This window comes from Pseudophryne corroboree, chromosome 3, assembly GCF_028390025.1.
Source record: "Pseudophryne corroboree isolate aPseCor3 chromosome 3, aPseCor3.hap2, whole genome shotgun sequence".
Lineage (NCBI taxonomy): Eukaryota > Metazoa > Chordata > Amphibia > Anura > Myobatrachidae > Pseudophryne > Pseudophryne corroboree.
The window spans coordinates 686,850,969-686,995,147 of NC_086446.1; the positions used below are offsets into that span (position 1 = coordinate 686,850,969).

Genomic DNA, 144,179 nt, shown 5'->3' on the forward strand with positions numbered 1-144,179 from the left:
TAGCTTAGTCACACAGCGACCTTAGTGCGCCTCTTTTTTTCTTTGCATCTTGTGCTGTTTGGGGACTATTTTTTTGAAGTGCCATCCTGCCTGACACTGCAGTGCCACTCCTAGATGGGCCAGGTGTTTGTGTCGGCCACTTGTGTCGCTTAGCTTAGCCATCCAGCGACCTTGGTGCGCCTCTTTTTTTCTTTACATCATGTGCTGTTTGGGGACAATTTTTTTGAAGTGCCATCCTGCCTGACACTGCAGTGCCACTCCTAGATGGGCCAGGTGTTTGTGTCGGCCACTTGTGTCGCTTAGCTTAGTCACACAGCGACCTTGGTGCGCCTCTTTTTTTCTTTGCATCATGTGCTGTTTGGGGACTATTTTTTTGAAGTGCCATCCTGCCTGACACTGCAGTTCCACTCCTAGATGGGCCAGGTGTTTGTGTCGGCCACTTGTGTCGCTTAGCTTAGCCATCCAGCGACCTCGGTGCAAATTGTAGGACTAAAAATAATATTGTGAGGTGTGAGGTGTTCAGAATAGACTGGAAATGAGTGGAAATTATGGTAATTGAGGTTAATAATACTATGGGATCAACATGACCCCCCAATTCTATGATTTAAGCTGTTTTTAGGGTTTTTTGAAAAAAAACACCCGAATCCAAAACACACCCGAATCCGACAAAAAAATTTCGGTGAGGTTTTGCCAAAACGCGTCCGAATCCAAAAAACGGTCGCGGAACCGAACCCAAAACCAAAACACAAAACCCGAAAAATGTCCGGTGCACATTACAAATAAATTATTTTATCCGATATCAATTTCTGAGCGATATTTATAAAACATATACTGTTGATGTAGATCAGAATAAATACAGGTAAAATGTATTGTGTATAATTTGCTCTACTGATGCACCCTTCATGATGGAACCCATATGTATACCATAAGATTTCAGGAAGACAAACAGTGGCAGTTTGGCTTTTGACAAAGCTCTTCTGAAAAGAGAGTATCCAGGCCTGTCACCAGACCCCGCTCCTCAACAGACTCCACCCCCATTAGGGCTGCTTCCATACATTTCCCGGGCTGTTTTTCAATCCAAATCCGCCCCTGTGTGTATGTGTAATGTACAGTATGTGTGATTGTGTATGTGTGTTATGTATGTATGTATGTATGTATGTAAGTGGTGTGTGTATCTGTGTGTGTGTATGTGTGACTGTGCGGCATAATGTGTGTAAGCGTCAGTGCTACATGGGGGTTACATGTGTAAGCGTCACTGGTACAGGGGGCGTTGCATGTGTAAGCGTCACTGGTATAGGGGTGTTACATGTATAAGCATCACTGATACAGGGGACGTTACGTGCGTAATCATGCGTCACTGCTACAGGGGGCACTTTTCAACTTGATGTAATTTTCAATATAAATTTTTGCTACAAGTGGTGAGTGCCGCCTCATCTTTCAATAGGTTCAGGAAAATTGTGCGCATGTGTGTGTGTGTGTGTCTGTGTGTGTGTGTGTGTGTGTGTGTGTGTGTGTGTGTGTTTGTATGTATGTATGTATGTATATATGTGTGTGTATATATGTGTGTGTATATATATATATATATATATATATATATATATATTAGTGATGTGCACCGGACATTTTTCGGGTATTGTGTTTTGGTTTTCGATTCGGTTCCGCGGCCGTGTTTTGGATTCGGACGCGTTTTGGCAAAACCTCACCGAAATTTTTTTGTCGGATTCGGGTGTGTTTTGGATTCGGGTTTTTTTTTCAAAAAGCCCTAAAAAACAGCTTAAATCATAGAATTTGGGGGTCATTTTGATCCCATAGTATTATTAACCTCAATAACCATAATTTCCACTCATTTCCAGTCTATTCTGAACACCTCACACCTCACAATATTATTTTTAGTCCTAAAATTTGCACAGAGGTCGCTGGATGGCTAAGCAAAGCGACACAAGTGGCCGACACAAACACCTGGCCCATCTAGGAGTGGCACTGCAGTGTCAGACAGGATGGCACTTCAAAAAAATTGTCCCCAAACAGCACATGATGCAAAGAAAAAAAGAGGCGCACCAAGGTCGCTGTGTGACTAAGCTAAGCGACACAAGTGGCCGACACAAACACCTGGCCCATCTAGGAGTGGCACTGCAGTGTCAGACAGGATGGCACTTCAAAAAAATTGTCCCCAAACAGCACATGATGCAAAGAAAAAAAGAGGCGCACCAAGGTCGCTGTGTGACTAAGCTAAGCGACACAAGTGGCCGACACAAACACCTGGCCCATCTAGGAGTGGCACTGCAGTGTCAGACAGGATGGCACTTCAAAAAAATTGTCCCCAAACAGCACATGATGCACAGAAAAATGAAAGAAAAAAGAGTTGCAAGATGGAATTGTCCTTGGGCCCTCCCACCCACCCTTATGTTGTATAAACAGGACATGCACACTTTAACGAACCTAGCATTTCAGCGACAGGGTCTGCCACACGACTGTGACTGAAATGATTGGTTGGTTTGGGCCCCCACAAAAAAGAAGCAATCAATCTCTCCTTGCACAAACTGGCTCTACAGAGGCAAGATGTCCTCCTCCTCATCATCCTCCAATTCCTCACCCCTTTCACTGTGTACATCCCCCTCCTCACAGATTATTAATTCGTCCTCACTGGAATCCACCATCTCAGATCCCTGTGTACTTTCTGGAGGCAATTGCTGGTGAATGTCTCCACGGAGGAATTGATTATAATTCATTTTGATGAACATCATCTTCTCCACATTTTCTGGAAGTAACCTCGTACGCCGATTGCTGACAAGGTGAGCGGCTGCACTAAACACTCTTTCGGAGTACACACTGGAGGGAGGGCAACTTAGGTAGAATAAAGCCAGTTTGTGCAAGGGCTTCCAAATTGCCTCTTTCTCCTTCATCCACTAGGGGCCACTGGAGTACAGTTACAATGGGGAAATAGTAGGCAGTAATTGGGAGCTGGCACTTTAAAAATTCTAACACTGTGGCTAGCTCCTCCCCTACTATGTCCCCTCCAAGCCAGTCTTTAATTTGTGCCCAAGGGAGCTGGTTCACTTGGGTTTAGCTGAAAGAATTTTTATTTTTTCTTTATTATTTTTCTTTTTCTTTCTCACACTCACAGACTGGCAGCTCTGCCACTGCCAGTCTGCACCGCGGGAGCTGCCGGCGGGGTCCCATCGCAGCTGCGTGCGGTTCGGGATGGGCCCCGGCTGAGGGAGACACTGAGCTCTCCTGAGATGGCCGGACACCGCTGCGTGCGGCGCGTGTCGGGGCCACTCCATCCAGCAGAAGATTTCCGGCAGCACGGCAGCGGTGAGTATCAGCGGCCGGACACCGCTGCGTGCGGCGTGTGTCGGGGCCAGCCTCCACCACTGAAAGGTGAGTGTGTACCTCTTCCCCCCAGGATGGTGACCAGGGGGGGGTTGAATGGGATTGTAAGGGGGTGACTGACACAGCGCACCCCCACCTCTCACAATCGGATTTTTATTATTAATTTTATTATTATTTATTTAAAAAACAAAAAAACCCGCTGCCCGTCCGCCCGCCGCCCCCCCCTCCTCCCTCCCTGCTCGGATCCCCGCCAGCACGGCTCACAGCCGCTACGGGGATCCGGCAAAGCGGCGCACAGCATGTTTGAACTTGGCGCCTTTGAGCAGGGGGGCGGGGCTTAGTCCCGCTCTGCGCGCCCGGATGTAGCGCGCGCTCCGGAGCATTTCCTGTATCAACAGCGCGGGACGGACGGAGGCCACGGACACAGTGAGCTGTTACAGTGGTGAAGGGGGGCACTCGGGGGCACTGCAGGCACTAGTATAACTTACAGTTAGCCTGTCACTGCACAGAGTATAGTGCAGGACAGATTGGGCTGCTGTGGCTGCGTTTTTTCCCGGCTTCCCCCCCCTCCCACCCATTCTACTATTGCTGTTTCCCTGTGGGGGAAGGGTCTCAAGGGTAGGTGCTGCCATGGCCAATAAAGGCTCCAAGGCAACACAAAAGCAAATTCTGGTTTTAGGTGAGGAGTCATCGGTTCAGCCCTCCTCAGAACCCCAAAGCGTCCCAACATGGATGACACAACTAACAGAGGTGATGTCCCTGCTGACTGGGGAACTTAAAGCCTCTCGGGAAGACAGGGAGGCGGCCCGGTTCCGACAGCTTGTCCAGGTACCGGAGCCAGAACCTGCATGGGCTGTCTCATTAGCAAAGTCCGTAGAAGGGCTTTCTAGGGCTGTGATCCCTTCCCAAGCCCCGTCCTTTAGCCCCCCTCAACAGGCTTCTAAAAAGAGATTGCTAGCCTCTGTGTTACAGGACTTTGACGATGATATGCCTCAATTAGATGAGGCGGGGTTAGATGTACAGGATATACAGGATGCTGATATACAGTATACTGATGAGGATCAGGTGTACGGAGACTCTGAACCAGTAGCTCAGGGTATAGAGGCTCTTATTACTGCTATTCGCTCAGTATTACAGGTGAAGGAGACGGAGCAAGACACCTTACGCCCTTCAAGGTTTGGCACCAACCAAGGCCTGCCGGTGACCTTTCCAGTTTCGGAGGAGCTGGATGCGCTCATAACGGCTGCCTGGAAACATCCAGACGCAAAATTTCAGGTATCAAGAAAGCTGTTGTCTTCCTACCCTTTTCCCACAGGTAGCAGGACACGTTATGAGACCTCTCCGATTGTGGATCCTTCGGTGTCTCATCTGTCCAAAAAGACGGTCCTACCGGTTCCGGGGGCAACTTCGCTTAAGGAGGCGTCAGATAGGAAGTTGGAATCTACCTTAAAGAATATTTACTCTGCGGCAGGGGTATTACATCGCCCGGCGCAGGTAGGTTGTTGGGTCAACAAGGCGATCGAAGCTTGGGCGGAGCATTTGTCCTCTGGAATTCGTGACGAGTTACCAGCGGATCAATTGATATAGTTGGCGGAACACATCCGCGAATCAGCCCTTTACCTTTGCGAGGCGTCCAAGGACATAGGTATTCTAGGAGCTAGAATTTCCGCTTCAGCAATTGCGGCCCGCAGAGCTCTCTGGCTCCGGCAGTGGCAAGCAGATACGGAATACAAAAGGGCGGCAGAAGCGTTGCCCTTTGCGGGTGAGTTTCTGTTTGGTAAGGATCTGGATGCCTGGATCTCTCAGGCCACCGGAGGTGAGTCAACTTATCTTCCTTCTGCTGCTCCAACTACTCGTAGGCCATATAGGGGTCCCTCTTTTCGATCCTTTCGTGCCCCTTCCAGGTTTCGAGGCCAGGCCAGGGGTGGAGCTTCTGCCTTCCGTGGCCATAGAGGTAGAGGCGACGGCAGGGGTAGAGGCTCCGCAACCTCAGCCCAGTCAGAGGTTAAGTCCTCTGCCACTACCACCACATGACGGGCTTCCCTCCCACCTGGGAGATCACAGGGTGGGAGCTCGTCTGTGGGATTTCAAAGAGGTCTGGATACAGTCCTGCCCAGACGCTTGGGTCCGGGATCTAATCTCTTGCGGTTACAAGCTCGTGTTTCAGGAACAACCGCCCCAGCGTTTTTTTACCACGGGTTTGCCAGTTTCCGACAACCGAGGAGTTGCCTTACAGGCAGCGGTCCAGAAGCTTCTATCCGCAAGGGTGGTGATCCCTGTTCCCTCTCATCTTCAGAAGCAGGGCTATTACTCAAGCCTGTTTCTTGCACCGAAGCCGGACGGCTCAGTCAGGCCAATCCTGAACTTGAAGGATCTCAATCCGTATTTGAGGGTATTCAAGTTCAAGATGGAGTCCCTTCAGTCTGTTATTGCGGGGTTGGAAAGAAACGAGTTTCTGGCATCCCTAGACATCAAGGATGCATACTTACATGTTCCCATTTGGCCTCCTCATCAGGCGTTTCGCCGGTTCGCAATACGGGACGCTCATTTCCAGTTCCAGGCCCTTCCTTTCGGTCTCTCTTCTGCTCCCAGAGTGTTCACAAAGGTCATGGCGGTCATGATGGCCCTACTTCGGAAGCAGGGTGTGACGATTGTTCCCTATCTGGACGATCTACTGATAAAAGCGAGCTCGGCAGAACTATTGCTTCAGAATATCCGGATGACACAGGACCTTCTGATTCGTCACGGGTGGATCCTGAATTTCCCAAAGTCTCACTTATACCCCTCACAACGGCTTTTGTTTCTGTTGATGATTCTCGACACGGTCCTTCAGAAGGTTTTCCTGCCACAGGACAAGATCCTGTCTCTGCAGACTCTGGTAAGGTCGGTTCTTCGACACCGTCGGGTGTCAGTGTATCTGTGCATTCGCCTTCTGGGAAAAATGGTAGCAGCATTCGAAGCTCTCCCATACGGTCGCTTCCATTCTCGACCGTTTCAGCTGTGTCTTCTACATCAGTGGTCAGGATCTCATCTGTTTCTTCATCAAAGGGTGACACTATCACCAAAGGCCCGGTCGTCGCTTCTCTGGTGGCTCCAGTCGACGCATCTGTTGGAAGGAAGGCGGTTCGGGGTATGGGATTGGACTCTCCTCACCACGGACGCCAGTCTGAGAGGCTGGGGGGCAGTGACCCTGGAACATCAGTTTCAGGGGCGCTGGTCAATAGACGAATCCGCTCTCCCCATAAACATTCTCGAACTAAGGGCGGTGTACAATGCTCTGCTTCAGGCACATCACCTACTCCGCGGTCGAGCGGTCAGAGTTCAGTCCGACAACGCCACGACGGTGGCGTACATCAACCGTCAGGGCGGCACTCGCAGCCGCGCAGCAATGAGGGAGGTCACCAACATCCTCCTCTGGGCAGAGAGATATGCTCTGTCCTTCTCGGCAATATTCATTCCGGGAGTGGACAATTGGGAAGCCGACTATCTAAGCCGGCAGGACATGCACCCGGGAGAATGGTCACTACATCCCCAGGTGTTTTGGCAACTGGTCCGCCGGTGGGGAAAACCACAGATCGACCTCATGGCGTCCCGCCTGAACCATCAGTTGCCTCTTTACTACTCTCGGACGAGGGACCCGGCGGCGGCGGGCATGGATGCTCTCACGGCTCCTTGGAATTTCCAGTTCGTTTACCTCTTTCCTCCGTTCCCACTGTTACCGCGGGTTCTGCAGCGCATCAAGAGAGAAGATGCTCTGGTCCTCCTGGTGGCTCCGGATTGGCCACGCAGGGTTTGGTACTCCACCCTACACCTGTTGTCGGTAGCCGAGCCTTGGCCCCTGCCACTACGAGACGATCTTCTACAGCAGGGTCCTTTTCTTTATCCAGACTTACGCAGGCTATGTTTGACGGCGTGGCTGTTGAGAAAGCCATCTTGAAAAGGAAGGGGATTCCTCGTACGGTTATACCTACTATGCTTCAGGCTAGAAAGTCATACCGCTTTCACATCGCTAATGCCGGATCCCACCCGGTAAAAGAAACGTGTCCTTACCGGGTGGGATCCGGCATTTGCTCCCGTCTGCAGGCTTTCCGACCCAGCAATATACCGGGTCGGTTGCCATAGCAGCGGGAGGGCGCAGCAGCAGCAGGGGCGGGGGTGGAGGCGGCGCTGGGAGATGAGCTCATCTCCTGCGCCGCCTCTCCCTATGCTGTGAATGGGAACCGTGTCGCATCGACACGGCTCCCATTCACACCGCACCTGACCCGGTAATCAACCCGGGTATAATCCTTCTTTTATACCGGGTTGAATTACCGGGTCAGGCGACCCGCTAATTCACAGAAAGTGCTTTCACATCGCACACTGACCCGTGTCGACACGGCAATTTGCCGTGTCGATACCGGGTTATTTGTGCGATGTGAAAGGGGTATCAGTCACATCTTCGCACTACTACCGAATTTGGAAGGCTTATGTAGCCTGGTGTGAACATCGAGAATGTTCTCCTTCTGTATTTTGCTTAGCCCGCCTTCTCCGGTTTTTGCAGGCGGGTTTTTCAGCAGGCTTACGATTGGGTTCACTAAAGGTGCAGGTCTCTGCTCTTTCGGTTTTCTTTCAGAAAAAGTTAGCCCTGCTGCCGGAAGTTCAGACTTTCTTTCAGGGGGTGCTTCGAATACAGCCTCCTTTCCGCCCTCCGACAGCACCATGGGACCTCACTCTGGTCCTCTCCTTTCTGCAGTCCTCTTTGTTTGAGCCCCTGGAATCAGTGGAGATCAAATATCTCACTTGGAAGGTGGTTCTTCTCCTGGCGCTGGCTTCAGCTAGACGTGTGTCGGAACTCAGGGCTCTCTCTTGTAGGTCGCCTTACCTGGTGTTTCATACGGATAGGGCCGAGCTTCGTACTCGTATGTCTTTTCTACCTAAGGTGGTGTCTGATTTTCACATCAATCAGCCTATTGTGGTTCCAGCACTCTCGGGGGACTCTCCGGATTCGAGATCATTGGACGTTGTCAGGGCGCTCAAGATCTATGTGGATAGGACTTCAGCTATTCGGAAGTCAGATTCCTTATTTGTTCTCTACGATGCTGCTCGCCGGGGTTGGCCGGCTTCTAAACAGACTTTGTCTCGATGGATTCGACTAACCATCAGACAAGCTTATTTGGCGGCTTCTCGGGAACCTCCATCTTCAATTTCGGCGCACTCTACGCGCTCGGTGGGACCTTCGTGGGCGGCTGCCCGTGGGGTCTCCATCACTACTTTATGTCGGGCGGCTACTTGGTCGGGCCGACATACCTTTGTCAAATTCTACAAGTTTGACACGTTTGCGGCCTCTGCATCGCAGTTTGGCCGAGCGGTCTTACAGGACTCTCAGCGCTCTCCCGCCCGTTCTGGGAGCTCTGGGACGTCCCCATTGTAACTGTACTCCAGTGGACCCTAGTGGATGAAGGAGAAATCAGGATTTTGGTACTTACCGATAAATCCCTTTCTCCGATTCCACAGGGGCCACTGGACGCCCACCCAGCGCTGTTCCTCCTTTCTGGTTTAACGGTTTGCAGATCACTATGTGACTGTTTGTTTGGTACAGTTTAACCTTTTTTTGTTAGGTTAAGTTCCAGAGTTGTTTTTTTGTGTTATCCTGGTTTACATGGCGGCGTTAACCTCCTCTACATTCAAGTTTGTTTGTTACAGCTCTCCTCGGGCACAGTTTTACGTAGACTGGCTTGGAGGGGACATAGTAGGGGAGGAGCTAGCCACAGTGCTAGAATTTTTAAAGTGCCAGCTCCCAATTACTGCCTACTATTTCCCCATTGTAACTGTACTCCAGTGGCCCCTGTGGAATCGGAGAAAGGGATTTATCGGTAAGTACCAAAATCCTGATTTTTTTCTGCCAGTATACGTACGGACTGTCTGACGTGCCTACTTGGATGCGGTCACTCATATAATCCTCCACCATTCTTTTAATGGTGAGAGAATCATATGCAGTGACAGTAGACGACATGTCAGTAATCGTTGGCAGGTCCTTCAGTCCGGACCAGATGTCAGCACTCGCTCCAGACTGCCCTGCATCACCGCCAGCGGGTGGGCTCGGAATTCTTAGCCTTTTCCTCGCACCCCCAGTTGCGGGAGAATGTGAAGGAGGAGCTGTTGACGGGTCACGTTCCGCTTAACTTGACAATTTTCTCACCAGCAGGTCTTTAAACCTCTGCAGACTTGTGTCTGCCGGAAAGAGAGATACAACGTAGGTTTTAAATCTAGGATCGAGCACGGTGGCCAAAATTTAGTGCTCTGATTTCAACAGATTGACCACCCGTGAATCCTGGTTAAGCGAATTAAGGGCTCCATCCACAAGTCCCACATGCCTAGCGGAATCGCTCTGTTTTAGCTCCTCCTTCAATGTCTCCAGCTTCTTCTGCAAAAGCCTGATGAGGGGAATGACCTGACTCAGGCTGGCAGTGTCTGAACTGACTTCACGTGTGGCAAGTTCAAAGGGTTGCAGAACCTTGCACAACGTTGAAATCATTCTCCACTGGGCTTGAGTCAGGTGCATTCCCCCTCCTTTGCCTATATCGTGGGCAGATGTATAGGCTTGAATGGCCTTTCGCTGCTCCTCTATCCTCTGAAGCATATAGAGGGTTGAATTCCACCTCGTTACCACCTCTTGCTTCAGATGATGGCAGGGCAGGTTCAGGATTGTTTGGTGGTGCTCCAGTCTTCTGTACGCGGTGGCTGAATGCCGAAAGTGGCCCGCAATTCTTCGGGCCACCGACAGCATCTCTTGCACGCCCCTGTCGTTTTTTAAATAATTCTGCACCACCAAATTCAATGTATGTGCAAAACATGGGACGTGCTGGAATTTACCCAGATGTAATGCACGCACAATATTGCTGGCATTGTCCGATGTCACAAATCTCCAGGAGAGTCCAATTGGGGTAAGCCATTCTGCGATGATGTTCCTCAGTTTTCGTAAGAGGTTGTCAGCTGTGTGCCTTTTATGGAAAGCGGTGATACAAAGCGTAGCCTGCCTAGGAACGAGTTGGCGTTTACGAGATGCTGCTACTGGTGCCGCCGCTGCTGTTCTTGCTGCGGGAGGCAATACATCTACCCAGTGGGCTGTCACAGTCATATAGTCCTGAGTCTGCCCTGCTCTACTTGTCCACATGTCCGTGGTTAAGTGGACATTGGGTACAACTGCATTTTTTAGGACACTGGTGACTCTTTTTCTGCGGTCTGTGTACATTTTCGGTATCGCCTGCCTAGAGAAATGGAACCTAGATGGTATTTGGTACCGGGGACACAGTACCTCAATCAAGCCTCTAGTTGCCTCTGAATTAACGGTGGATACCGGAACCACGTTTCTCACCGCCCAGGCTGCCAAGGCCTGAGTTATCTGCTTTGCAGCAGGATGACTGCTGTGATATTTCATCTTCCTTGCAAAGGACTGTTGGACAGTCAATTGCTAACTGGAAGTAGTACAAGTGGTCTTCCGACTTCCCCTCTGGGATGACGATCGACTCCAGCAGCAACAACAGCAGCGCCAGCAGCAGTAGGTGTTACACTCAAGGATGCATCGGAGGAATCCCAGGCAGGAGAGGACTCGTCAGACTTGACAGTGACATGGCCTGCAGGACTATTGGCTTTCCTGGGTAAGGAGGAAATTGACACTGAGGGAGTTGGTGGTGTGGTTTGCAGGAGCTTGGTTACAACAAGAGGAAGGGATTTAGTGGTCAGTGGACTGCTTCCGCTGTCATCCAAAGTTTTTGAACTTGTCACTGACTTATGATGAATGCGCTGCAGGTGACGTATAAGGGAGGATGTTCCGAGGTGGTTAACGTCCTTACCCCTACTTATTACAGCTTGACAAAGGCAACACACGGCTTGACACCTGTTGTCCGCATTTGTGTTGAAATAATTCCACACCGAAGAGCTGATTTTTTTTGTATTTTGACCAGGCATGTCAATGGCCATATTCGTCCCACGGACAACAGGTGTCTCCCCGGGTGCCTGACTTAAACAAACCACCTCACCATCAGAATCCTCCTTGTCAATTTCCTCCCCAGCGCCAGCAACACCCATATCCTCATCCTGGTGTACTTCAACAGTGACATCTTCAATTTGACTATCAGGAACTGGACTGCGGGTGCTCCTTCCAGCACTTGCAGGGGGCGTGCAAATGGTGGAAGGCGCAAGCTCTTCCCGTCCAGTGTTGGGAAGGCCAGGCATCGCAACCGACACAATTGGACTCTCCTTGGGGATTTGTGATTTAGAAGAACGCACAGTTCTTTGCTGTGCTTATGCCAGCTTAAGTCTTTTCATTTTTCTAGCGCGAGGATGAGTGCTTCCATCCTCATGTGAATCTGAACCACTAGCCATGAACATAGGTCAGGGCCTCAGCCGTTCCTTGCCACTCCGTGTCGTAAATGGCATATTGGCAAGTTTACGCTTCTCATCAGCCGCTTTCAATTTTGATTTTTGGGTCATTTTACTGAACTTTTGTTTTTTGGATTTTACATGCTCTCTACTATGACATTGGGCATCGGCCTTGGCAGACGAAGTTGATGGCATTTCATCGTCTCGGCCATGACTAGTGGCAGCAGCTTCAGCACGAGGTGGAAGTGGATCTTGATCTTTCCCTATTTTAACCTCCACATTTTTGTTCTCCATTTTTTAATGTGTGGAATTATATGCCAGTATCAATAGCAATGGCCTACTACTATATATACTGCGCACAACTAAAATGCACCACAGGTATAGAATGTAGATGGATAGTATACTTAATGATGACACAGAGGTAGGTACAGCAGTGGCCTTCCGTACCGTACTGCTATATATAGTATACTGGTGGTCACTGTGTCAGCAAACTGCAAAACTAAAATGCACCACAGGTATAGAATGTAGATGGATAGTATACTTAATGACGACACAGAGGTAGGTACAGCAGTGGCCTTCCGTACCGTACTGCTATATATACTGGTGGTCACTGTGTCAGCAAACTGCAAAACTAAAATGCACCACAGGTATAGAATGTAGATGGATAGTATACTTAATGACGACACAGAGGTAGGTACAGCAGTGGCCTTCCGTACCGTACTGCTATATATACTGGTGGTCACTGTGTCAGCAAACTGCAAAGCTAAAATGCACCACAGGTATAGAATGTAGATGGATAGTATACTTAATGACGACACAGAGGTAGGTACAGCAGTGGCCTTCCGTACTGCTATATATACTGGTGGTCACTGTGTCAGCAAACTGCACAACTGAAATGCACCACAGGTATAGAATCTAGATGGATAGTATACTTAATGACACAGAGGTAGGTACAGCAGTGGCCTACTGTACTGTAATGCTATATATTATATACTGGTGGTCACTGGTCAGCAAAACTCTGCACTGTACTCCTCCTATATAATATTATACTGGTGGTCCCCAGTCCCCACAATAAAGCAGCACACTGAGCACAGATATGGAGTGTTTTTCAGGCAGACAACGTATACTGGTGGTCACTGTCAGCAAAACTCTGCACTGTACTCCTGCTATATAATACAGCTGCTCCCCAGTCCCCACAATTAAGCAGTGTGAGCACAGATATATGCAGCACACTGAGCACAGATAAGGAGCGTTTTTTTCAGGCAGAGAAAGGATAAAACTGGTGGTCACTGATTAGCAAAACTCTGCACTGTACTCCTCCTATATAATACAGCTGCTCCCCAGTCCTCCCCACAATTAAGCAATAAAGCACAATCAAGTTCACCAATAACGGAGAGGACGCCAGCCACGTCCTCTCCCTAACATTTCCAATGCACGAGTGAAAATGGCGGCGACGCACGGCTGCTTATATAGAATCCGAATCTCGCGAGAATCCGACAGCGGGATGATGACGTTCGGGGCGCGCTCGGGTTAACCGAGCCATACGGGAGAATCCGAGTATGGCTCGGACCCGTGTAAAATGGGTGAAGTTCAGGGGGGTTTGGTTTCCGAGAAACCGATCCCGCTCATCACTAATAAATATATATATATATATATATATATATATATATAAAATGTGTGGGGGGGTGTTTTAGCATCTATGATAAGTCAGGCATTCCCAACCATGGTTCTCAAGGCACAATAACAGTGCAGTTTTTAGGTATAGCCAGGCTTCAGCACAGATGGCTAAATCTGAATAACTGTGGTACAGTACTACTGCAGTCACCTGTTCTCAAGCATGGATGTCACCAAAACCTGCAATGTCAGTGTGCCTTGAGGTCTGAGGTTGGGACTGCCTGAACTAACTCCTCAAAGATATGTGTTATTTTCACATATTATCATTGTTAATAAGCATTCACATATTTTGATCATATTTGATCAATGATAATCTGTTGTGTCATATTCTGCTATACTTGTCTTTACATTCACTTCATTATCGTATTTCATAAGAGGGTCTGTAGTTCTTTATCATGGATTGCACTACGCAGAATATTACATTATTCACAGTAAAGGAGGGGAATGAATAAGGGGCGGGAGAGAAGACAGGGGAGGGAAGTGGGATGGAGCAGGACAGTGTATGCAGCAGCAGTAGTCTGTGACTCTCAACCTACTAGCACAGCACACGGAAGGACAGAGCTTAGGTTTGTTAGCTTTTCATGTTAACTTTGTTAAACATATAATTTTATGCATATACTACAGTGTTGTAAGAAGGAAAAGGGAGATTCACATGGAAATTTCAGACTTTGAAAAGGAAAAAAACAGGTTGAGACCAGGAAATCTGAAAATGAAAAGTGTAAACACTGGTTACAAAGCACGCAGCCTCTGTTCTTGTTTATTAGATGGGGTATAATAACATGTCGGAGCACTGCTGTGTATTAGTAACATGTCCATTATTAATCTCTATGCTTCTACTGCAGGATCCTTAGCTGTCTGCAGTGAAAGTCTCCAGAAATGTCCAGATCACAGAGGAGTTTGAAGAAGGGTAAGTGCGTGTTATATGGGTGTAGTGCTGAGCTTGTGTGTATGTGGACATTGCCTTCATATAACAATCATTTGGGACAGGGAGAAGAGATAATCCAGGATTTTTGTCAGGAGATTCAGTATGATGTATAGAGTCACCAACCTTATGTACAGGTCTTTCTGGGGGCATGCATACTGTAACGGTTATATGGGTCATATATATGACTGTAACTATTTGACAGCAGGCCATCACTTGGCAGTATGCTTACTGTAATGACAGGTCTGGAACAATTTATGCAGCTAGACAGATACCCGAGCATGCAGAGCTGTATTTATTATCTGACAGTCTACAGCCTTCTATTCATTTCTGTTTTGCAGTAATGCAAGTTTAGATATTTAAGCAAATATATTATCTAAACTGTAGTGTATATTTGTATTTGATTATCTGTTTACTACATTTTATTTTCTATTTGTGTATGGATTTTGGTTTCTACAAAAGGATTGCCTCTATGAAATACACAGTCCCTGATTCTAATTTGGAAGAAAAAATAGGATTTTGGTTAAATCCTTTTCTCTGAGTCCATAGGGGATACTGGAGCTGCTGTTTACAGTGGGGAATAGATAGGGTCCGAGAGGCGGTGCACTTTAAAATTTAGTGTGTGTGTGTTGGCTCCTCTCCTCTATGCCCCTCCCATCAGACCCAGTTTCAGAAACACTGTGCCCGAAGAGAACGGACTAGACTGGAGAGGAGGAGAATTTAAGGAGAACAGACAGAACAGGAACATATATACAAGAAGGGGCAAAAGAAACTCTCTTTTTCTGGGGGCACTCTTATAGTTATAAAATGTAACTTTTATTACTGTACTTTAAAAACAATACGTATTGTAATCACATACAGATAGACAAACATCACATATAACATATAGTTGTAGATAATAGCAGAGATGATTATCTTGCTGCAATATATGCTTCAAATAGACAATGTGTAGTTCACTGATAATTCAGAAAGCTTGAGCTGAATAATTATTTTTCTTTTTCAAAACTGGTGCCATATTTTCAAGGTCTCAGATAATTCCTATTGATACTGTAGGTAACACAGTTCACAGTGCAGATACTGTATACAGCTGGTAAGGAATAATAATGACTCCAAATAACAATCACCAATGAGTCCACACCCCAGAATATCTCACAAAATTGCCAAATAGTTGATGATATCAGTCCTTAATGTCAATATTGCTGATTAATAATATGCAATGTGAGGGTACAGGCAACCTTGTATTTTGACACTAATTGGTGCAGCTGCTGCTCTCTGTGTGCAGGGGCATTTATAGTGAGTGAGCGCGTCCCACAGTGTCACAGGGTTTGGAATGAGTATAATTTGGTGCTTCTGCTGTTGTAGTGTAACAACCTGAGTGCCCTGTTGTATTCAGCGCAGGGGCCTCAGTAGATCATTTCCCACAATGAGAGAGCGCCGACGTTGAAGATGATAGTGTCAGAAAAGATATAGAATAAAGACACACGGGCTGCCCTCAGAGTATGCTGCTTCCCTGCATATGCCACTGGTATTGGTGCAGGGTGAGCAATACTCTGACCTATTGTGATGTGTATGGAAAACAGAAAGGTCAGCGGTAGTTTTCTGTGCTCCAATGGCTGGCCGGTCCCTGGTGCCTAATGGTATTGCAGGGTCTCTAATCATGTCCTGCAGCACTTCTCACAGCGTCCTGAAAGCAAGGAGGTACCTGTTCAGAGTATGAGTATCGCAGCGGTGAATTTGCTGTTCAGTCCGGCTGTGTGATTCACACCCTAATTGATACACCTGTGCTCAGGTCTCCCCCCTCCCCTTTTCCCTTCAAATATCAGAACAGGAACATAATAAGAGAATTGAACAGCTGATACAATCAAGCAAACACACAATCAACAGGTCTGCAGGAGGAAGACTGCACTGGGTGGGCGTCCAGTATCCTCTAAAGATGCAGACAAAAGGATTTAACGGTGAGTACCAAAATCCCATTTTCTCAGTCATCCATAGGGGCTGCTGGAGCTGCTGTTTACAGTGGGTACGTCCCAGAGCTCCCATCCGGGTGGGAGTGTGCTGTGAACCCTGCAAGAAAGAGCGCCCAAACTGAGAGTCAGGCGTTGCCAAGGTATCAAACCTATAAATCTTTACAAAAGTGTTGCTTCCCGACCAGGTAGCAGCACGGCATAAATGAATCGCGGAAACTCTCCAGGCAGCCACTCAGGAAGAACCCACCGAACGGGTAAAATGAGCCGTAACGGAGGACAGCAGAGGCTTAGACACCCAAGAATAAGCCTGTTGAATAGTACATTTGATCCAACGGGCTATGGGCTGTTTCGAGGCAGTCCAGCCCATCTTATTGGTGTCATTGAGGATAAACAGGGAGTCTGTTTTCCATATGGCGGTAGACTTCTGCACATAGATACGTAGGGCCTGTACCACGTCCAGAGCCTGCCTAGTGCGTAATTAAGCCCTGTCGGCATGGAAGATGAGGCAAGGAGGTTTGCAGGACAGGGCCCCCAGCTCAGACACCCTCCGAGCCAAGGACAAGACAAGGAGAGTAGCTGTTTTCCACGTGAGATATTTGAAGTCTGTTGTCTCCAACGGTTCAAACAACGAACACTGGAGGAAATCCAGGACAAGTCCCTAGGAGAAGTTGGCGCAGTAAACGTGGGTTGGATACATAACACCCCCTGCAAAAACGTTTGTATGTCCAGCAGAAAGCCCAACCGTTGTTGGAAGAAGATCGACAGGGCTGAAATCTGAACTTTTAGAGACCCCAGTCGTAATCCAGGTTCCAAACCCGCCTGAAGGAACCTTAAGACATGACCCAACCAGAAAACCGTGGATGGATAACCTTTCCGTTCACACCAGGGAACATGAGCCTTCCAAATGCGGTGGTAATGCTTGGAAGTAACCTCCTTTCTGGCGCGAAGCATGGTAGGAATCACCGACTGCAGTATGCCTTTCCACGCTAGTAATGCATTTTCAATAGCCACCCCATGAAACGTAGCTGCCTTAAGTGTGGATATAAGAAAGGACCTTGCTGAAGAAGATCGTCCTGAAGGGGCAGGGGCCATGGGTCATCGACAAGAAGATCGTACAGGTTGGCATACCACACCCTGCGAGGCCAATCCGGAGCGATGAGAATCGTCAATACACCCTCTCGTTTTGCAAAGTTCCAAAAATGGAGACATTAAATTTCCACCACCTCTGGAGAGTAACCCGCACCAAGATAAAAGATGGCGCTATTACGACCAAAAAGTTGGGGTAGACCCTTGGTCCTTCCTGCTAGGCCTCCCCATTGCTAACGCACCTCCAAACTCCGGTAAACTACTGACACAGATTCTAAACGCGGCTAGGTGTTCAATTGCCCTCCAATGGAAACAGAGGGAGCCCCCCCCTATTAAACAGGTCATCAACAAAGTATGGTACCTCGCAAGCATGGAAAAAAAATCACTGCATACCTTCATAATAGATCTTTCCAGTTTCTCCTGAGTTGGGAACTATGGTTCGACTCTCAGGCTCCCGCAGGTGGAATACGATCCCCCGGAGGCTCGATGGCTCTCCTACTATGATCTCTGTAACCTCCTTACCTGACAAATAGATATAGGCTTACCCTTAAATTGACCTCTTCGTGTTCCTCAAGTAGCACTTTCCCGTTTTGTACTAGCGCCCTGTACGAGGTCAGCGGACTGCGGGGGCGCGCCGGCGGTGCCTCCAACCCTGTCTCTCCCCCCCCCCCTATTCTATTCCCCCCCCCGTCTTTTCCCGTCTTCCCTTCTCTCTCTTCATGCTCTCTCTCTCTTTTGTCTTTTTCATTATATTGCTATAGTTACGAGTCTAATCTCCGGTTTCCAAACGACTGAATAGCCTCTGTTCACCACGTAGCATAATTCATTGCTGTTTCTCGTTCTAACAAATGTATGGTTAATGGCTCTTATTCTATTTTTTTTTTTCTCCTCTTTTCGCATGTTGGGAACCGCATGTTCTTTGTATTACGGTTATATCTCTGCTTCTGGTAGTATATTGTTACACGAAGCAGCTCACCCCACGTGTGGTGGGGAGCTGTTGTGATATTTATAACCTGAAAATTAAAATAAACAATTAAAAAAAAAAAAAAGTTGGGGTACCTTCCTAACTATTTTTTAATATACAGCTGTGTGTGAGTATCAGGTTCTCCACATTGGTATGTGATTAAGGTTCATATGGTGCTACCAACTGGTTTAGATAGGGATATATTATCAGATCCCCACAGTAAGGGGACAAGAGAGAGAAACCAGTTATAAATGGGGTGCACACAACCCAACTAATAACAAAAATGATGCTTTATTAAGAATTAATTGAAGCTCCCCTGTATTGATATTATCCAATGGAGGCTTAAATGCCCACATACACCTAGCAATATAATTTTAAAAAATATTCTTTGTCATATAGGGACTTAACCGTCCTATATTGTTTGACGAGCAAAGTATTAAAATCAGACAAATGTGAGAGAGAATGAAAAAACTCACATTAATTAATCCAGAGCGTATTCATTTCTATATTTCCTTGCTGATATGCAATCCACTATTAAAATTATAAATATACATGTGCACTGTCTGATCTCAATGTGCAGCTGCACCGTTATTGGAATTATACCATCTCCACTGTTGTAAATACCTGCCTTTGTCTGCCTTGCAGTGGTAGTAAAATCAATGTAATTTTATATATATATATATATATATATATATATATACAGGTTGAGTATCCCATATCCAAATATTCCGAAATACGGAATATTCCGAAATACGGACTTTTTTGCGTGAGAGTGAGATAGTGAAACCTTTGTTTTTTGATGGCTCAATCTACACAAACTTTGTTTAATACACAAAGTTATTAAAAATATTGTATTAAATGTTCTTCAGGCTGTGTGTATAAGGTGTATATGAAACATAAATGAATTGTGTGAATGTAGACACACTTTGTTTAATGCACAAAGTTATAAAAAATATTGGCTAAAATTACCTTCAGGCAGGCCCGGCGCTACCCGCTCAGCGAAGGGATGCAGTGCAGGGAGGCGCTGGGACGGATAGGCGCTTCCCCTGCTCTGCATCCCTTCCCTGCTGCGCCGTCCTGTCCCCCCTCCTGCTGCTGCTGCTGCCAGTGCTGTGTCTGTCACTGTATGACAGGCACTGGCAGCGGGCACCTGCAGCATGAAAGGCCTCCTCCCTCCCCCGGGCCCTCACCTGGGCCCTCACCTGTGCTGTGTGACAGCGCCGCCGCCGAGTACGGGACAGAAGGGGGCGGAGCTACACGGGCCAGAAAGGGGCGTGGCTAAACGGTCCAGAAGGGGGCGGAGCTACACGGACCAGGCTGCTGTACAGAGGGAGACTGGCTTAGGTAAGTGGAGGGTGAGAGAGAAGTGTGTGTGTATATGGTGGGTGTGTATCATACTTGCCTACCTGACCCTCTCGATGAGGGAGAAAAAGCTCTGTTCCTGGACTTTCCTGGTAATGTATGATTGCCATCACCTGTGGTGAAACACCTTTCTTATCAATTAACTAGCTCACCACAGATGATGGCAATCATACATTACCAGGAAAGTCCAGGAACAGAGCATTTTCTCCCTCATGGAGAGGGTCAGGTAGGCAAGTATGGTGTGTATGTGTGTGTATATATGTGTGAATTGTGTGTTTGTGTGTGTGTGGTATGTCTGTGCGCGCGCTTTATGGACGCTACTACTGGGGGGGCATTACGTATAACGACGCTACTACTGGGGTGGGCATTACATGTAAGAACGCTGCTACTACTGGGGGGGGGGCATTACGTATAAGGACGCTACTACTACTGGGGGGGCATTACGTATAAGGACGCTATTACTACAGGGGTGCACTACGTATAAGGACGCTACTACTACTGGGGGGGGGGCATTACGTATAAGGACGATACTACTACTGGGGTGCACTACGTATAAGGACGCTACTACTACTGGGCGGGGGCATTACGTATAAGGACGATACTACTACTTGGGGGCATTATGTATAAGGACGCTACCATTACTGGGAGGGCATTACGTATAACAATGCTACTACTGGGGGGAGGGCATTACGTATAAGGATGCTACTACTGCGCGGAGCATTATGTATAAGGACGGTACTACTTCTGGGGGCGCATTACGTATAAGAACGCTACTACTACTGGGAGGGCATTACGTATAAGGACGCTACTACTACTGGGGGGACATTACGTATAAGGACACTACTACTACTGGGGGGGCATTACGTATAAGGACGCTACTACTTCTAGGGGGGAATTACGTATAAGGACGCTTCTACTACTGGGGGTGCACTACGTATAAGGACGCTACTACTACTACTGGGGGGTATTACGTATAAGGACGCGTCTACTACTGGGGGTGCACTACGTATAAGGACGCTACTACTACTGGGGGGCATTATGTATAAGGATGCTACTACTACTGGGGGGCATTATGTATAAGGACACTACTACTACGGGAGGGGGCATTATGTATAAGGATGCTACTACTACTGGGGGGGATTATGTGTAAGGATGCTACTACTACTGGGGGGGCATTATGTATAAGGACACTACTACTACTGGGGGGGATTATGTATAAGGATGCTACTACTACTGGGGGAGCATTATGTATAAGGACACTACTACTACTGGGGGGCATTATGTATAAGGACGCTACTACTACTGGGGGGGCATTATGTATAAGGACACTACTACTACGGGAGGGGGCATTATGTATAAGGATGCTACTATTACTGGGGTGCATTACACATAAGGACGCTACTACTACGGGTGGGGCATTACGTATAAGATTAATAAGATTGTGCTAGATTGTGGCGTAATTTTAAATGGGGGTACTATTGTGTGGCCATGCCCCTTACTTGTGAGACCACACCCCTTTTCCCGGCGCGCGCCAAAGGAATATGGGAGGGCGCAAATTTATAGTTTGCAGGGGGGCGCCGAACACCCTAGCACCGGCCCTGCCTTCAGGCTGTGTGTATAAGTTGTATATGTAACATAAATGCATTCTGTGCTTAGATTTAGGTCCCATCACCATGATATCTCATTATGGTATGCAATTATTCCAAAATACGGAAAAATCCCATATCCAAAATACCTCTGGTCCCAAGCATTTTGGATAAGGGAGCCTCAACCTGTATATATATATATATATATATATATATATATATATATATATATATATATAAAAGCACCATTTAGATTCAACTTGTATGTATCCATTCTTAGTTGCCAAATAGTGGCAGTGTATCTATATTGTAGCATTTCAATATAGAAGGACAAACTGTCAGTGGCACTGTATTAACATTGCAACATTTAGATACATGTGTTACTAATACTGTGTATCATCACCTTAAATAGTGGATTGCAGCATCCTCTTAGGGCTGTTTCACATGCAGCGTTTTTGCCCGGATGGCAAAAAGCCGGACTAACTTTGTCCGGTTTTTGTCATTCAGCAGAGTCATTCACACACAACGGCTTTGAGCCATGTGTAATGCTGTTGCGCATGTGCAGCAGCAGACACAGCTTGAAAAAAAACGTTGTGTGTGAAAGCTCCCATTCACACACACACGGTTCACTGCCTACAAGGACGGCACGGCCCCGGCACGGCAGCCGGACTTTTCAGTGGATATTTCTGGCTGCAACCAGTGGATATTTCCGGACGTGTGAAAGCACCCTAACCTTTACAATATGAATTACAATACCGGCACGGGAAAAAGCCATCCGGCTTTTTCCCGGCTCGCAAAAGCCGCCGCGTGTGTAATACCCCTAACTGTGAGAAATTAGCTCTATCATTTCACAAATTATCTGATTAATGGGGCAATTACAAATTAGATCTACTGAGTTAGTGCTGGCACAGCACTTCATCCAGCCTCAATTTTGGGGTTCATGAATGTATGGATAAGAAAGCACATATAATAATCAAAGGAATGGACACGTCTGCTAATTGTTTTTAATCTTTATTCACTATATTTGTTTTTTCAATCTTTCTCACATTTTTCTGATTTTAATACTTCACTCGTCAAACAATAAAGGACGGTTAAGTACCTATATGACAAAGAATATTTTTTTTACATTTTATTTCTAGGTGTATGTGGGCATTTAAGCCTCCAATGGATAATATCAATACAGGGGAGCTTCAATAAATTCTTAATAAAGCATCATTTTTGTTATTAGTTGGGTTGTGTGCACCCCAGTTATAACTGGTTTCTCTCTCTTGTCCCCTTACTGTGGGGATCTGATAATACACCCTCTAGTTTTTTTCGCTTCAGTACTCGAGGAAGCAGAGGAAAGGGAGGAAAAAGGTAGATCTTCCGGAAACACCAAAGAGTTGTTAGGGCGTCCACTGCCACTGCACCCGGATCCTGTATATGTGAACAATATCGGTTGAGTCAGTTGTTGTTGTGAGATGCTATCAAATCGATCTCTGGTGTCTACCACCGAGCGATGATCTGTTGGAACACCTGAGGGTGTACGCCCCATTCTCCAGGGTCTAGATCCTGTCTGCTCAAATAATCTGCCTCCCAATTGTCGACTCCGGGAATAAAAATTGCAGAGATTGTGGAGGCGTACTTCTCTGCCCATTGCAGGATCCTGGTTACTTCCCTCATAGCTGCCCTGCTTTTCGTACCGCCCTGGCGGTTGATGTATGCCACAGCCGTGGTGTTATCTGATTGTACTTGAACAGCGTGGCCCTGTAGTGGAGCTAAGGCCTGACGAAGGGCATTGAAGATTGCCATCAACTCCAGAATATTTATCGGGAGAGCAGCTTCCGTGCTGGACCAATGACCCTGAAAGTGAGAGCCTTAAGTCACCACCCCCCACCCTCTGATGCTGGTATCTGTGGTTAGGAGGATCCTGTTTCTTGTGGTGAAGGGTCGACCCGCCAGCAAGTGCGTGCTCTATAACTACCACAGTATAGACAGACAAGAGTGAGATGAAAGGCAGATTATCTGATGCATATGTAGATGCGAACCCATCTATTTGGAGAGTAGATCCAATTGAAATGGGCGGGAGTAAAACCATCCGTACTGAATAGCTTCAAAGGAAGCTACCATCTTGCCCAAAAGACGGATGCAGAGATGTATGGAAACTTGATGAGGTTATAGGACCAACCATACCATAGACTGAATGGCCTGGGCCTTGTCCAGAGGCTAGAAAACCCATTGCGACACAGCGTCTAGGATCATCCCCAGGAACTGCAGTCTTAGAGTGGGTTCCAGTTGAGACTTTTGAAAGCTGAGAATCCACCCGTGGTGGATGAGCAGATTCTGAGTGAGTGAAATGCTTTGGAGTAGCCATTCCCTGGAGGGAGACCAGATGGGGATGTGGAGGTAGGCATCCTTGATATCCAAAGAGACCAAAACTCCTGTTCCTCCAAACCTGCAATTACTGCCCGCATTGATTCCACCTTGAATCTGAAAACCCAAAATACGAATTCAGGGATTTCAGATTCAAGATAGGGGCACCACAAACAAATTTGAATATAATCCTTTGTTGCAGTGGTAAGGTGGCACAGGAACCACTACTGCCTGATCCAGGAGACTGTGAATGGCTTGCTGCAGAATTACCTGTTTTTCTTTTAAAACTGGCATACCTGAAGTGAAGAATCTATTCGGAGGAACAGTTTCGAAGTCAATTTTGTAACCTTGCTGAATGAGTTCCTTGACCCAGGCGTCTTGGCAGGTGCCCTCCCAGACATGACTGAAGTCCCTGAGATTAGCTCCCACCTTGGAATCTTCCCAGTGGGAGGGAAGACCATCATGCGGTGGACTTCTGTTCTGATGGAGCAGCAACAGTTGCTTGGCGTCCTCTACCTGTGGTACCACAAGAGGCGTGAGAGCCACCTCTGGCTGTGCCACGAAACCACGAGGGTCGAAAAGACCGGAAGGAGGGTCCCAAATAAGTACAGCGAGGAGGCGGGGCTGTAGAGGGAAGATAAGTGGATTTTCCTCCTGTAGCTTTAGATATCCACTTATCCAATTTGGCTCCAAATAGAGCATCGCCCGCGTAGGGGAGACTTTCAACCCCTCTTTTCGATTCTGCAACCGCAGACCACTGTTGGAGCCACAGCGCTCGGCGTGCGACACCTCCATAGCCGATATCCTGGAAGTGAGCAGTCCGATCTCTCTGAAGGCCTCACATAGATACACTGCAGATTCCTGGATGTGCTGTGACAAGGTGATTAACTCATCTTGGGACATATCACCCTGAATGCCAGAAGCAAGCTTCTGTGCCCATGCCTCTATGACCCTATTAACCCAGCAGCCAACTATCGCAGGGCGTAGTGAAACCCCCACTGCTGTGTACATATATTTAAGGGTGTTTTTCAACTTACTGTCAGACAAATCCTTTAGTGAATTAGCCCCTGGTACCGGAAGTATAATTTTCTTTGACAATCTAGATATTGTCGTATCCACTGGAGGAGGATTTTCCCAACGCTTTCTATTATCTGGAGGGAAAGGAAAAAAAGTAAGAATACGTTTAGGTATCTGGAATTTCTTGTCACGGTGTACCCAGGCCTCTTGAAATTGGCTATCCAATTCCTCTGATACATGAAAGGTTGCCAGTGATTTTTGCTTTTACCAAAAAAGGAAGGCTGAGCAGGTTCTGCCTCTTTATCTGGGAGGTTTAAGACATCCCTAACCATCTGTATAAAAGCAACCACCCTCTGAGAGGAAGTATTAAAATCTTCAATGTTTCCTCAAACTCACCCTCCTCTAGGGCCGGCATGTTGTCATCAACTGATGCATCAGATTGCAAGACCACTTTTTTGTCACAGGTTGAGCCAGGTGAGGCGAGCTGTGTTGTGAACCCATAGTGGTGACTAAAGTATCTACAGACTTGTTAAGTGCCAGGTCCCATCCGGACTCCGAGGCATGTGTGGGCTTCGCCTGAAGTTCCTGTCTGTCACGTTTGGCCGCAGCTAATTCAAATCAATGCCTGTAAGTGCCGACAGCCAGGCCGGAGAAGGGTCCTGAACCCCACTGTCTGTCTGAGAATCTGATTCTTCAGCACACTTTTCACAGAAAATTTAACTGAACACCCCTTACAAATTAACACTTTTCGTGATCCTTTTGTAGTATTCTTCCCTGCCATTCTCACAGTAACTGGCACACAATAAGCAAGAAGATATCAGACACAGTAATACCCCTTTCACACCGCACAAATAACCCGGTATCGACCCGGCATATTGCCGGGTCGACACGGGTCGGCCGTGCGGTGTAAAAGGGGCATAGCCGAAATCATTGGTCGCCTGACCCGGCAAATCATCCCGGGAATAAAGCAGTGTTATACCTGGGTTGAATACCGGGTCAGTGGCTGCGTAAACGGGCTCCCGGATCGATGCGTCCCGGGACACGTTTACTACAGCAGGGAGAGGCGGCGCGGAGATGATCTCATCTCCCAGCGCCGCCTCCACCTCCGCCCCCGGCTCTACCCCCCGCTGCTATGGCAACCCGCCCGGCATATTGCCAGGTCAGGGAAGCCTGCAGCAGCTGCCAATGCCGGATCCCACCTGGGAAGGACCCGTTTCCAATTACCGGGTGGGATCCGGCATTGGCAGTGTGAAAGGGGTATCAGTGAAGCAGCGGTTGATAGGAGAGAGCACCTGAGGGAAGGAGCCACCACCAGCCTGTATGCTTATACTAAGTAAAAGCACAGTCAGATATCAATAAATCACTCCAGATGGATCGCCTGTGAAAAAAAAAACCTTCTCCCGAAAACACACAGGTTCAGTGAAACCTGTGTATTTTCGTGTGAAACAGCCCCATTTTCGGACAATAATCGTAGACCACCTGTACATATATATTGTAGCAGAAATAGTTAAGAAATTAAAACTGTGGTGACATTTAATCTTCTGCACACTCACTAAATACATTTTAAAACAATTATAGCTACTTCATGCTATACTCTATTACAGTGGTTCTCAAGCTTGGTCCTCAGGACCCCAAACAGCTCACATTATCCAGGTCACCCGGCATGTGCACAGGTGTATTCATTACTCACTAACACATTTCAAAACCTAATTACCATAGAAATCTAGTACAAACCAAATGCGCTCGTATATGTAAACAGCCCGCACCCAGTAAACAAGGTATCACCTTTTACCTCAAACCAAATTTTTTTTTTTTACACACAACAAATCACTGTGTATTCAGGTGCTATATACTTATTTATTTTTGGTCACTGCTTGCGTCCTCTATGTATACCAAAAAAACTATATTAAAGATATAAGTGCAGAAAAAACATAGTGTAGATGTACGTCTTTCTCTTATAATGAAAAAGTTCCTTCTTGGACTCTTACCAATGTTAGTGGTTTACAATAATCGTAGACAACCTGTACATATATAAGGAGTGGACACTGCCGATTTCGGTATCCTCAAAGGAATAATTCTCAGATGTAAAGTGGAATGGAACATATGAAGAAAGAAAAAACTCCAATAGCGTAATACTGAATATTTACATTCAATCTCCTTAGAATCTAAATTCATAAACTCTTACCAGAGCATTTAGTCTACAAGAACTGTAGACATATGGACAAACATATGAGCGGACAATGCCAGTCACGATATCCTTTCATGCCACGCCAAACATCATAATCCGGTAAGACATGCAGAAAAAGAAATTGCTCCCAATAGTGTACTACAAAAATTTAATAAAAACAATTAAAAACAATACATCCCAATTAAGACAGTGGGTAAAGATGGCCTCTCACCAGATCATTTTGCCTACTAACAAGCAGACAAAAAGGTGTGTGTACAGTCTTGCAGGCACCCCTGGATGGAAGGTAAGTACCACAGAGAGAGTCCAACAAGTCCCCACTTCTCCTCACCAATGCGTTTTGAAACCAGGAAGGTTTCTTTTTCAAGGTATAGCTTGGCTGTAACATAACAAAATGTGGAAAAAGTGAAACGCTGTGAATACTTTTCAGATGCACTGTACAGTTTCTCTGTCCAAGTATGGTCTCCTGTGTGAGTTGTCGAGTGTCTATGTACACACCACTTTCAGTTGTCACACATGTGACACTAACATAACATGACAATAAGTGGGACCATCTCTGTGTGTGTGCTAAGACACCTCTTAGTCACCGCCCAGGAACACACACTACATTTTCAATACACTTGTCCCTGCATGAACTTGAAATTACAACAGCAACTCTGCACAGACACAATCGGGACAAATGCGCAGTGTGAATTAGACGCATTTGTAGAAGCCCTAATACATTTGTTATCGGCAGTGCATACACCTCTGGACCAGGTCAGTTCTGGTAATTCCATTACCATACAGGAACATGGCTAATTATCAAGATATTATATTGTGCCTCAGCAACAGCTGTCATTCTTGGAGTACTGTTAGATATTTCATAAGACAGAGGGTCTTTAGCTGAGGTAAGTCTTGCCAACAATCAGTATGCGACACACCATCTTCAGTCGCATCAGGTATCTTTAATATGCTCATGACTCTCTCTCCTAGGCATGCGCCCACAGAGGGCCAGATTAAGATCCCATTGGTCTGGATTGAGCCCCCTTCCGATCTTTGTTTATTAGAATAACTAGATAAATGCCTATTAGCATACTCTGGGTCCTTCAGTGCCCATTGGTCCACAGGCAGGAGGCTAGGCTGCATAATTGATAATCAGGTTGCGCATCCATGAGCAAGGTGGCCTATGTGGCTCTATCTGGATCTAGTCACTTAGGGGAATTGTAGTTTGTCTCCACTTGATTGTGTGACCATGGAGTCTTTGGGAGAATCCATGGTTGAAAGACCACTGCTTGTCTCTTTCGGAACCAGAATGGATAGTCCTCACAGAAGATTCCATCTTCATTGGTTGGTGCTCTATTCTTCCTGAAGACACTTGACTCCAGAATAAAATGGTCAGTTGTTCTGGAACTGAATGCAGTATAGAGTGCACAACACCTTAAGCACTTTTTTTATTTTTTTATTACAACAAACAACTCGTGATCATTTCTGAAATCTGAACTGTATGGTTTTCATAAAACACCAAATGCTCAAATGATGTTGACTTATTCTTGATCCAGCCCTGTTGCATATGCCTCTTCATAATACACAATTTGTCTAGGCTGCCATGAAATTTACTAAGCAACGGATGGAATTTTATTTACTTTTACTATCAATTCCTTAAAATACTCCATGGCAGTGCAATATCCCTTTCTGTGGTGTCTGTTTATGCTTGTCAGGGAAAGCCTGGGAAGTTTCTCAAGGACGGTAGGGGGAGGAGCCACAATAAATACTGTTGGGGAGGGAGTTATCATACTCATCATAAGATGATAAAGGGAAAAGTCCATTCATGTAGTCTGCCATAAAGTATTTCAAGGGAATTAAATGAATGGTAAATTTAATTATCTCTTTGCTTAATAGTGATTACAATTTTAGGATTACATAGAGTATACTAGAAGGTTTTAAACTGCTATAGTGTACCTAAGCTATTTATTACAGGCAGTGATGCCCCGGGGCCAGTACCAGAAGGAGTCGTTCGGCTTTACAGCATGAGATTCTGCCCCTTTGCACAGAGAGCCAGGCTAGTCCTCCTTGTCAAGGCAATAAGGTAAGCCATAAAATTCATTTCATTTTTTGACTATTCTCATTCATTGGTCTTCACATGTTTTCAGTTTCCCTATTTCTATAAAGCAACTACATTTTTAAGGGTAAATGTATTTGGGTGGGGTATATTTTGTCGACATTTACAATGACAGCATTCATAAGATCAAAATGGTTGTTACGTCGACCTGTGGCATGATGAAATTTACCATGTCGACATTCATCATCAACTCTTCCTCTAGTGCCTAATCTTGCCCAGGGCCGTCTTTTCGTATGGACTCAATGGGCAGTTGCCCAAGGGCCCCAGGAGTATAAGGTCCTAGGCTGATAGCTGAGGGTGCCCTTTTTCCAGGGGTACCAGATTTTTGAAAATCGTCCCTGGGGAACTGGTAATATCCGACTTCTAATCAGTGGTCCCCATCCGAGCCTGTTAATTGCTCTTCCCAGCCAGATATATCAGGTTCTGTCTGACTTAGAGTTTTTCTGAGTTCTGAGTGTATTCTACAAAAGCTGGGACTCTCCTCTTTTGGTGGACACTGGCAGCTTGTCTCTATTATGCCCAGAACAAGAGATATCAGCCTTCCAGCAGCTGGTCCCTGCTCCAGCTTCACATGCCTGGTATGCAGTTTTATATTTTCGTCTGTGGATTGCTCTGGCTCCTGAACTCTGATCCGCAAGTCCCCAGTCCCTCCTGAAAGGTGGGACTCTCTAGTTTATTATCCCATTGAAAGCCAAAAAAATCTATTTCCAGGAATTGTATATACAGTATCTGCAATCAAGCAAGCTGCCCTTCCAATGGAAAATGATGCCCACTCCATTATCCACCCCTTCTCTTCGTATTAAACCCAGACTGTGTGTCTCAAAATCTATGCATTCCAATGTGCGCGTGCTGGCACAGTAAAAGCGGCTATCAACCGCACTGTGTGACCTCACTCTCCGTGGGTCATCGTTACCTACTGCACACAGCGGGGTTGATAGCCACTTTTACTGTGCCAGCACCTGCACATGGGAATGCATGGATTTTGAGACACACAGTCTGGGACCAATTGTCGCTACATACACCTGAGTCCATGTCCAACCGCAGCGCTGATCCCGGGACACGGAGGAACGGAACCAGACACCATTCCTCCCATCTATTAGAGTCAGTGGTATCATCTATATCCTAGCTTTTGTGTTCTTCATACATACAACAGCGACGGTAAACTGCTTCCATCTAAGTGCCCTTGCTGTTGTATTACACTGGGGTTCACTGTTTGAACCAATATCAACTTTAATTATTGGCCAACGCATATTTCAAATTCACTCTGTGGTCATTTCATTATCCAAATCAACTAGAACAATTGGATATTTCATCTGGATAATTTACTTTTATGTAATTGTGTTTTTATATGATAAATTATTTCATGTACAAATTATATTTTTTTTATATAATAGTTTTTATTGAATTTTCCAGAAACATAAACAGAAAATCAAGAGTAATAGTACACATTACATGAAATGTCAATAAACGTTGGCGGAAATGAGCAAACAACAGAAGTTTGCACAATACATTAACCTTAAGGTAAAGTGCTCAATTCACCAAACGTGCACTACTAACCCTGGTAACAAACAAAGAAAATACACAACAGAAACGGAACAAGAAGAACAACAAATAATGCAGGTAGGAAGGTGAGAGAAGGAGAGAGACAAGACAGTGACACACAAGGGGACAGAAAGACAAAGGTAGAGCTCTACTATAATTGAGTTCCCAGAAACGGCATAATCAAGTAGTGGAACAAAGAAGTAAGTGTGAAGCGTCAGTTATGACAGGTAGTATCAGAATGAGGGGAGTATAATTGCGACAAATCTGTGGGATCATTGGCAACCAAGGGAAGACCCCGCCGCTCCCGAAATTCCTTCCATTTCAGCCATTTTCTTTGAACTGAGGTAGGCAATATAGAGTACACACCTCCTGCCGTCTCAAATAAGAAATGCTTGTGGGTATTATTAACAATTGTGTGAATAGTGGGTATTGACCGTGATTTCCACATCTGTCCGATTGCCGCCTTAGTGGATATAAGGACATGGCCAGCAATATATCTGTCAGATTGCAGTAGATCATATGAGGAATAATGAAACAAAGCAAACATGGGACTCACAGGCACCCCCACACCCAGCACCTCTCGTATGAGAGAGAACACTTCGGTCCACAGCGGCCCTAAGATCGGGCACTCCCAGAAGATATGTAAAATATTGCCTACACAACCACAATTTCTCCAGCATAGCTGGGAAACCGAGGGCCAAATGCTATGAAGCCGCTGCGGAGTAAAGTACGCCCTGTGGCATAATTTATAAAACATTTCGGAATGTTGGAGGCATCTAGAAACCCTGAAACACATCGAGGAAATGGTGTCCCACTCCTCTTCTCTAAGAACAATAGAAAGATCTCTTTCCCATTTCAACCACTTTTAGTCAGAAGGACAATGTACTGATACCATTTAGAAACCCACCTCTATGTGCAGGGGAGGACAGTCTAGGGCAGAGGTTCTCAAACTCGGTCCTCGGGGGCCCACACAGTGCATGTTTTGCAGGTAACCCAGCAGGTGCACAGGTGTATTAATTACTCACTGACACATTTTAAAAGGTCCACAGGTGGAGCTAATTATTTCATTTGCGATTCTGTGAGGAGACCTGCAAAACATGCACTGTGTGGGCCCCCGAGGACCGAGTTTGAGAACCTCTGGTCTAGAGTATATGGGAGCAGGTAGGGGAACGGGACCTCTCGTCCCTCCAGCGCATGAATAAAGCCAGTGGCGTATATTTGTAAGTATTTAAAGAAGTCACGTTTTGGTATATTTGAGTTGGTTTGTAAGCTAGAGAAGGTAACTAAGCCTCCTTCCGAGCAGAGGTCCTTCAAATGCACAATCCCAGCATCTACCCAATCGTCCAGCGCAAGATTAGGTATAATACAAGCAATAGTTCCTTCTGGTAAGTCAGCCGACGGCAGCGAAATAACCGGATCAGAAGCAACCACCGAATGCCAAAGCTTCAAGGTACTTCTAATCGCTTCCTCCGGGCCCTGCCATTTTGGGACGCTATGGATGGGCAGCAACAAGAGATCCCGTATATCAAGCAACCCCAAAAAAAGACCGTTTAATAAGAACCCATGGTTTGGTATTGTGCATAGTGAACCAGTCTCAGGCTTGACTGAGAAGACAGGCGGAGTGGTACGCCTCCAGATTAGGGTAAGCTATACCTCTGACATTCTTGGGCAAAATCAAAACCTGCCTAGCAATGCGGGGTCTAGACCCCTTCCAAATAAACTGAGAGATAAGTTTGTTGGCCCTTACATTAAGAGTTTTGGGAAAGTTGCGAGGGATAGCCCGAAACAGGTATAAGAGTTTAGGGAGCAAGATCATTTTAGTTGCAGAAATACGCCCTAGCCAGGAAATTTCGTGAAGGGACCATTCTTTAATTACATTTTCAAATGCGCTTAATAAGGGTATATAATTACAGTCATATAAGTCCCTATCAAGAGAGAGATGAATACCCAGATACTTGATGGATCTCCCTTGCCAAGCATATCTATGTCTGTCCTTAAGCGAAGCAATAGTGCATGGTGAAATGTGGAGCGGTAAAGCTTCCGTCTTGGAAGTGTTTAATTTATAGTAAGAAATTCTGGAATATCAATTTAGGATAAGATGAAGGGCAGGGAGGGAGGTGTCAGGGTGGGTCAAACAGAGCAGAATGTCATCAGCAAATAAGCTGATCTTGTGAGTCAGACCCTCTATCTCAGGACCTGTAACTGCCTCCTCAGCCCTAATGGTCTCGGCTAAAGGTTCGATAGCTAGGGCAAATATGAGGGGCGACAAGGGGCAGCCTTGTCTAGTGCCATTCAATATATCAAATCTCCCCAACAGATATCCATTAACAAACACCCTTGCAGAGGGAGTGGAATACAAAGCAAATATAGAATCCAAAAACCTCCCAAGAAATCCAAACTTACATAGAACAGCCCTCAGATATCCCCAATGGAGTCTGTCGAACGCCTTCTCGGCGTCCAATGAAAGAATTAAAAATAAGAATTTACTCACCGGTAATTCTATTTCTCGTAGTCCGTAGTGGATGCTGGGAACTCCGTAAGGACCATGGGGAATAGACGGGCTCCGCAGGAGACTGGGCACTCTAAAAAAAGATTAGGTACTATCTGGTGTGCACTGGCTCCTCCCTCTATGCCCCTCCTCTAGACCTCAGTTAGGGAAACTGTGCCCGGAAGAGCTGACATTACAAGGAAAGGAAATTTTGAATCCAGGGTAAGACTCATACCAGCCACACCAATCACACCGTACAACTTGTGATAACCTAACCCAGTTAACAGTATGAACAACAACTGAGCCTCACTAAACTGATGGCTCATAGCAATAACCCTTAGTTAAGCAATAACTATATACACGTATTGCAGAGAGTCCGCACTTGGGACAGGCGCCCAGCATCCACTACGGACTACGAGAAATAGAATTACCGGTGAGTAAATTCTTATTTTCTCTGACGTCCTAGTGGATGCTGGGAACTCCGTAAGGACCATGGGGATTATACCAAAGCTCCCAAACGGGCGGGAGAGTGCGGACGACACTGCAGCACCGAATGAGCAAACACAAGGTCCTCCTCAGCCAGGTTATCAAACTTGTAGAACTTTGCAAATGTGTTTGAACCCGACCAAGTAGCAGCTCGGCAAAGCTGTAATGCCGAGACCCCTCGGGCAGCCGCCCAAGAGGAGCCCACCTTCCTCGTGGAATGGGCTTTTACCGATTTTGGATGCGGCAATCCAGACGCAGAATGAGCCTGCTGAATCGTGTTACAGATCCAGCGAGCAATAGTTTGCTTTGAAGCAGGAGCACCCAGCTTGTTGGGTGCATATAAGATAAACAGCGAGTCAGTCTTCCTGACTCCAGCCGTTCTGGAAACATATATCTTCAAAGCCCTGACTACGTCCAGCAACTTGGAGTCCTCAAGTCCCTAGTAGCCGCAGGCACCACAATAGGTTGGTTCAAATGAAACGATGACACCACCTTTGGGAGAAATTGGGGACGAGTCCTCAATTCTGCCCTGTCCATATGGAAGATCAGATATGGGCTTTTACACGACAAAGCCGCCAATTCTGACACACGCCTAGCCGATGCTAAGGCCAACAGCATGACCACTTTCCACGTGAGATACTTTAGTTCCACGGTTTTAAGTGGCTCAAACCAGTGTGATTTCAGGAAATCCAACACAACGTTAAGATCCCAGGGTGCCACTGGTGGCACAAAAGGGGGCTGGATATGCAGCACTCCCTTTACAAATGTCTGAACCTCAGGCAGTGAAGCCAGTTCTCTTTGAAAGAAAATGGATAGGGCCGAAATCTGGACCTTTATGGACCCCAATTTTAGGCCCATAGTCACCCCTGACTGTAGGAAGTGCAGGAATCGACCCAGCTGGAATTCCTCCGTAGGGGCCTTCCTGGCCTCACACCAAGCAACATACTTCCGCCATATACGGTGATAATGTTTTGCTGTCACGTCTTTCCTAGCTTTTATCAGCGTAGGAATAACTTCATCTGGAATGCCTTTTTCCGCTAGGATCCGGCGTTCAACCGCCATGCCGTCAAACGCAGCCGCGATAAGTCTTGGAACAGACAGGGCCCTTGTTGCAGCAAGTCCCGTCTGAAAGGCAGAGGCCATGGGTCCTCTGTGCGCATTTCTTGCAGTTCCGGGTACCAAGTCCTTCTTGGCCAGTCCGGAACAATGAGTATTGTTCTTATTCCTCTCTTTCTTACTATTCTCAGTGCTTTTGGTATGAGAGGAAGAGGAGGAAACACATATACCGACTGGTACACCCACGGTGTCACTAGGGCGTCCACAGCTATCGCCTGAGGGTCCCTTGACCTGGCGCAATAACGTCTTAGCTTTTTGTTGAGGCGGGACGCCATCATGTCCACCTGTGGCCATTCCCATCGGTTTGGAAAACTTCTTGATGAAGTCCCCACTCTCCCGGGTGGAGGTCGTGTCTGCTGAGGAAGTCTGCTTCCCAGTTGTCCACTCCCGGAATGAACACTGCTGATAGTGCTTGCACGTGATTCTCCGCCCATCGAAGAATCTTTGTGGCTTCCGCCATTGCCATCCTGCTTCTTGTGCCGCCCTGGCGGTTTACATGGGCGACCGCCGTGATGTTGTCTGACTGAATCAGCACTGGCCGGTTTCGAAGCAAAGGCTCTGCTTGACTCAGGGCATTGTAAATGGCCCTTAGTTCCAGTATATTTATGTGTAGAGAAGTCTCCAGACTTGACCACAGCCCTTGGAAGTTTCTTCCCTGAGTGACTGCCCCCCACCCTCGGAGGCTTGCATCCGTGGTCACCAGGATCCAGTCCTGTATGCCGAACCTGCGGCCCTCGAGAAGGTGAGCACTCTGCAGCCACCACAGAAGAGACACCCTGGCCCTTGGGGACAGGGTGATCAGCCGATGCATCTGAAGATGCGATCCGGACCACTTGTCCAACAGATCCCACTGAAAGATCCACGCATGGAACCTGCCGAAGGGAATGGCTTCGTATGAAGCCACCATCTTTCCCAGGACTCGCGTGCAGTGATGCACCGATACCTGTTTTGGTTTCAGGAGGTCCCTGACCAGAGATGCTAATTCCTGGCCCTTCTCCACCCGGAGAAACACCTTCTTCTGTTCTGTGTCCAGAATCATGCCCAGGAAAAGCAGACGCGTCGTAGGAATCAGCTGCGACTTTGGAACATTCAGAATCCAGCCGTGCTGTAATAACACTTCCTGAGAGAGTGTCACGCTGAACAACAACTGCTCCCTGGACCTCGCCTTTATGAGGAGATCGTTCAAGTACGGGATAATTATAACTCCCTTCTGCCGAAGGAGTATCATCATTTCGGCCATTACCTTGGTAAATATTCTCGGTGCCGTGGACAGGCCAAACGGCAACGTCTGGAATTGGTAATGACAGTCCTGTACCACAAATCTGAGGTACTCCTGGTGAGGTGGGTAAATGGGGGACATGCAAGTAAGCATCTTTGATGTCCAGTGACACCATAAAATCCCCCTCTTCCAGGCTTGCAATCACTGCTCTGAGCGATTCCATTTTGAACTTGAATCTCTTTATATAAGTGTTCAAGGACTTTAAATTCAGAATGGGTCTCACCGAACCGTCCGGTTTCGGTACCACAAACATTGTGGAATAGTAACCCCTTCCCTGTTGAAGGAGGGGGACCCTGACAATCACTTGCTGGAGGTACAGCTTGTGAATTGCCGCCCGCACTACCTCCCTTTCCATGGGGGAAGCTAGCAAGGCTGATTTGAGGTATGCGGTGGACTTAGTGGAAGCAGGGGAGGACTTTTGTTCCTGGGAACTTGCTGCATGGTGCAGCTTCTTACCTCTACCCCTGCCTCTGGCAAGAAAGGATGCACCCCTGACCCTCTTGCCTTTTTGGGAACGAAAGGACTGCATTTGATAATACGGTGCTTTCTTAGGCTGTGAGGAAACCTGAGGCAAGAAAGTGGACTTTCCAGCTGTCGCTGTAGACACGAGGTCCGACAGACCGTCCCCAAACAATTCCTCACCCTTATAAGGCAAAACCTCCATGTGTTTTTTAGAATCAGCATCTCCTGTCCATTGCCGAGTCCATAAGACCCTCCTTGCAGAAATGGACATAGCATTAATTCTAGAGCCCAGCAGGCAAATGTCCCTCTGAGCATCTCGCATATATAAGACGACGTCTTTGATATGGCCCAGGGTTAGCAAAAAAGTATCTCTGTCGAGGGAATCTATGTCGTCTAACAGAGTATCTGTCCACGCTGCTACAGCACTACACATCCAGGCTGAAGCAATAGCAGGTCTCAGTAGAGTACCAGAGTGTGTATACACCGACTTCAGGATAGCTTCCTGCTTTCTATCCGCAGGCTCCTTTAGGGCGGCCGTATCCTGAGACGGCAGGGCCACCCTTTTAGATAAGCGTGTCAGCGCTTTGTCCACCCTAGGGGATGTTTCCCAACGTAACCTGTCCGTTGGCGGGAAAGAGTACACCATCAGTAACCTCTTAGAAATCACTAATTTCTTATCAGGGGAACTCCACGCTTCTTCACACAATTCATTTAATTCATCAGATGGAGGAAAAGTCACTGGCTGCTTTTTCTCCCCAAACATATAAACCCTTTTGGTATTAACCGGGTTACTCTCAGAAATGTGTAATACATCTTTCATTGCAATAATCATGTATCGGATGGCCTTAGTCATTTTAGACTGTAAATGTGCCTCATTATCGTCGACACTGGAGTCGGACTCCGTGTCGGCATCAGTGTCAACCATCTGAGCTAGAGGGCGTTTATGAGCCCCAGACGGTTTCTGAGTTGCCTGGGCAGGGGCGGGCTGAGACCCCGGCTGTCCAAAGGCTGCAGCGTCATCAAACCTTTTATGTAACGAGTTTACATTGTCATTTAAGACCTTCCACATATCCATCCAATCTGGTGTCGGCCCCGACGGGGGCGATACCACACTTATCTGCCCTTGCTCCGCCTCCACCTAACCTTCCTCATCAAACATGTCGACACAGCCGTACCGACACACCGCACACACACAGGGAATGCTCAGACTGAGGACAGGACCCCACAAAGTCCTTTGGGGAGACAGAGAGAGAGTATGCCAGCACACACCACAGCGCTATATAACACAGGGATTTACACTGCTAATAAGTGATTTTCCCAATAGCTGCTTGTCTGTATCGATTTGCGCCTAAATTTATGTGCCCCCCCTCTCTTTTTAACCCGTCTTGTACCTGGATACTGCAGGGGAGAGCCTGGGGAGCGTGCTTCCAGCGGGCGGAGCTGTGAAGGGAAAATGGCGCTGCTGTGCTGAGGAAGAAGGCCCCGCCCCCTCAGTGGCGGGCTTCTGTCCCGCTTTCAGTGTATAATAATGGTGGGGTTTTTTACATATATACAGTGCTAGACTGTATATATGTATGATTTTGTGCCAAAGGTATCTCAATTGCAGCCCAGGGCGCCGCCGCCCCCCCCCCCCCCCCCCCAGCGCCCTGCACCCTACAGTGACCAGAGTGTGTAAGTGTGCTGGGAGCAATGGCGCACAGCTGCGGTGCTGTGCGCTACCTTAATGAAGACAGGAGTCTTCAGCCGCCGATTTCGACGTCTTCCAGCTTCTGTTCTTCTGGCTCTGCAAGGGGGACGGCGGCGCGGCTCCGGGAACGGACGATCGAGGACAGGTGCCTGTGTTCGAACCCTCTGGAGCTAATGGTGTCCAGTAGCCTAAGAAGCACAAGCTAGCTGCAAGCAGGTAGGTTTGCTTCTCTCCCCTTAGTCCCACGTAGCAGTGAGTCTGTTGCCAGCAGAAACTCACTGAAAATAAAAAACCTAATAAATACTTTCTTTTCTAGTAAGCTCAGGAGAGCCCACTAGGAGCACCCAGCTCTGGCCGGGCACAGATTCTAACTGAGGTCTGGAGGAGGGACATAGAGGGAGGAGCCAGTGCACACTAGATAGTACCTAATCTTTTTTTAGAGTGCCCAGTCTCCTGCGGAGCCCGTCTATTCCCCATGGTCCTTACGGAGTTCCCAGCATCCAGTAGGACGTCAGAGAAAGGGGCGTTTCATGTGCATTGCAATATTCTATAATGTTATAGACTCTCCAAGTGTTGTCCGGGGCCTGCCTGCCCGGGACAAAGCCAACCTGGTCAGCAGCTATGAGGGATGGCAGTAGTGATCAAAGGCGATTGGCGGTAAGCTTTGCAAAAAGCTTAACGTCTGTGTTCAACAGAGCAATCGGGCGGTAATTTTGAACAGAAGTAGGGGGTTTACCAGGTTTAGGAATAGCAACTATTTGTGCTTCAAGCATTTCCCTCGGAAACCGCCCCACATCTGATGCCTCATTAAAAACTGTCAACAGCACTGGGGCCAAGTCAGCCTTGTATGTTTTATAGAAATTAGATGGGAAGCCGTCAAGGCCTGGGGCTTTATCTCTCGGGAGATCATCAATAGCTGCCTCCAGTTCCTTTAAATTCCAAAGGGAGCAAAGGGACAGACAGGCCTCGGAGTCCAGCGTCGGGAGGGAGATATTTTTCAGAAAAGACTGGATTTCAGCCTCCATGGGCTGGGGGGTGACTGGGTCAGACTGTAAACTATAAAGTTGGGAATAATACTCTGCAAAGGTGTTCATAATATCATAGAGGTCAGACACTCTGGATCCCGTGGAGGAACAAACATAATGAATTCTGGCCCGAGCTCGTCTGCCTCGTAATTTCCGAGCCAAGAGTCGACCTGCCTTATTACCAAGCACATAAAATCTCTGGTTCAGTCGTGCAATATTACGTTGCACATCCCGAAGAGAGAAAACATTCACCATTTCCCTAGCGGCTAGCAGAAGCATGACAACAGATTTATTTTGTGGGTCAGCTTTATGGGTCAATTCCAATTTGGCAACTTCACTTTCAGCCAGCAAGTGCTCAGTTTGTTGAGAACGTTTAAGCCGAGAGGCTGTTTGAATGGCCGATCCCCGAACTACCGCCTTAAGGGAGCACCAGTTATTAAATATCGAGGAGTCCTCCGGCTTATTAGTATCTAAATAAAGCTGTATAGAACGTCGTATGGCGAGGGAAGCTTCAGAGTGACTAAGTAAGAAATTCCCCAACCTCCAGGGCCCTGGAGAGAATTTACAAGCCTCCGGGTCCCATATTACCAGTAGTGGGGAATGATCGGACCAAGTCATTGGCGATATAATTATTTCCCTAATAGTCAGTAGTGTCTCTTTATTAGTTAAAACAAGGTCAATCCTAGAATACGAGGAATGGACATGAGAGTAAAATGTATAGTCCCTTACCGTGGGATGTTTCGCCCTCCATGCATCATAAAGGTCGTATTCATCAAGTAGGTGGCGGAGGCCAGCCTTCCTATCTGGAGTGCTTTTATTCCTGGGCAAGGTATGTCTAGTAGAACGAGATCTATCCATACTAGGATCAACAACTAAATTAAAATCCCCCAAAATCATGACAGCCCCTTTAGCATGTTTCTGTACTAGGGAGCATAGTTTCTTGCAGAACGCTAGTTGGCCCGAGTTTGGTGCATAGCATGAGACTAGAGTGACCATAGTATTTTCAAGTAGCCCCATTAGCATGAGGTACCGGCCTTCCGGGTCTACAACTTGGGATTCTAGGGTGAAAGAGCAGTTCAGGGAGAAGAAGATCGCTACACCGGCTTTTTTTGTGGGGCCGTTAGCCATATAACAGGTAGGGAAATGGTTATCATGAAATCTAGGGAGGTCTAATTTCCTAAAGTGAGTTTCCTGTATTGCGACAACATCCGCCTTCATTTTATAGGAGGAGGACAAAGCCAGTTTACGCTTCTGTGGGGAGTTCAATCCCTTAACATTCAGTGACACTATTTTAACCATAATGGATTAATCGGGAGGCAGATCGACCGCTTAAACTAAAAAAATAAGAATTTACTCACCGGTAATTCTATTTCTCGTAGTCCGTAGTGGATGCTGGGAACTCCGTAAGGACCATGGGGAATAGCGGGCTCCGAAGGAGGCTGGGCACTCTAGAAAGATTTCAGACTACCTGGTGTGCACTGGCTCCTCCCACTATGACCCTCCTCCAAGCCTCAGTTAGGATACCGTGCCCGGACGAGCGTACACAATAAGGAAGGATTTTGAATCCCGGGTAAGACTCATACCAGCCACACCAATCACACCGTACAACTAGTGATATGAAACCCAGTTAACAGTATGAAACAACTGAGCCTCTCAACAGATGGCTCAACAATAACCCGATTTAGTTAACAATAACTATGTACATGTATTGCAGATAAACCGCACTTGGGATGGGCGCCCAGCATCCACTACGGACTACGAGAAATAGAATTACCGGTGAGTAAATTCTTATTTTCTCTGACGTCCTAGTGGATGCTGGGAACTCCGTAAGGACCATGGGGATTATACCAAAGCTCCCAAACGGGCGGGAGAGTGTGGATGACTCTGCAACACCGAATGAGAGAACTCCAGGTCCTCCTCAGCCAGGGTATCAAATTTATAGAATTTTGCAAACGTGTTTGCCCCTGACCAAGTAGCAGCTCGGCAAAGTTGTAAAGCCGAGACCCCTCGGGCAGCCGCCCAAGATGAGCCCACTTTCCTTGTGGAATGGGCATTGACAGATTTTGGCTGTGGCAGGCCTGCCACAGAATGTGCAAGTTGAATCATACTACAAATCCAACGAGCAATAGTCTGCTTAGAAGCAGGAGCACCCAGCTTGTTGGGTGCATATAGGATAAACAGCGAGTCAGATTTTCTGACTCCAGCCGTCCTGGAAACATATATTCAGGGCCCTGACCACGTCTAACAACTTGGAGTCCTCCAAGTCCCTAGTGGCCGCAGGCACCACAATAGGCTGGTTCAAATGAAACGCTGACACCACCTTAGGGAGAAATTGGGGACGAGTCCTCAATTCTGCCCTATCCATATGGAAAATCAGATAAGGGCTTTTATAAGACAAAGCCGCCAATTCTGATACTCGCCTGGCAGAAGCCAAGGCCAATAACATGACCACCTTCCACGTGAGATATTTCAGATCCACGGTTTTTAGTGGTTCAAACCAATGTGATTTTAAGAAACTCAACACCACGTTGAGATCCCAAGGTGCCACAGGAGGCACATATGGGGGCTGAATATGCAGCACTCCCTTTACAAATGTCTGAACTTCAGGTACTGAAGCTAGTTCTTTCTGAAAGAAAATCGATAGAGCCGAGATCTGTACCTTAATGGAACCCAGTTTTAGGCCCATATTCACTCCTGCTTGCAGGAAATGCAGAAATCGACCTAGTTGAAATTCCTCAGTTGGGGCCTTTTCGGCCTCACACCATGCAACATATTTCCGCCATATGCGGTGATAATGATTTGCTGTAACCTCTTTCCTGGCTTTAATAAGCGTAGGAATGACTTCCTCCGGAATGCCCTTTTCTTTCAGGATCCGGCGTTCAACCGCCATGCCGTCAAACGCAGCCGCGGTAAGTCTTGGAACAGACAGGGCTCCTGCTGTAGCAGGTCTTGTCTTAGCGGCAGAGGCCACGGGTCCTCTGAGATCATCTCTTGAAGTTCCGGGTACCATGTTCTTCTTGGCCAATCCGGAACCACGAGAATTGTGTTTACTCCTCGCTTTCTTATTATTCTCAATACCTTTGGTATGAGAGGCAGCGGAGGGAACACATAAACTGACTGGTACACCCACGGTGTCACCAGAGCGTCCACAGCTATCGCTTGAGGGTCTCTTGACCTGGCGCAATACCTCTCTAGTTTTTTGTTTAGGCGGGACGCCATCATGTCCACCTGTGGACGACCCCACTGATGTACAATCATTTGGAAGACTTCTGGATGAAGTCCCCACTCTCCCGGGTGGAGGTCGTGTCTGCTGAGGAAGTCTGCTTCCCAGTTGTCCACTCCCGGAATGAACACTGCTGACAGTGCTAGTACATGATTTTCCGCCCATCGGAGAATTCTTGTGGCTTCTGTCATTGCCATCCTGCCTCTTGTGCCGCCCTGTCGATTCACATGGGCGACTGCCGTGATGTTGTCTGACTGGATCAGTACCGGCTGGTGTAGGAGCAGGGATTTTGCTTGACTTAGGGCATTGTAGATGGCCCTTAGTTCCAGAATATTTATGTGAAGGGAAGTCTCCTGACTTGTCCATAGTCCTTGGAAGTTTCTTCCCTTTGTGACTGCCCCCCAGCCTCGCAGGCTGGCATCCGTGGTCACCAGGACCCAGTCCTGAATGCCGAATCTGCGACCCTCCAGAAGATGAGCACTCTGCAGCCACCACAGAAGAGACACCCTGGTTCTTGCAGACAGGGTTATCAAGCGATGCATCTGAAGATGCGATCCGGACCACTTGTCCAACAGGTCCCACTGAAAGATTCTGGCATGGAACCTGCCGAATGGAATTGCTTCGTAAGAAGCTACCATCTTTCCCAAGACCCGCGTGCAGTGATGCACCGATACCTGTTTTGGTTTCAGGAGGTCTCTGACTAGAGAAGACAACTCCCTGGCTTTCTCCTCCGGGAGAAACACTTTTTTCTGGACTGTGTCCAGAATCATCCCCAGGAACAGTAGACGTGTCGTCGGGACCAGCTGTGACTTTTGGATATTCAGAATCCAGCCGTGCTGGTTCAGCACTTCCTGAGATAGTGCTACTCCCACCAACAACTGTTCTTTGGACCGTGCCTTTATTAGGAGATCGTCCAAGTACGGGATAATTAAAACTCCCTTTCTTCGAAGGAGTATCATCATTTCCGCCATAACCTTGGTAAATACCCTTGGTGCCGTGGAGAGTCCAAACGGCAGCGTCTGGAATTGGTAATGGCAATCCTGTACCACAAATCTGAGGTACTCCTGGTGAGGATGGTAAATGGGGACATGCAGGTAAGCATCCTTGATGTCCAGGGAAACCATGTAATCCCCCTCGTCCAGGCTTGCAATAACCGCCCTGAGCGATTCCATCTTGAACTTGAATTTTTTTTTATGTACATGTTCAAGGATTTCAAATTTAAAATGGGTCTCACCGAACCGTCCGGCTTCGGTACCACAAATAGTGTGGAATAGTAACCCCGGCCCTGTTGAAGTAGGGGTACCTTGATTATCACCTGCTGGGAATACAGCTTGTGAATTGCCGCCAGCACCGCCTCCCTGTCTGAGGGAGCAATCGGCAAGGCAGATTTTAGGAACCGGTGGGGTGGAGCCGCCTCGAATTCCAGCATGTATCCCTGAGATACTACTTGAAGGATCCAGGGATCCACCTGTGAGCGAGCCCACTGATCGCTGAAATTTCTGAGGCGGGCCCCCACCGTACCTGGCTCCACCTGTGGAGCCCCACCGTCATGCGGCGGACTTGGAAGAGGAAGCGGGGGAGGACTTTTGTTCCTGGGAACCTGCTGTCTGTTGCAGCCTTTTTCCCCTACCTCTGCCTCTAGACAGAAAAGACCTTCCTTTTCCACGCTTGCTTTTCTGGGTCCGAAAGGACTGAACCTGATAAAATGGCGCCTTCTTAGGCTGTGAGGGAACATGGGGTAAAAATGCTGACTTCCCAGACGTTGCTGTGGAAACTAGGTCGGAGAGACCATCCCCAAATAATTCCTCCCCTTTATAAGGCAAAACTTCCATGTGCCTCTTGGAATCTGCATCTCCCGTCCACTGACGAGTCCATAAGCATCTCCTAGCAGAGATAGACAATGCACTTACTTTAGATGCCAGCCGGCAAATTTCCCTCTGTGCATCTCTCATATATAAGACTGAATCTTTTATATGGTCAATCGTTAGCAGAATAGTGTCTCTGTCTAGTGTGTCAATATTTTCTGACAGTTTTTCTGACCATGCAGCGGCAGCACTGCACATCCAAGCTGACGCAATAGCTGGTCTAAGTATAATGCCTGAGTGTGTGTATACAGACTTCAGGATTGCCTCCTGCTTTCTATCAGCAGGCTCCTTAAGGGCGGCCGTATCCTGAGAGGGTAGTGCCACCTTTTTTGACAAACGTGTGAGCGCTTTATCCACCCTAGGTGGTGTTTCCCAACGTGACCTATCCTCTGGCGGGAAAGGGAACGCCATTAGTACCTTCTTAGGAATTACAAATTTTTTATCAGGGAAAAGCCACGCTTCTTCACACACTTCATTTAGTTCATCTGATGGGGGAAAAACTACGGGTAGTTTTTTCTCCCCAAACATAATACCCTTTTTTGTGGTACTTGGATGTAAATCAGAAATGTTTAACACTTCTTTAATTGCCTCAATCATGCAGTGAATGGCCCTGACAGGCATTAGGTTTGACTCATCGTCGTCGACACTGTTATCAGTATCCCCGGGTCTGCAAACTGAGGTAGCGGGCGTTTTAGAGCCCCTGACGACCCCTGAGGCACCTGGACAGGCACGAGCTGAGATCCCGGCTGTCCCACATTTGGCATGTCGTCAAATTTCTTATGTAAAGAATCTATACGTGCACTCATTTCTTTCCATAAGTTCATCCACTCGGGTGTCTGCCCCGCAGGGGGTGACGTCCCTTCAAAATGCATCTGCTCCGCCTCCACCTCATTATCCTCATCAAACATGTCGACACAGCCGTACCGACACACCCCACACACACACAGGGAATGCTCAACAGAGGACAGGACCCACAAAAAGCCCTTTGGGGGGACAGAGTGAGAGTATGCCAGCACACACCAGAGCGCTATATATATACAGGGACTAACTGAGTTATGTCCCTAATAGCTGCTTTTCATATAATATATGTATATATACTGCCAAATTTAATGCCCCCCCTCTCTTTTCCCTCTTACTGTTACTGTATATTGCAGGGAAGAGCCAGGGAGCTTCCTTCCAGCCGAGCTGTGAGGGAAAAATGGCGCCAGTGTGCTGAGGAGATAGGCTCCGCACCTTTTTCGCGGCCTATTCTCCCGCTTTTTATGGAATTCTGGCAGGGGTATTTACCTCATATATAGCCTCTGGGGTTATATATTGAGGTATTTTAGCCAGCCAAGGTGTTATTATTGCTGCCTCAGGGCGCCCCCCCCCCAGCGCCCTGCACCCTCAGTGACCGGAGTGTGAAGTGTGAGAGGAGCAATGGCGCACAGCTGCAGTGCTGTGCGCTACCTTGGTGAAGACAGAGTCTTCATGCCGCCGATTTTCCGGACCATCTTCTTGCTTCTGGCTCTGTAAGGGGGACGGCGGCGCGGCTCCGGGACCGAACACCAAGGACTGGGCCTGCGGTCGATCCCTCTGGAGCTAATGGTGTCCAGTAGCCTAAGAAGCCCAATCCGGCTGCAAGCAGGCGAGTTCGCTTCTTCTCCCCTTAGTCCCTCGCTGCAGTGAGCCTGTTGCCAGCAGGTCTCACTGAAAATAAAAAACCTAAGTCTATTCTTTCTAAGAGCTCAGGAGAGCCCCTAGTGTGCATCCAACCTCGGCCGGGCACGAATTCTAACTGAGGCTTGGAGGAGGGTCATAGTGGGAGGAGCCAGTGCACACTAGGTAGTCTGAAATCTTTCTAGAGTGCCCAGCCTCCTTCGGAGCCCGCTATTCCCCATGGTCCTTACGGAGTTCCCAGCATCCACTAGGACGTCAGAGAAATGTATCTAAGGAGAATACCGAAACCTGAGAACTTCGACACAGCAAACTCAAAGCCATGGGGGAGACAAGACACACAAGGAAAACAAACAGGGGAAAAAAGGAGATAGACGACAGAAAGAAAAGATAGGAACAGACCCGTAGAGATACAGTCATAGTAAGGCGCCAAAACATCCAGCGCCTCACACTACTAGGTAGAGGGGTTGGTGGCCAACCTCCCCGCAATCAGACAGCCGAGAGTCGTGAATCTCGGTACTCACATGTCCACGTGGCATATAGAACCTATAAATGCAATTTTACATACTCATGCGATCTTAAGCAAATCGCTGAGTTCTAGAATCAACAGGTTGACCTGATGGCAACAGCAGGAATAGCTTAGTAAGACCTATTGTGCGTCCTTATCTCCTGAAACAAAACTCTAAATAACTTGTAAATGAACAAAACTGGAGAAAAAGGGCTATCAGGAGAAAAGAAAAACATAACTCAACGACATAAGTCAACATATACAGTTTCTATAGCAAACTTCGTAGTAAGGTATCCTGTCAAGGTAACACCAGCCGAACTAAGGCCGTTCTTGGCAAACAGGCATAGCACATGCAGGTCTCTATTTCTCAACCGTCGACCAGTCCTGCTGGAGTCGGCGATCAGAAGAGCCAGACCAGCGATCTCCCCCAAGATTCCACTTGTGAAGAAGTCTCATCCCATCTTCCACGGAAGACACAGCAATGGTGGAACCCTCTCTGGAAATTAGCAGACGCGTAGGGAAACCCCACCTATAAATGATGCCAGCTTTCCTAAGGGCCACTGTGACAGGTTGAAAGGAACGCCTTTTGATGAGAGTGTACTGCGACAAGTCCCCAAAAAGTTGAAGCGGACCTAAGGCCTCTGCGGTGTCAGAGGAGGGCCTAGCTGCCTTAAGCAGGGACTCCTTAATATGGTAGAAGTGGACTCTCATTAAGACATCCCTTGTCGACCCCTCAGGAGCACTACGGGCCTTTGGAACCCGATGTATACGGTCAATGATCAGATCCAATGAAGTGGCGGTGGGTAGCAATTTCTTGAAGACCTCTATAGCATAATCATGAAGGCTGCTATTGGAAACCGATTCAGGAATTCCTCTGAGCTGAAGGTTGTACCTGCGTGAGCGATCCTCCAAATCCGCTACTTTATCCCGCAGGGCTGCCACTTCTCCCTCAAGGGTGTCATAAGAGTCAATAAGGGAGTTATGCGAACCCACCACCTCACCCATTTTTGTTTCCAGCTGACCGGTTCTCTCGCCCAAGTCTTCAATGGAGCTCTGGCAGGATTGCAACATGGCCCTGAACTACGAAGCCACTTCGTCCTTAAACTGATGTAACAAGAGCTTCATGTTGCCCACTGTTAAAGCTTCGCTATCATCCAGGCGTGGAGAAGACGGGGAGTTATTGAGGGGGGTGTAGATGCCATAGGAGAGGACAACATAGTCGAGGGGGTCGGTCCGGATGCAGGAGCCCCAGCCTCCTGAGGTTTGTTGCGATAATGAGAAGGCTTAAAAAAGGCGACCTGAGAAACCGGTTTGGATGCTTTGTGCTTCTTTGGAGGCATGATACAGCACTTTCCAGGGAACCTTCCAACACAGTAGATAGGGGAGCTCAGCGAGGGCCTCAATACAGCAGAGGGACAGCCACGCCGCGTGGAGAAATGTACCTGCTAAAGTGATTGCAGGGAGGCCCTAAGAGGGCATAGTGTAGAGGGGTTCACATCTCAATGCAGCAGTGGCAGGTCTGATTCCTGAGGACGGCCATAAGGCACAGCTTAGCAGAAGGGCTCCGAGTAGAGGGAACAATCAGCACCCCCCAGTATATGGATATGGACCCGACTCCAAAGTTAGGTGGGCTAGTACTGTATATGGAATATCAGTCGGGGGGCTTGTATGACGTGAGTGAGACAGCCCGTACCACTGATATAAAGACGACAGACAGATCAGGGCAAAAGGAAATATGTATACAGCCAGGCTGCTATATGGAGGCTGTGTTAAAATCACTGACAGCCTGGGGTGTGGAACAGGGGGTGGGAGAGCAGCCACCCTGCGCAGAGATGCGGCCCAGGTGAGGGAATGAGTACCAGGGGCCTATAATTCAACACTACTGCAGCCGCCGACCCAGCCGGGTAGGCGCAGCTCAGCAGTCTCAAGGCCGGCAGGGACCAGGTCGCAGCAGCACGACAGCAAAGGGAGCCGCGCACCTCGTCCACACCGTTCCCAGAGCCGCCCATGGCCGTGGACAGGCGTCTATACACATACAATGATCACGCGCCCGGCTGATCCTCCGGGCGCTAAGAGGTGAGCCGGCGGGGTGGAGCACACCGCCCACTCGGGGCCGCCGCTGCCGGGTGCCGAGAGTCCACCCCTCAGCCACCGGGTCGTAGAGGAGATGATCGCGGGTTCAGCCGCCGCCCCCCTCCCGCGGGGATTCCCGTACCGCCGACCTCCGCCGCCGAACGGGTCCTCCCGGCTGAACTTCCGGTCCAGGGGGAGCCCACACCACAGGCCCTGGATGCGCAGAGAGGGAGAGGCCGCAACCTGCAGGGACCCTTAGAAGAGTCCCCCGTCTCCGCAACCTCGACCTCTCACTCCCGATCACTGCAGGATAGTATCAGGGGGTAAGTAGAGTAGCAGGGATCTTCAAATCTGCAGGTACAAAGGTATAATAAAGCATACTTGCCTACCCTCCCGGAATGGCCGGGAGGCTCCCGAAAAACGGGTGACCCTCCCGGCCCCCCGGAAGAGCAGGCAAGTCTCCCGATTTACGGGGGTCACCCCCTGCCCGCCGCCCACTTAACGAGTAAAGTGGGCGGTCCGGGCAGGTGATGACGCGATTCTTGTTGAATCGCGTCATCGTAACCACGCCCCCTGCTGTATAATTCCGGTAATCGCGGCATTGCACAGCGGGGGGCGTGGCTTAAATGACGCTGCCCGGAAGCCACGGCCCATTCCACCTCTGCTCCGCCCCATTACGCCTCTGGTCCGCTCCCTGCACGTCACCTCAGACCCCCCCCCCCCCCCCCCCTGCTGAGCCGACGGGCTGCTCTCTCCCGGAGAGAGCAGCCCAGAAGTCGGCAACCCTGTAATAAAGTAGGGTAGATGCTAGAATCAAGTGGGCTAAGGGACCTTTTTCGTAAGGGGGAGGAGTTACGACACAAGGGGGAGGAGCTAGGCCAGCGGGATAGTTCACCTACTGTCCACGCCACCAACTAGTATCTTTAGTAATCAGGTGGCGAGCGGAGCGAGCCACCGAGCCCGAAGCGTGGCAAGCGAAGCGAGCCCGCGAGGGTACTTTTCGGGTACCCTGTTCGCACGTAGCTCCTTCCCCTGGTGACGTGTCTCCTCCCCTAGATACGTCAGAAGGTCCCTTCTCCCACTCCGAAATAGAATCAACCATAATAGTAGGGCTGGCTAGAGCTCTCATAAATCCCCTCCTCACAGCTTATCAGCTAGGCCACGCCCCCATGTACAAATTATATTGATGTGATATAGTCTGTGCTGTTCTCCAGGGAGGTTTATTAATATTGTATTCTTACTTTTAATAAATATCTCTGATCTTTATGTATTAAGCTCCACCTGGATTTATTTGTATAATTGTCTGTTTTTAGGGGCTGGCATGCCTTTTCTGGGTGGCTGCTGATATACAGATTAGAATTAACACTACATGCTACAACGCCTGAGACCACTTTCTGTTTTCTTACTATTCCTGTTTATGTACATTGTAAGGCGCTGTAGACCCCTCATGGCGCCATAAAAATTAAGGCTAATAATAATAATAACAACATTAAATGTTCCAAATCCATGATATAAAACAGCCGATGCATATAAAACTGTTCTCTGATCCATCCTATGCTTGCATATATCCTCCACCCACCTAAAAAAATAATTTAGATTCTCGGGGGTACATTTACTAAGGTGGGAGTTTTTTAGAATTGGTGATGTTGCTCATAGCAACCAATCAGATTCTACTTAACATTTATCTAGCTGATTCTAGAAAATAATAAATAGAATCTGATTGGTTGCTATGGGCAACATCATCAGTACTAAATTAGTTATATATTATATTATATATTATGTTGCTTTCAAAATGGAACATGGGCAGGGTCTGTGTTTAAAAAAAAAAAAAAAAAAAATTGCATTAGAGTTTTTTATAAAGCAAAATATTGAAGGATAAAGGTACATACGGTAGGAGGGGACAGGAAGGGTAGGGATAGTCAGAATGTGGAACAAAAAACAGGCAATTGTAAAACAAACAGAATTCATGGGTCGAGAAAATTTGAAAATATCAAAATCTTATCTACAGTAGACAGACCATTATTAAAGATAAAAGCTTCAAACTACAGTATTCAATATTAAGAGCAACATTCACATAGATATCGGGTGTAAAGTGACGAGAATAAGGATAGAGAGAGTATCAAGGGACACATGGGAGTGTAAGTGCGGGTTGAAAGAGGTGAGGAAAAAGAAACCATAGTAAATCGGGAAGAACAAGTTGGATTTTCAGGTCTCAGAGGAGGTGTTGGGTTCAAAAACTGTCAACCAACTGCTCAAGGTGTGAGGAAACTGGTTGGGAAGGATGCTAGCAATATGCTGCATACATCTGTCAAACCTGAATTAATAAAGCTGGAGTCGAGAATGGATTAGACGCAGGCATGTCCAAATTGCGGCCCTCCAGCTGTTGAGAAACTACACATCCCAGCATGCCCTGACACAGCTTTAGCATTCTCTGACGGCAAAACTGTGTCAGGGCATGCTGGGATATGTAGTTTCACAACAGCTGGAGGTCCGCAGTTTGGACATGCCTGGATTAGAGTGTTTGTTTCCAGTTAAGGGCTATGACGCTATAAGTACAGTATGTGACCTATGAGTTTCTGGGTATATTTGGGCACACTGGGAATTGGAAGCAGGTGCAGATTTGGGTTACAGCTAGGAATGGAGTAGGTCACTGACTTTATGCCAGAATAATTGCAGTCTCGGACAGCTCCACCAACTCTGGGATATGGAGCCACACGCTCCACAATTCCACAAGCTAAGGTCACAAGAAGTTGGTTAAATGGCATGCAGACATCATAGGGCCAGACACAGTCTGAGCAATAGTTTATATTACTGTGCTTTAATGCGCATGCAAACTGAGCCCTTGGACACACCTCTGTAGATAAAGTGGGGCCTTTATTTCAGTGGGTTTATTCCTGCCTTTTTGTTTGGAGGGTTTTAACTTTTCACTTGACTCTGATTTCAACATGGTTTTTATGGAATTAGCAATGACCTTTAAGTACACATGACTTTTGTGCCACACTGTTATCCCAGTAGAATACAATTGCACATTTTGTTTTGCCACTCAGTGGTTCTGTTACTTATAATTTAGAAAGAAAAAATGTCCTAACGATCTTTTATACAATTTTGCTATGGCAACAACTTTTTATTTACCATTTTGTTTAGGCATGAAGTTGTGAACATTAATTTACAGAGCAAGCCTGACTGGTATTTTGAGAAAAATCCTCTGGGACTGGTCCCTTGTCTTGAAACATCTGATGGTAAAATACTATATGAATCGGCCATTGTGTGTGACTACCTCGATGAAGCCTTTCCTGGAGTGAAGCTGACGCCGAAAGATCCTTATATAAAGGCACAAGAGAAGATTCTGCTGGAATATTTTTCCACGGTAGGAGTGGTTGTAAGCTTTGTGTGTATTTTAAAGTGGGTGGTTGTGATGATTCCAACTTTTGGGTGTATGTATCTCTCCAAAGCTTTGTACATAGACCACTATGTGCTGCAGAATATGGGCCTTATTCAGACCTGGATGCAGCCGCGTGTTTATACACAGTATCAGCATCCAGAGGGTCTGCGAACGTGCACTGTCTGCAGTGTGTGTGTGCAGGCTGTCATGATGCCATCACATACCGGAATATGCAATCGTATCATGATTGACAGCTCCAGGTGGCGTAGGGGGGTAGGGGAGGAGGGGGGGGGGGGGGGGGAGTGACGCCGCAGTGTTTGGTGAGAGTGTTTTTGGGGCGACTGTGTGACGTCGCATGCAGCCGCTCCGAGAAAAAAAAATGGTGCCTGACCGGCTGGCAGCGCAGCCAGGCTGCGCAGGCAAGGGTCGTCCTCGAATTGATGCATTCACAATTAAATTGCAAACGAATCATGGGGCGTTGCAACATAGATGCTGGGCGGCCTGGCCCTGTGCTGAGTGGGCCGCAGCATGTGAGTATTTGTACGCAGATCTTGCTGCAGAAGCAAGATCTGCGTCCATCTCTGAATAGCCCCCTATGTGTGCGCTGTATAAATAACTGGTAGTAATAATAATAATTATAGATTGAAAGCTACAGATACACTTGAGAACCAGTCTCAAAGGTGCTGTGAGGAGAGAGATGTAATTTTTTTTTTATTCCTGTCTCAGGGGTACATTTACTAAAGCTTCTAAAACAGGCAAGTAAATGTATTGCCCATAGCATCCAATCAGATTTTATAATTTTCTAGGATGCAATAAAAAAATGATAGCTAGAATCTGACGTTACTATAGGCACTATACTATAAATCTACCCCTTAGTGTACAGTACCTGTCTGATTCACTGGCTTCAGCTACATACAAGGCTAACCTACTGACGACCCAGTAAGTCATGATTGGGAAAAAATATATATTTGTACGTCAATGGGATCTATCATCCGTAAACCTTTAGTTCAGAGAAATCCAAAATAAAAAAAATAAAAATAGTAGCTATATTTCAGTGATGTGTCATATATGCATTATCACAAGTGTTTCCTCTGGTATTTCCTGTGACAAGATGGTGCACATCCATTGGCATATACTGTGTCTATAATCGGTGCAAGGTGTACACCTTGCACATTGGCCCCCTGGCTCTAGGGGGATCCAAACCACACACCCTGCACCCATATAGCTATGACAGAAATAACAAAAATAAAAGAGAATTTCTCTGTGCACTCTAAGAGCTGCAATCTGCGACTGTGTTAATGGTGTGTCACCACACACACACACACACACACACACACACACACACACACACACACACACCAAATGAAAATTCCAAATAATACAAAGTAAACACAATCACAATTAGTGCTCACTATAGATGAAAATGTAAAGTCACCATACAAAATGAGGATCAATGTTCATATGATGTTATATAGTCCTGGGAGTGCTGACACTTTAACGATGGGGCAATAACGGACTCCTCGTGATGGCATTAAATCTTGATCCCACGTGGATCGATCTCCCAATTGGAAAAAATGTAAAAGAAAAGAAGGAACAAATATTGTGGTAAAAACTGCAAGTGGTGTTTTTCCCTGGTTCCATCAAAGCGTGTACGAGCTCTATGGCAGGTACAATTTCTCTATCCGAGTACGGCCACCTAGGTGAGCAGTTGAACGCCTGTGTATACAACCACTTTCACCAACACCTGCAGGCACTCCCATACACACCCATAACATGGATCATCTCAGTGCTTGCTCTAAGATACCTCTCAATAGTTGCGACTGAAGCTGGCCGACACAATTATCAGTCGTCTGCCCAATATGTTAAGATGTCAGTCACCGGTGTCCCCGCAACAAGTCGACTGCCTGATATATCGGCCATCAGCTGTGCTGCACAGCAGTGGTCAAAGTGAAAATTTTGAAGTGGGGGTATGGAAAATTGAAGGTCGTAATTATGCGCATGCCGAAGTCAAGCAGGGTCTGGAAAAAGGGGCATGGCCACTCAAAAGGGGGCGTGTCTTTCAGTGTAGTTTACCACACTATATACCCCTTATACACATTATGCACCACAATAGTAGGACCCCTTATATTATCTAGTACTGGTGCTCCTTCCACATTATACCACACAGTATGAGCCGAAATTTACATTATACCACACAGTATGAGCTGGAATTCACATTATACCACACAGTATGAGCTGAAATTCACATTATATCACACAGTATGAACCGAACTTCACATTATACCACACGGTATGAGCCGAAATTCACATTATACCACATTGTATGAGCTGAAATTCACATTATAGCACACGGAATAAGCCGAAATTCACATTATAGCATACGGTATGAGCTGAAATTCACATTATAGCACATGGTATGAGCTGAAATTCACATTATAGCACAGGGTATGAGACAAAATTCACATTATACCACACGAAAAGAGCTAAAATTCACGTTATAGCACACGACATGAGCTGAAATTCACATTATTCCACACGGAATGAGCCGAAATTCACGTTATAGCACACGGTATGAGCCGAAATTCACGTTATACCACACAGTATGAGCTGAAATTCACATTATATCACACAGTATGAGCCGACATTCACATTATACCACATGGTATGAGCTGGAATTCACGTTATACCACACAGTATGAGCTGAAATTCACATTCTACCACACGGTATGAGCCGAAATTCACATTCTACCACACGGTATGAGCCGACATTCACATTATACCACACGGTATGAGCTGAAATTCACATTATACCACACGGTATGAGCCGAAATTCACATTATACCACATGGAATGAGACGAAATTCACGTTATAGCACACGGAATGAGACGAAATGAACGTTATAGCACATGGTATGAGCAGAAATTCACATTGTAGCACATAGAATGAGCCGAAATTTACGTTATAGCACACGTTATGAGCCAAAATTAACATTATAGCACATAGAATGAGACAAAATTCAAATTATAGCACACGGTATGAGACGAAATTCACATTATATCACACAGTATGAGCCGACATTCACATTATACCACATGGTATGAGCTGGAATTCACGTTATACCACACAGTATGAGCTGAAATTCACATTATATCACACAGTATGAGCCGACATTCACATTATACCACATGGTATGAGCTGGAATTCACGTTATACCACACAGTCTGAGCTGAAATTCACATTCTACCACACGGTATGAGCCGACATTCACATTATACCACACGGTATGAGCTGAAATTCACATTATACCACACGGTATGAGCCGAAATTCACATTATACCACATGGAATGATACGAAATTCACGTTATAGCACACGGAATGAGACGAAATGAACGTTATAGCACATGGTATGAGCAGAAATTCACATTGTAGCACATAGAATGAGCCGAAATTTACGTTATAGCACACGTTATGAGCCAAAATTCACATTATAGCACATAGAATGAGACAAAATTCAAATTATAGCACACTGTATGAGCCGAAATTCACATTATGCCACATGGAATGAGACAAAGTTCAGGGAGAGTGACAGCAGGGACATAGGGACAGGGAGAGTGACATAGGGACAGGGAAAGTGACAGCAGGGACATAGGGACAGGGAGAGTGACAGAGGGACAGGGAAAGTGACAGCAGGGACATAGGGACAAGGAGAGTGACAGAGGGACAGGGAAAGTGACAGCAGGGACATAGGGATAGTGACAGAGAGAGGGACAGCAAGGGCATACAGTAAGGACTAGGGAGAGAGAAAGGCAGCAGGGTAAGACTACATATTTAGCAGCAGCGGTGCTGAGGATGCTGTGGTCTGCGGTGCGGTGGATGAGGCTGTGGTCCGCATGGTGCGGAGGAGACATCTGTGGGAGTTGGCGGAGGTGCAGAGAAGGACTGAGGGCGGGGCGGTGGGGTGGCTGAGCTCGGCGGCGGTGTAGGGAAGGAGGAAGCAGAGGGTGGCGGCAGTGCAAGGAGGAGGAGGCTGTGGTTGGCGGCACTGCGGCTCCTATGACTGCGGTGCTACTATTTTAAAATCTTCTGCGGACCGGCAGCCAATCAGGAGCGGCCACTTGGCCACTTTTGATTGGCTGCTGGTCCGCGGCAGATTTGAAATCGTAACGCCGTGGTCATAGGAGCAAGAGCTCAATGCGGCGGTGGGGGTCTTCAGACTCAGTGCTCGAAGAATTGCCTGCATGCCATACCGTTGTATACCGGCCTACTTCAAGCACTGCTGCACAGTCAACACAATATGTCTGTGAATTACGACCTTCAGATATATTGGGTGTACACCCCCGCCGACGGGCTTGCGATGTATTGGCCGTTCGCTTGAACAGCCAATATATCTGCCAGTGTGTACCCTGCTTTAGATGCATGCTCCGAAGCAAAAAATCGCTCCGCTGCGTCCAACATTGGTAGTGCATACACCTTTGAACCAAGCCCTTTGATAGGAGAATTAACTTTATTGCCGTCTGAGCAACAGTATTATACACTGTAATGTCTTGGAATACCAGGCAAACATAAGCAAGCAGTAGCTTTTTACAGTGTGCCCCTATGATATGATATAAAGAAACACAATTACAATTATTGAAAAGTGCAACCTGGCTGTTTGAGGGACACAGAAGAGATAACTGTTACAATCTCACATCAGGGACAGCTGGCAATGTTATAATAAAAAAAACCACTACCAGAAACGGGTTGGGTACAGGATACCGGCAGTCCCGACTGCTGGAATCCTGATAATGGTGCAGGAGGCAGGGGATCACTGATTCTAATCCTCTTCCGAGTCCTAATTCTACACCCCCCCCTCTGAGCCTAACTCTAATCTCCCCTCCCTGCAGCCTAAACCTATCCCTCCCCACAGCCTAAACCTATCCCTCCCTCCCCACAGCCTAAACCTATCCCTCCCTCCCCGCAGCCGAAACCTATCCCTCCCTCCCCGCAGCCGAAACCTATCCCTCCCTCCCCGCAGCCTAAACCTATCCCTCCCTCCCCGCAGCCTAAACCTATCCCTCCCTCCCCGCAGCCTAAACCTATCCCTCCCTCCTCGCAGCCTAAACCTATCCCTCCCTCCCCGCAGCCTAAACCTATCCCTCCCTCCTCGCAGCCTAAACCTATCCCTCCCTACCCACAGCCTAAACCTATCCCTCCCTACCCACAGCCTAAACCTATCCCTCCCTCCCCGCAGCCTAAACCTATTCTTCCCTCCCTGCAGCCTAAACCTATCCCTCCCTTCCCGCAGCCTAAACCTATCCCTCCCTCCTCTCTCCCCATAGCCTACACCTATCCCTCCCTCCCCGCAGCATAAACCTATCCCTCCCTCCCCACACCCGAAAACCTATCCCTCCCTCCCCACAGCCTAAACCTATCCCTCCCTTCTCACAGCCTAAACCTATCCCTCCCTCCTCACAGCCTAAACCTATTCCTCCCTTCCCGCAGCCTAAACCTATCCCTCCCTCCTCGCAGCCGAAACTTATTCCTCCCTCCCCATAGCCTACACCTATCCCTCCGTCCCCGCAACCTAAACCTATCCCTCCCTCCCCACAGCCGAAAACCTATCCCTCCCTCACCACAGCCTAAACCTATCCCTCCCTCCCCACAGCCGAAAACCTATCCCTCCCTCCCCACAGCCTAAACCTATCCCTCCCTCCCCGCAGCCTAAACCTATCCCTCCCTCCCCGCAGCCTAAACCTATCCCTCCCTCCCCGCAGCCTAAACCTATCCCTCCCTCCCAGCAGCCTAAACCTATTCCTCCCTCCCTGCAGCCTAAACCTATCCCTCCCTGGCATACGTTTGGGATTCCGGCAGTCAGGATGCTGGTGTCGGGATTCTGACAGGTGTCGGGATTCCGGTGCTGGCATTGCAACTGCAGTGATCCCAACTACATCACTTCAGAAACTACATACAATCGCAGGTTCACAGATGGATATACATTAAAAGTTTAGGAAAATGCCCGTAGCCCCATTTGTAACATTACTAAGAATTTCTTATTTCACATTTCTTTAATACTTACTTTTTAATGTTATTTTACTGAAGCTTACCATTATACAGTGAGATCCCAGTTTATTGGGGACGATTTTAAACCTATATAAAAATTTAAAATTAATTAATGTGTACAGTATTTGCAATCTTTTTAATTGATTTCTAATAAAATTGTATTTTAATGAAGTAAACCTATGCGCCTTGTAAAATATTCACATCAACAACAAAATCAGTTTCTGTGTTACACTCTTAAGCCGGGTACACGCTAAACAATGTGTGTACCCGGCAACCTCGGTAGTGATGGAACACACTTGCCGATTTCGGCAGCGAGCAAGCGGCGGTTGGGACAGGAGCAGACCCATACTGTATTTGGCAGCATGGCATCGGTAGCAACATCCCCAGATTGAGCTGCATTTATAGCCGACTCGGGATACCGCTAGCGACCTCTTGGAAGGTGCTTCGCTAACTATCTAGGATGTATACACTGGATGATAAAACTAATCTGACATAACGATTGGTCGCTATCTGCAAATTTTTTTGAAATGTCATCTAGTGTGTACCCAGCTGAACATATATATATATATATATATATATAAAAAAAAAAAGAAGAGTTCGAGGAGCGCTTCATAGTGCAATATTGTTTATTCACAAACAGTTTTTAAAACAGCAAGTAGTAACATAGTATCTAGTATCTAAGGTTGAAAAAAGACAATTGTCCATCGGGTTCAACAGTGATGCTTTTCTTAATACCTCAGATTTCATCTGAGTGGGCTTATAATACCACTTGGCTTAAAAAGATTATCCTCTGATATCACCTCCACCAGCCGCCGGTCAAAGCGTCAGAGCCCTTTGCCTCGTGCCGCCTGCCTCACACTCACGAACCCCAGCATGCCGGGACACTGCTGCTGTCTGCACAGGGGGGAGATGATTCAGGATACAATGATGACGTCACCAGGCCACGCCCCAACGTGTTTCGTCATAAGACTTCGTCAGAGGGTTATATATATATATATATATATATATATATATATATATCCATTGTAGAAGGGCCGCACTCACATGTCGTTAATAATCACAGTTGCTGGGGTGCAAAATCCAGGAACAGGTCCTATCAGAACAAAGTTCCACGATACATGTGCACAAATAAGGATGCACTCACCAGACTTCTCCAGGGTGAAATTGATAGATTTTAATCTAGACAGCACATACTCACAAACAGAAGGTCAACGTTTCGGCTCACAGCAGAGCCTTTGTCAAGACCAGATTACCAGGTTGCCATCTCCCTGTGGGAGGTTGCCATCATGGAGATGGCAACCTGGTAATCTGGTCTTGACAAAGGCTCTGCTGTGAGCCGAAACGTTGACCTTCTGTTTGTGAGTATGGGGGTAATTCCAAGTTGATAGCAGCAGGAATTCGTTAGCAACTGGGCAAAACCATGTGCACTGCAGGGGAGGCAGATATAACATGTGCAGAGAGAGTTAGATTTGGGTGTGGTGTGTTCAATCTGCAATCTAATTTGCAGTGTAAAAATAAAGCAGCCAGTATTACCCTGCACAGAAATAAAATAACCCACCCAAATCTAACTCTCTCTGCAAATGTTATATCTGCCTCCCCTGCAGTGCACATGGTTTTGCCCAACTGCTAAAAAAATTTCCTGCTGCGATCAACTTGGAATTACCCCCTATGTGCTGTCTGGATTAAAATCTATCAATTTCACCCTGGAGAAGTCTGGTGAGTGCATCCTTATTTGTGCACATGTATGTATATGTATATATATATATATATATATATATATATATATATGCAAATTAAGGGTGTAAAAGCGCTTTCACCTTAACTATTTACAATAACTAGTACTTAGAATAAAAACAAATATATAATATATAATTAAGTAGTTTTAACAGCACTCCTAATTATAGTGGCAGCAAGAGAGATTTTCAATTGGCTCGTATTCCAGTAAATCATATGAGAATGTTCGTTAGGAGTAAAACCTCTGCGCCTTCAGTGCTATAACCGTGACTAATCTTTCAGTATGAATCTTTATAAGTCATATGCGTACCAGGCCCGTCACAGTATCTTTCTTGGAGATTCTTTCCCTCTGTACTTTGTTCCTTATGTGGATGCACTCATCAGATGGTGTGGTCACATGGGCAGACAAAGGATTGTATAAATAATGTGCACTTTTTCTTATAAAGGGGGTCATTCCAAGTTGTTCGCTCATTGCCGATTTTCGCTATGCTGCGATTTGTTGCTAATTGCGCATGCGCAAGGCACGCAGGGCGCATGCGCTTAGTTATTTAACTAAAAACTTAGTAGATTTACTGTGGATCCTGCGGTGCTTTTCAGTCGCTCTGCTGATCGGTGAATGATTGACAGGAAAGGGGCGTTTCTGGGTGGTAACTGAGCGTTTTCCGGGAGTGTGCTAAAAAACGCAGGTGTGTCAGGGAAAAACGCGGGAGTGTCTGGAGAAACGGGGGAGTGGCTGGCCGAACGCAAGGCGTGTTTGTGACGTCAAACCAGGAACTAAACGGACTGAGCTGATCTCAATCTGTGAGTAGGTCTGGAGCTACTCAGAAACTGCAAAGAATTATTTAGTAGCAGTTCTGCTAATCTTTCGTTCGCTATTCTGTTAAGCTAAGATACACTCCCAGAGGGCGGCAGCCTAGCGTGTGCAATGCTGCTAAAAGCAGCTAGCGAGCGAGCAACTCGGAATGAGGGCCAAAGTGATAAGTGACATTGTGCAAATTGCAGAAAAAAGTGCTACAGTATGTGAAAATTAGTGAAAGCCACTATAAAAAACCGTGTGACTCTCTACAAATACCCCAACTGCTCAGGTGCCCATCAGAAAACAGTAGTATCCAACAATATTAAAGATGGCACTCAGAGTCTGGCAACAGTGAATAAAGACATCTGTATTGGATGTTGAATCAAACGTTTTTGGAGCTGCTGCCCCATCCTCAGGACAACATCTACGTGTGTGTGTGTGTGTGTGTGTGTGTATATATATACATACTTTAGATACCGGTACTGCGCTCTTCACTACCTTCTTATTAAACTATTATAACAAAATAAGACGGTATAATGGAATGAAATATAATATATAATAGATATGTAAATTAGGCCGCTATGCCCTGAAGATGGTCCCCTACCAGGGTGGGGCCCTAGTGAGTTACGAATACAACAAATGTATCTTCAGGGGTACCTATATTGTGTGTGGCTCTTATTGTGGACTAGTATTTTTTATTATCCCTTTTCTTGGGTACAACCAAATGACAATTTCCTTGTACAACCAAATAACCATTCATCAAGTTTACTTAGAACCATTATATACACCACAATAATCATAATGTCGGCAGTGATGATGTCGTTCCCAGAATGCAGGCACCGGTATGCAGACAAGTTTAGTATGCTTGACTCATTGCTCCGGATGTAATGGAGCCCAAGCTTGTCGGATGTGCAGGTTGACGGCCGAACTCTGATGTTTCCTCTATTTTCCTATCTGGGAAGCACTGATGCTGGGATATGTGGGATAGGCCAAGGAGTAGGACTACAATAATTAATTGACTGAAACGCCCCCTCCCTTATATAACCTCCCCTTCCCTTATCACCCCATTTATTTATTTTGTGCCAGGCATTTTGTTTTTTTCTAGCCTAAACTTTTACCGTAAATCTTAGAGCCTAGAACTTATGGGATCATGGCTGGAGAAGCGGATATTAGGAGCAGTACCGGTACTCAGTATCTGCTCACTGCCCTGCTGCAGTCTGCTTCTCCCCCTGAAGAGGGTCATCAGGCACTCACGGGTGTGCTGGGACCCTAGGATGTTAAATAAAGTCTCCCATAGGAGCTGTTTTCTCAGAGGCTGCAGCTGTGACCGATGCCACAGCTTACTATTTCAGTAATTCTGGGTGACCAAAAGGCAGTTCCCATGCAAGGAAATGGCACGGGCAGGGGTTTGGTTGCTCTATGGGAGCTCCGGTTACCCCTAAGGGGGCACAGGAGGCACAGTGAAGCAATTGAAAGAATGTAGTTGCCTGAATATTAGAGGCTCGATCTGGTAATGGTGGATGTCTTCTTGCCCACACTCCCAGTGACCTGTGGGAGGTCCTTCCAAGTCAGGTGATTTCCTGCAGCTTCCTGGAGGATTGATTGAAAAAGGGAAGACACCTGCTGCTCCTTGCTGCTGTTGAGGACGCCGGAGGCTGGGGAGTGTGGTATAGTAGAAAGACAAACTGTGTGGTGCTTCTTCTTAAATTTGCTAGTAGGATGGCCAAATCCCGGGCCATTTTTTTCAATCCCTGGAATCGGGATTGAAAAATGATCAATCCCAGGATCGGTTTCTTTTTTCTTTTCAATGTGTCTACCCTCCCCCGCTCTGCCCAGCCCACATAACTCACCCTAGTGCGGACGGGTGGGAGGATGGGTCACTTGGTGCGAGGAAGTGACTTGCGGTGAGGTCCGTGCGGCTGGCTGAGCAGCGTGACCTCTGACTTTACTTCACGCTGTGCAGTGCGCACAGCCGAGGGAACGGAGCAGGGGGAGCCGGGCAGCATCTGAGGGTCCTGAGGATGCTCAATGCTGCCCGGCATTAAAAAACAAACAAATGGGCTGGCTAATCCCCAAATCCCCGTGATTAGAGTTTTCAATACCGGGATTGAATCCCAGCCAATTTTTTGCCAAAATCCCGGGATCCCACTGATCCCAATCCCAGGATTGGTCACCATAGTTGCTAGAGTAGTGTAGCTACAGTATGTGAGTTTTGTGCAGATTGTGAGATTGAGGGGCCTGTGCTGTGGTCATCCGTGGACACTCAATCAGGGGAGGGTATTGCCTGCATAGGCAAAGGTTATGGGTCAGTCCATTGCGGATCTGGCTAAGGAGGTACAAGATGTTCGTGGACAGACTAATGTTAGTGCATCAGCCTCTATACCTCTGCAGCAGGTTACACCATCTCCGTTTCCTTCTCCTGATTTAGATAGTAACCCGATGGTTAGAGATATGTCTGTTCAGGTGGATAGACTTTCCAGGGTTTGTTCTTCTTTGGAAGCAGTCTTAGGCTCAGCAGGTGCAGGTGCTTGTAATACCGACGGCAGCATCCTTATGTCCAGAATCCCACAGGGGAAGGTAAGTATACTTACCCTCCTCCAATGGCCGCCTAACTATAACTCCCCCTTCCTGCTGCCTAAACCTAACCCCCCCCCCCCTCCACAGCCTAACCATAACCCTCCCCGGTGGAGCCTAAACCTTCCTTCCTACAGTCTAAACCTAAACCCCACCCCCCGCAGCCTACACCTAACCCTCCCTGGGGGGTGGCCAAACCTAAGACCCTCCCTTTTTATGTAACTTAATCCCCCGCCCCTACTGCTTACCTCTCCTGTGCAGCGGTGTGTGGACATTCGGGATCCCGGCTGTCGGGATTCTCCCGCTGGGCTGGAGACCCTATTTGGGATGCCGGTGTCAGGGATTCCGGCATTGGCATTCTGACTGCTGGGATCCCGACCGGATCCCCTTGTAAACGGCAGCCTACCCAGTGGTGCATATCTTGGGGGAAGGGGAGGATTCATAAGTATCTTCCGCTGAGGATGGGGAGGTATTAAACCAGGAATGGATAGACTATTCTAGTTGGGAAGACAGTTCTCCTGAAAGTTTAGGCGTTACTTAGCTTATCCAGGCTATTCGTCAAACTTTAAAGTTTGAGGACGAGGAGCCTTATGATGAAGCAGCTTCTGCAGGATTATTCCAAAAAAGAAAAAAAAAGGGTTTGAATTTTCCTTCTTTTATGCATTTTTCTGATGTACTGGGGGTATCCTGGGCTAAGCCAGATAAACATGTTAAGCTTCCATGAGGTTTTAGTGACATAGGATCTGAGGTTGAAAAAAGACAATTGTCCATCGAGTTCAACCTATTTGTGGTCTCCTATGCATGATGATTTGACTAAAATTTCTGACTGATGCTGCTGTCAGCCGTTGCATTTTATCCCTATTTATAGTAACTATAATGCATGACTATGCACCATACCCCTGGATATCCTTATCCATTAGGAATTTATCTAACCCATTCTTAAAGGTGTTGACAGATTCCGCCATTACAACTCCCTCGGGCAGGGAATTCCAAACACGTATTGTCCTTACCGTAAAAAAGCCTTTACGCAGTATTGTGCGGAATCTCCTCTCCTTTAACCTGAGCGAGTGTCCACGAGTCCTCTGTGTTGATCTAACCAAAAACAGGTCCCGCACAAGCTCTGTGTATTGTCCCCTTATATATTTGTAGATGTTGATCATATCCCCTCTTAGTCTCCGCTTTTCCAATGTAAACATGCCTAGTTTTTCAAGCCTTTCCTTGTATTCCATCGTCTCCATGCCTTTAATTAGTTTGGTCGCCCTCCTCTGTACCTTTTCAAGCTCCAGGATATCCTTTTTGTAGTACGGTGCCCAGAATTGTACACAGTATTCAAGGTGTGGCCTCACTAGTGATTTATATAACGGGAGTATAATACTCTCGTCCCTAGCATCAATACCCCGTTTTATGCATGCTAATATCTTATTAGCCTTCTTTGCTGCAGTCCTACTTTGGGTACTACTGCTTAGCTTGCTATCTATGAGGACACCTAAGTCCTTTTCCAGTACAGAATCCCCTAATTTTACCCCATTTAGTAGGTAGGTGTAATTTTTGCTCTTGTTACCACAGTGCATTACCTTACACTTGTCTGTGTTGAAGCACATTCTCCATTTGGCTGCCCATGCTTCTAATTTAACTAAGTCGTTCTGAAGAGACTCGGCATCCTCCTCTGTATTTATAGCCTTACACAATTTGATATCATCTGCAAAAAATTGACACCATGCTCTCTAGACCTTCTGTTAGGTCGTTAATGAAAATATTGAACAATAGTGGTCCTAATACTGAGCCTTGCGGCACACCACTTAGCACTTCAGTCCAAGTTGAAAAAGATCCATTAACCACAACGCTGGTCCCTATTATCTAACCAGTTTTTGACCCAAGTGCATATTGTGCCCCCTAGCCCTGATTCTTGTAGCTTGTAGATAAGTCTCATGTGTGGTACAGTATCGAACGCTTTGAAAAGTCTAAAAAGATTACATCCACGTCTTTACCCTGATCTAGGTTTGCGCTTACTGATTCATAAAAGCCAAGTAAGTTGGCTTGACAGGATCTGTCCTTCATAAACCCATGTTGATTCCTTTTAATGACCTTATTGACTTCAAGGAACTTCTGAATACTATCTCTTAGAATACCTTCCAATACTTTCCCCACTATAGATGTAAGACTAACTGGTCTATAATTACCTGGTTCAGCTTTACTTCCCTTTTTGAATATAGGCACTACTTCCGCTATACGCCAGTCTTTGGGAACCATACCTGATATAACTGAATCCTTAAAAATCAAAGATAGCGGTTTTACCAGTTCAGAGTGAAGCTCCATTAGAACCCTTGGGTGAATACCATCGGGCCCTGTTGATTTATTAATCTTTAAATGTTTTAATCGGTCACAGACTACTTCCTCGCTTAAATAAGTACCTATCAGTGGGATATTCTCATTATTGAGATTGTGTGTCAGTCCCTGAAATGGGTCCTCTCTAGTGAATACAGTTGAAAAAAACTCATTTAGTGTGTCCGCTATGTCATTATCATTTTTGCTTAAGACTCCCAACTTGTCTTTTAAAGGGCCTATACTCTCCTTCTTTAATCTCTTGCTATTAATGTATTTAAAGATTTTTTTGGGATTCGCTTTGCTTTCCTTTGCTACTAGTTTTTCAGTTTCTACTTTAGCCGCTCTTATTTCCTTTTTGCAAATTTTGTTACATTCCTTATAGTGCTGAAATGACTCTGCTTCCCCGTCAGATTTGTATTTTTTAAATGCTCGCCCATAAGTTCTATTATCTTTTTTCTGAGAAGGATACAGCTCTATGGGAATTACCTCCAGCAGTGGATGTCCTGATTGCCTGTTTGGTTAAGAATATGGCTCTTCCAATGACTACTGCAGCCACAATGAAGGATGCTATGGACCATAAGTGTAAACATATGCTTAAATCCTTGTTTTCTTTAAAAGGTACTATTTTGCATCTACTGTTGTTGGGAGCTTGGGCCACCAAGGCCATAGAAGCTTGGTCAGACCAATTAGCAGAAGCTATTCAGTCAGGTGCAGATTCTTCAGATATCCTTACCCTGGTTATGTGTGAAGAACTGCGTCAGTCATACACAGCCCTAGAAGCTGGTTGCTGCTATTGAACGGTTAGTGGATGCACTATAACGCTCCACTCAAGAGTAGACAAAATAGAATAGAATGTTCAGCGCATACCTAGTTTCTATAATATGTTAATGGGTCCATGTGTATTCATATAATATTGCTTCTGTTTTATAAACAAATAGAAATCAATAAAAATTACGCACACTGGATTATAATAAGATCAAGACAATTTATTTAAAATAGATAGTAAAATAAGTATATTAAGTATATTTCATATATTTAAGCTATGTGTACTGTATATCTAATACCGGTATACAAAACAAACATGCAACACAAATACAGATATACATATATTGGTCCACTTAAAATTCCACCTGTGGGTACACTCTCAGCGTTTTACCCCACTAGGCTGAGGTTCTTTTTGTCCCTCTGATCACTTAGTTAAAGAAATATTCTAGTGCACTAAGTCAGTCTCTGCCAGGGTTAAGTGCCTTGCTTTTGATCCTTTGCTGTAGGCAGTAGGTGGTGCGAAAGTAGGACTTATGCTTTTACCTACCGCTATATTCAGTGTTCACTTGCAATGGTAACTGTGCAGGGGATTCCTCCTGCTCTCCATTGGCGGTATAGTGGTGTTAACTGTCGTCTGCCGGCAGACTCCCACTGCTCCGTGTTCCTGTTTCTCCGGACTCCGAGCAGGGATCAATTTCTCAATTTCTCAGCGTTTCACCTAATGCTAGGCTTTATCACGATGGCTACCCTGAGTGTAATGAACCAAAGACTTCTGATCCTATGGAGTTAGTTGAGACAATGCATGGAAGCCCTGTCTGATGATCACAGTCCCAGATGATGATACCATCACCCTATATCAACCTTATCTGTTTCTATTTTGAAGGGAGTTCCCTTTACAGGGTCAATCTCTGTTTGGTCCAGAACTGGACCGAATTATCGCTCAGGCGACTGGAGGAAAAAGACAGTTTCTTCCAGTTCTTGCTTCCCACTCTAGAAATTCTAGGTATAGGGGGTATTCAATTAGTGCCGTTTTTTCGACCAGTCGAAAAAACTGCACTTTTCGCCCGTTTTTAGGTCGAATTTACATTCGACCTATTCAATGCCCGTGCCATTTTTTTGACTGGTCAAAAAAATCTGGCACTGGCGATTTTTTTACTGGTCAAAAAAATCTGGCACTGGCGAAAACCATGTGTATCTGCGAATTCACCGCCGATACACGTGTTTTGGAGAATTTGCAGGCGCAATTTTCACACATGCCGATTCGACAAAAGAAAAAAGTGAAACGGCATGGGCAAAAATGGATTAAAAAAATGGTCGAAAACGCTTGCAATTGAATACCCTGTGTCCAATTAGTGCCCTTTTTTTACCAGTTGGAAAAATAGCATTTAATTGAATACTACAGACTTTTTCGGTACTCTGGTAGGTTCCGGCCACCAGAGTTGCGACAGGAGGTTAGAGAGCGGGTGGCACTTGTTGGAGTGACAAAATCTTGAAATGATTCAGAGCAGGAGGACTCCCAGCCCATTTGTATAGGTGGCCGTCTTCTCTCTTTCCGGGAGATCTAGTTTCGGTCGCCCACAGACCTTTGGGTCAGAGGAGTACTTTCCAGAGGTTGCATACTGGACTTGGAGGGTCCTCGTACCCAACAATATTTTTCCCTTTTCCTTGGGATAAGCTCAGAAGAAGGGCTTTAAGGGGGCAATTCGCTCCCTTTTAGATTCAGGGGTAGTGGTCTTGGTTCCAGTACATCATCAGGGGGTGGTTTTTATTCAAATAATTTCCTGGTAAAGAAGCCAGATGGTTCTTTTCACCCCATTTTGAATTTAAAAAAACTCCAACCTGACTAGAGCTTGAGAAGGTTCAGGATGGAATCGTTACGTTCAGTAATTGCTTTTGTGGAAGTAGGATAATTTCTTGTGGCCTTATAAAGGGCGCATATCTCCATGTACCTATTTGGGAACAAGGTCACAAACTGCTGTGTTTTGCAGTGGGCCCATGGTATTTTCAGTTCCGGGCTCTGCCCTTTGGCCTTTCCACCGCACCAAGGGTATTTACAAAAGTTATGGCACCTATGGTAGCCATTTTGCTTTGTCAGCGAATTATGATAATTACCCCTTTAGACGACTTGCTATTAAAGTCCCCTTCAAAGGAGCTTTTGAGGGTCCACTTGCAGGTTCTCATGACAACTCTGGATCTTCATGGTTGGGAACTCAATCGAACTCAAGTCCAAATTGGTTCCTGCACAGAAGATGGTGTTTCTGAGCCTTCTATTCGACATTGTGTCAAAGCGTTTTTTTTCAGCCCGAGAGCAGGATCAGGGTCAGGATTTTTTTTGTCTCTACACAGGGTGTCCATTCTACACAGCATGCAGCTACTGAGGAAGATGGTGGCTGCATTTGAAGCGGTTCTGTTTGCACAATTCCATTCCAGGCCCCTTCAGCATTTTATTATTTTGCGCTAGAGGAGGTGGGATCCCTGTCTAGATCGACAGTTTTTCACCCTATCTGGACAGGTACGCCAATCCCTGGTTTGGTGGCTCTGCACACGCAACCTGTCTGGAGTTATCAATTCTCTCCCTGGAAATGGACTCAAGTAACTACAGACGCCAGTCTCCAGGGATGGGTTTCAGTGGTTCTAGGTTCCTAGTTCCAGGACGTTTGGTCACTGGAAGAAAGAATGTTGTCCAGCAATGTGGTTGAACTGCAAGAAATCTTTTATGTTCTGGTCCAGGCACAGGATCTTCTCAGACAGCCCAGTAGTTGGACAATGCCATGGCGGAGGCATATATCAACAAAGAAGGAGGTACCAGGAGTCCTCTGGCTATGGCAGAGGCGTCAGGATTATGATGTGGGCAGAACAATTTGTACCGGCCATATCAGCCATTTTTATTCCTGGGAAGCCGACTTTCTCAGTCAGCACAGAGTTCACCCAGAGGAATGGGACATAGTTAACCTAATTGTGGAGAAATTGGGTCTGCCTCATGGCATCCAGGTTGAACAGGAAGTTTTCACAGTAAGGGACATGGTCCAGAGATCTACAAGTGACTCTGGTAGATGTCCTAACTGCCAGGTGGTCTTTCCACGTCAGGTATATGTTTCTGCTAATTTCCATGCTACCGCATGTAATCAGAAGGGTCAAGTGCGAAAAGGCTCATGTCCTTCTAATAGCACCAGATTGGCCACGGAGCTCATGGTACTCAGATAGTCTGCCTCTGGTGGTCAACCAACCATGGAAGCTACCACTTAGAGAAGATCTACTGTCACAAGGTCCGTTCCTGCATTCCAATTTAGCTCAACTGGCTTTAATGGTGTGGCACTTGAGACCAGTATTATAAGGTCCAAGGGGTTTTCTACAGCCGTTATCCAGACTATGTTACGGGTGTGTAAGTCATCCACTTCTATTGTTTAATATAGGGTGTGGAAGAATTACATTCTGTGGTGCGACTCTAGAAAGATTTTGGCTTCTCTGTTTCGCTGATCATATTTACTTTCTTTTTTTACAGGACGGATTGTCCAAAGGCCTCCGCCTCGTCCATTAGAGGTCAGGTGTCAGCCTTATCTATTCTTTTTCAGAGACGTCTAGCATTTATACCAGATGGCAGAACTTTCATGCAAGTGTTATTGCATGTCCAACCACCTTATGTGTAGCCAGTCCCACCATGGGACCTTAATTTAGTTTTGACTGCTCTTCAGCGGGCATCGTTTGAGCTACTTCATGCAGTGGAATTAAGGTGGTTAACTTGGAAAGTAGCTTTTCTTTTGGCAGTCTCCCCAGCTCGCAGAGATTCTGATTTGGCAGCTTTGGCAGCTAGCTTCCCTCTTTTGGTTTTTCATAGGGACCGAGCGGTTCTCTCCACTCGGCCATCTTTTGTTCCTAAAGTGGTTTCAAGATTTCACCTAAATCAGGAAATTGTAGTTCCAGTGTTGTATCCATCTGATCCAGAGAGTCCTCTCCGGTTTCTAGATGTGGTACGGGTACTCAAAACATATGTGGATTGGACTGCTGCCTTGCATAAGACGCACAGCCTGTTGGTACTTTATGATGCCCAAAAAAGAGGCTAGCCAGCATCAAAACAGTCTATTGCTTGTTGGATTACTTCCACTATCAAGCAGGCCTATATAGCCTTGGGCAAGTCAGTACCTGATCCCATTCGGGCACAGTTGACTTGGGCCGTGAGTGCTTCTTGAGTAGCTTGGCAGGGTGCCTCAGTTAAGCAGCTGTGCAAGGCAGCTACCTAGCAAGGCAGCTATAGTGCACACATTTACCAAATTTTATCAGTTCCATGCACTTGTGGCTAAAGTTACGAGTTTTGCGTACAGCATTGCCTTTGCGTAATCCTCCTCACTCTTAAGGCTTGCTTGGGGGAAGTCCCAGTGTCAGTGCTTCCCAGATAGGACAAAAGAGGAAACAAGATTATTGGTTACTTACCATAGAATCAATTCCTCTGAGTCCATCTGGGAGTCACTGAATTCCCTCCCTGATGTGTATGATGGATTTTTATGTTCATCTCTTATTCATTCTTTTTCTCCTTTGGCTTTGCTAGTCAGGTAACTAGGGAGCTAAGGGAAGAGGGGGTACATAAGGGAGGGGGAGTTTTAGTAAATTATTTTAGTGCCTACTCCTAGGCCCCTCCCTCATATCCCAATGTCAGTGATTCCCAGATGGACCCAGAGGAATTGATTCTACAGTGAGTAACCAAGAATCTTGTTTTTTTAAAGGGGCAGCCATTTACAAGGCATGGTTTTGCCTTGTAAATAACTGCTCGTTTAAAAAAACATCCACGTTCAGCCGGCATCCCGCATGCCTAGTGAACTCGGACTTCATTACATTCTGCCCATTATGTTAATGTGATTGGCATTACAACTGTACAGATGTCGGAAAAGCAACATCTTTACAATTGGAAAACTGATCCCTGTTACATGCTTGTATGTATCATGTTAACCTTATAAGTATGACATGAGTGTATTCTGTCCTGGACATCGTGTCTGTAGCCACCATGACTACATCCTATCGTCAACATCCTAAAATAATAATATATTGTTTTGTACAGATTCATTCTGTGTTGTACAAGATTTTGACTGCAAAGAAGAATCATAAAGATACAACTGAATTGAAGGCGCAGTTTTTGGAGAAGTTCACAAAACTTGAAGAGGTAACAATATATTTGTACAAGAAGTAATATTTCCAAAATTTTTGAAAACCCATCCGACCTCGGTGTTTGGGAGGGACACACCTTTATTATTACCTCTGTCACGATCCTAGGCACGGCGATTCCCCAAATACGCCAATCTGTGAATCCCTGCCATGTGACACCGTTACTGGATACCTGAGCGCGTGTGTTAATTTCAACATAGTCACTGCCACCAGGCAAAGTACAAACGTTTAGGGTATGACCCAAGGCAAACTTATGGCTTTTGCCTGCAGCCAGAATTATTACTATTTTGGTAACACCTCTTTCAGAGAGTTGGGTTGGATACACAACAGAAAACCAGAGCTAAAATTAGATGATTTAATTTAGGTAAAACACTTCAAAGCTTATGTTACAGAAAAGAAAGTTACAAGATATAATGATAAAAAGTCAAAGTCACATGAGTAAAGACAGTTTCAAGAAAAATAAAAATAGAGAGATAAAACCCACTGATCCTAACACATGCAGAGTGGAACGATCAGATGAAGTGAAGCCTCTTCAGATATTATCGGGACATTAAAGAGCCAGGATGCTTCTCCTAACTCGCTTCTTTGATAATGGACAACTTGCAGTCTGTGAGGGGTGTATTGAACTCAAACTGCCCTTTCTCACAGTTCCCACCTCAGGGTTCCTTAACCCTTTCCAGATGTGTAAACTGAACTATAACATTGGGTCTCTTGGTCATATATGCAGGGGCTGGCTAATTACTTTACCCATTCTTTTGAAGCTGGGCAATCAGATTTATCAATCATACTAAGACACTGTTATAGCTAGCTGAGAGAATTTTTTATCACCTTCCCTAGCCAGCATGTCTTTTCTGGTCTCTCTGGTGACCCCCTGGGGTCAGTAAACAACCTGTTGGGAGATACACATGCTAGTTGGGAAAACACATTTCAGGCCTGACTTGCGTTTACTTTAAGATCTCAGTTCTGATAAGGGTCTCATCAAACCCTCTTTGAAGTTCTGTGTCTGTAACGAGATACTAGCCAGGCCAGTACTATTCTTTCATTTGTCCTGAGAATACATTTACAACACAATACAGTAGATCACATACACTTAATATAGTTTTTATGGATACAGAGAGAAAGAGGATACAATATGCTTCCCTGAAGCCTACTCTGCCTGACTTATCACAGATCTTGGGTACCTCGACACATAGCAGAGTTCCTGCTGTGAAGGGGCTGTTGGAATGACCTATTCACACAGGATTTATACATAACCACACAAAGGCATTTGCAGAGATTGATCAATGCAATATTATTTGCTTTTGCACATTCTGGCGTCAGAATGGCGTCCAATCATGACAACCTCTGTCTATTATTCTACCTGAGGGATTTCTTTGTTCCTCGCATTGAGTATATTTTGCTTTTTATTTAAGTATACCAAACAAAAGTAACATTTTGTATGTATATATATATATATATATATATAGATTAAACACTGCCACACCATGAGGCTCCAACTGGGGCTTATGTTGTAGAAGAAAATCAGCACTCCTTAAATGTCCAAAAAGTACGTTTTATGCCAATTCGAATAAAGTGACAAACTTATAGTGCAAAATAGCAGCTTGGAAATACAATTCCATCAGTCATGTAAATCTTACGTATCCTGAATCATGCTGGGGATACACATCAGACCCAGCCGGGTCTCCCTACAGCTGTTTCGGCTACCGCCGTCTTCAGGGGAGTAGTTTAAACTATTGTACCAAGCTCCCTATATTTATACCCACTAAATTAACATAATGTGCTCACCTGTCCTTATCGTTATCCTGAGTACCGCCTGTGCGTGTGCGTGGAGCTGCCCGGATAACTGGACGGCAGCCCGTGACATCATCCGGTCGCGCCACACTCTGCACAAGCGTCTCCCAGTGTCCCGTCCGTTGCCATGGAGATGTCTGTTCCACCCCCACACGCCACGTGACCGTGACGCGCGAGCGTGTCATACACCCCCCAGGCACACAGCGGTTCACCCATTGGCCTACTCGTCCTAACTTGCCGCCCTCCTAACATGATGTACAGCCCATAGCCTCCTTGTCACCTAGCAACCCGGCCTCATCACCCCACCCACCCAAAACGGCAACATCAGGACAACACAGCGTGTATCAAATCAAAAAAATATCAAAAAATGGGGAAAATGTTATTCCCCAAACGACTGTTATCTATGCAAATATACTACAGCACAATTCTAATTGGGGACATGTTAATCCTACCCATCTAAATGGCCATTCTCACCCTTAACATCATCCTAGCCGTAATAATCACATCTTGGGGCTGGCCATATGTCAATGTACTAACATCTACCCACATGTCTCCTGTGCAATGTATACGCCTATCAACCAATCTAAACCAAAACATAACTAAAAATGAATTACATACACATTACATTAAAACACGAACGGGAGTATCAGTGTGGAGAAGGTATCTGCTAATAAATTATAGTAAATTGAGAACTAAGAACAGCAGACCTGGTTTCTAAACCACACATCCTCTATAGAAAACATGATAGAGTTAATTCCTCATTGAGCCCAACTGGGGCCATGGCATTCAGCAAATATATCCATCGACTTTCCTGCTTTAATAGCCGTTTATTGCGATCACCACCCCTCCTCAGTGGTGGTACATGGTCAAGAGGCATGAATTTAAAGTCCTTTATTTTATGACCACAGTTCACAAAGTGTCTGGCCACCGGTGGTGTGCTGGGTTCCAATATCTGTAGTGCTTTTTTGATTGATGAACGGTGCATGGATATTCGTTCTTTAAGCATCCGAATTGTTTTGCCCACGTATATATATATTTTTTTTACAAGGGCATATGATAATGTATGTCACGTACCGGGTGTCACAAGTCATTCTGTATCTTAGTGTATGTTTAACTCCCAGCTCGGGATGCACAAATTCTTTGCCAGTCAGCATAAACATACAGTTGGCACAGCCACCACATTTGAAGGCTCCCCTCTGAAGGCTCAGCCAATTTGAGTTTCCCATCACTCCAGGGCTGATGTCAGACTGCGTGATCCGTTCCTTAAGATTCTTGCTCCTCTTATAGCTAAAGAGGGGTGTATTGGCACAGAATCTACTCAAAGCAGGATCCGTCTGGACAATGTGCCAGTGTTTCAGTATGGACTTTTTGACAAGACCCGACGTGATTGAGTAGGTGCTTGTAAATACCAGACGTTCTGTTTCCGCACTTTTCGTTTTGGGAACCAGCAAGTCCTCACGTTTAAGCCCCAGACATTTTGTAATTGCTTGTTTCACTTCCAATGGGTCATAGCCCCGCTCAATGAATTTTTGCCCCATATTAGCTAAAGCCTCTGGCAGTTTGGTATGGTCCGAAGTAATACGCGTCACCCTTACTAATTGTGAGTAAGGGAGTCCATTCTTTAGAGGTTGTGGGTGAAAACTAGATGCAAGAAGAAGCGTATTCTTATCTGTGGGTTTTCTAAAAACGCTTGTGGTAAACCTTCCTTCATCAATTCCTACCAACACATCCAGAAACTCCATTTTTACTTTATTAAACCGATAGGTAAATCGAATAGAACCAGGCCTGCTGTTCAACTTTCCCACAAATTGAGTCAATGCTTGCTCACCACCAGTCCACAGCATGAAGAGGTCATCTATAAATCTAACATAAAATGAGATGTATTTTGCAAAATCTACATCATTCATAATATTGTTCTTCTCAAAATTGTACATGAATAAATTGGCGTACGATGGGGCCATATTAGACCCCATCGCCGTCCCATGGAGTTGCAGAAAAAAGGAATTATTAAATAAAAAATAATTCTTGTGTAAAATAATCTCAATCAGTAATAACAAAAAATCAACTGGTGGACCCTCATAGTGTGGACTGGTGGTGATAGCACTCCTAACCGACTCGATCCCTTCTGAATGGTCAATACTGGTATATAAACTAGAGACGTCTAACGTCACCAAAAGACAATCATTTGGCGGCGGTCCAAATTGCTCCAATTTATTAATAAAGTCAGAGGTGTCTTTAATAAAGTAGGGAGTATGTTGAACTACAGGTTGTAAGTGGTAATCGACATATTGTGACAAAGGTTGTCCCAATGACCCTCTGGAGGAGATGATGGGTCTACCCGGAGGATCCACCAGACTCTTGTGCACCTTCGGTAGGATATATAAAAGGGGGATCCTCGGGTAGTCCTGCACGAGAAATTTCTCGGTCTGCTCATCTATCCAGCTGTTATTACAGCCTAATTGAATGATGGAATCAATTTCCTTCTTGAAGTTAAATGTGGGGTCAAACTGAAGTCTTTTATAGCAGGTTTCATCTGACAGCTGCCTCATTACTTCCTCGATATACTTAGATTTATTCATTATAACAATGCCCCCGCCTTTATCGGCGGGGCGTATCACAATATCGGCATTATTGTTTAAAGTTTTGATCGCTAATGACTCCTCCTTATTTAAATTTGAGTATTTGATCCTACTTTTCCGTAAGATCGGTATCGTATCCATCCTCACTAAACGCATAAAGGTCTCGATTGATGCGTTAGTTGAGGGTGGATCAAAGGTGCTAGCAATTTTAAACGGAGTTGATTTATACTCAGTGGCTGTTCGCTTATTGAAGAAGTCTTTGAGACGCAGCTGCCTATGAAACCTGTAGAGTTCGACCTCAAAATCAAAAGGTTTCTGTCGATGAGTTTGGACAAATGACAGACCCTTGGCTAACACCGCAGCCTCTGAATCAGTCAATTTATATGAAGATAAACTAAACAAGGCTACCTGCGGGTCGTCCTGGGGTATTTTTCTCTTTGATTTTTGATGCCTGACGCCCCCTCTCCTGCAGGGTTTTCTAACTCTTTTTCTGACGAAGTTTTGTTGCGTGAGGACACTTTGTCTCCTAAAAAATGTCTAGATTTGCAAGAATTATCTGAGTCACTCAAAGATGTGTTAGATTCAATATCAGTAAATTGTCTAGGTTGTCGTCTCTTAAACGTCTTACCCTGTTGCCACTGTCGTCTATTGGTTTGAGGTATCAACCAAGGATACACTCGAAAATCCCTATAGTCCTCTTTGACTTTCTTATATTTACCTTTCTTAAAGGCTAGCAAGTCTGATTTAAATGTCGCTATACTTTCATCCAATTTAGTTAACCAGTCAACACTGTTATCGGCTTTGATAATATCTAAACCTGCAATCTCACAGGCTTTGATATCCTTCTCCACAGCTTTGATGTCGGCGTTCACCTGCTGGATGACCAAGAGCATTAAATCAAAACTACACTGATTTAAGATCAAACACAATTGTCTGCAAAATTCCTTACAATTACGTCCCAACGTAGGTTGATTTTTAATTCTAAAACCTCTCGGGACTAAATTCTCTTTATGATATTGAGACAATGTCAGCCCATGAAGTTCAAGTTCCACTAATCTCTTACGCAGCCTTAATAGATCAGTATGAACTTCCTGCGGGCTGTCCTGATCAAAAGCCAACTGATCAGTGTTAGAAAAAAGTATTTTAGATATGTCTTTATCCTGAAATCTCTTGGTCCCAGTGATGTCGCCGACACCAAACTCCATCGTTCTACACGTGTGCACTCAAAGAACAGAAAACTGAGCACTATAATATGCACCCTCGCACCATGTGCACCAAGTGCAAAACAATACAATACATACAACAACCTAACAACATGTAATTAAAAACTAATATCGCGGTGCAGTCCAAATCCAGTTCAAGGAAATAAATAATTGTATATCATGGTCCGCACAACACTGTCCACATCTCATGCAGGGTGCCCGGTTCGGGGTCATTCAGATTAAACACTGCCACACCATGAGGCTCCAACTGGGGCTTATGTTGTAGAAGAAAACCAGCACTCCTTAAATGTCCAAAAAGTAAGTTTTATGCCAATTCGAATAAAGTGACAAACTTATAGTGCAAAATAGCAGCTTGGAAATACAATTTCATCAGTCATGTAAATCTTACGTATCCTGAATCATGCTGGGGATACACATCAGACCCAGCCGGGTCTCCCTACAGCTGTTTCGGCTACCGCCGTCTTCAGGGGAGTAGTTTAAACTATTGTACCAAGCTTAGGGTTCAAATCAAGATGGAGTCACTCAGAGCAGTGATAGCGAACCAGGACGATATGGTGTCACTGGATATCAGGGACGCTTACCTACATGTCCAAATTTTCCCCTTCTCACCAAGGGTATCTCAGGTTCGTGGTACAGAACTGTCACTATCAGTTCAGACGCTGCCGTTTGGATTGTCCACGGCACCCCGGGTCTTTACCATGGTAATGGCCGAAATTATGATTCTTCCTAAAAGAAATATGGACGCTTTCCTGATAAGGGCAAGGTCCAGAGAACAGTTGGCGGTCGGAGTAGCACTATCTCAAGTAGTTCTACGACAGCACGAGTGGATTCTAAATATTCCAAAATCGCAGCTTTTTCCGACGACACGTCTAATGTTCCTAGGAATGATTCTGGACACAGTCCAGAAAAGAATGTTTTCTCCCGGAGAAGAAGACCAGGGAGTTATCCGAGCTAGTCAGGAACCTCCTAAAACCAGGAAAAGTATCAGTGCATCATTGCACAAGGGTCCTGTGAAAAATGGTGGTTTCTTACAAAGCGATCCCATTCGGTAGATTTCACGCAAGAACCTTTCAGTGGAATCTGCTGGGAAAATGGTCCGGATCGCATCTTCAGATGCATCAGCAGACAACCCTGTCTCCAAGGACAAGGGTGGTTTCTTCTGCGGTGGCTGCAGAGTGCTCATCTATGAAAGGGCCGCAGATTCGACATTCAGGACTGGGTCCTGGTGACCACGGATGCCAGCCTGAGTGGCTGGGGAGCAGTCACACAAGGAAAAAATTTCCAGGGAGTGTGATCAAGTCTGGAGAAATATACTGGAGCTAAGGGCAATTTACAAGGCTCTAAGCTTAGCAAGACCTCTGCTTCAAGGTCAGCCGGTATTGATCCAGTGGGACAACATCACGGCAGTCGCCCACGTAAACAGACAGGGCGGCACATGAAGCAGGAGGGAAATGGCAGAAACTGCAATGATTCTTCGCTGGGCGAAAAATCATGTGATAACACTCTCAGCAGTGTTAATTCCGGGAGTGGAAAACTGGGAAGCAAACTTCCTCAGCAGGCATAACCTCCACCCGGGAGAGTGGGGACTTCAGCGGGAAGTCTTCCACATGATTGTAAACCGTTGGGAAAAACCAAAGGTGGACATGATGGCGTCCCGCCTGAACAAAAAACTAGACAAATATTGCGCCAGGTCAAGGGACCCTCAGGCAATAGCGGTGGACGCTCTGGTAACACTGTGCGTGTACCAGTCAGGGTATGTGTTCCCTCCTATGCATCTCATACCAAAAGTACTGAGAATCATAGGAAGGAGATGAGTAAGAACGATACTCGTGGTTCCGGATGGGTCAAGAAGGACTTGGTACCCGGAACTTCAAGAGATGCTCACGGAAGAACCGTGGCCTCTACCTTTAAGAAAGGACCTGCTCCAGCAGGGGCCTTGTCTGTTCCAAGACTTACTGCGGCTGCGTTTGACGGCATGGCAGTTGAACGCCGGATCCTGAAAGGGCATTCCAGATGAAGTCATCCCTACCCTGGTCGAAGCCAGGAAGGATGTAACCGCAAAACATTTTCACCGCATTTGGCGAAAATATGTTGCGTGGTGTGAGGCCAAGAAGGTCCCTACAGAGGAATTCCAACTGGGTCGTTTCCTACATTTCCTGAAAACAGGACTGTCTATGGGCCTAAAATTAGGGTCCATTAAGGTTCAAATTTCGACCCTGTCAAATTTCTTCCAGAAAGAACTGGCTTCAGTGCCTGAAGTTCAGACGTTTGTAAAAGGGGTACTGCATATACAGCCTCCTTTTGTGCCCCCAGTGGCACCTTGGGATCTCAATGTTGTTTTGAGTTTCCTAAAGTCACATTGGTGATCCACTCACCACTGTGGAATTAAAATATTTCACATGGAAGGTGAAGATTCTATTAGCCCTGGCTTCAGCCAGGCGTGTGTCAGAATGGGCGGCTTTATCATATAAAAGCCCTTACTTAATTTTTCATTCTGACAGGGCAGAATTGAGGACTCGTCCTCAATTTCTCCTTAAGGTGTTTTCTGTTTTTCACATGAACCAACCTATTGTGGTACCTGCGGCTACTAGGGACTTGGAGGACTCCAAGTTACTTGACGTTGCCAGGGCCCTGAAAATATATGTTTCCAGGACGACTGGAGTCAGAAAATCTGACTCGCTGTTTAGCCTGTATGCACCCAACAAGATGGGTGTTCCTGCTTCTAAGCAGACGATTGCTCGCTGGATTTGTAGTACAATTCAGCTTGCACATTCTGTGGCAGGCTTGCCACAGCCAAAATCAGTAAAAGCCCATTCCACAAGGAAGTGGGCTCATCTTGGGCGGCTGCCCGAGGGGTCTCGGCTTTACAACTTTGCCGAGCTGCTACTTGGTCAGGGGCACACCCTGACTGAGGAGGACCTGGAGTTCTCTCATTCGGTGCTGCAGAGTCATCCGCACTCTCCCGCCCGTTTGGGAGCTTTGGTATAATCCCCATGGTCCTGACGGAGTCCCCAGCATCCACTTAGGACGTTAGAGAAAATAAGAATTTACTTACCGATAATTCTATTTCTCGTAGTCCGTAGTGGATGCTGGGCGCCCATCCCAAGTGCGTATTGTCTGCAATACTTGTACATAGTTATTGTTACAAAAATCGGGTTATTCTTGTTGTGAGCCATCTTTTCAGAGGCTCCTTCGTTGTTATCATACTGTTAACTGGGTTCAGATCACAGGTTGTACGGTGTGATTGGTGTGGCTGGTATGAGTCTTACCCGGGATTCAATATCCTTCCTTATTATGCACGCTCGTCCGGGCACAGTATCCTAACTGAGGCTTGGAGGAGGGTCATAGGGGGAGGAGCCAGTGCACACCACCTGATCCTAAAGCTTTTATTATTGTGCCCTGTCTCCTGCGGAGCCGCTAAACCCCATGGTCCTGACGGAGTCCCCAGCATCCACTACGGACTACGAGAAATAGAATTATCGGTAAGTAAATTCTTATTTTTTCTAACACTGATCAGTTGGCTTTTGATCAGGACAGCCCGCAGGAAGTTCATACTGATCTATTAAGGCTGCGTAAGAGATTAGTGGAACTTGAACTTCATGGGCTGACATTGTCTCAATATCATAAAGAGAATTTAGTCCCGAGAGGTTTTAGAATTAAAAATCAACCTACGTTGGGACGTAATTGTAAGGAATTTTGCAGACAATTGAGTTTGATCTTAAATCAGTGTAGTTTTGATTTAATGCTCTTGGTCATCCAGCAGGTGAACGCCGACATCAAAGCTGTGGAGAAGGATATCAAAGCCTGTGAGATTGCAGGTTTAGATATTATCAAAGCCGATAACAGTGTTGACTGGTTAACTAAATTGGATGAAAGTATAGCGACATTTAAATCAGACTTGCTAGCCTTTAAGAAAGGTAAATATAAGAAAGTCAAAGAGGACTATAGGGATTTTCGAGTGTATCCTTGGTTGATACCTCAAACCAATAGACGACAGTGGCAACAGGGTAAGACGTTTAAGAGACGACAACCTAGACAATTTACTGATATTGAATCTAACACATCTTTGAGTGACTCAGATAATTCTAGCAAATCTAGACATTTTTTAGGAGACAAAGTGTCCTCACGCAACAAAACTTCGTCAGAAAAAGAATTAGAAAACCCTGCAGGAGAGGAGGCGTCAGGCATCAAAAATCAAAGAGAAAAATACCCCAGGACGACCCGCAGGTAGCCTTGTTTAATTTATCTTCATATAAATTGACTGATTCAGAGGCTGCGGTGTTAGCCAAGGGTCTGTCATTTGTCCAAACTCATCGACAGAAACCTTTTGATTTTGAGGTCGAACTCTACAGGTTTCATAGGCAGCTGCGTCTCAAAGACTTCTTCAATAAGCGAACAGCCTCTGAGTATAAATCAACTACGTTTAAAATTGCTAGCACCTTTGATCCACCCTCAACTAACGCATCAATCGAGACCTTTATGCGTTTAGTGAGGATGGATACGATACCGATCTTACGGAAAAGTAGGATCAAATACTCAAATTTAAATAAGGAGGAGTCATTAGCGATCAAAACTTTAAACAATAATGCCGATATTGTGATACGCCCCGCCGATAAAGGCGGGGGCATTGTTATAATGAATAAATCTAAGTATATCGAGGAAGTAATGAGGCAGCTGTCAGATGAAACCTGCTATAAAAGACTTCAGTTTGACCCCACATTTAACTTCAAGAAGGAAATTGATTCCATCATTCAATTAGGCTATAATAACAGCTGGATAGATGAGCAGACCGAGAAATTTCTCGTGCAGGACTACCCGAGGATCCCCCTTTAATATATCCTACCGAAGGTGCACAAGAGTCTGGTGGATCCTCCGGGTAGACCCATCATCTCCTCCAGAGGGTCATTGGGACAACCTTTGTCACAATATGTCGATTACCACTTACAACCTGTAGTTCAACATACTCCCTACTTTATTAAAGACACCTCTGACTTTATTAATAAATTGGAGCAATTTGGACCGCCGCCAAATGATTGTCTTTTGGTGACGTTAGACGTCTCTAGTTTATATACCAGTATTGACCATTCAGAAGGGATCGAGTCGGTTAGGAGTGCTATCACCACCAGTCCACACTATGAGGGTCCACCAGTTGATTTTTTGTTATTACTGATTGAGATTATTTTACACAAGAATTATTTTTTATTTAATAATTCCTTTTTTCTGCAACTCCATGGGACGGCGATGGGGTCTAATATGGCCCCATCGTACGCCAATTCATTCATGTACAATTTTGAGAAGAACAATATTATGAATGATGTAGATTTTGCAAAATACATCTCATTTTATGTTAGATTTATAGATGACCTCTTCATGCTGTGGACTGGTGGTGAGCAAGCATTGACTCAATTTGTGGGAAAGTTGAACAGCAGGCCTGGTTCTATTCGATTTACCTATCGGTTTAATAAAGTAAAAATGGAGTTTCTGGATGTGTTGGTAGGAATTGATGAAGGAAGGTTTACCACAAGCGTTTTTAGAAAACCCACAGATAAGAATACGCTTCTTCTTGCATCTAGTTTTCACCCACAACCTCTAAAGAATGGACTCCCTTACTCACAATTAGTAAGGGTGACGCGTATTACTTCGGACCATACCAAACTGCCAGAGGCTTTAGCTAATATGGGGCAAAAATTCATTGAGCGGGGCTATGACCCATTGGAAGTGAAACAAGCAATTACAAAATGTCTGGGGCTTAAACGTAAGGACTTGCTGGTTCCCAAAACGAAAAGTGCGGAAACAGAACGTCTGGTATTTACAAGCACCTACTCAATCACGTCGGGTCTTGTCAAAAAGTCCATACTGAAACACTGGCACATTGTCCAGACGGATCCTGCTTTGAGTAGATTCTGTGCCAATACACCCCTCTTTAGCTATAAGAGGAGCAAGAATCTTAAGGAACGGATCACGCAGTCTGACATTAGCCCTGGAGTGATGGGAAACTCAAATTGGCTGAGCCTTCAGAGGGGAGCCTTCAAATGTGGTGGCTGTGCCAACTGTATGTTTATGCTGACTGGCAAAGAATTTGTGCATCCCGAGCTGGGAGTTAAACATACACTAAGATACAGAATGACTTGTGACACCCGGTACGTGACATACATTATCATATGCCCTTGTAAAAAAATATACATGGGCAAAACAATTCGGATGCTTAAAGAACGAATATCCATGCACCGTTCATCAATCAAAAAAGCACTACAGATATTGGAACCCAGCACACCACCGGTGGCCAGACACTTTGTGAACTGTGGTCATAAAATAAAGGACTTTAAATTCATGCCTCTTGACCATGTACCACCACTGAGGAGGGGTGGTGATCGCAATAAACGGCTATTAAAGCAGGAAAGTCGATGGATATATTTGCTGAATGCCATGGCCCCAGTTGGGCTCAATGAGGAATTAACTCTATCATGTTTTCTATAGAGGATGTGTGGTTTAGAAACCAGGTCTGCTGTTCTTAGTTCTCAATTTACTATAATTTATTAGCAGATACCTTCTCCACACTGATACTCCCGTTCGTGTTTTAATGTAATGTGTATGTAATTCATTTTTAGTTATGTTTTGGTTTAGATTGGTTGATAGGCGTATACATTGCACAGGAGACATGTGGGTAGATGTTAGTACATTGACATATGGCCAGCCCCAAGATGTGATTATTACGGCTAGGATGATGTTAAGGGTGAGAATGGCCATTTAGATGGGTAGGATTAACATGTCCCCAATTAGAATTGTGCTGTAGTATATTTGCATAGATAACAGTCGTTTGGGGAATAACATTTTCCCCATTTTTTGATATTTTTTTGATTTAGATTTAATAGTTTTGATACACGCTGTGTTGTCCTGATGTTGCCGTTTTGGGTGGGTGGGGTGATGAGGCCGGGTTGCTAGGTGACAAGGAGGCTATGGGCTGTACATCATGTTAGGAAGGCGGCAAGTTAGGACGAGTAGGCCAATGGGTGAACCGCTGTGTGCCTGGGGGGTGTATGACACGCTCGCGCGTCACGGTCACGTGGCGTGTGGGGGTGGAACAGACATCTCCATGGCAACGGACGGGACACTGGGAGACGCTTGTGCAGAGTGTGGCGCGACCGGATGATGTCACGGGCTGCCGTCCAGTTATCCGGGCAGCTCCACGCACACGCGCCCGTACAACACCAGGCGGTACTCAGGATAACGATAAGGACAGGTGAGCACATTATGTTAATTTAGTGGGTATAAATATAGGGAGCTTGGTACAATAGTTTAAACTACTCCCCTGAAGATGGCGGTAGCCGAAACAGCTGTAGGGAGACCCGGCTGGGTCTGATGTGTATCCCCAGCATGATTCAGGATACGTAAGATTTACATGACTGATGGAATTGTATTTCCAAGCTGCTATTTTGCACTATAAGTTTGTCACTTTATTCGAATTGGCATAAAACGTACTTTTTGGACTTTTAAGGAGTGCTGGTTTTCTTCTACAACATAAGCCCCAGTTGGAGCCTCATGGTGTGGCAGTGTTTAATCTGAATGACCCCGAACCGGGCACCCTGCATGAGATGTGGACAGTGTTGTGCGGACCATGATATACAATTATATATATATATATATATATATATATATACAGTTGTGCTCATAAGTTTACATGCCCTAGCAGAATTTGCGATTTTCTGGCCATTTGTCAGAGAATATGAATGATAACTCACAAACTTTTCTTTCACTCATGGTTAGTGGTTGGGTGAAGCCATTTATTGTCAACCAACTGTGTTTACTCTTTTTAAATCATAATGACAACAGAAACTACCCAAATGACCCTGATCAAAAGTTTACATACCCTGGACATTTTGGCCTGATAACATGCACACAAGTTGACACAAACGGGTTTGAATGGCTACTAAAGGTAACCATCCTCACCTGTGATCTGTTTGCTTGTAGTCAGTGTGTGTGTATAAAAGGTCAGTGAGTTTCTGGACTCCTGAAAGACCCTTGCATCTTTCATCCAGTGCTGCACTGACGTGTCTGGATTCTGAGTCATGGGGAAAGCAAAAGAATTGTCAAAGGATTTGCAGGAAAAGGTAATTGAACTGTATAAAACAGGAAAGGGATATAAAAAGATATCCAAGCAATTGAGAATGCCAATCAGCAGTGTTCAAACTCTGTGTAAACCAAATCACGGTCAGGTAGATCAACAAAAATTTCAGCCACAACTGCCAGGAAAATTGTTCGGGATGCAAAGAAAAATCCACAAATAACTTCAGCTGAAATACAGGACTCTGAAAAAAAGTGGTGTGGTTGTTTCAAGATGCACAATAAGGAGGCATATGAAGAAAAATGGGCTGCATGGTCGAGTCGCTAGAAGAAAGCCATTACTATGCAAATGCCACAAACCATCTCGCTTACAATACTCCAAACAGCACGGAGACAAGCCTCAAAACTTCTGGAACAAAGTCATTTGGAGTTATGAGACCAAAATTTTACTTTTTGGCCACAACCATAAATGTTACATTTGGAGAGGAGTCAACACTGCCTATGATGAAAGGTACACCATTCCTACTGTGAAACACGGAGGTGGATCGCTGATGTTTTGGGGATGTGTGAGCTACAAAGGCACTGGAAACTTGGTCAAAATTGATGGCAAGATGAATGCAGCATGTTATCAGAAAATACTGGAGGAAAATTTGCACTCATCAGCCCGGAAGCTGCGCATGGGACGTACTTGGACGTTCCAACATGACAATGATCCAAAACACAAGGCCAAGTCCACCTGTCATTGGCTACAGCAGAATAAAGTGAAGGTTCTGGAGTGGCCATCTCAGTCTCCTGACCTCAATATCATTGAGCCACTCTGGGGAGATCTCAAACGTGCAGTTCATGCAAGACAGCCCAAGAATTTACAGAAACTGGAGGCTTTTTGCCAAGACGAATGGGCAGCTTTACCATCTGAGAAAATAAAGAGCCTCATCCACAACTACCACAAAAGACTTCAAGCTGTCATTGATGTTAAAGGGGGCAATACACGGTATTAAGAACTGGGGTATGTAAACTTTTGATCAGGGTCATTTGGGTAGTTTCTGTTGTCATTATGATTTAAAAAGAGTAAACACAGTTGTTTGACAATAAATGGCTTCATCCAACCACTAACCATGAGTGAAAGAAAAGTTTGTGAGTTATCATTCATATTCTCTGACAAATGGCCAGAAAATCGCAAATTCTGCTAGGGTATGTAAACTTATGAGCACAACTGTATAGATATATATATACACATTGTACCGTAATTATTGTTCATTTATGAAACACTATTTTTGTTAGAAGAAAGAGTTGTGGAATATCTCAATTCCAGCAATTAAAAGGTTCCCAACAGCATGCATTTACTGGAGAGAAATGATGTCAAACAAATCTTATTGAGTTTTTCAACTTGGTTATTAGTAATTGATCATGTAGAGGCCGTAGATGTAGCTTCTCTAGACTTTAGTAAGACTTCTGACATGGTCCAACAGTACAGAATGCTAAATAAACTTGAAAGCTTGGGATTGGATTCTAAGATTGTTGAATGGATAAGATCTTAGTTGCAGGATAGAAAACAAGAGAGCATAGTAAATGGAGTACAGTCACAGGATGGAAAGGTTACCAGTAGAGTACCCCAGGGATCTGTACTCAGTGGCACCAAGAGGGGGGGGTGGGGGGGGCATTTACAAATCACCTGGGCCCAGGTCTGATGGAGGGGCCCGGGTACACCCGCTTGCCCACTCACCCCTGCTTACCTGTCTGCTCCCATCCTGGGCTGCAGTGTCTGCAAGCAGCAGCCTCCTCTGTGTGGCAGTGAGGGGGAGGGGGTAGTGATCGCACTGATCTTGCCCCCCTTCTGATCTGCTCTTGGCTGGGGTGAGCAGTAGCACTGCATCCCCCCTTCTTCCCGTAGAGTGAGCGTGCCATAAATACTAGTTTTAATTATATTTTTCAGGAAAGAGGAGTGGCCATGCCCCCTTTCATTAGGATTATACCCCCAACATTACCTGGGCTTGGCAATGATGTCTACGGCCATGTCTGTACTTGGACTGGTGCTTTTTAATGTATTTGTTGTTGACATTGCAAATTACTGTATTATTATGCTTCTTATATAGTGCAGCAAATTCCATTACGCTGTACAATTGTAAACAGTGATAACATAAAATGAAACAATTGGAAATAATGAAAAAAGCAACCCAATACTGGGTAAACATTCAGTCATACAGGTTGGAAGGCCCTGATCGCTAGCTTACAATCTATGGAAGTAGGCACTGATACACAAGGATAGGTGTTATCTTTTGCATAAAGGTCCACCAGATTGCAAAGAGTCTTGGGGGGCAGTATAATATGGTCACACAGCAATGTTGGTCAGGAGGATGGGAAAGTGACGAACGAGAAAATATTTGAGGATATGAGTAGACTTTACAGTGAGAAGTAATTGAATAGGAAAGTTTATGAAATTTATGTGGGCGGTTCCGGAATTTGATAAGCTTGCCTGAAGAGGTGAGTTTTCAAGGAACACCTGAAGGTTTGGAGACTAGAGGAGAGTCTTATTGTGTGTGGGGGGAATTCCACAGAGTGGGTGCAGCCTAAAGAAAGTCCTGCAATCGTAAATGGGAGCAAATAATGAGTGTGGATGAGAGACGTAGAACTTGTAAAGGCAAAGGGGTCGGGTTGAGAGATATTTTGAGAAAAGCAAAGAGATGTACGTTGGTGTAGTCTGGCCTGTGTGTGAGTAAAAGTATTTTATATTGAATACGGTAGAATAGAAAATTGTATTGAAGGGAAAGTAGGCTTTTTTGCAGATGACACAAAGAGGGTTTGCATAGGGAGCGGTATCTGCAACAGCAAGAAAGAAGTAATAATTCCACTGTATAGGTCATTGGTTAGGCATCATCTACAGTAGAATACTGTGTTCAAGTCTGGAAGCCATATCTCCCGAAGAATATACTGTAAATACATAACAGACTGTACAAAGAAGGGCAAATATAAATGGTCATGGCTTACAGTACATAACTAACCTTACCTGGAAACATTAAAAGAGCTTAATATGTGTAGTTCGAAACAGAGAAGAGAAAAGGGGATATGATAGAAACTATCAGGGGTTTTAATAAGTTACAAAAGAAAACATTCTACAAACAAAGATAAGCATTAGAACACGAAGGCATGCACTGAAACTGAAGGGAGGTATGTTCAAAGGAAACTTGAGGAAAAATTACTAAATAGAAAGGGTGGTGGACAAGTAGAATAGCCTCCCATCAGAGGTGGTAGAGGCTAAAACAGTAGAGCAATTTAAACATGCTTGGGATAGACATAAGATTATCCTAACAAAAAGGTTACCAAAAGTTAAGAAAATAAGGGAGACAAGATGGGTCAAGTGGTTCTTGTCTGCCGCCAAACTGTATTCATGTGATACAATTGTATTTGCTGCCCCCCTGCTGGGCATCTATACAAATGTGTGTCCAACTAAGCAATTCAATATTCATTTGGGCGCCCATTAGTATAGACGTGCCCAAAAGCACTAGGTTTACCAATGCAAAGCGTATAAACCTGTCTTAAGCAGTGCTTATACAACCCAAATTTGTGCACCCAAACCATGAACTTTACACACATTTTTCTTGCACTTCAGGAGACTGCGAGAAGAAATATGTCTCCCACGGCTAAATGGCGCATGGACGGAGCAACAACTGAATTGCTCCATCCAGTGCCCATTAGTTTAGATGCCCAGCGGGGGTGCCACAAATAATTGAATTGTCCTCTATGTTTCTATATTTATGTTCTATCAATCATGTGGAATTTTTTGGATACACATTTTTATAATCCAGGTTATCTTTACTGTAAATATTCAAAACCATTTTAATATTTGTTAATCTAACATCTAAGTCTAACCTCTGTAAATGATTTCTTTTTTTCAGCTGTTTGCTAAAAGGAAGACTCCTTACTACAGTGGAGAATCTGTTTCTATGATTGACTACATGATCTTGCCCTGGTTTGAGTGGTTAACCATTTGTGATGTTAAAACGTAAGAGGAAACAAATTTTGGGATCCTGTTACATGATTGACAGTGACCATGTTGACATCTATAATGCTGACACCACAAAATTTACATGGGTTGACGTGTCAGCATCCAATGTCAACATCTGAAATGTCACCATGCGAAATTACATTTTGATGATGCACATGGGGAGATGCGAGTGGCAAATTGAAATATGCGAGTGGTATATGAGGAGGTATAAGTACATACCTCCTATCTGTAATTGAGAACATTGAAAGGGGTAGGGAGGCCTTATTTTGTCCAGATCTTGCCATTAGAAAGTTTGGAAGGTGAATGCTACGTGAAGTGGTCTGAATGACACGTGAAGAGGTCTTAGTTGTGTACAGGGAACATGTGGGGAGGTATGAGTGGCATGTGGGGAGTTCTCAGTTGCATGGTGGGTGGTCTTCAGGGTGCCGGCGGATGGGCTCCCGACGACCACCATACTGGCGCCGGAATCCCGTCCGCCGGCATACCGACAACTTTTCTCCCTCTTGGGAGTCCACGACTTCCCTGGAGGGAGAATAGATAGCGTGGTGCGTGGTGAGCGCAGCGAGTCCACAAGGGGCTCATTTGTGCTCGCCCAGCTGTCGGTATGCCGGTGGTCGGGATTCCGGCGCTGGTATGCTGGTCGCTGGCAGCCCGACTGCCGGCAACACATACTACACCCGTCTCAGTGGCATTCAGGGAGATCTGATTGGCATGTAGAAGTACAGTATATGAGGAGGTTTTAATGGCACATGCAGAGGTGAGGGGAGCATGTAGAGGCCATTCGGTGTGGTCTGAGTGGCATCTTTAGTGATCTGAGTAACATTCAGGGAGGCCAGAGTTGCATAAGAGGAGGTCTGGTTTAGGAATACTTTATACCAAGTGTGGCTCTTAACCTAAGATAAGAGCCACACATAAGATTATCTGTCCAATTTTATTGATTGGAATGAAAATCTGGTAATGTATGGAAGCAAATGATAATTGACCATTTGCTCCAAACACTGGAAAACAGGCAAAAATGGACATTAAGACAAATTAATCATTTAACCAATTTATCTGAACGACCATTTTTGTCCATTTTCTGGCTTTTGGGAGCAAAAGGTTGATTGTCATTTGCTCCCATACATTACCAGATTTTTGCTCCAACCAAAAAAATTGGACAGATAATTTTATAGTGTGTATCCTGCTTAAGAGCATGTGAGGGCATTTTGTTGCAAGTGAAGGAAACAGAGTGGCATGTGATGGAATTCTGGAACAAGTGAAGTGCATGTATTGGTAGGAGTGATGTGGTGCTGCCAAGGTCTGGTCATTATTATTATTATTGATATTAAGGCCCTTTTGAGAGTCAGAGGGCCGTACATGTGACCCTTTAATCATTTTAGGTTGTCCATTACTGATGCAGACACTATACCTATATTTGTTCTTAAACTTTCAAATCTTGCATGTCTAGATCATACGGATTTATTAATCAATGATTGCATATTACCATATTGTAAATCTAGAATTACACTACCAATAACACATGAAAGTATTAAAAAGATTAAAAAAAAATACCCACACTTTATGGAGCTTGCACGTTTTCTTGCTCTTTTCTTGTAGCTTGTTACTAAATCAAGTTTATATGAATCAGTTATTGAAAACCAAAATAAAACATATGCCCTCTGTCACTGGACCCTAAATAGTCACAGAAAAAAACAAAAACAAATCAAAAACACTAATTTGGTTACAGTGTTTTGGTGGTGAAATGGGGAAGTAGAACTTTTTTTTTTTTTTTTTGTACAATAGTTTTTATTGAAGTTTATGAATAGCAGTTACAGTGAAAGAACATACAGATATCAAACAGCGAAGCATTAGCTATCATTTCTATAAAGAAATTGGTTAAACATAGAAGCAAAGAAAAGAAAAAAGAAATCAGCAGAAAGAGAAAAAAAAAAAAATGAGAGAAGGGGGGGGGGGAGGGGGGAAGCCAACATGTCTATCTGTGTGGCAAATATTACAGTCGAGAATATCCTATTCATTGAGACACATGAACCCATAGGAAGTTGGGAGATATCCTGGCTTGAGGTCTATGTGGTCAAACTCAATTCTGGCTAAGAAAATTTATGTACATAAGGGGGGTGACATAAGATTATTCATGGTAAGGTGTGGGATGCCAGCCCAGGGGGGGTTACTTCTTCTGATATAGTCATCCCATTTCAACCAGCCATCGAAAGTACGAGAGCCAGACTGGGACCATTGTTTACCTGATGTTTCAAAAACATGGTGATTATGAATTTTCTTTTTAATGGCTACAATGTCAGGTAATTTTGCTGATTTCCATAACTGGGCTATGGAGGCTTTAGAAGCTATAAGTATGTGTCCCAGCAAGTACGTATCTGAGACAGCTACGTGTGGATGGGGGTAGTGAAATAGGGCTATAAGGGGATCTAAGGGGACAGTATATCCAAGCACATCTGAGATCAAGGCGAAAACTCCTTTCCACAAGGGTTGTAGCAGTGGGCAGGACCAGAACATATGTATAATGTTCCCAGTTTGTCCACATCCCCTCCAGCAGTAGGGGGAAACATCCGGCCATATCTTATGCAACCGATCTGGGGTGAGGTATGCTCTGTGAATTAGTTTAAAAAACATTTCTGAATGACCCATACAGCGTGAAATTTTAAAGCATGAATGATAAATTCTCGACCATATCTCTTCAGTGAAAACATTGGGCAGGTCAGCCTCCCATCTACTTTGGGACCCAAACGTGTGGGTCGTCATTTCTGAAATCAAGTAATTATACCATCTGGAGACATTGCCTCGACTCTGTTTAGTGCGGACCAGGAGAGGGAGCATCTTGGGGAGACATTTAGAGGCTGAGGGATTGGGGCGATACCTGGAGAGCCAGTTTCGTATTTGGAGATACGTATAGAAGTCCTGTTTCTGAATATGGAAATGAGTTTGTAAATGGGTGAATGAGACCAACATACCCTGTGAGTGAATATCCTGAAGCGTCTGTAGGCCCCGGTCTGACCAGGAGAATAGGGACAGGTTGGGGATCATAAGAGTTATCGTTTTTAATGAAAGCTGGAGGAAGGGGAGAGACTGCTTAGCCTCAGGTGAAAGGAGAGTGTGCCAGGCGTTTAGTGTGCATTGGATCGCTTTACTTTTATGAACTGACGTAGGGACAGCAGACATTGGAAGCCATAACAGATCTGCAAGGCAATATGGAGACACTGTTGACTGTTCGATAAGTACCCATGGTTTCACTATATCCACATTGACCCAATCTCTGATGTGGCTCAAAATGCACGCTTTGTGGTAATTTTCTATATCAGGGTAGGCTGCTCCTCCCTTGACCTTAGGGGCTGAAAGGGTGGATCTCGCTATTTTGGGTTTTTTCCCTCCCCAGATGTAGTTGGAAAGGATCTTATTGAAATCGTTACAAATTCTCTTCGGGAGGGGGCGAGGGATAGTTCTAAAAAGGTACATTAGCTTCGGTAGAAGCACCATTTTTGCCGCTGCCACGCGCCCAAGCCAGGAGACATCCTGTAACATCCAATCTTTGGTGAGTGTCCTAAACGCTGCGAGAAGTGGGCCGAAGTTACATGTCAGGAGATCTGCCTCCCTAGAGAGGTGAACTCCCAGGTATCGAAGAGATAGTGATTGCCAGGAGTATTTATACTTTGTTTTCAAGGAGAGGACTTCGTCTGCATTTATGTTCAAAGGGAGGGCTTCGGTTTTAGCGGTATTAAGCTTGTAATATGACAATTTAGCATAACGGTCAAGGACAGCATGTAGGTGGGGCAAGGAGGAACTCGGTTTCAAGAGACAGAGCAAAATGTCATCTGCAAAGAGACTTATCTTGTGCTGTTTCCCGCCTACGTGGGGACCCAAGATTAGATTATCTCTTCTGATACATTCCGCTAATGGTTCAATCGCAAGAGCGAATATTAACGGGGATAGGGGGCATCCCTGTCGGGTACCATTAGTAATTTCAAATCTCGTAGAGTGGCACCCATTTGTGAACACTCTAGCTGATGGACAGGAATATAGGGCTAATATAGAGTTGAGAAAGCGACCCCCAATGCCAAACCTATGGAGCGTGTGCTGCATATAAATCCAATGGAGCCTGTCGAATGCCTTTTCGGCATCGAGTGACAAGAGTAAGAGAGGGTGATCGGCTTGTCGGCAGTGTTCAATGATATTAATCACTCTCCTGGTGTTATCAGAAGCCTGTCTACCTACTACAAACCCAACCTGGTCTGGGTCGACCAGGGCGGGTAAAAGGGGAGCAAGTCTGTTTGCTATTATTTTCGCAAAAAGTTTGACATCAACGTTAAGCAAAGCTATGGGGCGATAGTTTTGGACGGAGGTGGGTGATTTACCGGGTTTCGGAATTGTTACAATTTGGGATTCTAGCATTTCTTTCGGGAAGTAGGAATTGGTGGAGGCTTCATGAAACACACTCAATAAGGTGGGGGTGAGCAGTTTATTAAATTGCTTATAGAAGTTAGACGGGAACCCGTCGGGGCCAGGGGCCTTATTTAGAGGAAGGGAGGTAATAGCAGTGTCTATTTCCTCTAGAGTCCATGGTGAGTTAATGAGTTCAGTGTCTTGTTTCGACAAAGATGGGAGAGGAAGAGTCTGGAGGAACTCAGAAATTTCCAGAGGCTCGGGTTGAGGAGTATTAGGGTCATTTTTTAAATTATACAGTTGGCAATAGTAGTCCGCGAACGCGTTGGCTATATCTGAGGGGTCCATAACTTTGGTGCCCTTGGAGTTATATACTGCCTGTATCCGTTCCCGGGCTCTGCGTCCACGAAGTTTGCGAGCAAGAAGTCTACCTGCTCTATTGCCAAGGGAGTAATATGTTTGATTAAGCCGCTGGATGTTGCGATGGACCTCAGCAAGCGCAAAGGAATTAACTTTGTCCCTAGCTGATAGTAGCTTAGAAAAAGTGGTTTTGTTTGAGGGGTCTTTTTTATGGGCCTTTTCTAGTGAGGCGACCTCCTGCTCTGCGGAAGCAAGCTGTTGGCGTGAGTCTCGTTTCAATTTAGCCGCGATTTGTATCGCTGAGCCTCGGACCACGGCTTTCAACGCGCACCAATGGGTGAACGTGGAAGTGTCTGATGGTTGATTAGTGCATAAGTATAGTTCCAGGGCTGCCTGTACCGCCTGTAGACCCTCAGGCCTATTTAAAAGGTGAGAGCCTAATCTCCAGGGTCCCGGGGGGGCATTATATGAGAGGACATCCCAGTTCAAAAGTAGAGGGGAATGGTCCGACCAAGTCATTGGCAAGATGGTAATCTTGCGTATAGAGGCTAGCGTTGGTCCATCTACAATTGCCATGTCAATTCGGGAGTATGATCTATGTACATGCGAATAGAAGGTGTAATCTCGTGTCGTGGGATGCTTAACTCGCCAGGCATCATACCAGTTGTATTCAGCTAATAAAGTTTTAAAGGGCCCGGTTGATATGTGGGGTTTTAGCGGGTGAAAAATTATAGGCGGGTTGGATCTATCTATGCTAGGATCCGGGGCTATATTAAAATCGCCCAGAAGCAAAACAGCTCCTCTGGATTTCTCCTGGAGGGCTTGAAAGAGTTTTCTACAAAAGGGAATCTGCTTGGTGTTAGGCGCGTAGCAGCAGGCAATGGTTACCTCAACTTTTTCCAAATGTCCAACTAGTATTAGGTATCTGCCATCTGGGTCTGAGTATTGGGTCGAGAGCACAAACGGGCAGTTATGGGCTATGAGAATAGCTACCCCAGCCTTCTTAACAGGGCCATTAGCCGTATAGCATTGGGGGTATTTAGGGTTAGAGAAACGCGGGGGATTATTAATTGGGAAGTGTGTCTCTTGCACAGCTGCAATATGTGCTTTTTGTTTAGCGAAATAAGTGAGGGCCAGTTTCCTCTTGTGGGGAGAGTTCAGCCCCTTAGCGTTAATTGAGATAACATTCACCATGGGTCAAGAAAAGGGACTGCGTAGCATAAGCTAATCAAAGGATGTAAATAAAACATACTCGACAATAAAGGTAACATAGAATGGCTTGCAGAACTGGGAGCAGGAGGAAAAAAAATAACAAAAACAAAACGCAAGAAATAAAAAACAGCAAAGAACATAACTAGTCTCCCTTGAGACCAGAACCAGACGCCTTGACCAGGCGTCTGTGTAGAACCGTTGGGGGTTGGCGGCATGACAGCCATCCACCACCCCCGCCCAGGAATATGTGTGAACCCCCGGCTCAGCCCCCCCCCCGAGCCCCCCCCCCCCCAACCCCCCCCCACCCGGGACCCGCCCATGGCGGCACGGCGGACGGAGGGGGGACCCCGGGGGGGGGGGGGGGGAAGCCAAGCCAGGAGCCCAGCATCGCTATATCTACGTGTTGTAATATACCAAAATAGGTAACAATAACAGGAAGGAGGAGGAGAGAGACAAAATTACATCTTGAATTGGCCGGTTCATCTTAGAGGTAGTTCCTGGCCACACGTACCCTCCTCTAGAATTTAAACCTCTTAGAGAACATGTATATAACAGAACACAGAAAAAACTGGAGAGAACATTAACCCTCGAAAGTGAAATGAGGGGGTACATGTATCAATGTAATATATACTTTAAATGCGACAAATGGAGAGTCAGCCCTCGCTTAGACTTGACTCCTACTTCACCGTGGACCAGTCCCGCTGGAGTCTCCGCTGAGGGGAGGAATCTCCCCCGGATGGACTCGTAATGTTCCAGGAGCTCAGGAGTTTCATTCCTTCATCGACAGTATCAATCACGATCGTGGAACCCTCACGTGCAATGAGAAGCTTGACAGGAAATCCCCAGCGATAGGAGATGTTGGCTTTCCTTAGTGCCAGTGTAATGGGTTGAAAGGAGCGGCGTCTGAGGAGAGTAGTTTGAGACAGGTCTCCAAACAGTTGCATGTCCCCAAGAGCCTTTGCTGTATCTGATGATGGTCTTGATGCTTTAAGGATTGCCTCTTTAATATGAAAATAGTGCATTTTCATCAAAACATCCCTTGTAGCGTGGGCCGGGGCTGCTCTGGCTTTAGGAAGTCTGTGGATCCTGTCAATAAGGAGATCAGCCGATGTGGCCTGCGGTAGGAGTTTACCGAACAGGTTAACAGCGAAATCATGAAGGCTACTGTTAGATATCTCCTCAGGGACCCCTCGTAGTTTAATATTGCTTCGTCTAGATCTGTCCTCGAGATCTGCGATCTTATCTCTAAGTTTATGCACCTCATCCTCTAGGCCATCGTGGGAATCCAATAATTGGTTGTGGGACCCCACCACCTCCTCCATTTTCGTTTCCAGATGGTTGGTACGCTCACCTATCTCGTCGACAGATTGCTGACATGCCAGGAGGGCGGAGCGAAACTCTGCAGCGATGTCTGATTTAAATTGCGACATGAGCAATTTCATTGTACCCACTGTTAACGCATCAGAGTCATTGACAGCTTCCATGGATGGGGGGGGCTGTCTCGGAGGAGATATGTCGGAGGGAAGAGGTGGAGGTGAAGGGTCTGCCTTCTTCATCTGAGGTTTATCTCCCATTTTTTTAGGAGGTTGAGGGGAAGATTTAAAGAATGATATTTGTGATACAGATTTGGAGGCTTTCTGACGCTTGGGAGCCATAACAGAAGTCAGGATGATCTAGGGGAACTGTCAAAAGTGCAAGTGTTGCGAGCGAGGGTTCCACACGTTGAGTTACCAATTGGTGCACATCCCGGGCCGGGACGGTGGAGGGAGAAGTAGTAATCAAATCAAATCGCAGCCATCATGTGTGAGCAGAGCCTCCCTTCCTGGGGGAGTGTAGTATATCAGAATGAACACTAGATGGAGCCTCCAGGCCAGCAGCCAGCCACAATGCAGTAGGAGATGTGATATAATGTGATAAATTGGGGGACAGAGGTACTCCGCAGGGGGGGGCTGTACATAGAATTTGTAAAGAGGAGAGGGGTCCAGCTTTGTGAACAGCTGTGCAGGATAACAACTGTACAGGGGAATCAGCCAGGTCACCTTATATTCAGTGGGGCCTTCCTCTCCTCCACCACCTAGGAGCAGGGGGGGAGGGGGGGGACCCAGGGGAGACCCGACTCCTCTTATGTATGAGGTGTCTATCTCACCCCTGCTCTCTGACTGGGCACCCACCGCCGCTGCCCGGGTCCAGGGGGCCAGCTGTGCCTCTGCCTCCGCTCTGGGGATCACTGCGCCGGGTGCCGCCCAGACGCCGCCAGCCGCACACCCACCTTCAGGCTCCCACCGCCGCCTCCGGCTCCCGCGCTCTCCGTCCCGGTTGCCAGGGGGAACTCGTCCGCTCAGCAGGCGCTGGTCCACGGAGCCCAGGGGACCAGGTATTCAGCAGAGGGCGTGTAGGGAAGGGTCGGTGTTTCCTCCGCCGATCGCGGGCCCGCAGCCGGGGTGTTATAGAAATTGAGCCCGGGGATTCAGGGGCCGGCGTAGGCCGCAACCCGCAGAGGCCCAGTAACGGACCTCCCGGCTCCGCAGCTCACGCCTAGGGGTCCCAGGGCAGTGTAGGCTGTTGTTGAGGGGGAAGTTTTCCAGCTACCCCAAATAGTTATGGCCAGAGGAGATCTTAGAAGCAGGAGCTCCTCCAAAGCACGTCTTGCTGCAGCTCCAGCTAGGCCACGCCCCTAGTAGAACTTTTTTTTATAGAAATGTTTACTTAATCTTTGTCCCCTTCTCTAGATATTTGGAGAAGACTCCACACATCAATGCCTGGTACAATCTCATGTTGCAGGACCCAGTCAGGAAGGAGACCTTTCCTGGACCAGATGATGTCTTAAACTTTTTCAAACTCTACTTTCAGGACAGCTTGGAAGCTGCTGATTGTGGCCTTGATTAGATCACTTATGCATTATGTGCAGGGCTGCCATCAAAAATTGATGGGGGCTCAGAACTGACGGATTCCCCCCCAGGGCAAAATAATGTGAATTTTACCCAATATGATTGTAATGATGTAATATTTTTACTATTTCACTATCTGCCTATTCAGTTTTCAGTATTTCAATATCTGCATATTCCATTCCTATCGGATCCTTTCCGACGGAAAGATCTGACAGGTCAGTTTTCAATGCCTCGGCCAAACTCGACAGGTTTTGGTCGTTTCGACAATAGTAACCCGACTTTTTTAAAAGTTCGATTGACATTGTCGGAAACGAGGCTAAAACCTGTTGAGTTTGGCCGCGCTTTCGACAAGATACGTGGATTCCAACAATCCATGTGTTTTCCGACAAGTCAGGAATTTCCGACTTCTCGGAAAAAAAGAGCCGGCATTGAATAGGTTGGAACACCTTCCGACCTAAAACAGTCGGAAACTGCCGTCTTTCCGACAGGAATTGAATATACCCCTATGATGTAGTTGACATACAGTATTCAATAAATAGTGACTACCATATTGTATTATTAATTATTATACATTTATTATAAATGAGAAAATATATATTTTATATATATATATATATATATATATATATATATATATATCATATATAAATTATGTAGTCTCCCTAATCCTAAAGGTTAATGATATAAAGTGGCATGTAGGAAGGCTTAGAGTCATTAGTAAGTCAGAGGAGGAGAGGATCCTGGGATAGATCAGAGGAGGCTGATTACCAGCTACAATTAATTTGACAATCTATGTAGTGCAGAGAAAGTTTTGGGCCCCCTCTCTGTCAGGGCTCGAGACTGGAGTCCCAGCAGCCCTCCACCCCCGATGGCAGCCCTGACTTTATACTTTTGTGCCTTTCAAATTAAACTTTTGATCAGCAAGGTTTCTAGTATTTGATTTTAACTTCTGAAGGTTATGTAATAAATACTTTTAAATATTAAAACATTTGTTTGTTTCACTGACTCAATAAGGTACTCCCAAAATCTACCACTCTTTGTTTTTAATTGAGTGTAAACACCACTTCCATTTGGTCACCAATCTAATCCCGGACAAATGATGTGGAGGCTATCAAGACCAATGGTTGTTAAGTAAGATTATAGCACGTGCTGTTAAAAGTAGGATATTAATCAAATTACTTACTTTTAACATTACCCTTCTTTATTTAAGACCATCTGACTTCTGACAGCCTGTGGGGGATATGTCTCAAACTTGTAGAGAGATAAAGCAACTGCCATGTTACAGGCTGTGTTTGATAAATGACAGTTAGGTGTGAGGGATGTGTGGACAGGTGGTCAGTGATGCATGACATAACAATGACCTGCTTTATGGAACTGGGTAGCATGGTAGCCAGGCAACTATAAAGCTATTCAACTGAAATGGCGTCATCAAGACCCCAATCATACTGGAGATATGGCAGGGGTAGATTTAGGTGTCAGGCCCCCCACAATCCCCAGCAGGCTTCTGGTGAAATTCCTTCTCCAGCTACCTGTCTTTTTTAGCCTTTCACATGCTTCTATTGTGGGCTAAGAATCTCCTATTCCAGGTTTCTGGATTACACAGGTGAACGCTTCTGAGACTCCCCCCTGATATAAATCTATTATTCTGGGCTCCTGGACTGCACAATAGCTGCGACTCAGTTGGGCCACTGTTGTGTCACCCCGGGCACGGGCTTCACTTAGTGGGAAATCCAGCACTGGACTATTGCCAGGGAGAGCTTTCCGTAATTCTGGAGATCTCATGGATAATCTGGGAGAATAGTATGTAGTAACGGGCACCCATTTTGTGTGATGAAATTACATCTGAAACTGAAACCTATCAATTTGCTAAGAACCAACGATATCACTAAGGAACTTCATAGTGATTTATTCATGAGGCACCACAGAATCTTAAATAATTGATTGGCTGCATTCTCTTGATTATTCTACAGGACAGAAAATGGCTGCCTCTACTCTGTATAGGTGTATTCTAACCTTTATTTGCTTATGAATGTGGTTACTGCTGGTTTCTCTTAAGATGAGCTATCTCCTATATAATAGCCCAAAGTGACTGTGTGGATAATGCTGGGTGTGGCTAGGAGCTCTCATTGGGTTAGTGGCAGGTCTATCACACCCAGGGGCAGATGTATTAAGCCTGGAGAAGTGATAAAGCAGTGATAAGTGCAAGGTGATAACGCATCAGCCAATCAGCTCCAGTATGTAAATTTACAGTTAAGAGCTGATTGGTTGGTGCGTTATCACCTTGAACATATCACTGCTTTATCACTTCTCCAGGCTTAATACATCTGCCCCCCAGTCCTCAGGTGATTGGGCGAGAAACGCCCTCCCACACAGGTTACATCCAATGGGAGGCTCTGCCCTTTGGCTGCTGTGTGTTCCCAGAGCAGGATAAACAATGGGGTCGATGGAGCTGCAGCTCCAGGTCCACACCCCAAAATTGGCCCACTACATATGTAGCAACATACCCTCCAACAATTGACACATAAAAATCTGTACAAATTGGAAAAGGGGGCGCAGCCACAGGTAAAGTGGCGTGGCCACACCCATTTTCCTATACTTTCAATGGAAGTATGGAGAGACAAAAATCTATACAGGCCATAAAAAAAGGTACTGTACCTGCATGCGCGCGGGCAGCAATGCGCAGGCGCGTCGTTGCCCGGCGACGCCCATCAACAAGAACAGCCAGGGAAGCCATCGCAGCGGAGCCCGCAAGAAGATTGACAGCAGGGAGGTGGATCTGGGTGTCAACTGAGACAACTGTGTCTTTCTGGGAGTGGTGAGGGAAACGCAGGCGTGTCGAGGCGTTTGCAGGGCAGGTGTCTGACGTCAATTCTGGGACCTGACAGGCTGAAGACATCGCAGTGGATGAGTAAGTACAGAGCTACCCAGAAACTACACAAAACTTTTTTGCCCCGCTCCCCTGCACATGCGATCACACACTTGCTAAGCTACAATACACTCTCCCATAGGCGGCATCTATCTGATCGCACGGGCTGCAAAAAGTTGCATACATAGGGGGTAATTCCAAGTTGATCGCAGCAGGAATTTTGTTAGCAGTTGGGCAAAACCATTTGCACTGCAGGGGAGGCAGATATAACATGTGCAGAGAGAGTAAGATTTGGGTGGTTATTTTGTTTCTGTGCAGGGTAAATACTGGCTGCTTTATTTTTACACTGCAATTTAGATTGCAGATTGAACACACCACACCCAAATCTAACTCTCTCTGCACATGTTATATCTGCCCCCCCCCCTGCAGTGCACATGGTTTTGCCCAACTGCTAACAAAATTCCTGCTGCGATCAACTTGGAATTACCCCCATAGTTACATAGTTGTTGAGGTTGCAAAAAAAACAAAATGACTATCAAGTTCAACCTATATTAAATTTTTTTAATTTATCTTTTAATATTAATTAAATGCTGTATCCCTGGGTATTTTTTTCTGCTAGGAATTTATCTAATCCATTTTTTTCTCTCAAAATATTTTATTAGAGAACTGTACATGTTATATAACAGAACATGTATGCCACACAGAAAACATTAACAATAGTGAGACAAAGCATGAAATTGAGGTAAGATGCATTGCAGGTATCAAAATTCACTTCACGTAGAGCAAGAGCAGGAACTTACATGCAGTATAAAGAGAAATAAAAACAAAAACAAACATGGGAAGCAGTAAACATTTGCATAATGGATATACAGTTAGAAAGGAGGGCTACCAGAGGTAAGTATTTCAAAGTTATACCAAGATGTTAATGAGATTGCTGTACTCAATGAATCTTTGACAGGTAGGGGTAAGGAACGAATATGAGGTAACCAGACGTAAAAAAAAAATTTCAGCCCGCTTTTCTTTATTGAGAGACATTTCGAGCCAATCCATTGAGAAGAGGTAAGATACCCTAGGCAGGAGTAGAGATAACGCCAGTGGGTCTTGCGAAATCCATTGAGATAATATTGTTTTCCTTACAGCCGCTGCCAATTTGACTAGAAACAACCGTTGTCCCAATGTTGGTCTATTCCTAACAGAGGACGTATATATATATGTCCCTCAATGCCCATTCAGGAGTTAGCGTAACAATAATGTCATACGTGTCCTTGATATATTGATCTATCAATACCCAAAATGTATGCACTTCTGGGCAGCTCCACATGCAGTCAAATAAATCCGCATCTCGCACATTTGAAGCAGTTCGAATCAGTAGAGGCGCCCATTAATAAACGTAGTTTCGGGGTGTAATACGCTCGGTGTAGTAATTTGTATTGCATTTCCATGTAAGATGCAGATACTAAGGTCTTATTAAGACGCGTAAAAGCATCAAGAAGTGTCACAATGGGAACATCAGGTAAATCAATGACCCATTTTGCCATTCCCGTCTGCAAACCTTCCAAATTTATACATCGTTTAATATGCATATATAATAGGGAAGTTGAGCACCCGTTATTAGTAGCATTTCTGACCATAATATCTAACTCAGTGGAGGTGTCTTTGTCCGTTAGTTTAGAAAGCACACTGCAGGCGAAACTGCGAAGTTGGTAATAGACAAACACTGGTATAGACAATGTTGCAAAAGATGATACAGCGCCACTTGTGGGGTATGATCTCAGTAATAAAACATTGCTAAAAGATACTAAAAACACACAAAACCTTGTTAGAGGTGTCTGCCACCCCTTAAGATTGCAATACTGGTACAGTGCTGCCAAAAAAGTATATAGTGGGGGGATAAGGGTACCGGCGACTTCTGTTGTGTGAGAGTGCAAAGACTAATGCTAAAATTTACGATTTATAAACCAAAAAATATAAAATTGAACAAACAGTTTTAATAGCACATATAAAATAAGATACATAAATTTTTTTTTCAAAAGAATATAAATAAAAATCCAATCCTTGAAGAAGTCTGGTGTGACGAAACGCGTTGGGTTCCCTGCAGTGACCCCCTTGCCTATTTTAAAGCTAAGTCCTTACCTTTTTACCTTTTTATCTGATCTTGGATTTTTATTTATATTCTTTTGGGGGGAAAAATTATGTATCTTATTTTATATGTGCTATTAAAACTGTTTGTTCAATTTTATATTTTTTGGCTTATAAATCGTAAATTTTAGCATTAGTCTTTGCACTCTCACACAACAGAAGTCGCCGATACCCTTATCCCCCCACTATATACTGGTATAGACAAGTCTGGGTATTTATCACGTAGTAGGGGAAGTGGTAGTAATGTCAAACAATTTCCCTGTAATGTATGGAAAATTAAACAAATGCCCCTCTTGTGCCAAGACAGCGATAATGGAGAACCCCACATCAAAGGAGTACCCATAGTATCAGTGGGGTAAAGTGAGCGAAAAATCGTGTTGCAGGCTGAGAGTCTTAAACCAGATCTAGCTAATCGCCAGGCGGCACAAGTAAAAGATTACCAGATACATTAGAGAGGTGGTCCGAAGGTCTCATGTTTAACAGACTAGGTAAAGCTATATCCGGACAGAAGGCTTGCTCCAGGACAGTACATGCATAGTTACTGGTGGTGTGAAGCCAATCCACCGCAAATCGGTAATTTGCTGCCAAGGTGTAACTACGTATGCAGGGGAAATTTATACCCCCCAAAGAGGGGGACTGACTCTATTTAAACAGTGATATTCTTGGCTTCTTCCCCGCCAAAATAAATGTACTAGTGGCCTTGTTTATAATTTTTAAATCTGAGTCTTTTATTAAAATGGGAAGCATTTGTATGGCGTATAACAGCCTAGGGAATGATACCATCTTAATTAAGTAACATCTGCCTATATAAGATAATGGTAAATTACGCCAGTGTTTAAAATCTAACATAGTACGAGCTGTCAACCCAGGGAAGTTCGCCATGTATACATCAGCTGGTTTTATCATTATAATTAAACCAAGATATTTAATGGAGGAATCTGCCCATAGAAATGGAAAGCCCCCTGTCCAATGTTCTTTTGCGCCTGGTCGTAAAGGCTAATGTGTCGGTTTTTGTTTTATTTATTATAAAACCTGAAATCTGCTCGAAATCATCCAATATTTGTAAGAAGCCCGGAAATGCCTCCTGGGGGTTTGTAAAATACAAGAGGAGATCAGACTTTCAGTATTTGTTGGCCCACCTCTATACCACGCCAAAGAGTGTACAGGTGAAACAGTCTAATCAAGGGATCTAACGCTAAATTAAATAATAAAGGGGATAGTGGGCAGTCCTGCCGGGTACCACGTGATAAAGGAAAGTTTGAAGTGTTCAGGCCGTTAACAGTTAGAAAAGCGGTAGGGGAAGCGTACAGTTTACGGAATAAACTAGTAAATCCCACCCCAAAATTTTTGAGATGTAGTACACTTAGCAGATGTGCCCAGGACACCCTATCGAAGGCTTTGTCGGCATAGCAACCAACCAATAAAGAGTTTTTTCCCAAACCAGTCAAGGATCGGGTCAGTGCGGCTACTACCTGTCGAATATTATGCACTGAGGAGCGGCCTTTGACAAAGCCATTTTGGGAGGGATGGAGTATTTTTGGCAACACAGCTTGTAATCTCTGTGCTATTATAGTTGTCAATAGCTTAAGGTCTTGATTCAGGAGAGATGTGGGGCGATAGGACATGACCAACGTGAAGTCTTTATCCGGTTTAGGTAATAAAATTATCCGGGCTTGTGTGAAATCATGTGGGGGCTCCCCTCCTGAGAGAATTGATTAAAAATTTTTTTGTAAATATGATAATAAATGTGGGGACAACAATTTGTAGTAATCAGCACTAAGGCCATCAGGACCCTGGGTTTTACCTTTGGACAGCTGACCAATGGCCAATCGAAGTTCCTGTTCTGAAATAGTGTCTACTAAGGCATCACCCTCATCATCTGTCAAGGTCAGAGCTCCAGCTTTTCTAATAAAGGCCATGCTTAATAAAGGATTGTCAGGGGGAGCTGCATATAAACGTGCATAGTAGTCTAGAAACGAAGCAGCAATGTCAGGTGCAGACAGCAGGGGGCCTATGTCTGTGACAATTTTTGGTATGTGTGTTGGTTGTCGCTGGCTTCTTATCACAGATGCCAATAGTTTGCCGGCTTTGTTGCCCCATCTAAAATAGCATTTTTTTTTTTATAATCTAAAGAGTACTGCGCCTTTTCAGTGCATAAGGAGTCATACATCGATTTCGTGTCAGTATACCATTGACGAGTTTCTAGAATATTACTAGACAACATTGCACCATAAGAGTTGGAGACCACCAGACTACGGTCCTGCAGCCTTTTATTTAAAAATTTGCGTTTAGCTGCAACATATGCAATTATGTGGCCCCTCATCACCGGTTTAGATGCAGCCCAGAACAAATTAACGTCTTCTACATGTTGGATGTTGTCATCAACATCATTTTAAAAATGTTGCTTCATAGATAATTTAAAGTCTTGGGAATCTGATAAATAAAAGGGGAATCGCCAATGAAAGGAGGATAATCTTGGGGAGGGAAGTGCCAGGGTGAACCATGTTGGAGCATGATCTGACACGGCAATATTTTAGATTCGGGAGCAATGGACTCTAACTAACAAAGAAGTGGGGATAAGTAAAAGGTCAATCCTGGAAGAGGTATGGTGTGGATGAGAGTAAAAGGTGTAGTCTCTACCCACCGGGTTTTGAAACCTCCATGGGTCCGTAAGATCCAAGGAGTCAATCAACAAAGCAAGCGCAGTTGGTGGCGTGGTACGGGTGGCAATATTGGATTTGTCTAATGATTGATTAAGAGTGGTATTGAAATCTCTGCCTAGAATTATGTGTCCCGTAGCCCAATCCTGCAATTTTACATATACATCGGTAAAGAAGGCGTTGTTAGGACCGGTCAGAGCATATATCGTTGCTATGGTATAAATTTCACCTTCCAATTGCAATTTCACAAATAGATATCACCCTTCCGGGTCGCTTAATTTATCCAAGACCGTGTATTGTAAAGATTTGTTAATAATGAGAACCACCCCACGTTGTTTAGTAGTGTAGGAAGCTGAAATATAGTCGGAGAACCAGGTATCTCTCAGAGTATTAGGGTCTCCATCCCGCCAATGTGTTTCCTGCAACACCGCTACATCCGGTTTAAATCGTTTTAAGTTTTGTAGCACTTTTTTCGTTTAAGTGGGGTGTTAAGGCCCTCTACATTCCAAGTTAAGAATTTTATGTGCTCCTGTTTCATGATCAGTGAAATTTGTGTATGTGTCATATTAACCAATACCTAACTTTGGAAAGAGAAAAAATTATTCAAACAGCATGAAGGTGACCCCCCTTGTCCCAGCTAGCAGGGGTGCCACCAATAAATGTCTCCTGTATAGCACAATTAACAAAAGCAATGCAGAACAAAAAATACATGTCACAGTTCTAACTAATTTCTTAAGTTTTTGAACCCAAACCATAGGCCAGAAGGGCCTATCAGAAACATCAGTAACTTTATTGAAATGATGAGGAGGGGGTAGGGGGACGACGACGGGGGACAAGGGATAATATAATCGCCAGTCAGGCGATAAAGACAAGCGGTCCAAGATAACCAATGAGACCATAAAAACATGAGCTTATGGCAAAACAGTGGCAATATCTGTGTAATAAATTGTAAGTAAAAATTAAGCAACAAACTTAACCGTAGTGACATTACAGTTTACATAAAGGATGTTATACTTGCGAACCAGTCCTGGTTTTAGTCCGTGTCATCTGACCGCGTATTCGGGTGAGTGGAAAGCGAAGAAAGAAATTACTTCACAGGCTGTACAGATTCAAAGATGTGATTTTTTCCATCCAATTGCACCCCCAGTTTGGCCAGATAGAGAAGTGCAAAACGAAGACCAGCATCAAAGAGGGATTTACAGACAGGTGCAAATTCCTTCGTTTTCATCGCAACTTGGTAGGAGAAATCCTGGAACAGTAGAAGTCTGTCGTCATGGTAATTCAAATCATGAGATTTCCTATAGGCATCCAACATGCAGACTTTATTTACGTAATTCAAAAACTTGAAGATGACCGGTCTGGGTCTGCGATGATCATTTTGACGGTCTGGACTGATGCGATGAACTCTCTATGAGCATGGCGCCCGATTTTGGTAGACAACTCAATTCTGTAGGAAGCCACACCGACACCAACTCCATCAGATCTTTTTCATTGACCGATTCAGGTAGACCTATCAGGCGAAGGTTGGACCGATGGTTCCTATTTTCGAGATCTTCTAATTTATCATGTATCGCAATGAGGGATGCTTCCTGGGAAGCGATAGTGGCTTTCGCAGAAATCAGGTCATCCTCTACATTAGATATTCGTTGTTCAGCTTCGTCGAAGTGGGCACTATGGTTGTCATTCCGAGTTGTTTGCTCGCTGCTATTTTTAGCAGAATTGCTAATAGGCTAAAATCCGTCAGTTCTGTGCATGCGTATGCACAGCAGGGCGCACGCGCTAAGCAATTTAACACAAAACTATGCTATTTTACTCAAGGGCGACAAAGCTTTTCAATCGCTCTGCTGATCGTAGTGTGATTGACAAGAAGTGGGTGTTTCTGGGCGGAAACTGCCCGTTTTCAGGGAGTGTGCTAAAAAACGCAGGCGTGCCAGGTAAAAACGCAGGAGTGGCTGGCCGGACGCAAGGCGTGTTTGTGACGTCAAACCAGGAACTAAACGGACTGAGGTGATCGCAATCTAGGAGTAGGTCTGGAGCTACTCAGAAACTGCAAGGAAATAATTAATAGCAGAATTGCTAATCTTTCGTTAGCAATTCTGCTATTAACAGCAGAATTGCTAAACTTTCGTAAGCAATTCTGCTATGCTAAGATACACTCCCAGAGGGCGGCGGCCTAGCGTGTGCAATGCTGCTAAAAGTAGCTAGCGAGCGAACAACTCGGAATGAGGGCCAATGTTACTTAAGTTGGGTGACAGTAGATTCAATGGCCGCTTGTAGACCAGCAAGCTTCTTATTCAAGAGAGGGGACAATAAATCAGATATCTCCTGAGCAATGGCTATAGATGCCATGCTGTAAGCAGTGGGATCTGATACACCCTGCAGTATGTCGTCGCCAGGAGGGGAGGATGGTGGGCTCAGTGTCAGCGTGGCGGTGGCTCTTGTTTCTCGAGCTTTGGTATTTGTGCCACCCCTGCCGCCTCTTTGAGACTTAGCAACAAATTTATCCATGGTTAGGAAAGGTATAAGTAGCACCAAATTATTAGAAAATATGTAGAGAAAGTGCACACCAGCTAGAAGGCGTATAGTAGTTTGGAGCCCTGGTAATAGGAGAAGTGGGAAATTAGGCACCGCAGACCAAGTGGGGGGCACCAACACTTCTCCCCCCAAACATGTCACAGCAGCTCAGTGGTAGAGGGGAGGGATCACCAGTTCAATGAACAGAGCTGTGGAGTATTGAATCCCTGCTCCTAATGGTGTTTATGGGAGCAGGATGGCACAAAGCAGCCGGATATACCAGGGAGAGGCAGTGGTATTGCAGGAAGTGGGGAGTATCAAGAAGGCGCCTGCTATGTATTATTTTCCCAGGCATTGTAACCCCAGCAGGAGTAAGGCAATCAATAGCAGGGGGGGGAGAGATGGTGTAATGCTGGGAGGGTGAGATACTCGACCACTCACCTCCCGTTTTCTATCTGCACACAGAGAAGGTGCAATTTCACTCACACGGCAGTGTCAGCGCAGGGAGGGTATGGGTGTGGGGAGTCAGCGTCCACCGTGGATTCCCTCCTCAGGTGCACCAGCACGAGCAGGGCAACCACACGTAGAGGGAGGGAGTGGCAGGCCAAGGCTGGAAGGATGACCGCTCACCTTCCGTCTCCTGCACGTTCCCAGAAAAGGTGCAGGATCGGAGCCAGAGCCAGGCCAGAGCAGGAGGGGGCGCGGAAAGTTGGTGCCCGCTGAACAGCGTCTCTTAAATTGCCTCGATTCCGGTGATGGCAGGGCAGTGGGGAGCCGGGAGTAGCAGCCTCTTTCCCACCACTATCTCCGGTGCCCGGTAGTACTGTCCGTGGGCACTAATCCCAGGTGTATTAGGGTGTTTGAAGGTTGGGGAGCGGAGAGCTCTGTAAAATGCGGGCAGTAGCTTGGTCCGCCCACCGGAAGTCATCTAATCCATTTTTAAACTTATTGATTGATTGAGTCCACCATTACTACCTTCTCTGGCAGAGAATTCCACATCCTCACTGCTCTTACTGTGAAGAATCCTTTTCTCCGTTGAGTATGGAATTTTTTATCTTCTAACCTCAGGGGGTGTCCTCGTGTCCTATGTAGTGTTTTTTGGGTAAACAAATCGTTTGATAAATCCTTGTATTGTCCCTTAATGTATTTATAAATATTAATAATGTCCCCTCTCAATCGCCTCTTTTCCAGTGTGAACATATCAAGCCTTTTAAGTAGTGATGAGCGGATTCGGTTTTACTCGGTTTTACTCGGTTCTCAAAACGGCATCTTATTGGCTCACGGATGTCACGTGTTTTGGATAGCCAATAAGATGCCGTTTTGAGAACCGAGTAAAACCGAGTAAAACCGAGTAAAACCGAACCTCGCTCATCACTACTTTTAAGTCTTTCCTAGTCCAGTGCCTCTAACGCCTTAACCAGTTTAGTGGCTCGCCTCTGAACACTTTCGAGTTCCAAGATATCTTTTTTATAATATGGTGCCCAAAACTGTACACAATATTCCAGGAGTGGTCGCACCAATGATTTATACAGAGGGGTGTAGTATGTCTGACCGGTGGTCAAGAGACCGCCGGTTAGCATACCGACACCGGGATCCCGGCGGGGAGGGGCGAGTGCAGCAAGCCCGTTGCGGGCACGCTGCACTCGCCACGCTGCGGGCTCGATGGCGACCTGAGGTCGCCAAGGGGTCTATTCCCACTCTATGGGTGTCATAGACATCCACGAGTGGAAATAGTCCCTGTTGGTCGGCATGCCAACCATCGGGATAGTGAGGGGGCGGGATGTCGGTGGAGGTCATGTGATCGTTGGTCTCCCGACCTCCGGTCACATGAATACCACCCATACAGAGGCAGGATTACACTCTCATCCCTTGTCTCCATACCCTGTTTTATGCATGATAACACCTTATTAGCCTTTGCTGCTGCATTTTGACATTGCGTACTGCTACCAAGTTTATTATCGATGAGCACACCCAAGTCTTTTTCAACTACCGTTATTCCTACAGTTTCCCCATTTAGTTTACAGGCTGCCTGATTGTTCTTAGTCCCAAAGTGCATAACTTTACATTCTCCATTTATCTGCCCAGACTTCCAGTCTGGATAAGTCATTCCGTAGAGACTCAACATCCTTGTCTGAATTAATTATTCTACATAGTTTAGTATCATCTGCGAAAATTGACACTGTGCTTTCCAGTCCCTCTCCTAGGTTATTAATGAATACAGTATGTTAAACATCAATGGCCTGAGTACTGAGCCCTGCGGTATTCCGCTGAGTACTGAAGCCCATTCAGAGTACATCCCATTAACCCCCACTCGCTGTTCCTTATTAAACATCCAATTACTCACCCATGTACAAATAGTGTTTCATACTCCAAGCTCTCTTCGTTTGAGAATCAGTCTCCTGTGTGGAACTTTGTCAAAGGCCTTAGCGAAGTCTAAAAAGATCACATCCACTGCTTGACCCTGATCAATATTATCGCTCGCTTTCTCGTAGAAGCTTATTACGTTAGTTTGACATGACCTGTCCTTCATAAATCCAAGCTGATTCCTAGTAATAACCTTGGAGGTATCCAAGTACTTTAGTATGCTATCCCTTAATATACCTTCTAGTATTTTCCCCACTATAGATGTCAAGCTAACCGGTCTATAGTTCCCGGGGAGCATTTTAATATCCTTTTTAAATATTGGGACTAACTCTGCTATACGCCAGTCCTTTGGTATCATCCCTAATCTAATTGACTCGCTGAAGATCAAATATAGAGGTTTCGATATCTCTACGTTGAGTTCCATAAGAACCCTGGGGTGGAGTCCATCCGGCCCAGGAGATTTATTTATCTTAATTTTACTTAGTCTCTCCCAGACTACTCCCTTCTTTAAGCAAGTACCAATCAATCGCTCGTTATTATTTTTTTATGTTATGCTCTACTCTCGTCAACCTGTCCTCTTTCATGAATACTGATAAAAAGAATTTATTAAATACATTTGCTTTTTCCCTATCATCATTAATCAAGACATCCAACTTGCCCTTTAAGGGCCCAATATTCTCTCTTTTCAACCTTTTACAGTTTATATACTTAAAGAACTTTTTGGGGTTTGTTTTACGCCCCTTTGCGTTTTCTATTTTAGCTGCTCTGATCGCTTTTTTGCATTTTTTGTTACATTGCTTGTAGAACTGGAATGATTCCACCTTTCTGTCAGACTTAAATGCTTTGAAAGCATGCCTCTGTTTATCTATTTGTTCCTTGACCTTCTTATTAAGCCACATCGGTTTGAATTTCCTACTTCTGTTTTTGTTGACTTTGGGAATATATAAATTAGTGTACTTATTGAGCGCAGTTGTAAAAAGTCCTACATTTGAGCAGTATTCTTACCATGAAATACAATTTCCCAATTGATCTCCTTCATTGCTTGTTTCAGCAATCTGAAATTTGCTTTCCTAAAGTTAAAAAACTTAGTTAAACCCTTATATTGTTGCTGCGTGCGATCAACTCAGAATGACCCCCTTTGTCCTGCTGCCAGTCCGCCTGCCCCCTCCGGCATCAATAATCCCCACTCCCTAGCCATGGCGCAGGTGGAACAAAAGCTACTGCGGCCACCGGCATAGATGTGTATGAAAGCAGCGCAGCAGAAGGCTTTCATAGCCCTCCCTGTGCCGCATACTCTCTGAGCCCCGGAGCCTCCTCTGTGCGTGATGTCACAGAAGTGCCTCCCTGCCACAGCCGCGCCCAGATCCCTAGAGGCCCTGACTCCGCAACACAGCACCTGGGCTGCCGGCCTGGAAGCCCTGAGATGGCTAATGTAACGGATAGAGTGGGTGATATGGCGGAGGGTAATGTCTGGGCGCTGAATCAATGTAAAAGGTGACAGTGATGTGCAGTGCAGTGGGTGTGCAGTGTCACTGACACTGCACAGCACTCTCACCTTTTAAATTGACTCAGCGGGTCAGTCAGTTCTGCCAGCCAGTCACTATTGTTAGCGCCGGTGTCCCAACGCGCCGTATTACAGGGAAGTAGACGCACTAAATAAACTACAGCTCCCAGCAGCCCTTAGCACCGAAGCATTCCGGTGTTAAGGGCTGCTGGGAGCTGTAGTTTTGAGTTCATCTTCTTCCCTGTAATGCGGCGTGTTGGGACACTGGCGCTAACAATAGTGACTGGCTCCTTGGCTGCTTTGCGAGTCTCCGGAACAGCCACTGCCAAAGGGAGGACAGCAGCTTAGCTGCTTCCAGGAGGAGAAGCAGGAAAAGCATTACCTGCCCATCCCCCACTGGCTGTACCTCCGGGCCCCATCCGCGGTACCACCAAACCCCCCTCCGCCACCCACGGCGGCTCCGGACCCCCTCCCCAACCGACAGCACCCCCGCACCCATCCCTCCCCCACCCGCGGCACCACCGCACACGCCCCTCCCCCACCCACGGCACCCCCGCAACTGCTCCTCCCCCACCTGCGGTGGCTCTGGACCCACACCCATGGCACCCATGCACCCGCCCATCCCCCACCCATGGCACCATCACACCAGCCCCTCCCCCACCCACGGCACCCCCCGCAAGTGCCCCTCCCCCACCTGTGGCACCTCCGGACCCCCTCCACATCTCCCCCGCACCCGCCACTCCCCCAACCACAGCGCCTAGTAGGCGATTCATCAGGCCCTGCGTGTGCTGTTCACGCCGTAGGGTGCAATAAATCACCTAGTGGTACAGTTACAGTATTTTTCATAGATTGTATATGTACCCTCTCGTGCCAAATATAAAGGCATAATATGTCACAGAGATGTTCCAGACCATCTAAAAGAAATGGTTGCAGGTCGGGTACATTAGAGTTTTGTACATTGCACCAGAAATTCCTCTCCCCACCTCTATTGTGGTTATATGAAATGCAGCTATGCATTGTTATTCACGTTATGTTGCTCTTTCCAGTCAGGGCTGATCTGTGGGCCTCACTCAGAGATATTTGCAAATTACATTTGCGGCTGTAGTTTTGTACGCAGTGGCTGTAGGAAAATATGCAAATGTCGCTGCCATCTGGATTTATATTGAGATGATCACCAGCGGCTTTGCAGAGCCAGTGGCTGTGTACAAAGACATTGCATCCACCACAGATCAGTCCATTATCGAAGTTCTGAGTAGCTCTGTGTTTGTACAGAATGACCGCTGGAAGTAAGATGCCGGAGACATTGCACCTGCATATGGGCCGCAGTTGTAGCCTTAGACCCCCCCCCCCCCCAAAAAAAAAAATAATAATAAAAAAAAAAAAAAAAATATATATATATATATATATATATATATATATATATATATATACTGTATATAGTGATACTCCTGTGTTTACCGCCTATCCTATCCCCATTACCTCCCTCAAACAGTCCCTGACAGCTAATCAATTTGCAAATACTGTAAATCCCCTCTGTAACCACGGTTAAAAGACCATAGTAGCACATACTCAGTGTGACTTATTCTGGGTACACACTGATAGTTATATCTGCAGATCAATTGATCTGTAGATATATCTACAGTATAGCCGGATCGGGCAGTGTGTTGTGTATACATACTGCCCCATTCATTGTGACTGATGTCATGTAAATGCCTGCCCAGTTCAGCCATCAATCACCGCCGGCTGCCGCAGCATGTGTACTGACCACCCATACATGCAAACGATGTACCAATATATCTGTAAATATATTGGTCATCATGTGTGCTCCGGAGCTGACACGATATGTCTGTGAACGATTGCGTTCACAGACATATCGTTGGTACACACTGGTCGACAGGCCAGCGATATATTATCCATTCAATAGAACGGCTGATATATCAGCCAGTGTGTACGGTGGCAATGCTTTTACACCTGGCGAGTAGCTCCCTGCCAACGCACCTCCTGCGTGCTGGCAGGATGCTACCCGCCGCGTCCCGGGTCACAGCGGCTGCAGCGATACAGTCTGAATTAGGCCCAGAGTCCGCAAAGACCTGAATACTGAACTGTGAAGGACACAACTTTTGAATTGATAATCATTACCATACTTTCCATTTGAACTTACTGACTGTCAAAGTCTAAAAGTGATTTTTTTATTTTACAGTAGATGTTGGTTCATGAGTATACAGAGTTACTGTATTATCCACTATAACCTGTTGTTTAAAGCGTTATATACATTCATTCTTAACATAGTATCTGAGGTTGAAAAAAGACAATTGTCCATCGAGTTCAACCTATTTGTGGTGTCCTCTGCATGATGATTTGACTAAATAGTAACTATAATGCATGACTATGCACCATACTAGAGATGAGCGCCTGAAATTTTTCGGGTTTTGTGTTTTGGTTTTGGGTTCGGTTCCGCGGCCGTGTTTTGGGTTCGAACGCGTTTTGGCAAAACCTCACCGAATTATTTTTGTCGGATTCGGGTGTGTTTTGGATTCGGGTGTTTTTTTCAAAAAACCCTAAAAAACAGCTTAAATCATAGAATTTGGGGGTAATTTTGATCCCAAAGTATTATTAACCTCAAAAAACATAATTTACACTCATTTTCAGCCTATTCTGAACACATCACACCTCACAATATTATTTTTAGTCCTAAAATTTGCACCGAGGTCGCTGTGTGAGTAAGATAAGCGACCCTAGTGGCCGACACAAACACCGGGCCCATCTAGGAGTGGCACTGCAGTGTCACGCAGGATGTCCCTTCCAAAAAACCCTCCCCAAACAGCACATGACGCAAAGAAAAAAAGAGGCGCAATGAGGTAGCTGACTGTGTGAGAAAGATAAGCGACCCTAGTGGCCGACACAAACACCGGGCCCATCTAGGAGTGGCACTGCAGTGTCACGCAGGATGTCCCTTCCAAAAAACCCTCCCCAAACAGCACATGACGCAAAGAAAAAAAGAGGCGCAATGAGGTAGCTGTGTGAGAAAGATAAGCGACCCTAGTGGCCGACACAAACACCGGGCCCATCTAGGAGTGGCACTGCAGTGTCACGCAGGATGTCCCTTCCAAAAAACCCTCCCCAAACAGCACATGACGCAAAGAAAAAAAGAGGCGCAATGAGGTAGCTGTGTGAGTAAGATTAGCGACCCTAGTGGCCGACACAAACACCGGGCCCATCTAGGAGTGGCACTGCAGTGTCACGCAGGATGGCCCTTCCAAAAAACCCTCCCCAAACAGCACATGACGCAAAGAAAAAAAGAGGCGCAATGAGGTAGCTGACTGTGTGAGTAAGATTAGCGACCCTAGTGGCCGACACAAACACCGGGCACATCTAGGAGTGGCACTGCAGTGTCACGCAGGATGTCCCTTCCAAAAAACCCTCCCCAAACAGCACATGACGCAAAGAAAAAAAGAGGCGCAATGAGGTAGCTGTGTGAGTAAGATTAGCGACCCTAGTGGCCGACACAAACACCGGGCCCATCTAGGAGTGGCACTGCAGTGTCACGCAGGATGTCCCTTCCAAAAAACCCTCCCCAATCAGCACATGATGCAAAGAAAAAGAAAAGAAAAAAGAGGTGCAAGATGGAATTATCCTTGGGCCCTCCCACCCACCCTTATGTTGTATAAACAAAACAGGACATGCACACTTTAACCAACCCATCATTTCAGTGACAGGGTCTGCCACACGACTGTGACTGATATGACGGGTTGGTTTGGACCCCCCCCAAAAAAGAAGCAATTAATCTCTCCTTGCACAAACTGGCTCTACAGAGGCAAGATGTCCACCTCATCTTCACCCTCCGATATATCACCGTGTACATCCCCCTCCTCACAGATTATCAATTCGTCCCCACTGGAATCCACCATCTCAGCTCCCTGTGTACTTTGTGGAGGCAATTGCTGCTGGTCAATGTCTCCGCGGAGGAATTGATTATAATTCATTTTAATGAACATCATCTTCTCCACATTTTCTGGATGTAACCTCGTACGCCGATTGCTGACAAGGTGAGCGGCGGCACTAAACACTCTTTCGGAGTACACACTTGTGGGAGGGCAACTTAGGTAGAATAAAGCCAGTTTGTGCAAGGGCCTCCAAATTGCCTCTTTTTCCTGCCAGTATAAGTACGGACTGTGTGACGTGCCTACTTGGATGCGGTCACTCATATAATCCTCCACCATTCTATCAATGTTGAGAGAATCATATGCAGTGACAGTAGACGACATGTCCGTAATCGTTGTCAGGTCCTTCAGTCCGGACCAGATGTCAGCATCAGCAGTCGCTCCAGACTGCCCTGCATCACCGCCAGCGGGTGGGCTCGGAATTCTGAGCCTTTTCCTCGCACCCCCAGTTGCGGGAGAATGTGAAGGAGGAGATGTTGACAGGTCGCGTTCCGCTTGACTTGACAATTTTGTCACCAGCAGGTCTTTCAACCCCAGCAGACCTGTGTCTGCCGGAAAGAGAGATCCAAGGTAGGCTTTAAATCTAGGATCGAGCACGGTGGCCAAAATGTAGTGCTCTGATTTCAACAGATTGACCACCCGTGAATCCTTGTTAAGCGAATTAAGGGCTGCATCCACAAGTCCCACATGCCTAGCGGAATCGCTCCGTGTTAGCTCCTTCTTCAATGCCTCCAGCTTCTTCTGCAAAAGCCTGATGAGGGGAATGACCTGACTCAGGCTGGCAGTGTCTAAACTGACTTCACGTGTGGCAAGTTCAAAGGGCATCAGAACCTTGCACAACGTTGAAATCATTCTCCACTGCACTTGAGACAGGTGCATTCCATCTCCTATATCGTGCTCAATTGTATAGGCTTGAATGGCCTTTTGCTGCTCCTCCAACCTCTGAAGCATATAGAGGGTTGAATTCCACCTCGTTACCACTTCTTGCTTCAGATGATGGCAGGGCAGGTTCAGTAGTTTTTGGTGGTGCTCCAGTCTTCTGTACGTGGTGCCTGTACGCCGAAAGTGTCCCGCAATTTTTCTGGCCACCGACAGCATCTCTTGCACGCCCCTGTCGTTTTTTAAAAAATTCTGCACCACCAAATTCAAGGTATGTGCAAAACATGGGACGTGCTGGAATTTGCCCATATTTAATGCACACACAATATTGCTGGCGTTGTCCGATGCCACAAATCCACAGGAGAGTCCAATTGGGGTAAGCCATTCCGCGATGATCTTCCTCAGTTGCCGTAAGAGGTTTTCAGCTGTGTGCGTATTCTGGAAAGCGGTGATACAAAGCGTAGCCTGCCTAGGAAAGAGTTGGCGTTTGCGAGATGCTGCTACTGGTGCCGCCGCTGCTGTTCTTGCGGCGGGAGTCCATACATCTACCCAGTGGGCTGTCACAGTCATATAGTCCTGACCCTGCCCTGCTCCACTTGTCCACATGTCCGTGGTTAAGTGGACATTGGGTACAACTGCATTTTTTAGGACACTGGTGAGTCTTTTTCTGACGTCCGTGTACATTCTCGGTATCGCCTGCCTAGAGAAGTGGAACCTAGATGGTATTTGGTAACGGGGGCACACTGCCTCAATAAATTGTCTAGTTCCCTGTGAACTAACGGCGGATACCGGACGCACGTCTAACACCAACATAGTTGTCAAGGACTCAGTTATCCGCTTTGCAGTAGGATGACTGCTGTGATATTTCATCTTCCTCGCAAAGGACTGTTGAACAGTCAATTGCTTACTGGAAGTAGTACAAGTGGGCTTAAGACTTCCCCTCTGGGATGACCATCGACTCCCAGCGGCAACAACAGCAGCGCCAGCAGCAGTAGGCGTTACACGCAAGGATGCATCGGAGGAATCCCAGGCAGGAGAGGACTCGTCAGACTTGCCAGTGACATGGCCTGCAGGACTATTGGCATTCCTGGGGAAGGAGGAAATTGACACTGAGGGAGTTGGTGGGGTGGTTTGCGTGAGCTTGGTTACAAGAGGAAGGGATTTACTGGTCAGTGGACTGCTTCCGCTGTCACCCAAAGTTTTTGAACTTGTCACTGACTTATTATGAATGCGCTGCAGGTGACGTATAAGGGAGGATGTTCCGAGGTGGTTAACGTCCTTACCCCTACTTATTACAGCTTGACAAAGGGAACACACGGCTTGACACCTGTTGTCCGCATTTCTGGTGAAATACCTCCACACCGAAGAGCTGATTTTTTTGGTATTTTCACCTGGCATGTCAACGGCCATATTCCTCCCACGGACAACAGGTGTCTCCCCGGGTGCCTGACTTAAACAAACCACCTCACCATCAGAATCCTCCTGGTCAATTTCCTCCCCAGCGCCAGCAACACCCATATCCTCCTCATCCTGGTGTACTTCAACACTGACATCTTCAATCTGACTATCAGGAACTGGACTGCGGGTGCTCCTTCCAGCACTTGCAGGGGGCATGCAAATAGTGGAAGGCGCATGCTCTTCACGTCCAGTGTTGGGAAGGTCAGGCATCGCAAACGACACAATTGGACTCTCCTTGTGGATTTGGGATTTCAAAGAACGCACAGTTCTTTGCGGTGCTTTTGCCAGCTTGAGTCTTTTCAGTTTTCTAGCGAGAGGCTGAGTGCTTCCATCCTCATGTGAAGCTGAACCACTAGCCATGAACATAGGCCAGGGCCTCAGCCGTTCCTTGCCACTCCGTGTGGTAAATGGCATATTGGCAAGTTTACGCTTCTCCTCCGACAATTTTATTTTAGGTTTTGGAGTCCTTTTTTTTCTGATATTTGGTGTTTTGGATTTGACATGCTCTGTACTATGACATTGGGCATCGGCCTTGGCAGACGACGTTGCTGGCATTTCATCGTCTCGGCCATGACTAGTGGCAGCAGCTTCAGCACGAGGTGGAAGTGGATCTTGATCTTTCCCTAATTTTGGAACCTCAACTTTTTTGTTCTCCATATTTTATAGGCAGAACTAAAAGGCACCTCAGGTAAACAATGGAGATGGATGGATTGGATACTAGTATACAATTATGGACGGACTGCCACGGTTAGGTGGTATAAAAAAACCACGGTTAGGTGGTATATATTATAATAATAATACAATTATGGATGGACGGACTGCCTGCCGACTGCCGACACAGAGGTAGCCACAGCCGTGAACTACCGCACTGTACACTGGTTGATAAAGAGATAGTAGTATACTCGTAACAACTAGTATGACACTATGACGACGGTATAAAGAATGAAAAAAAAACCACGGTTAGGTGGTATATATTATAATAATAATACAATTATGGATGGACGGACTGCCTGCCGACTGCCGACACAGAGGTAGCCACAGCCGTGAACTACCGCACTGTACACTGGTTGATAAAGAGATAGTAGTATACTCGTAACAACTAGTATGACACTATGACGACGGTATAAAGAATGAAAAAAAAACCACGGTTAGGTGGTATATATTATAATAATAATACAATTATGGATGGACGGACTGCCTGCCGACTGCCGACACAGAGGTAGCCACAGCCGTGAACTACCGCACTGTACACTGGTTGATAAAGAGATAGTAGTATACTCGTAACAACTAGTATGACACTATGACGACGGTATAAAGAATGAAAAAAAAACCACGGTTAGGTGGTATATATTATAATAATAATACAATTATGGATGGACGGACTGCCTGCCGACTGCCGACACAGAGGTAGCCACAGCCGTGAACTACCGCACTGTACACTGGTTGATAAAGAGATAGTAGTATACTCGTAACAACTAGTATGACACTATGACGACGGTATAAAGAAAGAAAAAAAAATACCACAGTTAGGTGGTATATATTATAATAATAATACAATTATGGATGGACGGACTGCCTGCCGACTGCCGACACAGAGGTAGCCACAGCCGTGAACTACCGCACTGTACACTGGTTGATAAAGAGATAGTAGTATACTCGTAACAACTAGTATGACACTATGACGACGGTATAAAGAATGAAAAAAAAACCACGGTTAGGTGGTATATATTATAATAATAATACAATTATGGATGGACGGACTGCCTGCCGACTGCCGACACAGAGGTAGCCACAGCCGTGAACTACCGCACTGTACACTGGTTGATAAAGAGATAGTAGTATACTCGTAACAACTAGTATGACACTATGACGACGGTATAAAGAATGAAAAAAAAACCACGGTTAGGTGGTATATATTATAATAATAATACAATTATGGATGGACGGACTGCCTGCCGACTGCCGACACAGAGGTAGCCACAGCCGTGAACTACCGCACTGTACACTGGTTGATAAAGAGATAGTAGTATACTCGTAACAACTAGTATGACACTATGACGGTATAAAGAATGAAAAAAAAACCACGGTTAGGTGGTATATATTATAATAATAATACAATTATGGATGGACGGACTGCCTGCCGACTGCCGACACAGAGGTAGCCACAGCCGTGAACTACCGCACTGTACACTGGTTGATAAAGAGATAGTAGTATACTCGTAACAACTAGTATGACACTATGACGACGGTATAAAGAAAGAAAAAAAAATACCACGGTTAGGTGGTATATATTGTAATACAATTATGGATGGACGGACTGCCTGCCGAGTTCCGACTGCCGACACAGAGGTAGCCACAGCCGTGAACTACCGCACTGTACTGTGTCTGCTGCTAATATAGACTGGTTGATAAAGAGATAGTATACAATACATACAACAATATACTACTATACTGGTGGTCAGGCACTGGTCACCACTAGTCACACTGGCAGTGGCACTCCTGCAGCAAAAGTGTGCACTGTTTAATTTTAAATTAATATAATATTATGTACTCCTGGGGGCTCCTGCTATAACAACCTGCAGTGCTCCCCAGTCTCCCCCACAATTATTATAAGCTTTGCCTTTTATACATTGATGTGCAGCACACTGGGCTGAGCTGAGTGCACACAGACTGAGTCACACTGTGTGACTGGCTGCTGCTGTGTATCGTTTTTTTTCAGGCAGAGAACGGATATAGCAGAGAACGGATATATTATATTAAAATAAATAAAAGTTAACTAACAACAACTGCACTGGTCACTGTGGTAAACTCTGTCTGACTCTGCACAATCTCTCTCTCTCTTCTAATCTAATTTCTAATGGAGAGGACGCCAGCCACGTCCTCTCCCTATCAATCTCAATGCACGTGTGAAAATGGCGGCGACGCGCGGCTCCTTATATAGAATCCGAGTCTCGCGAGAATCCGACAGCGTCATGATGACGTTCGGGCGCGCTCGGGTTAACCGAGCAAGGCGGGAGGATCCGAGTCTGCTCGGACCCGTGAAAAAAACATGAAGTTCGTGCGGGTTCGGTTTCAGAGAAACCGAACCCGCTCATCTCTACACCATACCCCTGGATATCCTTATCCAATAGGAATTTATCTAACCCATTCTTAAAGGTGTTGACAGATTCCGCCATTACAACTCCCTCGGGCAGGGAATTCCAAACACGTATTGTCCTTACCGTGAAAAAGCCTTTACGCCGTATTGTGCGGAATCTCCTCTCCTCTAACCTGAGCGAGTGTCCACGAGTCCTCTGTGTTGATCTAACCAAAAACAGGTCCCGCGCAAGCTCTGAGTATTGTCCCCTTATATATTTGTAGATGTTGATCATATCCCCTCTTAGTCTCCGCTTTTCCAATGTAAACATGCCTAGTCTTTCAAGCCTTTCCTTGTATTCCATCGTCTCCATGCCCTTAATTAGTTTGGTCGCCCTCCTTTGTACCTTTTCAAGCTCCAGGATATCCTTTTTGTAGTACGGTGCCCAGAACTGTACACAGTATTCAAGGTGTGGCCTCACTAGTGATTTATATAATGGGAGTATAATACTCTCGTCCCTAGCATCAATACCCCGTTTTATGCATGCTAATATCTTATTAGCCTTCTTTGCTGCAGTCCTACTTTGGGTACTACTGCTTAGCTTGCTATCTATGAGGACACCTAAGTCCTTTTCCAGTACAGAATCCCCTAGTTTTACCCCATTTAGTAGGTAGGTGTACTTTTTGTTCTTGTTACCACAGTGCATTACCTTACACTTGTCTGTGTTGAAGCGCATTCTCCATTTGGCTGCCCATGCTTCTAATTTAACTAAGTCGTTCTGAAGAGACTCGGCATCCTCCTCTGTATTTATAACCTTACACAATTTGGTATCATCTGCAAAAATTGACACCATGCTCTCTAGACCTTCTGTTAGGTCGTTAATGAAAATATTGAACAATAGCGGTCCTAATACTGAGCCTTGCGGCACACCACTTAGCACTTCAGTCCAAGTTGAAAAATATCCATTAACCACAACGCGCTGCTTCCTATTATCTAACCAGTTTTTGACCCAAGTGCATATTGTGCTTCCTATCCCTGATTCTTGTAGCTTGTATATAAGTCTCATGTGTGGTACAGTATCAAACGCTTTGGCAAAGTCTAAAAAGATTACATCCACGTCTTTACCCTGATCTAGGTTTGCGCTTACTGTTTCATAAAAGCCAAGTAAGTTGGTTTGACAGGATCTGTCCTTCATAAACCCATGTTGATTCCTTTTAATGACCTTATTGGTTTCAAGGAACTTCTGAATACTATCTCTTAGAATACCTTCCAATACTTTCCCCACTATAGATGTAAGACTAACTGGTCTATAATTACCTGGTTCAGCTTTACTTCCCTTTTTGAATATAGGCACTACTTCCGCTATCTTCTATATTGGTGGTACTCAGTCATTTACTACCTGGCTTCTCCTTGGCAGCCCATTTGTGTTATTTGTACCACCAACATTTCCAAAGCAATACATACTGTATTTTAATGTAATATAATTGCTGAGATATATAAAAGCAATAAATGCACTACTGTATAAACATAGAATGAATTATACATATATTTTCTCACATATTACACATTATGAAAATGTTTAAATTGATATCAAAATGGACCATTGTGGAGGCAAGGTCAGCGTCTTTTTTGGGGCGGCTGCGTGATGTCACACGCAGCTGCTCCAAACAAAAAGATTGGCTGCGGAACTCCTGTCGTCACAGACACGAGGCTTCCCTAGTTTCTGCAACTGCGCACTAATTGCAGCACAATCGCAATTAGAGCACAGTCACAGTTGGTGGGCAGCGGGTAGCATGCTGGGCGGTCTTGCCCTGCGATGGGTGGCCCCCAGCATGCGAAAAAAACGGACTGCAAATTCTGCTTTTTAGCAGAATTTGCAATCTGTACTGAATAACCCCCTACATACAAACAATACATACGTATTGTTCATAAACTATTATCATGTTTATTTATGTGATCCTATTAAAGCCCCACAGTTGGAGAGTGAAGTGGAGAGCTTATTGGGGAGTAATCCAGATCTTGGGGAAGATTTTAGCATGAAACCTTTTTTTTTTTTTTTTTTGCTGTCACATGATAAGTGACCTTGAAAGGAATGTCCAATTAAAGGACCAGAAACTAGAAGAGCTTAAGGAAAAATTTGATTTTCTTCAAGAGCAGGTGAACACCTTAATGCAAAAGATGGAGGAGAAGGAATCTCTTTTGTCTGACTCTGACCAAATTGGGAAGGAGTAGAGAAGAGATTGCCAAGCTCTCAGGCCAGGTGTCAGAGTTGCAGAAAACCTTGGCAAAGGCTAAACCCAGTTCTGAAAACTTTGTAGTACATAGCCAAGGACTATTTGAGGAAATCTCCTGTGACCAGACACAATATGGGAGTCTGGTGATGGCCACTAAGGCTCGGTCGCAAGACTTGGCGGAGCTTCATGAGGAGGTTTATAAGCTAAAACCATGGGCTATGCCTAGTTTCAGTTCAGAGACAAGTGTAGCTACACCAATTGCTGAAGACGTTGTGCCGAATGTTGGGTCAGAGATATTATCAGCCGAAATGAAAATGCCATCTTTGGGGGAAATGACACCAACAGTGGTGCAGGCTGCGGAAGAATAGTACCATTTTGTGTTGGAATCCGGTTATACTGGATTCCCTGTTCCAGCCAGAAGGAACAGGAAAGTTGAGCCAGAGCTGCCAATGCCTAAGGCCCGGAAGGCTCCCTGCTGTGCCACTAGTAAGGCCATCTGCCTAGAAAGTGGAAATGAGGGCCCTTCTTTAGAGGTAGAGCATTTACAGGCACTAATGTTCATTCAGTTGGTATTGCCGTTACAGAGCATGGAGGACCTGTAAGAGCTCATCGTAGAACTGGAAGTCTTATCTGAGCCGATGGTTGCTTCTGTTGAGGTCTTGGAAACCCAGGATTCGTCTCCTGTTGACGCGATGTACATTCAGAAGTCAATCCCAGAAGGGACATCACAGGTTCAGAAGGCCCCGGTTCTGGATATCCAGTACACATGTGAGACTTTCTCTGATGAATCACAGACAAAGAACGTACCTTTGGAGGTGTCTCGCCTACGTGAGCTAGTCATGGCGAAGCTAGTTGCAATACAGGAGTCTACTTCTGAAGTCATTCGGGAAACTGCTTCTGAAGGAGTTGCCCTCAAAAAGCTGGCCCTAAGTAACAGCCAGCTAAAAGAAACAGTGAAGGCGATTCATAAACTACGGAGTCGAATAAGAGACCTGGACAAGAGACTCAAAATGGGTTATGTGCCAGTCATAGAACGGCAGGAGTCGGTGACTAGGGTCAAAGATCGGAGGACGAAGCAGTCACATTAATGAAGGAAATGTTATCAAAGCTGGAAAGACTGAAGGAAGCACTAAAAGTTCAACAAATTAAAGGACTTTCTGAGACTCGGGACCAGTGCCTCACTCTGAGGAAAAGGGTGGGGGCAAAGTTGGACAATGACCTCAGAACAATTAAAGTCAGGGCAGAGACTAGGTGTTACCGGTGCCAAGAGCTTGGCCATAAAAGGTGGAATTGTCCATATAGGCCAAGACCAGTGAGGGCCGGTGTGACTACTAAGCCCAGAGTGAACTTAAAAACCTTCCCCAGTCCAGAGTTGGTTAAGGTCAGGTGTCACAAACACCCAGACTGGCTTCCTCGGTAGCCAGTAAATCCGAGCCCGATAAGGGAAACATCCCTAAAGGTGAAGAGGAGGAAAAGTTTAGTGGGCAACGGGAAGTTGTCCAATCAAACGACCAAAGTGGAGGGAAAGGGAAGGTGGCACAGTGAAGTCGGTGCCACCAACCTTTAATGGAAATAGATTCCAAGGCCAGTTAAAAGGGCCCCAGACATGTACTTGGGAGAGGAACTTGGGAACTAGGTGTATGGGCCCAAGTTATATCTCAAAAATTTGTCAGCCCAAAATAATTGGCAAAGGTGAAACCTTGCCAATGTCACATGCCGCTTTTCTGAGCCATGAAAATCTGAGGGAAAGGGTATGTGGCAGGAGAGGTACTTTGCCACCTGTAAGCTACACACAGGCTCCTGAAGGCAGTTAGTGTCCAGATGATAGGCCTGCTAGGGACAGTGGGATCCATAAGACTGGGGCACTAGTGTCAGGATGCCGGGACCTGGAGGGTTCCTTATTAAGTAAGAGGGAGTGAGGCAGGGCCTAACCTCCCTGGTTGCTTATACTAGAGACAGTTATCTTTGTTTTATGTATATTTTTGTTTTTGAGCAACCTGAATAAAAGGTATTTGTTGTTTTTGCACTAGCCTGGAGTCGGTCGCTGGTGGAATTTTTGTAGTAGAGCACATTCTAGCAAGACTCCTGTTACAATACGTGTATATATAATGTGGGAAAAGATCTTCAGGGCAGCGCTTATGCGACTCACACAATTTTAGAGTGGTCCAGTTAATTTGTAATAGGAGGGGCTGAGTATGTATAGCCTTCGATTAAAAATATATATAATAATCCTGTTGACAGTCTAGCATCATACTGTTTTTTACAATGTAATGGTTCACACATTATTGACACCATTCTGCATAGCAAGATTAGTATATAAAATTTCCACTTTTAAATGTGTACAATTTGTCCTTGATAGGAATAGAGTAATTTACAGTATTTTCACACAGACTTCAAAACACAGTTACCCTACGTGTTTTGTCTCCTTGGGTATATATCTCCTTGGGGTATATCTTAAGAGTAAACTAAATATTTTACATTAGATCACGATATACATATGTACACAGTAATACAGATAAAATACAGTGTGTCACAGACATTTCTTGAACAAATAGAATTGAAGTACATTACTAAAATATAACCTTTTCCTCCAAATATTTTTTAAAACAAAAGTAAATGAATGAACAAAACAGAATGTACAATTATGCACAAAGAAGAGATTATTATTATTATTAGTGCATTGGTTGGGTCCTTATTCATCTGTGTAATGAATTAATTTCATACCTCTATACTTTTTCAATCAGAATACAATTCCATTAGGATATGGGTCATTAGGTCGACAGGCATTAGGTCGACAGTCATTAGGTTGACCACTATTGGTTGACATGCATTAGGTCGACATGGCCATTAGGTCGACATGTACTAGGTCAACATGGAAAAAGGTCGACCAATAGTGGTCGACCTAAGTCTTGTCGACCTAATGACCGTATCCCTTCCATTATGTCCCACCATGGATTTCTTTGGGATTTTAGCTGGAAGAGTGATTTCTTTGGCTGCAATCCTAGTCAATATAAAAACTAATTGTTCATCGGGTTTAACGTAAAAGTTATAGGTCTAATAAACAGAATTTGCAATCCTTACTGAATGAGGTCCATAGATGAAATTATTTCTAAAGTGGCATTACTTACCAATCCTGACAAAGCAATAAGATCTGAGTGAGTGAGTGAGTGAGAGGTACAGCCTGGGCCTTAGGGGTTTTACCACCTCCTACTTGGTGACATCACTTTCCCCTTCAGAAATTATTGAAACATTGTTAATTGGAATTTTTTCTTTTTAAAAGGGTTATTCATTTAGCTTTTTAGAGGGCTTTAGTGTTCTCATTACTATTCATATTTAATGTTACACTACTTCCAAAAATAATATTTTATGGATTTCTAGATCAACAAAGAGGAAAAGCAAAAATCAGATAGTAATTTGTAATTACTACACTCTTTTTCAAACACAGGGGGAGATGTATCATACCTTGAAGAGAGATAAAGTACCATCCAATCAGCTCCTGGCATTTTTTCAAACATAGCCTGTTGATACTTTACCTCTCTTCTCTTTATCTCTATCCAAGATTAGATACATCTTCCCCACAGCCGGTAACATAGCAGTTAGGATCTGATTGGTTGGTACTTTATCTCTATCAATGTTATCTCTCTTCAAAGTTTGCTACATCTCCTCCACGGTTAAATTATTTGTTTACAGAAAGAAACCAGTAACCGTTTGATAACAGACAGAGATACAGTACACAATGTAAATGAGCTGAGTCACAGTGCTGTAGGGAAAATACAGTTGCAGTATATGTTATCAATATAATTAACTATATGCCAAGTCCTCCTATACATCTTTGTACTTAATGTACTATATTATCATAATAATCATTAAATTTTGATTGATGCAGAAAAATGTCTCTAAAGATACACTGTATTGTACTTTTTGTGATCTGAACTTATCTCTTCTAAAGTGTGATACCAACTGGCGTTTTATTACCAGCTCTGCTCAAAAATATCAAAGGTAAATGTGCTCGTTATGTATTATTGCTAGTGTTTTTGGAGTAATTAATATGTAAAGTTGAATAAGTAACGTTCTGAAAATAATCCACGGCAACAAAACGCAAGTTAAAATTAGTGATGTGCACCGGAAATTTTTCGGGTTTTGTGTTTTGGTTTCGGTTCCGCGCCGTGTTTTGGATTCGGACGCGTTTTGGCAAAACCTCCCTGAAATTTTTTTGTTGGATTCGGGTGTGTTTTGGATTTGGGTGTTTTTTTACAAAAACCCTCAAAAACAGCTTAAATCATAGAATTTGGGGGTCATTTTGATCCCATAGTATTATTAATCTCAATAACCATAATTTCCACTCATTTTCAGTCTATTCTGAACACCTTACACCATTATTTTTAGTCCTAAAATTTACACCGAGGTCGCTGGATGACTAAGCTAAGCGACCCATGTGGCCGACACAAACACCTGGCCCATCTAGAAGTGTCACTGCAGTGTCAGACAGGATGGCACTTCAAAAAATAGTCCCCAAACAGCACATGATGCAAAGAAAAAAAGAGGTGCACTAGGTCGCTGGATGGCTAAGCTAAGCGACCCAAGTGGCCGACACAAACACCTGGCCCATCTAGGAGTGTCACTGCAGTGTCAGACAGGATGGCACTTCAAAAAATAGTCCCCAAACAGCACATGATGCAAAGAAAAAAAGAGGTGCACTAGGTCGCTGGATGGCTAAGCTAAGCGACCCAAGTGGCTGACACAAACACCTGGCCCATCTAGGAGTGGCACTGCAGTGTCAGACAGGATGGCACTTCAAAAAAATAGTCCCCAAACAGCACATGATGCAAAGAAAAAAAGAGGTGCACCAAGGTCGCTGGATGGCTAAGCTAAGCGACCCAAGTGGCCGACACAAACACCTGGCCCATCTAGAAGTGGCACTGCAGTGTCAAACAGGATGGCACTTCAAAAAAATAGTCCCCAAACAGCACATGATGCAAAGAAAAAAAGAGGTGCAATGAGGTAGCTGTGTGACTAAGCTAAGCGACCCAAGTGGCCGACACAAACACCTGACCCATCTAGGAGTGGCACTGCAGCGTCAGACAGGATGGCAGATTTAAAAAATAGTCCCCAAACAGCACATGATGCAAAGAAAAAAAGAGGTGCACCAAGGTCGCTGGATGGCTAAGCTAAGCGACCCAAGTGGCCGACACAAACACCTGGCCCATCTAGGAGTGGCACTGCAGTTTTCTAGCGAGAGGATGAGTGCTTCCATCCTCATGTGAATCTGAACCACTAGCCATGAACATAGGCCAGGGCCTCAGCCGTTCCTTGCCACTCCGTGTCGTAAATGGCATATTGGCAAGTTTACGCTTCTCCTCAGACGCTTTTAATTTTGATTTTTGGGTCATTTTACTGAACTTTTGTAGTATACTTGACGACACAGAGGTAGAGCAGTGGACTGCTATATATATATATACTGGTGGTCACAGCAACATTCAGCACTGTCCCCTCCTACTTTATACTGCGCACAACTAAAATGCAGCACAGGTATGGATGGATAGTATACTTGACGACACAGAGGTAGGTAGAGCAGTGGCCTACTGTACCGTACTGCTATAAATGTTATACTGGTGGTCAGCAAAATTCTGCACTGTCCTCCTACTATATATACTGTGCACAACAACTAAAATGCACCACAGGTATGGATGGATAGTATACTTGATGACACAGAGGTAGGTAGAGCAGTGGCCTACTGTACCATACTGCTATATAATATATACTGGTGGTCAGCAAAATTCTGCACTGTCCTCCTACTATATATACTGCACACAACTAAAATGCACCACAGGTATGGATGGATAGTATACTTGACGACACAGAGGTAGGTAGAGCAGTGGCCTACTGTACCGTACTGCTATATATTATATACTGGTGGTCATCAAAATTCTGCACTGTCCTCCTACTATATATTCTGCGCACAACTAAAATGCACCACAGGTATGGATGGATAGTATACTTGACGACACAGAGGTAGGTAGAGCAGTGGCCTACTGTACCGTACTGCTATATATTATATACTGGTAGTCAGCAAAATTCTACACTGTCCTCCTACTATATATACTGCGCACAACTAAAATGCACCACAGGTATGGATGGATAGTATACTTGATGACACAGAGGTAGGTAGAGCAGTGGACTACTGTACCGTACTGCTATATAATACTGGTGGTCACTGGTCAGCAAAATTCTGCACTGTCCTCCTACTATATACTACAATGCAGCACAGATATGGAGCATTTTTCAGGCAGAGAACGTAGATATTTTCAGCACACTGAGCACAGATATTTGCAAGCACACTGAGCACAGATATTTGCACTTGCAGTACACTGAGCACAGAAACTGAGAGAATGCTGCACGTCCTCTCCCTGTCATCTCCAATGCACGAGTGAAAATGGCGACGACGCGCGGCTCCTTATATAGAATACGAATCTCGCGAGAATCCGACAGCGGGATGATGACGTTCGGGTGCGCTTGGGTTAACCGAGCAAGGCGGGAAGATCCGAGTCTGCCTCGGAACTGTGTAAAATAGGTGAAGTTCGGGGGGGGGGTTCGTATTCCGAGGAACCGAACCCGCTCATCACTAGTTAAAATCCATTGGGTACGGTAACTCTAGAAACAGTGTATTAATAAAACAAAAAACATGAGTGGTTATGTTTTTTATTATTTCATAACAATTGATTATATAGCACCAGCCTGTTCCGTTGCGCTTTACAACTGGGAACAAAACAGTACTGGAACAGTAATAAAACAATACTTTGTAATGACAAAGAGGGAAGAGGACCCTGCTGGCAAGCTTACAATCTGTAGGATGTAGCTAAAGGGTTTTATCTCTATGTATGATAGTATATCTGCACGGTAATTACAAAATTTCTACACAGGCCTGGCGACAAGGGGGGTCAAAGGGGACACCTGTAACGGGCCCCGACGTTGTGAGGAGCCCCAAGGTAATGAAGGGCAGTATGCATGGTTGCAGCAGAGCGGCACCTAGTAATAGATTTTAAATGCTTGGAAGGGAACTGGAGTCTGTTGCACAGGTAGGCATAAAATACATAGTTAACAACTCTGACGCCCCTCCAGCAACCCCCTGGTAATCTGTCCTGTCCGGATCCCCATACTGTGTATATGACGTCACGAGCCGCACGACAATGCACCTGCCTACTTGCCCGCTCTTCACTGTTAGCTGCTTGCAGTGGCAATGTTCTACAGCATATTCCTAAGAGCAGCAGGAGAAACAGTTGCAGCATGGAACCTGAACAGGATAGCAGCATTACCAGTGTGTTAGTAAGTCAAATGACTTACTAAATAAATAAATAAATAAATAAATATATATATATATATATATATATATATATATATATATATATATATATATATATATATATATATATACACACACACTGCTCAAAAAAATAAAGGGAACACTTAAACAACACAATGTAACTCCAAGTCAATTACACTTCTGTGAAATCAAACTGTCCACTTAGGAAGCAACACTGATTGACAATCAATTTCACATGCTGTTGTGCAAATGGAATAGACAACAGGTGGAAATTATAGGCAATTAGCAAGACACCCCCAATAAAGGAGTTGTTCTGCAGGTGGTGACCACAGACCACTTCTCAGCTCCTGTGCTTTCTGGCTGATGTTTTGGTCACTTTTGAAAGCTGGAGGTGCTTTCACTCTAGTGGTAGCATGAGACGGAGTCTACAACCCACACAAGTGGCTCAGGTAGTGCAGCTCATCCAGGATGGCACATAAGTGCGAGCTGTGGCAAGAAGGTTTGCTGTGTCTGTCAGCGTAGTGTCCAGAGCATGGAGGCGCTACCAGGAGACAGGCCAGTACATCAGGAGACATGGAAAAGGCCGTAGGAGGGCAACAACCCAGCAGCAGGACCGCTACCTACGCCTTTGTGCAAGGAGGAACAGGAGGAGCACTGCCAGAGCCCTGCAAAATGACCTCCAGCAAGCCACAAATGTGCATGTGTCTACTCAAATGATCAGAAACAGACTCCATGAGGGTGGTATGAGGGCCTGACGTCCACAGGTGGGGGTTGTGCTTACAGCCCAACACCGTGCAGGACATTTGGCATTTGCCAGAGAACACCAAGATTGGCAAATTCGCCACTGGCGCCCTGTGCTCTTCACAGATGAAAGCAGGTTCTCACTGAGCACATGTGACAGACGTGACAGAGTCTAGAGATGTCAAGGAGATTGTTCTGCTGCCTGCAACATCATCCAGCATGACCGGTTTAGCAGTGGGACAGTAATGGTGTGGGGTGGCATTTCTTTGGGGGACCGCACAGCCCTCCATGTGCTCGCCAGAGGTAGACTGATTGCCAATAGTTACCGAGATGAGATCCTCAGACCCCTTGTGAGACCATATGCTGGTGCGTTTGGCCCTGGGTTCCTCCTAATGCAAGACAATGCTAGACCTCATGTGGCTTGAGTGTGTCAGCAGTTCCTGCAAGATGAAGGCATTGATGCTATGGACTGGCCCGCCCGTTCCCCATACCTGAATCCAATTGAGCACGTCTGGGACATCATGTCTCGCTCCATCCACCAACGCCACATTGCACCACAGACTGTCCAGGAGTTGGCGGATGCTTTAGTCCAGGTCTGGGAGGAGATCCCTCAGGAGACCATCTGCCACCTCATCAGGAGCATGCCCAGGCATTGTAGGGAGGTCATACAGGCACGTGGAGGCCACACACACTACTGAGCCTCATTTTGACTTGTTTTAAGGACATTACATCAAAGTTGGATCAGCCTGTAGTGTGTTTTTCCACTTTAATTTTGAATGTGACTCCAAATCCAGACCTCCATGGGTTAATAAATTTGATTTCCATTGATAATTTTTGTGTGATTTTGTTGTCAGCACATTCAGCTATGTAAAGAACAAAGTATGTAATAAGAATATTTCATTCATTCAGATCTAGGATGTGTTATTTTAGTGTTCCCTTTATTTTTTGGAGCAGTGTATATATATATATATATATATATATATATATATGGAATCGAAAGAGAAAGGACAAGCGCCTAATGGTGCAATAAATTCACACTTCCTTTGGTGACTGGACAACACTTATGTATTCTGCGTACCAGATGGTAGACTTTCAATCGTGCATATCAAACGCAGTGACTTCGTCCTCCAATTTGTTAATCACCACAAGAAGGATCAGTGGTGCTTGGTGGGGAAAGCAGTCCCTTTGTTTCATCAGCTGGATTGTCCTTTATGTGCTGAAGGGGTATCCAAACCACTGCGGCAACAGACCTGTTGGGAGAAGGCAATCTCCTTGTGGGGTCAGCTGGGATGTCCTTTGTATGCTGAACCAATTGTCCAAAGACTGCACAGAAGATCTTTACTCCCTCTGTTAGCAGTCTACAGGGTGGGGCTGACTGTGTCTAGCAGGCAAAAAAAACAGAGCACCTGGTGTTCTGGTTGTTTTGCCTGTTAGACACAGTCAGCCCCACCCTGTAGCCTGCTAGCAGAGGTAGTAAAGATCTTCTGTGCAGTCTTTGGACAATTGGTTCAGCATACAAAGGACATCCCAGCTGACCCCACAAGGAGATTGCCTTCTCCCAACAGGTCTGTTGCCGCAGTGGTTTGGATACCCCTTCAGCACATAAAGGACAATCCAGCTGATGAAACAAAAAGACTGCTTTCCCCACCAAGCACCACTGATCATTCTTGCGGTGAATAACAAATTGGAGGACGAAGTCACTGTGTTTGATATGCACGACTGAAAGCCTTCCATCTGGTATACAGACTATATAAGTGTTGTCCAGTCAACGAAAGAATTGTGAAGTTATTGCACCATTGGGCACTTGTTCTTTCTCTTTTGCTTGTTGATTTAGATCTTCTAGCGGTGAATAACAAATTGGAGGACGAAGTCCCTGTGTTTGATATGCATGATTGAAAGTCTACCATCTGGTACGCAGAATACATAAGTGTTGTCCAGTCACCGAAGGAAGTGTGAATTTATTGCACCATTAGGCGCTTGTCCTTTCTCTTTCGATTCCAGATTCCTTTGCCATTTAACCCAGTGGTGTATTGAAGGACTGAGCAGCCGTCCACAGGTTTCCCTGTGGAAAAAGTGTGCATTCTGGACAGGCCAAAGGAACTTTCCATTACAAACGTACTATACTGAACGTGGGGGGAAGTAGCGCACTGACCTATTTTGTGTTCCTATATATATATATATATATATATATATATATATATATATATATATATAAGACCACCAATGTTCGGCACTCCACTTAACTGTACATGCACAGCATGCTCCGGTGCCCGACCAATACACTGTATATGCAAAACAAGCCAGCAGGACGGCACTCTCGGAGACTGGATACAATGAACAAATTGACAGCTGAAGCTGGTGTGATGTCAACGTTTCAGAATTTTACTTCTTTTTTCAAGACAACCAGACAACAAACACAAACAAACATATATACCTTACCCAAACCTCGTGCTGGCTGTGCGCTCCCGCACCCGTCGTGGACCGATGACGTCATTGGCTCTCGTCAGCGCCTACGGACCGGCATCACTAGGGGGCGGGGGCCGCAATGTGCAGACTATCACCATGGTGATGACTAAAAACAAAAAACAAAAGTGCATGACACCTCCGTGAGAGAGATCATTAAGTGAGACCCTATATTAAAAAGCATATAACGAACTATGGACAATTCACATAAACAGTTGTAATATACTGAGGTCAAATGTGTTAGAAGCAGTGATAACAGAACGCTGTCATAAATCTAATCTATAATAATTAATACTGATCTATAATGTAATACAATACATGCAGCGTTCTGCAAAATACCATCTGCAAATATATTCTAGACTAATGTTAATCAATACTATAATGACATAATGAGGTTATCCTAAAAAGCTAGAAAAGGACAAAATTTCATTAAGACCATATGGTCGGACGGTCTGCAGACAATGGATCCATCTGGACTCCCGCTGCAACAACTGGCGTCCTCGATTGCCACCCCTAATATTAGGGGGTATCCAATCAATCATCTTGTATTTGATGGTAGCAAGACTGTGTTGACGTTCCTTGAAGTGCCTAGCCACCGGTTGTTCCGACCCTTTGTTCTCCAATGCTGCTCGTATCGCAGAGCGGTGCAGGGCTATTCTCTCCTTGAATTGCCTGGTTGTTTTGCCCACGTAGAATTTTCCACACGGGCATCGGATGTAATATACAACATAACGACTTGTGCAGGTCAACGGGAACTTAATCTTGAACATTTTCCCTGATCGTGGATGTCTAAACGTGTCACCAACTTCCAGTGCACTGCAAGTGGTGCATCCCAAGCACCTAAAATTACCAGGTTTACGAGAAAGAAAATGTGTAGGTTTATCTGGAGTGAAAAGAGTGATGTCATGGTGTACCACTAAGTCTTTCAAATTCCTGCCACGTCTGTAGGAGGGAAGAATGGACTGCTTTCTCATCATAGGTAAGGCCTTATCTTCAGAAATAATCGGCCAAATCGTCCTTGCTTTCTTCATGAGTTCAGAACTACTGGTTGAGAAATCTTGTGTCCAGATAACTTTATTACGCACAGGATCTTTAGAATGTTTCAATAACATCTGTTGTCGATCTAAGGCCAACACTTTGCTTTTTGCTTCCTGCAGTAACTTAAGTTGGTAACCACGCTGTAAGAATTTAATCAGCATCAAATCAATCTGTACTTCAGCATCCTTCTTACTACTACAGATGCGAAAGATTCTGAGAAATTGCCCATATGGCAAGCCCCATTTCATCGACGGCGGGTGATGGCTATCCGCATGCAATGCTGTATTCCGGTCAGTATCCTTAAAGTACACTGAAGTGTGTAACTGATGACTATCATCTTGATGGACTGACACGTCCAAAAAGTGTATGTCAGTGAAGCTCATTGTGTATGTAAATTTAATGTCAGGATCTAACTCATTAATGCAGGTTATGGCTTCAACAAACGACTCTTCTGACCGAGACCATAGCATAAAAATATCGTCGATATAGCGACAAAAGGCAAAAATATGATTTGAGATCTCCTTGTTGTTAAAAAATAAAAACTTTTCAATATCATACATGAAAATGTTGGCAAAACTAGGGGCCACACATGACCCCATAGCACAACCGGATGTCTGTGCGTAAAACTTTCCATCAAAGATGAAATAATTTCTAGATAAAGTGAGTTCCAGTAGTGTCATGAAGAAATTGATGTCAGGTCCAGTATAATTAACATTGTGTGTCAAAAACCTACGGACTGCCTCTATGCCTCTTTTTTGCGGAATGCTAGTGTAGAGGCTAGTGACATCGATGGTACACATCAATTTTCTATCAGATAATGGGGAGAGAGATTGTAATAATAAAAGAAATGCAGTCGTATCTTTGAGAAACGTGTGTTCTTTTTGCACCAGAGGTTGCAAATAAAAATCCAAATATTGAGAAACCCCATAATATAATGAATCACGGGCAGCAATGATGGGGCGACCCGGTGGTGAAGATGGATTCTTGTGGAGTTTCGGGATCGTGTATAAAACAGGAATTTTGGACCAATCTTGGGTCAGACTGTCCTGGATATTTTTAGCGATGAAATTATTAAAAACTGCCTCAGTCAGGATGTCATCTAATTCCTTTTTGAAAACCATGGTGGGGTCCTGTTGCAATTGTTGATACACAACAATTCACGATCAGGGAAAATGTTCAAGATTAAGTTCCCGTTGACCTGCACAAGTCGTTATGTTATGCACCACTCTGCGATACGAGCAGCATTGGAGAACAAAGGGTCGGAACAACCGGTGGCTAGGCACTTCAAGGAATGTCAACACAGTCTTGCTACCATCAAATACAAGATGATTGATTGGATACCCCCTAATATTAGGGGTGGCAATCGAGGACGCCAGTTGTTGCAGCGGGAGTCCAGATGGATCCATTGTCTGCAGACCGTCCGACCATATGGTCTTAATGAAATTTTGTCCTTTTCTAGCTTTTTAGGATAACCTCATTATGTCATTATAGTATTGATTAACATTAGTCTAGAATATATTTGCAGATGGTATTTTGCAGAACGCTGCATGTATTGTATTACATTATAGATCAGTATTAATTATTATAGATTAGATTTATGACAGCGTTCTGTTATCACTGCTTCTAACACATTTGACCTCAGTATATTACAACTGTTTATGTGAATTGTCCATAGTTCGTTATATGCTTTTTAATATAGGGTCTCACTTAATGATCTCTCTCACGGAGGTGTCATGCACTTTTGTTTTTTGTTTTTAGTCATCACCATGGTGATAGTCTGCACATTGCGGCCCCCGCCCCCTAGTGATGCCGGTCCGTAGGCGCCGACGAGAGCCAATGACGTCATCGGTCCACGACGGGTGCGGGAGCGCACAGCCAGCACGAGGTTTGGGTAAGGTATATATGTTTGTTTGTGTTTGTTGTCTGGTTGTCTTGAAAAAAGAAGTAAAATTCTGAAACGTTGACATCACACCAGCTTCAGCTGTCAATTTGTTCATTGTATCCAGTCTCCGAGAGTGCCGTCCTGCTGGCTTGTTTTGCATATATATATATATATATATATATATATATATAGGCAAGAATCCAGAGATTTGGAGGTGCACTCATCCAGTAAATAATTTTCAGCGACTTTTCTTTATTCACAATGACTTTATTGGTAGAAATTCGGCTTATTCAGTCGACGTTTCGATCCTCAGTTTTAGGATCTTTATCAAGACAAGCTTCAAATTATAGACAATGCTATAAAGGCATCATATATTGATTTCTACAAAACAATAAACAATACATACATGAACTCAAAACAATACATTACAAGGACTCAGAACAAAAAAACATAAAAGCGTGTATTGGTAGACCACCGCGTCCCTCCAGCTTATTATGCACCCGGTGTGATTCAAATACAAGACACCATAGATTTCTATAGGTGAAAACCTTCACCACACATGTAGGTCACTAATTGCTCATATGGGGTGTGTCAAGACTCTTGAGATAAATAATGTAACTCAGCACACTTACTCGACTAAATCAATATATCAGGTTCAGACAGTACCAAGGCTGCATGGCTATTTAGGCCACATTCAAAAGTAGATTCTGAAAAAATAAATCAATATATGTGTCTAAACGGACATAAACATAATAAAACATCTATCAAACCACCAGTTTGTTAGTACAAGCTACAGTACTTACATGTGTGGTTATGAAACTCAAACTCATGAGGACAGCTTAGACAACTCAGTTGATCACTGCAAGAAATATGTGGTATATGTAATCCAACATATAATATGCATAAGCCTCACTTCACAGGGGTTTCAAGATGGTACTAACTCATATCCCAATGTGTGCTATGGTACTCACCCACGGTGGTCTGGTCCTAACAGCCTAAGCAGCCACACTGTTACAATGCTGGTGGCTGGCCCTTAAATACCCCTTCACAGGAAGTGAATCGTGCACCCCTCTGAATAAACCCCCATGTTGTGAACTCGGGGTACGGGGAAGCCTAAGGTGTGAAAAACACAAGCACCTAGTCCAGGGGCCTGCGCCAATCGAGGGGTCAGGCTGACCATCCGCCACGGCTGCTCAAAGACAGTAAACATCGGTAATGAATAAATAAGAAAGTACCTTGGCGCACCGGGAGTAAAGAAGAAAGTGTCAGGAGGCAGAATGGTCAGACTGATTTTAAATTTATTTGTACATTTAAGATATATAAAACATAATCATAAACAATATCTATTATAAAAAATATATATATAAAATTTCATCCAGAAAAATTTATATCACACTTTGTCTTATCATGAATGAATGAATACAGCAGTGTGATGATGATCTAATAACTTTCACAAGTCGTCATTTCAGTGTGCCAATGCTCATAAATTTATGCTCGCCCCACAGGGCATAGGAAACAGTCCCGAGACCTGCTTATCCCACGTAGGTGATAGTAGATGTCCTTTTTAAAGAAGCAGTTTTTTAATTTTATGGGTTTTCCTATATAAATGTGTCACCGTGTGTCACCTCGTCCCAGCCACTTATATTTAAAGGCTAATGGGTGTCTTAGGAGAGAACACGGTTAGATATGCCCTTATCCACTGTAGTCATTTGATGTTATATGAGTGACTTCCGGGACTCCTCTTATTTTTACACACCGCACATATGTAAAGATAGTGTTTATCGGGTAACAGTACCTGTACACCGAGAGTGTTCAGAGTCCTCCGTTTTCTCCTTTCCCACGGGTCCGTATCTGCAGGACCTCCGGTGGGGCCGGGCAGCCGATTCCCAGAGCTCCGATACAGCTCGTATCGTCTGGCCCGCAAGCGTGGAACGCAGGCCAGTCGCTTCCGGTTTCGCGGCTTCCGGGATTTACGTGTAGTCAGCAAATGAGTGGAAATTAGGGTTGAGCTCCGGCTTCTGAAATTGTCATGCAGCAATCCAACGCGTTTCTCCCATCTAGGGCTTCGTCAGGGATAGGTGTCATGCACAAACGGGTGCCTTATATACCTGGTGTTTTCCAATGATTGGACTTTTCTGCAGTAGTCCCATCATATGTGTATTAACACTTTCTTTGCTGGAGTAGAGTTTGTCATTTTATTAAATGATTGAAACAGACTCATCAATTATATAATTATAAAAAATACATAAAAAATATATGATTATAATTATAAAATGATTAATTGTGAAACACAACTATTATATTTAAAATATAAACTTTTTTATTTTCTGGTGTTTTTAAAAAAAGAGAAGAAATGCCTGACCAATGAAGAAGGAAGAAAAGAAAAAGAAAGAGGGGAATTGAAGAGAGTGAGGGGGGGGAGGATTCTTCCCTTTATTTTATACAGGGGGGAACCATACTTATTTGAGATGGGGTGTGGTTTAGATCGACCATCTGGACAGGGTGTTATTCCAAAAAACTTGCTAAATCAAAGTCGATATTTAAACCCTTTGGGGTAATGGTGTCCATTTGGTAGATCCATTTCGCTTCCTCTTTTGATATTTGGGCCACTGTATCCCCGCCTCTCCAGTTGTTTTTAATTTTCTTTATACCAATGAACTTCAGACATGTGGGATCACCATTGTGGTGATGTGCAAAGTGTAATGGGATACTGTGGGTTTCCATTTTATTTCTAATATTTCTGATGTGCTCTGAAATGCGATTCTTCAGGGGCCTGATGGTTCGCCCCACGTACTGTAGTCCACACGGACACTCTAAGAGGTACACTACTCCTTTTGTGTCACACGTCATCTCTTCCTCTATTTTAAATTCTTTCCCGTTGGACTTTGAGCAAAAGGTTTGAATGTTCTTGGTGCTGGTGTGGTTAGTGCTCTTACAATTCTGGCATCTTAAACAATGGTAGAACCCCTTTGTTTTTCTACCCTTTTGTAACCAGGTGAGGTTGGTACTTTCACCTGTCTTTGCCTCCAATGGAAGGGCACTTTTCACTAATAATGATTTGATATTTTTCGCTTTCTTGTAAATCACCTTCGGTTTTCTTGGAAGGATTTCACACAATTTTTCATCTTTTAGTAGAATGGGCCAATATTTGTTCAAAATTCCCTCCATTCTCTTAGATTGTGAATTGTACTGAGTAATGAAGGTTATTTCATTCTTCCTTTTTTCCATATTTCCCTTCTTTGACTCTTTTGGGATCATAAGAGTGTTTCGTTCCAGTCTCCGAACTTCTTCATAATCATTTCTAAGGCTCATTTCATCGTAGCCTTTTTCAGTAAATCTGTTCTTCATTTCCTGTGCTTGCCTCAGAATGACCTCAACTTATATTTCACCGTAAATTACAGTAAGAAGAAGATCGTCTTTTTAGATCTGGAGATCTATGTGGAAGGAAGTAAACTTGAAACACGGACACACATCAAAGAGGTAGATTGCAACACCTATATTGAGAAGACAAGTGCCCACCACCCGAACTGGCTTCGGAATATCCCAAAAGGACAATTCAAGCGTTTGAAAAGAAACTGCTCGAAAATAGAAGAGTACGAGAAGCAAGCACAGGAAATGAAGAACAGATTTACTGAAAAAGGCTACGATGAAATGAGCCTTAGAAATGATTATGAAGAAGTTCGGAGACTGGAACGAAACACTCTTATGATCCCAAAAGAGTCAAAGAAGGGAAATATGGAAAAAAGGAAGAATGAAATAACCTTCATTACTCAGTACAATTCACAATCTAAGAGAATGGAGGGAATTTTGAACAAATATTGGCCCATTCTACTAAAAGATGAAAAATTGTGTGAAATCCTTCCAAGAAAACCGAAGGTGATTTACAAGAAAGCGAAAAATATCAAATCATTATTAGTGAAAAGTGCCCTTCCATTGGAGGCAAAGACAGGTGAAAGTACCAACCTCACCTGGTTACAAAAGGGTAGAAAAACAAAGGGGTTCTACCATTGTTTAAGATGCCAGAATTGTAAGAGCACTAACCACACCAGCACCAAGAACATTCAAACCTTTTGCTCAAAGTCCAACGGGAAAGAATTTAAAATAGAGGAAGAGATGACGTGTGACACAAAAGGAGTAGTGTACCTCTTAGAGTGTCCGTGTGGACTACAGTACGTGGGGCGAACCATCAGGCCCCTGAAGAATCGCATTTCAGAGCACATCAGAAATATTAGAAATAAAATGGAAACCCACAGTATCCCATTACACTTTGCACATCACCACAATGGTGATCCCACATGTCTGAAGTTCATTGGTATAAAGAAAATTAAAAACAACTGGAGAGGCGGGGATACAGTGGCCCAAATATCAAAAGAGGAAGCGAAATGGATCTACCAAATGGACACCATTACCCCAAAGGGTTTAAATATCGACTTTGATTTAGCAAGTTTTTTGGAATAACACCCTGTCCAGATGGTCGATCTAAACCACACCCCATCTCAAATAAGTATGGTTCCCCCCTGTATAAAATAAAGGGAAGAATCCTCCCCCCCCTCACTCTCTTCAATTCCCCTCTTTCTTTTTCTTTTCTTCCTTCTTCATTGGTCAGGCATTTCTTCTCTTTTTTTAAAAACACCAGAAAATAAAAAAGTTTATATTTTAAATATAATAGTTGTGTTTCACAATTAATCATTTTATAATTATAATCATATATTTTTTATGTATTTTTTATAATTATATAATTGATGAGTCTGTTTCAATCATTTAATAAAATGACAAACTCTACTCCAGCAAAGAAAGTGTTAATACACATATGATGGGACTACTGCAGAAAAGTCCAATCATTGGAAAACACCAGGTATATAAGGCACCCGTTTGTGCATGACACCTATCCCTGACGAAGCCCTAGATGGGAGAAACGCGTTGGATTGCTGCATGACAATTTCAGAAGCCGGAGCTCAACCCTAATTTCCACTCATTTGCTGACTACACGTAAATCCCGGAAGCCGCGAAACCGGAAGCGACTGGCCTGCGTTCCACGCTTGCGGGCCAGACGATACGAGCTGTATCGGAGCTCTGGGAATCGGCTGCCCGGCCCCACCGGAGGTCCTGCAGATACGGACCCGTGGGAAAGGAGAAAACGGAGGACTCTGAACACTCTCGGTGTACAGGTACTGTTACCCGATAAACACTATCTTTACATATGTGCGGTGTGTAAAAATAAGAGGAGTCCCGGAAGTCACTCATATAACATCAAATGACTACAGTGGATAAGGGCATATCTAACCGTGTTCTCTCCTAAGACACCCATTAGCCTTTAAATATAAGTGGCTGGGACGGGGTGACACACGGTGACACATTTATATAGGAAAACCCATAAAATTAAAAAACTGCTTCTTTAAAAAGGACATCTACTATCACCTACGTGGGATAAGCAGGTCTCGGGACTGTTTCCTATGCCCTGTGGGGCGAGCATAAATTTATGAGCATTGGCACACTGAAATGACGACTTGTGAAAGTTATTAGATCATCATCACACTGCTGTATTCATTCATTCATGATAAGACAAAGTGTGATATAAATTTTTCTGGATGAAATTTTATATATATATTTTTTATAATAGATATTGTTTATGATTATGTTTTATATATCTTAAATGTACAAATAAATTTAAAATCAGTCTGACCATTCTGCCTCCTGACACTTTCTTCTTTACTCCCGGTGCGCCAAGGTACTTTCTTATTTATTCATTCAGCCTACACTAGCAAGGGTACTAGTTTACCTATTTGGCTGCACCACTTTTACTAATCTAGTCTGGCCATCACGGCCCTTTTCTCAACTATACCTCATATCTCTCAATGTTTCTTCTCTGTCTTTTCACACTATTTTTCTCCCAATTTTTTCCATACTAATGTCCCTTTAAACCTAAAGGGGTTGCGCAGATAGTACTTGTCCTTACAAAAACATCGGTAATGCCGTCCTTGGAACGCATTGCGCTCCACGGCCCGGAAACCGGAAGTACCAAATGCCATGTCAGGAACCAGGTTCAGCGCACACGGCGCTAACTCTGACGGCCGTGTAGCGCACTGCGTTCCACTACCCGGAAGCCAGACGTACTACACTGCGGTACAGGTAGCCTAGACAGGCTGCAGAGATTCGTATGTGGTTGTCAATGTGGATGCATTAAACTCTGTGGGCGTAAACAACACAAATCTGGATTGGTCAATTTCTATATATACCTCTATACATCGTAATAGGAGGACGGGACAAGACTAAGTCCCACACTGTAGGATTTCAATCCTCTCATGGTGGGTAAAATAAAAGTCTCAAGCATGAGTGCAATAATAATTGGGAGGACGCCGTAGCCACAATACCTGAACAGATAAATTTACAGGTAAACAACACATAGTGCTAGAACAAAAAAATCATAATTAATACGACACACCCTGACACACAACAAACCTATGTTTAGCAAGTATAACCTATCCCCCAATATTCTCATTGGGTGGACATCGGGTTAAAGATATAATAATAATAATAATATACATAGTATATAATATGCAAAAATAAACATGGTCCAGTTATGTTCAAGTGGTGTCGTTCACATATACTAGGTAGAAGATTAAACTCCATAGAACCACAGGGTCCCCTTGCCTAATTTAATCCTAGCCTCCTCATAAAAGTGGACTCTTAATTAGAGCTAATGTCTTCGTGATAATATTTCCCAGGTAAACTTATTCTATGTAGAAAATCTTCAAGAACAAATCCCATGGGGACCCAACTATGCAAATCGTTCAAAGAAAGACATTCATGGCAGAATGTTCGTTAAGGCCTTTGGGAGAGACAGTATTGAGGTGGGAGATCCAAAAACTCTCCCGTTGACGTAAGGCGAGAGTACGGTCCCCACCGTGCGGTAATGGTGGAACCCAATCGATGAGCCTACATTTTATATTTGCCACCTGATGTCCTCTTTGTAGGTAGTGTCTGGCAACGGGTTTGTCGGTGGTACCTGTTTGAATAGCAGTCCTAATGGACAGCCGATCGTTTGCCATTCGTTCCCTAAAACACCGGGTGGTGAGCCCTACGTAATACAATCCACAGGGGCAGGTAAGTGTATAGACCACAAAGTCTAACCTACAATGTAGGTGATACCTGATTTTGATATTTCTCCCTGAATGTGGGTGCGGGAAAGTAGGACCAGTAAGTAAAGATCTACAGGTAGTGCATTTTCCGCAAGAGAAACAACCCGGTTTACTACTCATGATCTGGAGGAAATTCAATTTAGTCTCAGGTACCACTATAGGTCTCATCAAAATCTGTCTAAGATTGGGTCCTCGCTTATAGGCCATCATTGGTGGATTCATGTGCGTAAAAGGTAACCCTGGGTCAGATTTTACAATTGGCCAGTGTTTGCGTAATGTTTTACGCGTAAATTGCGCATAGTTATCATACTTTGTAGTGAAAACCATGCGGTTGTCATTGGCCGCGGCCTTAGATACAGTTTC

At 45.1% G+C, this 144,179-nt stretch overlaps 1 protein-coding gene across 1 annotated transcript; it reads left to right on the forward strand.

The window, feature by feature from the left end:
- The first annotated feature begins 13,847 nt into the window (after positions 1-13,847).
- Positions 13,848-98,583, forward strand: LOC135056609 (glutathione S-transferase omega-1-like). Its single transcript, XM_063962007.1, has 7 exons — positions 13,848-13,934; positions 14,211-14,275; positions 28,766-28,874; positions 51,462-51,684; positions 70,985-71,086; positions 88,636-88,742; positions 97,439-98,583. Exons 2-7 carry the CDS (start codon positions 14,245-14,247, stop codon positions 97,593-97,595), a joined length of 729 nt encoding a protein of 242 aa, XP_063818077.1. The 5' UTR covers positions 13,848-13,934; positions 14,211-14,244; the 3' UTR covers positions 97,596-98,583.
- The last annotated feature ends 45,596 nt before the right edge of the window (positions 98,584-144,179 follow it).

Excerpts from the sequence above, each read along its gene's own strand:
- LOC135056609 (XM_063962007.1), top strand. The coding sequence starts at position 14,245 with ATGTCCAGATCACAGAGGAGTTTGAAGAAGG. Across the intron at positions 51,685-70,984 it reads TGCTGGAATATTTTTCCACG|ATTCATTCTGTGTTGTACAA; the intron begins GTAGGAGTGGTT and ends TGTTTTGTACAG. Across the intron at positions 88,743-97,438 it reads ACCATTTGTGATGTTAAAAC|ATATTTGGAGAAGACTCCAC; the intron begins GTAAGAGGAAAC and ends CCCCTTCTCTAG.